This window comes from Somniosus microcephalus, chromosome 2, assembly GCF_052327205.1.
Source record: "Somniosus microcephalus isolate GS21.2 chromosome 2, FLI_Smic_1.0, whole genome shotgun sequence".
NCBI lineage: Eukaryota > Metazoa > Chordata > Chondrichthyes > Squaliformes > Somniosidae > Somniosus > Somniosus microcephalus.
In genome coordinates, this window is record NC_140988.1 from 369,873,875 (window position 1) to 370,018,053 (window position 144,179).

Consider the following 144,179-nt stretch of genomic DNA (forward strand, 5'->3'; position numbering starts at 1 on the left):
TGTCTTTCAATGTCTTTTGCATTGTCACCGTGGCTCGGTTCGCATATTGATCGGTCCGGACATTTTCCTTGATGGCTGCTAAACGGTTTTTCCTTTGTACGATAAATGGGTATAAGTGTTTTTACATTGTCCGCCCATATCTTGATGGGCCCCATCCTGTACTTATAATCCATTGAATATGTATGCTGTTGCTCTGAGTTTCGGTTCCCAGAGACTGGCTTTCGTGGGCTCACTGTCTTCAATCCACAAGCCTGTCTGGCTTGCAGTAACAGAAATAAAATGGTTCATAAACTGATCACGGGGCCTGGCGGCCATTTTGTATGCCCTTTTATCAAAGGTTTTTCTGTGCAAGCTTACTTTGGTCAATAAACAGTCTTATTTTATCCAGTTTTCTTGCGTGATTTTTGCTGAAAATTGCGAATCTTACAGGCCCCCCTGTGATACTGATAGCTTGCTTAAAGTATCAATAATCCTTGATGAGCAAATTTTCCCTGATTCCCCACATCCAAACATTCCTGGCACTTAACTATCTATGCCCCTCACGACACATGCAGTTCCCATTTCCGGAGAAAAATGAAAATTACCTCATGCACATTTGGAATCATAGACAGCAAATCTTAAACTATAACACCTTCACCTGTCAGATGGGCAGGGGTTGATACCCTTTTGCGCTATCTGCATGCATCTTTTATTAATCCAAAAAAAACTTAAGAACAACTAATAACATGACAATACTTATTTCCTTATAACCCAAAACAATCAACAAAAATTTTTTTTAAATGGAGGGACGCTTAATCTTATACTAGCAGCTTAGAGTGGGGTATCTGCTTCCCCCATCCGCACATAGCGTTCTCTCCATTCTCCTGTGTTCTCGTGCCTCTGGAGGCGTTTGCCTCTTTTGCAATGCACGAAGAGCAAAAATATCACAATCAAAACCTGACATACTACTAGGATATGGGATGCTATTCTAATCCAGGCGGGGACCTCTATGTTGGTGAACAAGTCCCACCATGGTGGGATGGTTATGTCCAATATGTCTTTTCCTATCTCTAAAGTCTTCTGCTCCAGTGTATAGAAATGTTTCTGCGAAACTATAACGGCTTTTAAAACCTTGGTGAGGTGTTCGGGAAGAGGGGGAATGACATAACCAAAATGCGCGACAAATCGTTGTAAGTCTGTGAAATTCTCTTTGATAGTGATGTGTACAGTGGAGGGCGCAGGAATGGGAACAATTCGTTGTTGTGCCACTTGAACCTCGGCCCTGGGTTTGAAACAGAAACTGCTATCACCGACCGAACACCACTCGTGTTGTCCATATCGGTACTGAGGCGCTGCAGTGGTGACGCAGTATGTCCCACCCCCGATATATGCTACCTGTGGGGGCACATGGTCCTCTGCCATTGCCTCCATGGTGCAATTCACCGGCTTCGCGCTAGCGGTTCTGAACCCGCACTGTGGTTTCAAAAAGGCATTCAAGTGCTGGGGACACAGGATGATGTGTGCTCCCCGGCTCCGACATCCCGAGAGGTCGGTGCCTGTCATCGTACGCTCCCATCTGATGACGTAAGGCGGGACCACTGCGTAACGAATGTGTGCGCCCCCCTGAATGACTCCAATGTTCTCTACTCTGTATACCGGGGCGGGCTTTGCTGCGGGACCCAACACCGGCATTCTTACTACTATTCCCATAATAGTGTGATTCGAATGTCCGCAGTCCACTGGAACTGGGTATGCTTCTGCGGCTAGTCTGAGCTGGCACGGGCTTAATGCATTCTCAAAAGGGTGGAGCGCTTGCAAGTGCTTGTTGCTGATCCAGGACGGGACCAAACCCTGTTTTAAATCCTCAAGATTACTGCGGCCCTCGCCCAATAACCACGCCCCGTACAGCACACAGGCCTCGTTTTGCGCAGCTTGATCGGACGCATTCCGATCCTCCTTAATGAGTGCATTTACCGTTCTCGCGTGTTTCTCCAGCTCAGCAATTATGTCCTTAAAGTGTAGTGTCATGGCCTGGTCCTCATGCAACTCAGAACCCACGACCTTGTTTTCGTCTGTCAATATGTTCCTTAACTGGGCTTTTAAACCGTTGATCTGTGTCTGCAGCTCCACGTTATCTAGAGCGTTGACAACAGATGTCCCGGTATTAAAAGCAGTGAATATGTCATTTACAGTACCCCTTCTTTGCCTCCCGACTCGATCCAAAACTTCTGGCGGTGTGGTGTATAATTTGTCTCTGTCGATGTCGGCAAAGTCAAATTCGTAAAATTGTCTAAACATACTGGTTAACAGGACCTGGTATAATTGTTCCGTTTCTTTGGGACACCACTCCGGCAATCTTACCTCAGTGAGATTTAAAATCACTGAGGCCACCGCGTAGTGTACCCCTTGGTACAGCACCTGACCGGTGGGTACCAATACTAAACCGTTCCCGGGTCCCTTGGTGGTGGTTGGACACCCTCCTTTCTGGGCTAGTGCTACCGGAAGCGTGGGCAGGGGCTTGCGTGGGCGGGTGATGAGTTCAGTGGCGTTCACCGGAATAGGGGAGTATGGGGCTCCGCACGCTCGAGTGCTAACATCCCATCTCATCCCCTTCCCTTCATCCTGCCACTGCCTCTGGAAGAAGATGGACACGCCCTTGGGGCAGACGCGTCTCGAACCCCACATACAGACATATATTCCCTCATCCGGTTCCCACCATTTGTCCCAACACACACGTAATTGTCCGTGAGTTCCCGTAATAGTCCGATGGGTATTATTACCCAGTCGCTCCCACTCGACCGTAGAGTTTCTCATGTCCTTTCCCAGCTTTCGTAGCCACCACCATCGCCTTGGTGGTACGTTCCCATTGCACACCAGACAAATCCTCTTTCCCACGGTGACGCTGACTCTGGGCGCTAGGATCCTCACTCGAGGGCACGTTAATGAAGTCTCTTGGTAGGCAAAACCGAAATTGCTGGAATATTCCGTAGAATTCGTTCCCAGCCAACCTGGCCATCTCCCTTGGTGGAAGTAGGTGGCGGTTTCCTCTACCTCTCGCTCCCCCGTCCCATCCGTTGCGATGGGGGCCGTGTCCCCGGAGCACCCGAAAATGATGACGTCCTTGGTGCGGCCTCGGTAGGCCCACCCGCACCCGATCGCCATGAACGCTACGACAATCCTTTCCATCGTATCCCAGGTTTCTGTAACCAACAAAATGATGTAGCCGGGCTCCCGATAGGTGCTGGCCTAAATTAATTGGACGCGCGGGTTCCTGGACCCCGCTCCCTAACAAACACACATACCGGGCAGACTTCAAAATTGTACTCTTAACACCATATACTTTACATTCCTTAAACTATGACCATAATTACCTATCTTAACTTATGTACAGCGCCGCCCTCCGTGGGGCGGCTTTCCGAATCCCTGTGAGGTCTGTCGTGTGCCACACCCTGCGGTGGGGCTGCATTGATCTTTGGCCTTGATCCCCCGCAGCCTGTCGCTGCTGAACGGGGATCATGTCTTCCTGGGGCTGCTTTAAACCGTGGTTGGGGAGGATGGGGAGAATCTGGCCAAAATTTTCTGGGCTGGGGCGCTCGAGCTGACCTACGAGGGGCTGCTTTGGGTTGGGCTCCCGGGGCCGATGGACCTGGGGTCGTGACTGTTACCGGCACAGCCTGTGGTTCCTCCACAGCTGCCGGCTCCAGCTCCCCTCCCTCAGGCTCCGCCCCCCCGGGGTCGGGATCTGTGGCTTCTGACTCCACCTCACCTGTCCCTACAGGTAACGAGTCTCCGCCCCCACTCCCTACCTCCCCCAAGCTTGAGTCGAGGGCGGGACTGCCGTCCTCTGACTCTTCCTCCTCCATGATTGGGTCTAAAGCGAGGTTGAGCTGTTCGGGCTCTCCCCTGCCTAAATCCCATTCAAAAGATGAGACCTCCCACTCCAATGGGATGGCCTCTCCCTTCACGCAGGCTACTGCTCCAGCCTGTGTGGTCTGTGACTCTGTTACAGGCTGAGGATCTTTGTTCTCAGACCTGGTCCCCTTTGGTGGCCCTGGTGTACCCGGTTTAAACAGTTTACACTGGTTGATGTGAAACCATTTGGTACGTCGGGGCGTCTTCACTGCATAAACCATGGGGCTGGCTTTGTCTACAATGCTGTATGGCCCCATGTACAGTGGTTCAAAACTCCCTACCCTGGCGTAGTTTCGGACCATGACCTGGTCCCCGACTACCCACTCTTGTTGTTTCCGAGGTTCCAACAACAGTTTATTTCCCTGGTGCTGTCTTCCCATGTTCCCAGCCGCCTGCCCATAAATCTGTCTCAGGCGCTCCAAGAGGGTTTGGGCGAATTTGTCCCGTTTCACCTCTCGGAGCTGGCCCTCAGTGAGCACCGGGGCTAGCACATGGGTGGGTGTTCGCATGATCCTTCCAGTCATTAACTCGTGCGGGGAATACCCCGTGCTTTTGGACTGGCTGGCTCGGATCCCCATGAGGACTAAAGGCAGGACCTCCGCCCATTTCTGGGGCGAGCCCATTGTCTCTTTCCTCAGCTTTTCCTTGAGGGTCCGATTCATACGCTCAACAATCCCGGATGACTGGGGATTGTATGCTACGTGCCACTTTCCCTCAATGCCCAAGAGCCTGAGGGCGTTCTGCATTACTTGACCGGTGAACTGACTCCCTTGGTCGGACTCTACAAAACGGGGGAGTCCCCACCGTGAGAACACTTCCCGAATCAAGATCTTAGCAGTACCCAGTGCCGTAGCTGTTCTGCACGGGAAGGCTTCTACCCATTTGGTGAACACATCTACCAGGACAAGGCAGTACTTATAGCCTCCCTGGGCGGCGGGCAGGGGCCCTATGTAGTCGACCTGAATCGACTGCCATGGTCCCTCTACCCTCCTGATGTGCCCCATGGGCACCTTCCTTTTGTGGGGGTCTGGGTTGTTAGCAGCACACACAAGACAGCTTGCGCAGAACTCGCGGACATCGTCCCGAAGTCCCGGCCACCATCCCGCCTGCTCCACCCGTTGCCAGGTGACCTCAGGTCCGGGGTGTCCCGCTCCTGGACCCTCGTGGGCCAATTGCAGGAATTCCCTTCGGTGCTGCTGCGGCACAACCCACTGCTCCTTTCGGAACAGCATACCTTCCTTGACTGTGAGGGCTGCCGTACTGTACGGACCTTCTACCTGTTTGCCCTCTGTGATGGCTTTTAGGACTGCTTTTAGGGCGGGATCCAGGGTTTGGACGGTCTTTAGGTCTGGGGGCGGTGTCACCCCTGTGTTCCCGGGAATTCCCTCCCTGCCTTGGATCGCCGCCACGGGTTCGGGTTCGTATGGGTCCCAGAGAATGCCGCTGCGGGCACCCTCCCTGGCTAGCGCATCCGCCTGCTGGTTGCCCTGACTGCGGGGTTCTGTAATGGAGTGAGCCTTCACCTTATGGATGAACACCTCTCCTTTCTCCCCCACAGCTGCTAGGATCTTCTCCAGCAAGGGCTTAACTGTTAAAGGCCGCCCGTCCGCGGAGGTGTACCCGCGTCGGGACCAGATGGCGAGGTACTCCGTACACGAATTGCACGTGAACATGCTGTCTGAGCAAATCGTGTATGGGGTTGGGAAAATCTCGGGGTGGGTAACCACGTACGCCACCGCGGACAGTTCAGCCTGCTGCGCGCTCATAGTGCTGGGGAGCTTAATTGCCAGGGCAATGTTTGCCGCAGGGTCATAAACTCCACACCCTGTGAGTCGCTTGCCGTCAGCTACAGTGCTAGAACCGTCTACGTAGATCTCGCGGCCCGTGGGATGTATCCCGGCCCGTAAACCTATGTTAACTTCCCATACCCCTTCTACGGAACATTGATGGGCTGTCCCGGGATATGCCATATTGGCTGCGAGCCTTGGCGCGCAGAGGCCTTTAACTTTGAGATCCATCTGGGAAAGGAGGAGGGTCCAGCGCGCAATCCGAGCGCTGCTTACGGTCCCATCCTTAATCCTCCCGTCCAGAAGCATCTTCGTGGGGGTGTGATGGGTGAGGAGCGTAATGGGAGAGGTCCCTGTGAAGATCACTGATCTGTTCACAGCCCAATGCGTGGCCAGGAGATGCCGTTCGCAATTGGAGAAACTCCTCTCCACATCCGTGAGCACCCTGGAGGAATAAACTACTGGTCTTAGCTTGCCGTGCCGCTCTTGGAGCAGTACTGCGCTCAGGCTGTCCCCACTAGCGGCTACCTCCAGAAAGAACTCCTCTCCCCCATCTATGGCCCCTAGGGCTGGCGCGGTCTGCAGATCTCTTTTCAACTTCTCGAATGCTGCCTGGCACCCCTCGTCCCAAGACCACTCGACTCCCTTGTGTAAGAGTCGAAGTAGCGGGGCCGCTGTGGCAGCATAGTCCTCGATGAAATCTCTGCAGTACCCGGTCAATCCCAAAAAGGACCTTACACCCGTTACTGTGTTGGGAATCGGCAGATCTTGTATAGATTCCCGTCTGGCCTTATCTATGGCTCTTTCCCCAGTGCGGATGGCCAGACCCAGGAATTTAACTTCCTGCTGGCCGATCTGGGCTTTCTTTGGGTTTACTTTGAAACCCTTCCTTTCTAACAGTTCCAACAATTCGGCTAACAGTGGGCCGTGCTGCTCCCTTGTATCTGTGAACAGGAGTAAGTCGTCCACATACTGCACTATCTGGTTGGGCTGGCTGAACTCTTTCAAACTCCCCGCCATACACTGATGGAAAATGCTGGGGCTGTTGTGAAAACCCTGTGGTAAGCAGTTCCAGGTGTACTGTTGCCCTTTGAAAGTAAAGGCAAACTTGTACTGGTCCTCCCGCCGCAGCGGAATGGACCAAAAACCGTTCGAGATGTCCAGCACCGTGAATGTGGTCGCCGATGCTGGAATACTCCCTATTAAGTCTGCAACTGCTGCTACCGTGGGCGCGCAGGCTGGGATATTACTATTGAGGACTCTATAGTCCACCGTGGCTCTCCACGAATTGTCCGGTTTCTTTACCGGCCATAATGGGGAGTTCACGTGGGTGGCTATCGTCCTCAATACGCCCTGCTGTACCAATGAAGATATTGCTGTCTCCATGTCGGGTTCTGCCTCCTTGGGGAAATTATACTGCTTTTGGGGTCGGATCATGGGGTCCCCGTCTACGCTGACTTCGAACCCAGTGACTCTCCCGCAGTCGTGCTTGTGGGTGGCGAACGCGGTCAGATTTTCTGACACACGCGCCTGCAAGTCCGTTGGGACGTTTGTTATCATGAGCTCGAGATCGTAACCTCCTGATGGCTTCATAGTGCACAGGGCCCCCTTTTCTTCCTTCCCCGGGATTACGACTACCTTACCTAAACCGCCCTCGGCTCCCCAGAGACAGTGATTTCTCAGGTCCACGAGGATCCCGTGTTCCACCAAGAAATCAGCCCCGAGGATGCCTTTCCCCCCCCCCTCTTTCCACTTCAATAGGATGCACGTCCATGTGGTGTGGAGCGCTCCCAACTGAATGGAGAGCGGGAGGGAGTGCACGCCAGCCTGTGCTCTACCCGTGAAACCCGCTACTAAATATGGAGCCTGGGCGGACAGAGGTGAGGCAAAAGGTTTGTCCGTGTGGATCAAGGTACACGAAGCTCCCGTATCCAACAGGTAACTACCCCTTTGTTTCTCCACCTCCATCTCCACCACAGGTCTTCTCCAAGCGTCATAGCGGAGCGGACACAAGTAGATGGGCTGCGCGGGCGTCAGTCATTTAGGTGTTTCGGCTGGGGTCTCGGGGGCGATAGGGCTGTTAGCAACCGCTACCTTCCCCTGCCAGGTCATCAGAGACCGCATAGTCTCCAAGACTGACTCGATCGCAGCGGGGTCCACAACCGCACCACCCCCTTCATTCGGGGCAAAGGCTACGGTTGGGTTCTGGACTGGTGTTGGGGCAGCGGCCTGCACTTGTGGTTGTGCTGGTGTTGGGGAAACTCTCGGGCCGTTGGCGACTCGGGCTTGGGCTCGATCTTGGGCTGCGGCGAACTCTCTCTCCCTCTTATCCTTCCAAGGATTCCTACAGTCCTTGCGCCAATGACCCTCCTTCCCACACCCGTAACAACTGCTATTTGCTTGGGGATGGCGATTTCCCTCCTGACGCCATTCCTTTTTAGCAGAGGCTGCGGGTCTCACCTCATGCACCTTTCCTTTCACAACAGGCGTTTTCTTGCCCTTGTTGTTTCTATAACTGATCGTGAGCTGATCTAGTACTACTTCCTCCGTGGAGCGGGCGTTAGTGGGGTCAAACCATGCTTTGGCCTGTTCCTTCACTACTGGCAGGCAACCTGCTACCAGGCACCGAAGCCAGTGAGCCCTTTGTTCGCCATCCAGCCCGGCCCGAGCCGGCCCGCCCGGGCAGCTGCGCCGATACACTGGCCACAACCTGTCGGCGAAAACCCGTGGGGGTTCTCCCTCTAGCTGCACTGTCTTTTCTAAACGGAGGAACGGAGTTCCGTCCCCCTCTCCCATGATCTCCAGAATCTCATCCCGTAGCAACTCATAGTCCCTGTGCCCTCTCTTGCTCTCGTCAGGGAGACACTGGAGGAGCAAACTGTCCAGGGAGAACAGCAGCATTTTAGACTGTTCAACCCCGTCGCAGTCATTGACTGCTGCGGTCTGCTCCACGTCCCTGAAATGCACGGAGGGATCTCCTGACTCGGAGAGTTTTGGGATGTGACTTATCATCTCTCTTAGCTGTCGTGCGCTATGAGGCATTATGATCTGACTCTCAAGGGGTCCGTCATCGCCATTTTCTTCATTTGGACCGATCCTCCGGTGTCTCGTTGGACACATTGGCGCCGACCCCGACTCTACTGTCTGGGGTTGCTCTACCTCAGGGCTCTTTTCCTCTACCGTCTCCGTCTCCTGTCCCAGAGTCCAAGACTCCTCATAGGCAGGAGGCGCAGAAGGTTCGGGGGTTGGTACCCCAACTGCCTCTTGTGGAATCGGTCTTTTGGATTCCTTGGCTAGCAACAGCTGACTCGCTGGTGGATTTATGAGACACACCAACCCGTTTGCCTTCGCTAGGGCCTTTCTCAGGTCCTCTAGCTCCCGGCGGCAAGTGCTGTGGTCGGTGTTCTCAGATCTATCCTCCATGGCCATTTTATATGCTGCCCTGGCTCCCAGGAGCTTTTCCTCTTGGGCATCTACTTGTTTGGCTAGACGGGAACACCTCTCTCTCATTCTACCTTCACTGGCCTTGGCCTCCACGACCTGACATTTTAAATATTCTACCCGGGTTTCGTGGCAGCGAATTACAGAGCGGCGTTCCTGGTTCAGCGCGTCAAGCGATTCAATCAGTTTTTGACCTCCCGCAACCTTTTCCTCCACGCCTTTAAGCAAGCCGTTGATCTGGACTGTCTGTGCTGCAACTACCTGGTCCAAAAGCTGGACTTGTTTCTTGTAGCACATCAGCCAGACCGCCTTTTCTACAGATTTCTTATGCTCTCTACCCGCTGTCCACTTGATGGCTGCGTCTAGCGGGCGCCTATCCCTTAGTAGATCAGATATCCATTGTTTTGTGAGGTTGACTTTTCCGAAAACATAATCTGCTATTCTTTCATCCATCACATTTCGTCTATTCAGATCTTGATCTAACACACTACTTTCCTGCTGCCAAGGTCCTGCCGCGGTCGCCATTTCTGTAGGGGGTTTCTCTTGCTCTTTCTGGTCTCCTGCCAGGCTTCGTGCAATAATTGCCCTTGAGTGGTTCGACCCACTCCCCCCCTACGGTTCTAGACCTTGGACTTAGGTGCAGAGAACAGTAGTGCAGAGAAAGAACTCAATAGACCAGGTTGAATAGCACGAAATGGATGCTTTTATTTTTAAACAGTTTGAAGCATTACAAAATACATGTCAAAGGCACAGATTAAAATTACTACAATCATGCACAAATTTATGAACTTGACTCTATGGAAATGGGGAACACACGGCACATCGAAAAAAGGGGAAACACATTACGATTTCCCTTAACTCCCTCCCCTATACCTAAACTAAGTTTCGACCTGGGGAACTTGGGATCATGCTCACCACTCTCGAAATCGCGAGAAAGGGGGTTCGCAGCCTTTTTGGCACCGCTTTCCGTCGTCACGTGGATTTGGAAACTTCTGGCGCAGTCGATATTCTCTCCTCCCTCGAGGCGGTGGGGTAGACCCAGCCTCGATGAGCGCTCGTTAAGGTTGAGATCCACCAAGTCAATTTGGGTTCATGGAGCAGACCCAGATGCAGGCTATGCACTTGGGAGAATCTTGTGGCATCGATCGCCGGTTCTCCAGAGGGTTTCTTCTCCGTCGGCCTGGGTCGTCGATGATCTCCCGACCCCAGTACCCGGGCCACCCTCGTCGTCTTCTCGTCGTGGCCGAGCCTTGTTTGGCTGAACACCGACCACGTTGTCCTTTTACCGAAACCGTCCGTCTTTAAAAAAAAAACGAAAACGTTTTCATCGATCTGCCGAAGTGGAAGAGGCGCCGATCCGGGCACCGTCCGCCCTTCGTTCGTTCCTCGTAGAAGAAAGTTCTTGAAGAAATGGAAGCCTGAAGTCGCCCAACAAGAAGCCGTGGCAGCGAAGAAGAAGTTGTTCAAGTAACCCGGAGTCCGAAGTTTTTTTTAGATGGACTTTCAATCCATAGTTATACTCTTTTGGGACAGTCTTATCTCCCGCCAAATCATAGTCCTGTCTTTGTATTAATTTTGGCGGGCAGAAATCTCTGCAGGGGCACTTTGTCTTGTAACGGAGCCGGTGATAACTTAAACTGGCCTTCCTGGCCGATAATGTCTTTCAATGTCTTTTGCATTGTCACCGTGGCTCGGTTCGCATATTGATCGGTCCGGACATTTTCCTTGATGGCTGCTAAACGGTTTTTCCTTTGTACGATAAATGGGTATAAGTGTTTTTACATTGTCCGCCCATATCTTGATGGGCCCCATCCTGTACTTATAATCCATTGAATATGTATGCTGTTGCTCTGAGTTTCGGTTCCCAGAGACTGGCTTTCGTGGGCTCACTGTCTTCAATCCACAAGCCTGTCTGGCTTGCAGTAACAGAAATAAAATGGTTCATAAACTGATCACGGGGCCTGGCGGCCATTTTGTATGCCCTTTTATCAAAGGTTTTTCTGTGCAAGCTTACTTTGGTCAATAAACAGTCTTATTTTATCCAGTTTTCTTGCGTGATTTTTGCTGAAAATTGCGAATCTTACAACAGGAAGCAAAGAGTTGGAATAAACGGGTCTTTTTCCGAGTGGCAGGCAGTGATTAGTGGGGTACCGCAGGGATTGGTGCTAGGACCCCAGCTATTCAGAATATATATTAATGATCTAGAGGAGGGAACTAGATGTAATATCTCCAAGTTTGCAGATGACACAAAGCTGGGTGGGCGTGTGTGCTGTGAAGAGGATGCAGAGAAACTCCAGTACGATTTGGACAGGTTGGGTGATTGGGCAGATGCATGACAGATGCAGTATAATATGGATAAATGCGCGGTTATCCACTTTGGTGGCAAAAACAGGAAGACAGGTTAATATCTGAATGGCAATAGATTGGGAAAAGGGGAAGTGCAACGAGACCTGGGTGTCCTTGTGCACCAGTCGCTGAAGGTAAGCATGCAGGTGCAGCCGGTGGTTAAGAAGGCAAATGGTATGTTGGCCTTCATAGCGAGAGGATTTGAGTACAGGAACAAGGATGTCTTGCTGCAGTTGTACAGGGCCTTGGTGAGACCACACCTTGAGTATTGTGTGCAGTTTTGGTTGCCTTATCTGAGGAAGGATGTTCTTGCCATGGAGGGAGTGCAGCAAAGATTCACCAGTCTGATACCTGGGATGGCAGGAATGACATATGAAGAGAGATTGGGTTGATTAGGCTTATATTTGCTAGAGTTTAGAAGAGTGAGAGGGGATCTCATTGAAACTTATCAAATTCTAACAGGACTAGACAGACTAGATGCAGGAAGGCTGTTCCTGATGGCGGGGGAGTCCAGAACCAGAGGTCACAGTCTAAGGATAAGGGGTAAGCCATTTAGGACAGAGATGAGGAGGAATTTCTTCACCCAGAGAGTGGTGAACTTGTGGAATTCTCTACCACAGAAGGCAGCCGAGACCAACTTATTACAAATATTCAAGAAGGAGTTAAATATATTTCTTCAGGCTAAAGGGTTCAAGGGATATGGGAAGAAAGCAGGGACAGGGTACTGAATTTGGATGATCTCATTAAATGGCAGAACAGGCTCGAGGGGCCGAATGGCCTACTCCTGCTCCTATCTTCTATGTTTCTATGTTACTTAAAGCATCCCACAGATTATTTAGAATATGCTGGAAATTATTCTTTTTATTTGCCAAAATTGTGTGTATCACAAGGTTAATTTGATTTGAGATCTACTGGCCTGTACTTTTATTATTAAATAAAAGACTAATTGACCTGGAAATGATTCTACCTCTCTGCTGCTTCAAATGATTGAGAAGTTTTGGGCCGAATTTCAAAGTTACAATTAGAACGTCCGAGCTCACTCACTGACCCCAGCCCCCATGGTGGCTGTTAGAATCATCGAATCATAGACTGGTTACAGCACAGAAGGAGGCCATTTGGCCCGTCGAGTCCGTGCCGGCACTCTGCAAGAGCACTTCAGCTAGTCCCACTCCCCCGCTCTTTCCCCGTAGCCCTGCAATTTTTTTTTCCTTCAGCTACTTATCCAACATCCTTTTGAAAGCCATGATTGAGTCTGCCTCCACCACCCTTTCAGGCAGTGCATTCCAGATCCTAACCACTCGCTGCGTAAAAAAGTTTTTTCTTACGTCACCTTTGGTCCTTTTGCCAATCACCTTAAATCTGTGTCCTCTGGTTCTCAACCCTTCCACCAATGGGAACAGTTTCTCTCTATCGACTCTCTCTAGACTCCTCATGATTTTGAACACCTCTATCAAATCTCCTCTCAACCTTCTCTGCTCTAAGGAAAACAACCCCAGCTCCTCTAATTTATCCATGTAACTGAAGTCCCTCATTCCTGGAATTATTCTCGTAAATTTTTTCTGCACCCTCTCTGAGGCCTTCACATCCTTCCAAAAGTGCGGTGCCCAGAATTGGACACAATACTCCAGTTGAGGTCGAACCAGTGTTGTGTACATGTCATGAATCTTATCATTCATGAAGAAATGACTCATGAAATAACACTGGGCGGCCAGCTGGTGGCGCCGTCCAAGGAGTATAAATACTCGGGCGTGGGCCCAGCTTGCCCAGGATGTTTTTGTAACCAGGAACTAGTGATGTAACTAGAACTCATGGTTGTGAAACAGTTGATTAAAGCCTTGTTTTATACTCAAATCAAGTGCTTAGTGAGTTTTCTTACGTCAATTTAATCAACTGAGTATCGACTCCACGCTCTGAGTGATTCAGGAACAGCCAGCTACAACTTCAACTGCAGAAGGGAACTCTGGCATAGTAATCAATCCATCATGGACAAACTACTCAGACCCGCCCGTCTTGACCTGGACCCGAATTCACCTACAACTGCTAAGGTATGGAAACACTGGTATCATACCTTCAGCAACTTCCACAGTGTGGTGAGAATGTTCCTGATAAATTAGAGATACTTGCCAATTATGTATCTCCTCATGTGTTTGACTATATCAAAGGCTGTGTAGACTATGACTCTGCTATCCTAATATTACAGCGACTATATGTTAAGGCCCCAAACGAAATTTTTGCTCGGCATCTACTGGCCACAACTCAACAACAACCCGGGGAATCACTTGACGAATTCCTTCAAAAGCTTCGCAGGCTCAGCAAGGATTGTAATCTTAAAGCTGTCACAGCTGAGCAGTACCAGAAGCAGCTAATTCGTGATTCCTTTATTAACGGAATTACATCTCCCTTCATACGCCAGCGTCTTTTGGAGAATAAAACCCTCGAGTTACAGGCTGCCTTTGACCAGGCATGTTCCCTGGACTTAGCAAAGAGGAATGCAGATACCTAGCTTTCACCACATGCACGGGCTGCTGCTATCACTTTTAATGACTCCTTCGATAGGTCTCAGGCGGAAGCCCTCACTGATGATGACTCTAACCTAGCTGATGACAACCCTACCCTAGAAGCCTTCACTGATGACAACCCTGCCCTAGCAGCATCTTGGCAATCTGGAAAGAAGTGTTTATTCTGTGGAGGTGCATTCCATTATAGGAAATTTTGTCCTGCTCGTAACGCAACCTGCAATCATTGCAGTAAGAAAGGTCACTTTTCTAAGGTATGCCAGTCAAGAGCCTCTGTTAGTAAGAAAGGCCACTTTTCTAAGGTATACTGGTCGAGAGCCCCTGTTAGTTTTGCAGCTGCTATCTATAAAACTGCTCCTCCCGCAAGAGCCACTACTAAGGTTACAGCTGCTATCTATGAAACTGCTCCTCCCCCAAGAACCACTACTAAGGTTACAGCTGTCAAGGGTAAAACTGCTCCTCCTCCCATCACAGCTATTTTTCCCCAAAGTCTGTCCCATGCAGCCACGAAGGTTTCGGTAAATGGACACATTTTGAGTGCACTAATCGACTCATGCAGCTCTGACAGCTTCATTAGTGAGCGGGCTGTCAGTAAGTTAAAACTGCGCATTTACCCCTCGGACAGGGAAATTGCAATGGCTCTGACGACACTGACCACCAACTCTTCCGGCTTTTGTCTTGTCGACCTTATTCTCAATGGCCGCACTTATTTCTCCACCCGGCTCGGGTGCAGTGATGTGCTCCTGGGGCAGGATTTCCAGAAACAACACAAAAGACTCACTTTCCAGTTTGGAGGGTCAAAGCCGGAGCTTACTATTTCCAAAGTACCATTTTGTGCGCTTTCGGCGGCTTCGCTCGACGAGCCCTCCTTGTTTGCCAATCTTTCCCCCCGATATAAGCCCATAGTCACTAAATCACGACGTTTCAGCCAAGATGATCTATCCTTTATCGAGGCAGAAATCTCTCACCTTCTAGCTGATGGTATCATTGAGCCATGTTCATCTCCCTAGCGGGCTCAAGTCGTCGTTGTTAAAAATCCTTTGAAGCAACACAAGAAACGTCTTTGCATCGATTACTCGCAAACTATTAACCAGTATACTGACCTGGATGCCTGCACACTACCACGCATCGATGACATGGTCAATAACCTTGCCAACTACAAGGTATTTTCAACTTTTGATTTAAAGAGCACATACCATCAAGTACCGTTAAAGGACTCTGACAAAAAGTATATGGCCTTTGAGGCCAATGGTTGGATTTACCAGTTTTTTCGCCTTCCATTTGGGGTCACCCATGGGGTGGTCGTCTTTCAACGGGCAATGGATAGCCTAGTCAAACAGGAGAACTTAACGGACACTTTTCCATATCTGGATAATATCACCATTGCTGGTCATGACCAGAAGGAGCATGATGCCAACCTCCAGAAATTTTTTGATGTTCTTCGTCATTGCAACTTAACCTTAAATGAGTCCAAATCTGTGAAATCAGTACCATCAGTAAACATCCTTGGCTACTGGGTGGGCAACGGTGTCATCAAACCGGATCCGGAGCGACTTCGTCCGCTTCAGGAGCTCCCTCCCCCTACGAATCTCGGCTCTCTTCGTCGGGCACTCGGCATGTTCGCCTATTATGCGAAGTGGATACCCCACTTCTCCGACAAGATCCAGCCCCTGCTTCACGTGAAGTCATTTCCATTGGCAGCAATGGCTATTTCAGCTTTCAGCCTCCTCAAGCAACAACTGGAAAAAGCCACGCTTCGTTCCATCGATGAAAATCTTCCCTTCGTGGTCGAGTGAGATGCATCAGAGGCGGCGATCTCGGCTACCTTGAATCAAGGTGGTCGACCCGTTGCATTTCTGTCCAGAACTTTGCAGGATAGCGAGCTCCATTATCCTCCTGTTGAGAAGGAGGTTACGGCCATCATCGAAGCGGTACGTAAATGGAGTCATTTTCTCGCTTGTCACCATTTCACGCTTATAACCAATCAGTGCTCTGTGGCCTTTATGCTGGATAACCGGAAACGCTCTAAGATCAAGAATAACAAAATACAACTCTGGAGGATGGAATTTGCCGCCTTTGGCTACACCATACAGTATCGACCCGGCAAAGAGAATGTGGCCCCGGATACCCTCACGCGGGCATTCTGTTCTTCTATGTCAACTTCAACTCTTGCGGATCTTCATACTGACTTATGCCATCCTGGCGTTACCCGTATGTTGCACTTTGTGTGATCTAAAAATCTCCCATTTTCTACGGAAGATGTGAAAAGAACATGCTCCCCCTGTAGAATTTGTGCAGAATTAAAACCGCAATTCTTCCATCCATCGGATGGCTCGCTCATACACGCTATGCAGCCTATGCAGCGACTCAGCATTGACTTTAAAGGGCCATTGCCTTCTTCAACGCGAAACACCTACTTATTTACTATGGTGGATGAGTATTCACGCTTTCCCTTTGCTTTCCCCTGTCCCAATATGTTTACTTCCACAGTGATCAAATGCCTCGATCAAGTCTTTTCCCTTTGCGGTATGGCCAATTTCATCCACTCTGATCGGGGTCCCTCCTTCATGTCAAGCGAACTCAAAAGTTATCTTTCCCAATGGGGAATCGCCACAAGTAAAATGACACTGTATCATCCCATCGGTAACGGACAGGTTGAGAGATACAACGCTATCATTTGGAACGTTGTTCATCTTGCACTGAGGTCACGCAACCTACCAGACCAGCAGTGGGAAACTATGCTCCCTGATGTGTTGCATTCCATCAGGTCTCTTCTTTCTACGTCCACCAATGTCACTCCTCACGAGCGATTCTTCAGGTTCCAGCGTCGCTCCACTCATGGGACGTCCCTACCGTCATGGTTGGAAGCTCCCGGCCCCGTGCTGCTCCGAAGATTCGTCCGATCTTCCAAAAGCGATCCCCTCGTTGACGAGGTGGAACTAACAGACATTAATCCCACATACGCGCACGTGCGGTACCCTGATGGCCGGGAGTCCACCGTTTCACTCCGAGATCTGGCTCCTTGTCCAACCGGTCCCACGGACCCGACTGATAGAGGGACCCATAGTAATGATGCCGACACTCTGTGCTCCTTTGAGGATGACACCCTACCTGGGACATCAAGGGATCTGCTGGCTACTCCACCGGATCAACTCGGGGAGCTGAGCGCTCCCCACGGGATGGCCACCTGAAGCCAGGACGTCAGTCAATCCCCGGCTACCAAACAAGATGAAGCCAGCTCTGCGCCTGTGGGGACCCGCACCCGGAGTCACGATCTCCCCAGTCTCCCTCAGGTCGATCAAGGCAACACGGGCCTTGTCGATCTACCAGTACGGAGCAAACAACCCAGGGACCAAGACACGGTCCGAGGAGACGTGCCTTTCAGCCACAAACAAAGATCTAAAAGACTGCGGCTATTCGTGGTCCGTCTAATCCGCTAGAAGGAAGTCGTCGGACTTCTAAATCTTTCAGGCGGGAAGAATGTCATGAATCTTATCATTCATGAAGAAATGACTCATGAAATAACACTGGGCGGCCAGCTGGTGGTGCCGTCCAAGGAGTATAAATAGTCGGGCGTGGGCCCAGCTTGCCCAGGACGTTTTTGTAACCAGGAACTAGTGATGTAACTAGAATCTCATGGTTGTGAAACAGTTGATTAAAGCCTTGTTTTATACTCAACCAAGTGTTTAGTGAGTTTTCTTACGTCATCATATATATCTATATCTTATATATATATATAAAAGGATACATCTGTCTGTCTGTCTGTCTGTCTGTCTGTCTGTCTGTCTGTCTGCCCTTCGGTGTGTCTGTCCGGCTAGACACTCTAAAGTAATAGAGCGTACCTACATGTGCGTTACATCAAAAGAAAGCTTACGATTCCGGAACGGTCATAAGCATATTTACGTTTCGGCGAGACAAAAATTGCGCCCGCGGTATCCAAAAAACGTTTAAAATTCCACTCATTAGCATCTCATTATCCACTCATTAGCAATAGAGTGACATTAAGGTCGACCAATTGTACGGTCAAGCGACCCGACGGTCGACCAATCGCTGCGTGGCGGGGGCGGGTTCCTGGCGCATGCGGGCGGGCCCTCTTAGAGTCGAGTGACGGGACGATTGACCAATCCTACGCTTCGGTGACCTGACGGTCGACCAATCGGTGCGTGTGTGGGTGGGCCTTATCGTTCTGAACCGAGGTGAGTCGCCGCCATCTTGATTCCAAACTTTTCATTTCTTTTTCCCGCTTTCTGCGTCTTTAAAAAAAAAGTTGCTTTTAAAACATATATTGTTTTAAAAAAAAGTTAATTACTTTCTAAATCTTTTATCTAATCTCATTAATTTTCCTACCTTTCCCCGTTTTTGCAGGTAGGCCTCGAAGCCTGGGCGTTTGTTGCCAGCCATGCTGGACCCTAGGCAATTGTTTTGTGGCAAGCTCCTCCCACCCCTCACCCCCCACTCCCCCCGCTGGGCCCGATTCCGAACCAGCGGCCAGCCATCTTGGTAAAGGCTGGCTGGGGCTTCATTCGCGCTCGCGCTGCACGGCGCACGCGCACCTCCACATAGAGCGCGGCCAGAGGGAAGCGAGCAGGTTAGCGGGGGCGGGTGGAGGGGAGCGGGAGCGGAGAGGGTTACCCCAGCAACTGGGCTCGCCAGCCGCAATCGGCCGTCTCAAGCCGCTCAGGCCCGGTCCCGGAGATCGGGAGGCGGAGAGGGGAGGAGGGTTACCAAGGCAACCGGGCCCGGCCAGCCGCAATCGGCCATCTCAAGCCACCTCAGGCCCGGCCTCGGGAGGGCGGGCCTCGGGCTGACCGGGGCGCTGCGCTCGGCATGTCAGTGCGTGGGGCGGCACAGAGCTCAGCGGAGCCATCGCCGGCAGAGAGGAGAGGGTCTGCTGGCTCCCCCCCTCCTTCCCCCACCTCCCCCCACCCCTCCCCCTCCTCTGCCCCCCTCTCCCCCCTCTCCCCCTCCCCTCCCCTCCTCCCCTCCCCCCTCTCCCTCCCCTCCCCCCCTCTCCCTCCCCTCCCCCACTCTCCCCCTCCCCTCCCTTTCCCCCTCCTCTCTCCCCCTCCCCCCTCCCCTCCCCCTCCCTCCCCCTCTCCCCCTCCCCCCCTCTCCCCCTCTCCCCCCCTTCCCTTCCCTCCCCCCCTTCCCTTCCTCCCCCTCCCCTTCCCTTTCCCCCCTCCCCTCCCCTCCCCTTTCCCCCCCTCCCCTTCCCTTCCCCCCTCCCCTCCCCCCCTTTCCCCCCTCCCCTTTACCCCCCTCCCCTCCCCTTTCCCCCCTCCCCTTTCCCCCCTCCCCTTCCCCCCCTTTTCCCCCTTTCCCCCCTTCCCCCCAGTCGCACTCTCTCTTCCCCCCCAGTCGCACTCTATCTTCCCCCCAGTCGCTCTCTCTCTCCCCCCCAGTCGCGCTCTCTCTTCCCCCCCAGTCGCTCTCTCTCTTCCCCCCAGTCACTCTCTCTCTTCCCCCCAGTCACTCTCTCTCTTCCCCCCAGTCGCTCTCTCTCTTCCCCCCAGTCGCTCTCTCTCCCTCTTCCAACAACAACATGCCCTCAAAAGACCCTCGGCACCGCCGGGCACTTCAGCTATCTATATATATAAAAGGATACATCTGTCTGTCTGTCTGTCTGTCTGTCCTTCGGTGTGTCTGTCCGGCTATACACTCTAAAGTTATAGCGCGTACCTACATGTGCGTTACATCAAAAGAAAGCTTGTGATTCCGGAACGGTCGTAAGCATATTTACGTTTCGGCGAGACAAAAATTGCGCCCGCATTATCCAAAAAACGTTCAAAATTCCACTCATTAGCATCTCATTATCCGCTCATTAGCAATAGAGTGACATCGAGGTCGACCAATCGTACGGTCGAGCGACCCGACGGTCAACCAATCGCTGCGTGGCGGGGGCGGGTTCCTGGCGCGTGCGGGCAGGCCCTCCTAGAGTCGAGTGATGGGACGATTGACCAATCCTACGCTTCGGTGACCTGACGGTCGACCAATCGGTGCATGTGTGGGCGGGCCTTATCGTTCTGAAACGAGGTGAGTCGCCGCCATCTTGATTCCAAACTTTTAATTTCTTTTTCCGCTTTCTGCGTGTTTCTTTTCAAATCTACATTTCCACCAAAAAAAAAGTTGCTTTTAAAACACAAAGGCCTAGAAATTCAGTATAGCCACATTCGGGGCGCTACAGTCGGGCGGCCGCTAAAGTTTGCGCCCGGCGCAAGTTCGTGCCACCTTCGCCGATATTCAGTCGCATCGCCCCAAGAGGTTGCTGCTGTGCTAAAACAGGCGATGCACGACTATCATTAGGCGCTAAGCCGGCGGTCCGGGGCGATACCCCCGAGGGCAGGCGCAGCGCAGGTGCGGCGAGTTGCTGATTGACGGCAGACACTCTGGCGCCGGTCAGATCTTAAGGGGGGAGGGTGGACGTATCTGGCTGCCATGCCCTGCGCACTGCAGCCCTGAAGCAAGGCCTGACCAATGCTGGTTCATCAGTTCTACGCCCTGGACCATGGGGAAGCCCGCTATTCTTCCAAATCCCATTGTACGCTCTTGCTGCTTGTCCAGGGTCATGGGGAAGGAGATGTACTGACGTCTCCTTCTGAAAAGGGCATTGTTCACCTGTCGGATGCAGCAATGTACCGCGAACTGGGAGATGTTGGCAATGTCCCCAGTAGCGGATTGGAAGGAGCCGGTGGCATAGAAGTTGAGAGCCACCGTCACCTTCACTGCCACCGACAGAGACGTCCTGCTCCTCAGCTGTGGCTGCAGATCTCTGCGAAGCAGGTGGCAGATCTCAGTGACCACCTCCCTTCTGAATCGCAGCCTCCGAACACACTGCTCCTCAGACATGTTCAGATATGAGAACTGCTGGCGGTATACCCTGGGTGGGTAAGGCCTCCTGTGCCGACACCTGTTGGCCCTTCTCCGTCTGGCCATGACTGGCACTCTCTCACGGTATCTCTGATCCCTTTGAATGCAATGCAGAAAGCCAACGTTTCCACCTATTGTAGCCCCCATTACAGTATATGTGGCGACTCAAGGCTATGGCACTGAAAGTGAAATCCAAGTGCAAAGCTCTGGCCTGAAGCCAGAAGTACCTGTGCGAGCGCTGAGTCAAAGCAGAAAGCTCTCTGCCTTTGTCTCTCACACAGAAGGATTGGCACAAAATGGCTGTCACTTATAATGCAGGAGGAGTCCCCTTTAAATAGCGCCCCCCGCACCCCGCAGCGACTGGGAACCGTTCCTCTCTACCAGTCGCTGGGGGCGCCAGGCGCAAAGAAGGGCGGCGCCACTGAAGTTCCGGTTTGGGGCGCACAAAGGGCGTTGCACGATGAAATGACGTCAGGATCTGCGCGCGCAGCTGAGCGCGCGCAAAGACTTTGCGCCGATGCTAAATCTCTAGTGAAGTTGGGGAGAGGCGCAGATCACGCTGCGCCTGGCCGCTAGCCACCTAGCGCCCTACATCTCCTCCTCCTAAGGCGCTACCGGCTGGCGCAAGCAAGTGAATTTCTAGGCCAAATTGTTTTTTAAAAAGTTAATTCATTTGTAAATCTTTTTTCTAACCTCTATAATTTTCCTACCTTTCACCGTTTTTCCAGGCAGGTCTCGAAGCCTGGGCGTCTGTTGCCCAGCCACGCCCGAGCTACGCACCGGCCATCCCGCTGGGCCCGATTCCGAACCAGCGGCCAGCCATCTTGGTAAAGGCTGGCTGGGCTCACTGCAAGCTCCTCGCTCGCGCTGCACGGCGCACGCGCACCTCCACACAGAGCGTGGCCAGAGGGAAGCGAGCAGGTTTGGCGGGGGGGGGGGCTCAGGAGGGGAGGGGGAGCGGAGAGGGTTACCCCGGCAACCGAGCTCGCCAGCCGCAATCGGCCGTCTCAAGCCGCTCAGGCCCAGGCCCGGAGATCGGGAGGCGGAGAGGGGAGGAGGGTAACCAAGGCAACTGGGCCCGGCCAGCCGCAATCGGCCGTCTCAGGCCCGGCCTCAGGAGGGCGAGGCTCGGGCTCACCGGGGCGCTGCGCTCGGCCTGTCAGTGCGTGGGGCGGCACGGAGCTCAGCGGAGCCATCGCCGGCAGAGGGGAGAGGGTCTGCTGGCTCCCCCCTCCCTTTTTCCCCCCCTCCGTCCCCCACCTCCCCCTCCCCTCCCCCACCTCCCCCTCCCCTCCCCCCCCTCCCTCCCCTCCTCCCCTTCCCTCCTCCCCTCCCCTTCCCTCCCCCTCCCCCCTTCCTCCCCCCTCCCCTTCCCTTCCTCCCCCTCCCCTTCCTCTCCCCTCCCCCCTTCCTCCCCCCCTTCCTCCCCTCCCCTCCCCCCTTCCTCCCCTCCCCCTCCCCCCCCTCCCCTACCCCCCTCCCCTCCCTCCCCTCCACTACCCCCCTCCCCTCCCTCCCCTCCCCCATCCCCCTCCCCCCATCCCCCCTCCCCTCCCTTCCCCCCAGTCGCGCTCTCTCTCCCCTTCCCCTTCCCCCTCCCCCACCTCCCCCTTCCCCCCCTCCTTCCCCCCTTCCCCCCCTCCTCCCCTCCCCCCCAGTCGCTCTCTCTCTTCCCCCCCAGCCGCTCTCTCTCTTCCCCCCCAGTTGCTCTCTCTCTTCCAACAACAACATGCCCTCGAAAAAGCCTCGGCACCGCTGGGCACTCCAGCTAGTATCTATATATATCTATCTATCTATCTTCTATCTATCTATATATATAAATCGGTACTTCTGTCTGTCATTCTGTCTGTCTGTCTGTCCGTCATCGCGTGTGCATCTGTCGGGTATGCGCTCGAAAGTTACAGGGCGTACCTACGCGTGCGTTACCTCCAAAGAAAGCTTACGCTTCCGAGACGGTTTTAAGTATATTTACATTTCGGCCGGGCTAAAATCGCGCCCGCGTTATCCCAAAAACCTTCAACATTCCGCTCATTAGCATCTCATTATCCGCTCATTAGCGACAGAGTGCCCTCGAGCTCGACCAATCGTACGCCGGGTTGCTGGCGTGTGCCGCCGGGCCAATCGGTGCGTGTGTGGCCGGGCCTTATCGTTCTGAACCGAGGTGAGTAGCCGCCATCTTGCTTCCATTCTTTTTCCTGCTTTCTGCGTCTTTCTTTTCAAATATACATTTCCAGCAAAATAAAATTCAATTTATTAAATTCTTTTAAAATAAATCACTCATTTGTAAATATTTTATCTAACCTGAACATTCTTTTTCCTACCTTTGCCCGTTTTTTTTCTTAGGCCCTGAAAGCCTGGGCCTTTCTTGCCCAGCCAGGCCCGAGCTAGGGCTTCTGCTAAGCTCCTCACCCCCCCCACCCCACCACGCGTCACGTTGCCCGGGGCAACGGCGTCAGCCACGAGGGTCAGGGTGCGCGCGCAGCAGGAGCAGGTGAGACGCGGCATCTCTGTTCCGTGCTCGGCTCGGGCGGGGGGGGCGGGGCTCGGCCGCCGGCCGTCTCTCAGAGCCGCAATCAGGCTCGGCCGCCGGGGGTGGGCGGGGCTCGGCCGCCGGCCGTCTCTCAGAGCCGCAATCGGGCTCGGCCGGGGGGGGGGTGGCGGGGCTCGGAGAGCGGGGCTCTCGGCCTGGGGCCCCCCCGCCCCTTCCCCCCCTCCCCTTCCCCCCCCTTCCCCCTCCCCTTCCCCCCCTTCCCCCCTCCCCTTCCCCCCCCGCCCCCCCTTCCCCTTCCCCGCCCCCCCTTCCCCCCCCGCCCCCCCTTCAACCCCCCTTCTCCCCCCCCGCCTCCCCCCCGCCCCCCCTTCCCCCTCCCTCCCCCCCCTCCCCCCTTCCCCCCTCCCTTCCCCCCCCACCCCCCCTCCCTTCCCCCCACCCTTCCCCCTCCCTTCCCCCAGCCCCTTCCCCCTCCCTTCCCCCCAGCCCCTTCCCCCCCTCCCTTCCCCCCCTTCCCCCGCCCCTTTCCCCCTCCCTTTCCCCCTTCCCTCCCGCCCCTTCCCCCCCCGCCCTCCCTTCCCCCCCGCTCTCTTCCCCCCACCCGCTCTCTCTCTTCCCCCCACTCGCTCTCTCTCTCTCTTCCAACAACAACATGCCCTCGAAAAAGCCTCAGCACCGCCAGGCACTTCAGCTAGTCTATATATATAAAGCGATGCTTCTGTCTGTCCTTCTGTCTGTCTGTCATCACGTGTGCGTCTGTCTGGTATGCGCTCGAAAGTTATAGAGCGTACCTATGCGTGCGTTACGTCGAAAGAAAGCTTAGCTTTCCAAAACGGTCTTAAGCGTATTTACGTTTCGGCCGGGCAAAAATCGCGCCCGCGGTATCCGAAAAACCTTCAACATTCCGCTCATTAGCATCTCATTATCCGCTCATTAGCGACAGAGTGACCTCGAGGTCTTATCGTTCTGAACCGAGGTGAGTAGCCGCCATCTTGCTTCCATTCTTTTTCCTGCTTTCTGCGTCTTTCTTTTCAAATATACATTTCCAGCAAAATAAAATTGAATTTATTAAATTGTTTTAAAAAAAACTTCATTCATTTGTAAATATTTTCTCAAACCTGAAGATTCTTTTTCCTACCTTTCCCCGTTTTTGTTAGGCCTGAAAGCCTGGGTGTTTCTTGCCCAGCCAGGCCCGACCTAGGTAATTCTCCCACGGCTTCTGCTAAGCTCCTCACCCCGCCCCCCCCACCCCCGTGTCACGTTACCCGGGGCAACGGCGTCAGCCACGAGGGTCAGGGTGCGCGTGCAGCAGGAGCAGCTGAGACGCGGCGTCTCTCTCTGTTCTGTGTTCGGCTCGGGCGGGGGCGGCGGGGCTCTCGGGAGTGCGGATCTCGGCCGGGGCTTGGTGAGCGGGAAGGGTTACCCCGGCAACCGGGCCCGCCGGCTGTCTCTCACAGACGCAATCGGCGGACTTCAAGCCGGCTCGGCCGGGGGGCTCTCGGGAGTGCGGGGCGGGGTGGGGCTCGGAGAGCGGGGCTCTCGGGACTGCGGGGCGGGCGGGGCTCGGAGAGCGGGGCTCTCAGGAGTGGAGTGCGGGGCGGGGCAGCGCGGCCGGTGCTCGGGAGGACGGGGGCTCGGAAGGGGGGGAAGGGTTACCCCAGCAACCGGGCGTGGCCGTCTCTCAGCCTCAAGCCGGCTCACGCCTGTTCTCGGGGCTTGGCTCCATTTGCGGCCGTGGGCCACTCGCCCTCTCTCTCTCCTTCCCTCTGTCCCTCTCCCCCCTCCTCTCCCCCCCTCCCCTCCCCCCCTCCTCCCCCCTCCCCGCCCTCCTCCCCTCCCCTCCCTCCCTCCCCTCCCCCCTCCCTCCCCCTCCCCCGCCCTCCCCCCCTCCCCGCCCCGCCCTCCCCCCCATCCCCGCCCTCCCCCCTCCCCGCCCTCTCCCCCTCCCCGCCCTCTCCCTCCCCCAGTCGCTCTCTCTCTTCCCCCCAGTCGCTCTCTCTCTTCCCCCCAGTCGCTCTCTCTCTCTCTTCCAACAACAACATGCCCTCGAAAAAGCCTCGGCACCGCTGGGCACTTCAGCTAGTCTATCTATCTATATAAAGCGGGTCCTTACGTTTTGTCTGTCCAGCTATACGCTCGAAAGTTATAGAGCGTACCTACTCGTGCGTTACTTCCAAAGAAAGCTTACCGTTCCAGGACGGTCGTGAGCGTATTTACTTTTCGGTCGGACAAAAATTGTTCGCGCGTTATGCAAAAAACCTTCAAAATTAAACTCATTATCTGCTAATTAGCATTGATTGACTGACGTCAAGGTCGACTAATTCTGTGCCGTCATGATTGAACAATCCTACAGTTCAGTCACCTGATGGTTGGCCAATCAGTGTGTGTGTGGGCGGGACTCATCCTTTTCATCTCAGGGATCTGGCAGCCATTGCTTCAATGACTTCCAGCTCAAAATTTGCTAATCCAGCTTCGAAAAAGTTAGTATCTCTGTTAAAAATAACATAACATTTACCAAAAACGTTTTATAAGTACTTTCACTTTCATCTTTCAAGGTATTAAAAGGTAGAAATGTTGCCCGGCAGCAGATTCACAGAGGGACACAGAGACTGGCCCGAAAGCCTGGGACTCGATTTACACCGCCCGGCGCAAAACAGCCCTGGCAACGCGGGCCCCCCCCAGCTAGTATCTATATAAGTCATTGCTCAGCCTGTGCTTTATGCTCAATGGGTAGGTTTTCTGGACACTAATGCTGATGGTACAGGATCAGGGCACTGCTCATTTGGCCATCTCACCTTTGTGCTTTGAACCCACAACCCTCATGACTCAAGGGGCAAGAGAGCTGCCCACTGAGCCGCGGCTGAAACTTCAACACTCACTTCAAGGCCAACTTCCATCACTAGACGTGGGCACACAATCCAGGCTGGCACTTGAGTGCATTACTGAGTGAGTGCTGCACTGTCAGAGCTGTCGTCTTTCGGATGAAACTTTAAACTGAGGCACAAGCGTGGTTTCCAACAGGCAGTATAGATTAATCCAATGTGGCCCCACACCTGGAGCAGGTCTAAGGGTTAGCCCCGCCAGTCACCCCACCCCCGAGTTAAAAGGATTGGAGGCTTCTTATTGGTTCGCAGGTTTTGCAGTATGTTCTTGTTATTAATTTATTACAGCATTTCTATGAAAAAATCTTTCTGTTTTGGAGGATTTCTTCTCCTTCACTTGGTTTTGGATCCTAAACTAGGTGAATAATTCACCAGTCAGTCATCCGTAATGGAAACATTTAAAGGAATTTAGAAAAACAGGAAGAGCTGGAAGTAAGAAAGGAATGCCTTTGATGTTGGCAAAATGAAAGAGAATGATGACTTCCAGATTGTCATAAAAATGTAAGTGGTCTATTACCGTCCTTCAGGGAAGGAAGCCTGCTATCCTTGCCTGGTCTGGTCTACTTGTGCCTTCAGTCTCAAGTGGTCGACACGCAATGACTTCTGATGTGGTCCAGCAAGCCACTCAGTTCAGGGCAACTAGTGACGGGCAATAACTGTGGCATTGTCATCATCGCTCGCATCCTGAGAACAAATAGGCTATCTACTTTCACTGGCGATCAGGAAGCAACAAATTACCGAGAATTACATTGTGATTATAACAAGGAAACAGGCCATTTGACCCATGTCGATGACCTGAAACGTTAACTCTGTTTCTCTCTCCACAGATGCTGCCTGACCTGCAGGAGTATTTCCAGCATTTTCTGTTTTTATTTCAGATTTCCAGCATCTGCAGTATTTCGCTTCTGCAATCCATGTTGGTGTTCATCGTCCATATAGAAACATAGAAGATAGGAGCAGGAGTAGGCCATTCGGCCCCTCGAGCCTGCTCCGCCATTCAATGAGATCATGACTGATCATCCAAATTCAGTACCCAGTCCCTGCCTTCTTCCCATATGCCTTGATCCCTTTAGCCTTAAGAAATATATATGAGCAGTGGTCCTGGTCCCCATGTGCCTGCCCTTGTTCCCCTATCACATTATCACAGAATTACATCTCTCTGCAGAGTCTGTAGCAAGTCAGGTTCATAACAAGTGATGAGAGTTGGTTTTGAAGTGAGTACTGAAGTATCAGCTGTGTCTCAGTGGGTAGCAGTCCCGCATCTGCGTCAGAAAGCTGTGGGTTCAAGTCCCACTCCTGAGACTTGAGAACATAATCTAGGCTGGCACTGGTGTGCTGCATTGTCGGAGGCGCCGTCTTTCAGTTAAGACGTTAAACCGAGGCCCCATCTGCCCTCTCAGGTGAACGTAAAAGAGCCTATGACACTGTTTCAAAAAAGACTTGGTGTCCCGGCCAGTATTTATCCCTCAACCAACATCACTAAAACAGATTATCTGGTCATTATCACATTGCTGTTTGTGGGAGCTTGCTGTGCGCAAATTAGCTGCCACGTTTCCTACATTACAACAGTGACTACACTTCAAAAGTACTTCATTGTGCTTTGGGATGTCCTGAGGTTATGAAAGGCGCTATAGAAATGTACCCCCCCACCCCCCGAGTTATCTGCGCTCCTCTAATTCTGCCCTCTTGAGCATCCCTGATTTTAATCGCTCCACCATTGGCGGCCGTGCCTTCAGCTGCCTACGCCCTATGCTCTGGAATTCCCTGCCTAAACCTCTCCGCCTCACTACCTCTCTTTCCTCCTTTAAGACGCTCCTTAAAACCTCTGTGACCAAGCTTTTGGTCATGTGCCCTAATTTCTCCTTATGTGGCACAGTGTCAATTTTTTTTTGTCTTATAACATTCCTCTGAAGCACCTTGGGACATTTTACTACGTTAAAGGCACTATATAAATACAAGTTACTGTTGTTGTTGTTTTAATCTGCTACCACAAAATATGGAGAACGCGTGGGCATTTTCTGAATTGATGGAGCCAATTTGTTAACGTGCATGGGGGTCAGTGCTGCGAATGGAACACTGTTTTGTTTTGGTTGCTGGGTGTCACCATCAAAGCATTCTAGGTCAGGTATAGCACCGGTTTAGATGCAGAGCCAATTCCCCTGGACTTTGCCCCAACAAAGTGCCTTGGGCTCAACCTCAAACGAGAATCCCCTATGGGACCCGACCACCTCCCTCCACCAATCCTAAACTGATGTCACCGCCGCCCGCCACCTGGCTCTAACCTCCCGTTGGACCACTTTTCACATCGGCTTCATCAAATCTGGGGTCCCTGTGCCCTGCGGCAGATCTTTGTGGCCAATTTCCATTTCCCACCTCAGTCACCCCGAGAATGCCAGCTTCGTGCCAATTGTGCCCAATTACAGCTATTTTTTTGCCCACCAGGTGGAGACATTCCAAAAACATCTCGAGGAGCATCCTTGCAAGCAGCAGCGAGGGGGAGACGCTCATCCCAGCAGCCTTGGGCTGGGTTCAAAGCCAGGGTCAAGAGGTGATAGGTCATTGTTTGTCCTCCTGTCTCAACTAGTCCGTCAGATGTAAATCAGAGAGGGAACTAACTCCAGTGGTGGGGAAATTTTGTGCATTCCATTAAGACTGCCCCTCGCTGTGACATGACTTAACTCTGCAATCATCATCCACGTTCTCGCCAAGATAAATGGCATTCCTAACTCAGCGCAGCCATATCAATGCACCATCACACAGGACTGTTTTGTTTTATTTATTCTCGGGATATGGGCGTTGCTGGAAAGGTCAGCATTTATTGCTCATTGCTAATTTCCCTCGAAGGTGGTGATGAGACTTAGTCATAGAGTCATAGTTATACAGCACAGAAAGAGGCCCTTCGGCCCATCGTGTCCTCGCCGGCCATCAATCCCTGTCTATTCTAATCCCATTTTCCAGCACTTGGTCGATAGCCTTGTATGCTATGCCATTTCAAGTGCTCATCCAAATGCTTCTTGAATGTTGTGAGGGTTCCTGCCTCTACCACCCTTTCAGGCAGTGAGTTCCAGATTCCAACCACCCTCTGGGTGAAAAAGGTTTTCCTCAAATCCCCTCTAAATCTCCTGCCCCTTACCTTGAAACTATGCCCCCTGGTTATTGACCCCTCTACTAAGGGGAAAAGTTCCTTTCTATCTACCCTATCTATGCCCCTCATAACTTTATACACCTCAATCAGGTCCCCCCTCAGCCTTCTCTGCTCTAAGGAAAACAACCTCAGCCTGTCCAGTCTCTCTTCATAGCTGAAGCGCTCCAGCCCAGGTAACATCCTGGTGAATCTCCTCTGCACCCTCTCCGATGCAATCACATCCTTCCTATAGTGTGGCGACCAGAACTGCACACAGTATTCCAGCTGTGGCCTAACTAGCGTTTTGTACAGCTCCATCATAACCTCGCTGCTCTTATATTCTATGCCTCGGCTAATGAAGGCAAGTATCCCATATGCCTTTTTAACCACCTTATCTACCTGTCCTGCTGCCTTCAGGGATCTATGTACATGCACACCAAGGTCCCTCTGATCCTCTGTCCTTCCTAGGGTCCTACCATTCATTGTGTATTCCCTTGCCTTGTTTGTCCTCCCAAAATGCATCACCTCACACTTTTCAGGGTTAAATTCCATTTGCCACTGTTCTGCCCATCTAACCAACCCATCTATATCGTCCTGTAGCCTGAGGCTTCCCTCCTCGCTATTTACCACTCCACCAATTTTCGTGTCATCTGCAAACTTACTGATCATACCTCCTACATTCATATCTAAATCATTAATGTACACTACAAACAGCAAAGGACCCAGCGCCGATCCCTGCGGCACACCACTGGACACAGGCTTCCAGTCACAAAAACAACCTTCGACCATCACACTCTGCCTCCTGCCACGAAGACAATTTTGGATCCAATGTGCCAAATTGCCCTGGATCCCATGGGCTCTTACCTTCGTAACCAGTCTCCCATGTGGGACTTTGTCAAAAGCCTTACTGAAGTCCATGTAGACTACATCAACTGCACTACCCTCATCCACACACCTAGTGACCCCCTCAAAATTCAACCAAATTGGTTAGAAACATAGCAACATAGAAACATAGAAGATAGGAGCAGGAGTAGGACATTCGGCCCCTCGAGCCTGCTCCACCATTCAATGCGATCATGGCTGATCATCCAAGTTCAGTACCCGGTCCCTGCTTTCTCCCCATACCCCTTGATTCCTTTAGCCTTAAGAAATATATCCAACTCCTTCTTGAATATATTTAATTAATTGGCCTCTACTGCCTTCTATGGTAGAGAATTCCACAGGTTCACCACTCTCTGGGTGAAGAAATTCCTCCTCATCTCAGTCCTAAAAGGCCTACCCCTTATCCTTAGACTGTGACCCCTGGTTCTGGACTCTCCGACCATCGGGAACATCCTTCCTGCATCTAGTCTGTCCAGTCCTGCCAGAATTTTATAAGTTTCAATGAGATCCCCTCTCATTCTTCTAAACTCCAGCGAGTACAAGCCCAATCGACCCACTCTCTCCTCATACGTCATTCCTGCCATCTCAGGTATCAGCCTGGTGAATCTTCGCTGCACTCCTTCCATGGCAAGAATATACTTCCTCAGATAAGGCGACCAAAACTGCACACAATACTCAAGATGTTGTCTCACCAAGGCCCTGTACAACTGCAGCAAGACATCCTTGTTCCTGTACTCAAACCCTCTCGCTATGAAGGCCAACATACCATTTGCCTTCTTAACTGCCTGCTGCACCTGCATGCTTACCTTCAGCGACTGGTGCACAAGAACACCCAGGTCTCATTGCACTTCCCCTTCTCCCAATCTATTGCTGTTCAGATAATAATCTGCCTTCCTGTTTTTGACACCAAAGTGGATAACTTCACATTTATCCACGTTATATTGCAACTGCCATGCTTCTGCCCAATCACCCAACCTGTCCAAATCATCCTGTAGTTTCTCGGCATCCTCCTCACAGCACACACGCCCACCCAGCTTTGTGTCGTCTGCAAATTTGGAGATATTACATCTAGTTCCCTTGTCTAGATCATTAATATATATTGTGAATAGCTGGGATCCAAGGACCGATCCCTGCGGTACCCCACTAGTCACTGCCTGCCACTCGGAAAAAGACCCGTTTATTCCAACTCTTTGCTTTCTATCTGCCAACCAGTTCTCTATCCAAGTCAATACCTTGCCCCCAATCCCAGGTGCCTTAACTTTACACGCTAATCTCTTATGTGGGACCTTATCGAAAGCCTTCTGAAAGTCCAAATACACCACGTCCACTGGTTCTCCCTTATCTATTTTACTAGTTACATCCTCAAAAAGTTCCAGTAGATTAGTCAAGCACGATTTACCTTTTGTAAATCCATGTTGACTTTGTCCGATCCTGTCACTGTTTTCCAAGTGCTCTGCTATTACATCTTTTATAATGGACTCTAGCATCTTCCCCACTACCGATGTCAGGCTTACCGGTCTGTAATTCCCCATTTTCTCTCTACCACCTTTTTTGAATAGTGGGGTAACATTAGCTACCCTCCAATCCATGGGTACTGTTCCAGATTCCATCGTTAGACATGATCTCCCCCTGACAAAGCTATGCTGACTATCCTTGATTAATCCTTGCCTCTCCAAGTGGAGACTAATTCTGTCCCTCAGAATTTTTTCCAATAATTTCCCTACCACTGATGTTAGGCTCACTGGCCTGTAATTCCCTGGTTTATCCCTACTACCCTTCTTGAATAAAGGTACTACATTAGCTGTTCTCCAGTCCTCTGGCACCTCCCCTGTGGCCAGAGAGGTTCTGAAAATTTGTGTCAGAGCCCCTGCAATCTCCTCCCTTGCCTCACACAGCAGCCTGGGATACATCTCGTCAGAGCCTGGGGATTTATCCACTTTTAAGCCCGCTAAAACCGCTAGTACCTCCTCCCTCTCAATACTATTTTGTTCAAGTATATCACAATCCCACTTCCTGATTTCTATGCCTACATCGTCCTTCTCCATAGTGAACACAGATGCAAAATATTCATTTAAAACCTCACCTACATCTTCCGGCTCTACACACAGATTGCCACTTTGGTCCCTAATGGGCCCTACTCTTTCCCTGTTTATCCTCTTGCCCTTAATATACTTATAAAACACCTTGGGATTTTCCTTTATTTTGCCCACCAGTGTTTTTTCATGCTCCCTCTTCGCTCTCCTAATTTCTTTTTTAAGTAGCCCCCTACACTTTCTATACTCCTCTAGGGCTTCCACTGTTTTTAGTCCTTTGTATCTGCCAAAAGCCTCCCTTTTTTTCCTAATCGATTCTTGTATATCCCTTGACATCCAGGGTTCCCTGGGTTTGTTGGTCCCACCCTTGACCTTTAGGGGAACATGTTGGCATTGTACTCTCTCTATTTCCTTTCTGAAAGACTCCCACTGCTCTGATATGGATTTTCCTATAAGTAGCTGATCCCAGTCCACTTTGGCCAGATCCTGCCTTATCATATTAAAATTGGCCTTCCCCCAATTTAGAACCTTTATTTACGGTCCATTTTTGTCCTTTTCCATGACTACCTTAAATCTCACCAAATTATGGTCACTGTCACCAAAATGCTCTCCTACTGACACTTCAACCACTTGCCCGACTACATTCCCTAGAATTAAGTCCAGTACCACCCCCTCTCTTGTAGGACTTTCTACATGTTGGCTCAAAAAGCTCACCTGGATGTATTCCGCACCCTCTAAGCCTTTCACACTCTGACTATTCCAGTTAATATTGGGGAAGTTGAAATCCCCTACTATTATTATCCTATTATTTCTACACTTCCCTGAGATTTGCCTACATATCTGTTCCTCTATCTCCCCCTGACTGTTTGGGGGCCTATAGTACACTCCCAGCAAAGTGCTTGCCCCCTTTTTGTTTTTAAGTTCTACCCATATGGCTTCATTAGAGGAACCTGCTAAGATATCATCCCTCCTTACAGCAGTAATTGACTCCTTGATTAATATTGCGACACCCCCTCCTCTTTTACACCCCCCTCTGTCTCGCCTGAAGATTCTATAGAAACATAGAAGATAGGAGCAGGAGTAGGCCATTCGGCCCCTCGAGCCTGCTCTGCCATTCAATGCGATCATGGCTGATCATCCAATTTCAGTACCTGGTCCCCGCTTTCTCCCCATACCCCTTGATCCCTTTAGCCTTAAGAAATATATCCAACTCCTTCTTGAATATATTTAATGAATTGGCCTCTACTGCCTTCTGTGGTAGAGAATTCCACAGGTTCACCACTCTCGAAGAAATTCCTCCTCATTTTTCTCCTAAATGGCCTACCCCTTATCCTTAGACTGTGACCCCTGGTTCTGGACTCCCCGACCATCGGGAACATCCTTCCTGCATCTAGTCTGTCTAGTCCTGTTAGAATTTTATAAGTTTCGATGAGATCCCCTCTCATTCTTCTAAACTCCAGCGAGTACAAGCCCAATCGTACCAATCACTCCTCATACTCATATACCCTGGAATATTGAGCTGCCAGTCCTGCCCCTCCCTCAACCATGTCTATGTGATAGCAACAAGATCATACTCCCATGTGTTCATCAACACGTTCAATTCATCTGCCTTACTCGCAAGACTCCTTGCATTAAAATAAATGTCATCCAGCCTTGCCATACTCCCTTGTGCCATTACATATTTGCTCTGCCTTCCAGGCTGACTTGTTTTTTTCTCTATATTTGGCTGTGCATCACCCTCCACTCCATATCGCATCCCCCTGCCAACTTAGTTTAAACCCCCCCCAACAGTACCAGCAAACCTCCCCACAAGGATGTTGGTCCCGTTCTGGTTCAAGTCCCACCTTCCCCAGAAGCAGACCCAGTGATCCAGGAAACTAAAGCTCTCCCTCCTGCACCAACTCTTTAGCCACGCTTTCATCTCCTATCCTGCTATTCCTATACTCACTAGCACGTGGCACCGGGAGTAATCCAGAGATTACAACCTTTGAGGGCCTGCTTTTTAATCTGCTACCTAGCTCCCTAAATTCTTGTTGCAGGACCTCATCCCTCTTTCTACCCATTGTCGTTGGTACCAATGTGAACCACAACCTCTGACTGTTTGCCCTCCCCCCTTCAGAATGCCCTGCAGCCATCTTGAAGCACTGCAGTCCGTGTGGTGGCGGTGTTCCCACAGTGCTGTTAGCTATGGAGCTCTGGCCGGCCTCCCACCTTGCACCCTCTGTAAGTGCCCGTAGCTTTACTCAGACCGTCCCATTCACCCATCACTCCCGTGCTCGCTGACCTACATTGGCTCACAGTCCGACAACGCCTCAATTTCAAATTTCTCCATGGCCTTGCCACCTCCTCCCTATCGCTGTAACCTCCTCCAGCCCTATAACCATCTGAGATCTCTGCGCTGCTCCAATTCTGGCCTCTTGCACATCCCTGATTTTCATCGCCCCACCATTGGCGGCCGTGCCTTCAGCAGCCTAAGCCCTTAGCTCTGGAAATCCCTTCTTAAACCTCTCCCTCCTCCTTTTGACCAGATTTTTTGGTATATTCTAATATCTCTTTATGTGGCTCGGTGTCAAAGTTTGTCTGATAACGCTCCTGTGAAGTACCTTGGAATGTTTTACAATGTTAAGGGCGCTATATAAATGCAAGTTGTTGTTGTTCCAAGATTTTGACCCAGCAACCATGAAGGAACAGCGATATAGGAAAGCAAATGGTATGTTAGCCTTTATTACAAAGGGATTGGGGTATAAGAGTAAAGAAGTCTTACTACAATTATATAGGGCCTTGGTGAGACCACACCTGCAGTACTGTGTAGTTTCGTTCTCCTTACCTATGAAAAGATACTTGCTTGAGAGAGAGTACAACATAGGTTTACTAGACTGATTCCTGTGATGAGGGGATTGTCCTACGAGGAGAGATTGAGTAGACTAGACCTATATTCTCTAGCGTTTAGAAAAATAAGAGGCGATCTCTTTAAAACATATAAAATTCTTAAGGGGCTTGACAGGGTAGATGCAGGGAGGATGTTTCCCCTGGCTGGGGAGTCTAGAACACGGGGTCACAGTCTCAGAATAAGGGGTCGGCCATTTAGGACTGAGATGAGGAGAAATCTCTTCACTCAGAGGGCGGTGAATCTTTGGAATTCTCTACCCCAGAGGGCTGTGGAGGCTCAGTATTTGAGTATATTCAAGACAGAGATCGATAGATTTTTGAATACTAAGGGAATCAAGGGATATGGGGAACAGTGTGGGAAGGTGGAGTTGAGGCAGAAGATCAGCCTTGATCTTATTGAATGGCGGAGCAGGCTCGAAGGGCCTACTCCTGCTCCTATTTCTTATGCTCTTATGAGTGAGAATGCGATTGGACTCAGCTATGAGGCCCCTACAGTGAAAGAGTCTGCTGACACTGTCCAATCTCAGGCAGGCACCGTTGCAAGAGCGATAACTTCAGGAGGGATGGGGAGAAAAAACAAATGAGAACAAGTATTGTTATGAGAAACCGGTGGATTAAACGGGTGAGCAGGGAGTGCTCCGACCAGCGAAACAATAAAGAGCTCAGGAGTAATTCAAAGGAGAAATGAAATAATCAAAAGGACTTCATTGCTCAGGTTTAATTACTTTTTACACAAGCGGGTAAGAAGCTGAAGCATATTTACAGATCTTTTAATTGTAAAACTTAATTCCAGTCATAAACAACAATTAAAGCGGGACCTCTATTGCACACCATTGTAATGGCGAGGGCCTTGCCCAGTGAAAATTCTGGTAGCTAATCCGATCGGCAAATAATTGGGGTGTAAAGAAGATCGCACTGTTCTGCTCAAACATCCTTGTTCCTTGAACAGCTGTTGGATTTTGCTCAGTCCGGTCACTAATATACATGGGGAAGTTGATTTAATTCCTAAATTGGGTGGCTGCAGTTTTTAAGAGACGCAAGGGAAAACTTCCCACCTCGGAGGCAGTGCAGAGGCTGGACCTAAGACTGATCTCTGGATATCAGAGAGCTGCGTTATTTGGTAAAGACTGACTGGAGAAACTTGAGCCTTCAAAGGCGGAAACTGGGAGGTGGCGACACAGACGGAGACAAGCGAGTAAGCGGCCTCGAAACAGGCATGTTTAGAACATTATTTCAAACTGAACCTTGGGAGTCGGACAAGGTGACACAGGTTCAAACTAGTAGAAAGCAAATTTAAGACTGACTTCAGCAAGTTTTTCATGCAAAGAGTGACCAACGCATGGACTAGACTCCTGAATGAAGGTGAAAATCACGATAGCATTTACAAAACAGTTGGGATGATCTTAGGGTAACTCTGAATAGATGAACTAAAATGCACCAAATAGCTTTTCTCATGTATAATTATCTGGTGACTTGAGAACACTCACTGGGAGGAATATTAATAGCTTCATGGCCATTCAGACGCTAAGTCGTTATTATTATGTTATTATATAATGATATAATCATACTTTGTGGCTCAGTGGGTAGCACTCTTGCCTCTTGAGTCAGAAGGTTGTGGGTTCATAGTCCCACTCCAGAGACTTGAGCACAAAAGTGCAGGCCAACACTCCAATGCAGTGCTGAGGGAACACTGCACTGTCGGAGGTGCCATCTTTCGGATGAGACGTTAAACCGAGGCCCCTGTCTGCTCTCTCAGGTGGATGCAGGGGAGTTTCTCCCTGGTGTCCTGGGCCAATATTTATCCCTCAATCAACATCACTGAAACAGATTATCTGGTCATCATCACATCGCAGTTTGTGGGAGCTTGCTGAGCGCAAACTGGCTGCCGCCTTTCCTACATTACATCAGTGACCGCACTTCAAAAAAAAAAGTACTTCATTGGCTGTAAAGCGCTTTGGGGCATCCAGTGGTCGTGAAAGGCGCCATAGAAATGCAAGTCTTTCTTAGCTGATGCAAAGAAATATTTTGGTTTGAGCTGGACTTCCAACGAGTATTGTCATTATCATAATTTGCAACACTGAGTTCATGAACACTCTTTGCTTTTTATTGTTGGTGGACACCTGTAATCTCAGGTAGATAGTACACTGAAACACTGAGCATCTGATTAAGGCTGGTGCCAAGGCTGGCTCGCAGTGTGCACTGGGGTGGGTAGGGCATCGAGTCGCACAGACATGGAAGTCCCAGCTTCGATGACTGCTCCGTGTTGGGTTTGACAATTTTGGTCAGGGCAATGGGACACGACCATTCCCCTCTGGTCCCTCTAATGTCAGCAGTTATATAGAAAATACTACACAGTCATCAGTTATTGTCACAGAGTGAAAACTGCTAAGATGGGGACCAATTAACTTGTGTCAGCCGTGGCTCAGTGGGCAGCACTCTTGCCTCCAATTCAGAAGGTTGTGGTTTCAAGCACAACTCCAGAGACTTGAGCATAAAATCTAGGCTGACACTCCCAGTGCAGTGCTGAGGGAGTGCTGCACTGTCAGAGGTGCCGCCTTTTCGATAAGACATTAAACCGAGGCCCCGTCTGCTCTCTCAGATGGACATAAAAGATCCCACGGCACTATTTCGAAGAAGAGCAGGGGGAGTTCTCTCTAGTGTCCTGGGGCCAATATTTATCCCTCAACCAACATCACTAAAAAACAGATGATCTGGTCATTATCACATTGCTGTTTGTGGGAGCTTGCTGTGCGCAAATTGGCTGCTGTGTTTCCTACATTACAACAGTGACTACACTTCAAAAGTGGCTGTAAAGCACTTTGGGATGTCCTTAGGTCATGAAAGGCTCTATATAAATGCAATTTCTTCCTTTTATGTCAGCTCACAGTTCATGTCTCAACTAAGCTTTGCCACTAAAGCATTGGCCAGGTCTTTAGATCCTTTGCTGTAAAGGGAGGTAGGCTCTTCCTGAGTGGATCGGATCAGATGGGCCAAATGGCCTTCCTTATTTGCATTAGGGACAAGAGCTTTAGAGTAAAACTCACATTGGTGAGACCTCAAACCCTTAAAATCCAGTCCCTGAGCAAGCCTACTGTGGGAGCAAAGAGTCCCTTCGGCCCTGAATCAAACCCAATGGGGGTGGGTAACGTCATCCTAACCCGTCTGTGGTTCTGCACCCCAGCATGAGGCAGTGCCTTGGGCAGAGCACTGAAAAGGGTACTGAAGGGAAAGGAAGCAAATGACCGCATCCAGCTACATTGTTTGAAGTGGAACGACGCAACGCCACAGATTTCATGGTTGTCCCAGAGTTACCCGATACTAAACTGCAAATCAGAGGTGCCCAAGATTCACCTTCATGGGCTGCACAGGTTCGTACCATGGAGCCTCGTGGGTGGCAAGATTAAATTCAGATTCCCGTTAAGTTTAGGGTTCTGATTTAGGGTTTATCCATCAATGAGGTAGCAGTGCTTAAAAAAAAAAGCCCCATCCTGAATCTTCAGGCCCGTGAAGTTGAAACAGGACAAACCAGAAAATAAGCATAAATCGGACTGAGCCGCCTGGGCTCAGGGGGGCCGAATTGCTCGGGGGTGGGGGGCTGTACTTGACCCTTGGTCAGCGGGTCAGACAATCAATCCCTGCTCCACCTCAAATGGCCCCCCCCCCATCGTGGACGGAACTGTCCTGTAAATAGTTCCTTCTCCCCGTAGCTACTTCCTTCGGGGTTTCGCTCTGACTCTCTCACTGGAGCATTAACCCATCAAGCGTGAAGCAGTACGGGTTCATGCTGCCTGCAGGATCCTCGCCCTTTGGTGGTGCGTATCAGGAATTGCATAGAATCTTACAGCACAGGAGGCCACTTGGCGCACCGTGCCTGTGCCGGCTCTTTGAAACACAGAAGATAGGAGCAGGAGTAGGCCATTCGGCCCCTCGAGCCTGCTCCGCCATTCAATGAGATCATGGCTGATCATCCAAATTCAGTACCCTGTCCCTGCCTTCTCCCCATATCCCTTGATCCCTTTAAATATATCCAACTCCTTCTTGAATATATTTAATGAATTGGCCTCCACTGCCTGCTGTGGTAGAGAATTCCACAGGTTCACCACTCTCTGGGTGAAGAAATTCCTCCTCATTTCAGTCCTAAATGGCTTACCCCTTATCCTTAGACTATGACCCTGGTTCTGGACTCCCTGGCCATCAGGAACATCCTTCCTGCATCTAGTCTGTCCAGGCCTGACAGAATTTTATAGGTTTCGATGAGATCCCCTCTCAATCTTCTAAACTCCAGTGAGTATAAGCCCAATCGACACAATCTCTCCTCATATGTCATTCCTGCCATCCCAGGTATCAGCCTGGTGAAACTTCGCTGAAAGAGCGTTCCAATTGGTCCCGCTCCCCCCTGCTCTTTCCCCTCAGCCCTGCAATCTTTTTCCTTTTCAAGTCTCTATCCAATTCCCTTTTGAAATGTCTCCACCGCCCTTTCAGGCAGTGCATTCCATATCATAACGACTCGCTGCGTAAAAATGTTTCTCCTCATCTCACCCCCTCTGGTTTTTTTGTCAGTTATCTTAAATCTGTAATACAAACAGAAAATGCTGGAAATACTCAGCAGGTCAGGCAGCATCTGTGGAGGGAGAAACAGAGTTAACGTTTCAGGTCTTAAATCTGTGTCCTCTGATTAACAACCCTCCTGTCAGTGGAAACAGTTTCTCCTTATTTACCTATCAAAACCCCTCATAAATTTTTGAACACCACCAGTAAATCTCCCCTTAACCTTCTCTGCTCTAAGGAGAACAACCCCAGCCTCTCTGGTCTTTGCACACATAACTGAAGTCCCTCATTCCTCATATCATTCTAGTAAATCTCTGCACCCTCTCCAAAGCCTTGACATCCTTCTTAAAGTTTAGTGCCCTGAATTGGACACAATTTTTTTTTAATTATTCGTTCATGGGATGTGGGTGTCGCTGGTAAGGCCAGCATTTATTGCCCATCCCTAATTGCCCTTGAGAAGGTGGTGGGTGAGCCGCCTTCTTGAACCGCTGCAGTCCGTGTGGTGAAGGTGCTCCCACAGTGCTGTTAGGGAGGGAGTTCCAGGATTTTGACCCAGCGACGATGAATTTGGGTGCATATTGCCTGCGATTTTCTAACTAGATGTGGGATGGATTTGCACAATTACACATAATGGGCTGGATTTTCATTGAGGAATCGGGACTACAATTTTCAGGGTTGTAGTTCCCGCCTCCATCGAGTTCTAGCCAACCCATGCAATTTTGACTTGACTGACCTTGTTGAGCCTGCCCAGCGGGCTCAGCAGGCCAATTAAGGGCCGCCCGGCAACAGGTGATGTCACAGATTGATATTTCATCTGTCAAGACCTTTTGACAGATGAAATATCAGCGGACGATAGCTGTTTGAAGCTGTCAAACACTGACAATCTGTACTCTAAGTTAATTCCTTCCCGTCAGGATGATTTAGAGATCTCCCCGGAACAGAAAGCTGAATGCTGGAACTTTTGACAGATCGCGGCCATTCTGCTTTCTGTGCTGGTGAGATGAGGGACTCCCGAGACCTGAAGGAAGGAAGGCTGTAAATGTAAGTACAACGTCTTTAAACACTCCAAACACACTTATCTCTGCACTCATGCGCCCATCACTCACCTGAACACTGGACATCTTGACCCCTCCAAGCCCTTCATCCCGACGGCCCACCTCGCTAACTTGGTGTGGTTTGGTGCCGTCGGGAATCCCACATTTCAACAATGAAAATAGGGATTAGGCTAAAAACTGCCTGTTAACTACCAGTTAATTAACAGGCAGTTAATTGGCACTAATCCCCTTCCCGCCTCGGGGAGGCGGGTCCCAGTGCGGGTCGGGTACCCGCCTCCTTTGAAACTGGCATGGGGGCGGGATGGGTTCGTGCCCCATAATTTCGGGATTTTAACCCCCCACACGTCTCCAATCCCGCCTCCACGGCCCAATGAAAATCCTGCCCGATGACTTTGTAATTTTGATAATTTGCCGAAGAATGAATAAGCACGACAGCGCAAATCGATTGCGAAAAAAGACTTGCATTTACATATATCGCCTTTCACAACAACCTCAGAACTACTTTGAGACTAATGTAAATCATCAACAACGACCCACCCAAGCAATGGGCACCAGGGACTGTTTAGTGCCTGTTGGGGACATCCTTGATGACATCCCCAGTATCCCCAGGGAGGAGGTCATGTACGAAGGGTACTTTTGGCAGGGCTCTACTGCTGGTGCGGAGCATTGCTAGACATAAGTGTGGGGCTGCAGAGTTGGTCCTCTGACCTAGGCTCACGTCTAGCCAGGGCCTGTGTCGAGAGCACAGCCTCGCAGTTACCCCTACGCTGCTCGTTTTCTCACCCTGCAATGCAATGTTCCAGTTTTCAATCGCTGTAACATGTTAATGGGTTATTAACAGGACACTAGGATAACTCTTCTCCCTCCATCATTTCCCTGCAGATTCCCAACTTCCCTTGGGGTACAGATCCTCTTTTCCTGCAAAAAAAAAATGGAGGATCTTCCACGGACTATGGAAACAGCCTAAAAGGTGCTTGCCACCTTGTTCCTAGTTAAATACTGGATGGAAGAGCGAGAGGGGCAGGATGGGGACAGGGCAAGAGGCTGGGATCATTGTCTGACTTCTGTTTCCTTTGCTTGATGCAAGTTCATAGATAACTGCAATAGCTTTAATAATTAATGAGATCTGCATATCAGAAGATGCAGGCGTGACTGGAAAATTGGGCTTCCATTTGGACAGCCAGGATGTTGGCGAGCCGGTTCACATTTTTGAAGGTTCCGGAAAGTTCACTCAAAAAACTAAATCTAACCAAGCATCCTTCCAGTAAAATTTCACACCAAAGATTCTCGCCAGGAAATGATGCTTTAAGAGGAGGCTAGACAAGCATATGAGGGAGAAAGGAAGTAGAGGGTTACGCTGAGTTACGTGAGGAAAGACGGGAGGAGGCTCGAGCGGAGCATAAACGCTGGCATGGGCTGGTTGGGCCGAATGGCCTGTTTCTGTGCCGTATATCCCATGGAATCCTATGTAATTGTCGCCAGGAAATACCTCACCCAATTGGCCACTATGACCTCCGCGGAAACTCCGATTACGCGCCAATCCCAAGTATCCACTGACATTTCGCCAAAGTATGAACACAAAGTGGAGGAAGTGATGCTTCAGTTGTACAGAGCCTTGGTCAGCCCCCATCTGAAGAGCTAGGTTCAGTTCTGGGGGCACCGCACCTCAGGAATGGATATATTGTCCCTGGAGGGAGGGGGCAGCGCAGATTCACCAGAATGATGCTGAGGCGTAAAGGGTTAAATCATGAGAAGAGGTTGCATGTACTTGGCTTGTATTCCCCTTGGGTTTAGAAGGTTGAGGGGTGATGCAATCGAGGTGTTTAAAATGATAAAAGGCGTCGTTGGAGAAAAACTATTTCCTCTGGTGGGGGAATCCAGAACAAGGGGGCACAATCTTAAAATGTTCATTTTTTTTTATTCGTTTATGGGATCTGGGCATCGCTGGCAAGGACAGCATTTATTGCCCATCCTTAATTGCCCTCGAGAAGATGGTGGTGAGCCGCCTTCTTGAACCGCTACAGTCCGTGTGGTGAAGGTACTCCCACAGTGTTGTTAGGGAGGGAATTCCAGGATTTTGATTCAGTGACGATGAGAGAGCGGCGATATACTTCCAAGTCAGGATGGTGTGTGACTTGGAGGGGAACTTGGAGGTGGTGGTGTTCCCATGTGCCTGCTGCCCTTGTCCTTCTAGGTGGAAGAGGTCGCGGGTTTGGGAGGTGCTGCCGAAGAAGCCTTGGCGAGTTGCTGCAGTGCATCTTGTAGATGGTACACACTGCAGCCACGGTACGCCGGTGGTGGAGGGAGTGAATGTTTAAGGTGGTGGATGGGATACCAATCAAGTGGGCTGCTTTGTCCTGGATGGTGTCGAGCTTCTTGAGTGCTGTTGGAGCTACACTCATCCAGGCAAATGGAGAGTATTCCATCACACTCCTTACTTGTGCCTTGTAGATGGTGGAAAGGCTTTGGGGAGTCAGGAGGTGAGATACTCGCTGCAGAATACCTAGCCTCTGAGCTGCTCTTGTTGCCACAGTATATATGTGGCTGGTCCAGTTAAGTTTCTGGTCAATGGTGACCCCCAGGATGTTGATGGTGGGGATTCAGCGGTGGTAATACCGTTCAATGTCAAGGGCTAGGCTGTTCAGGAGTGAAATCAGGAAGCACTTGCTTCACACAAAGGGTAGTGGAAATCTGGAACTCTCTCCCCTAAAAATGCTGTGGGTACTGGGGGTCAATTAAAGCTTTCAAGGCATGAGATCGATAGATTTTTGTTAGGTTTGAATGTCAAGGGACATGGATCAAGGGTGGATAAATGGAGTTGCGGTGCATTGTCTCATTAAATGGCGGAAGAAGCTCGATGGGCTGAATGGCTTATTCCTATCCCTATGTGTGTTATGGTCCCAACTGGAAGAACCCGTGAGGAAATTCTTGCCGTCTATTTTCAGCAACGCTATATCTTCAGATGCGTCACCCTTCATCGTGATTAATTACCGCCCCCCCCCCCAATTATCCGAAAGTCTCGATGCCTGTTGACAGATATTGGGATAGAGTCAGAATTATGACAAGCCTTGAGAAGACAGTGTAAGAAATCATTAGCCAAGTGCCCTTATGTGCTTGAATCCTTCAGGTAGGCCTCGTTTCTACGGTAACGTATCGATGAATTTCTAAATGAGGCTAGAGACATAGGTCACTAGGCCCAGCGAGCACAATGCACCGTCTTTGATAGCCACGCCGGCTCGATCTAGCTCTGTAGTCCTGATCCCCTTGCCTAGTCACTACAGAGCAAATCCAACAAGAGGCCGAGCTCCCGGAGCTCCGGGTTTCACTTTTAACTGGCTCAGCTCGCATTCCATGATCATATTCCCTTGCTCTGGTTGCATTTGTTTTTTAATTATCTAATTATGAGTCAATTTCCCCAGCCGTTACCACGGCAGCACAACAGTTATCCGAACGAGTCAACGACATGCTGGACTGATGAGCTGCAGGGAAACGTGAAGCTGGCTCCTGGCAAGACAAAGGCCAATAAGACCATTGTCGTGATGTACTAAAGCAGAGATGCCAACTGACATTTTCAGTCCTTGGACGGTATTTCTCTGCGTTTGGGAAAATATGTTCCACGGGGCCTACAAACACACACAGCACCCTAACGTGGGTGGGCAGTCCTGGAAGTTTTGAGCGCGCGCTGAAGTGATCGGGTTCGCCCACGAGGAAGATGACACGAGGGCATCGGAACGGCACCGTAGCGGGAAGCGAACTAGCCCCTGCCGTCAAAGGTAACTCGTGTTCAGTAGGGATAATTACAGAGGGAAGGGCAAATCCAAGTTTTCAAAAAATAGGGGAGACACGACGGGCATGGAAACAGGGAGTAAGGTTACGGTAAAAACATTTTAAGTCTTTGTAACTTTGTTGGGCTTCGGAGATGTCCGTCTACGTGAGCGACGGGTGAAGGAATTGGTGTCAACCTCCGCAGTTCGTCAAGTTCGAGCACTTCTTCCCGTTGAATATTTACAAGGTACTAGCGGACGATGCAGCCAGTCTTTTGCCAATGTATATTCTAAAGAGGGAAATACAGAAATACAGATCAGAAATGAACAGTGTAAGTTGGCGGAGGGGGGGGGAAGAGCTGGAGGATCAGAGACTCATGGTTTATGACCAATAAATCATTGTAAGGCTCGACGGGTGAGTTCAGCGCTGAATTAGCTGATCTCGGCAAAGTAAAAAAAAGAACTTGCATTTCTACAATGCCATTCATGACGTCCCAAACCGCTTTTCAGCCAAAGAAGTACTTTTCCAAGTTTACTCATGGTTGTAATGAAGGACATTTGCACACAGCAAGCTCCCACAAACAGCAATGTGAGAATGACCAGTTTTAGTGATGTTGGTTGAGGGATAAGTATTGGCCAGGACACCGGGGAGAACTCCCCCCTGCTCTTCTTCCAAATAGATCCTGTGGGATCTTCTACATCCACCTGAGAGGACAGATGGAGCCTCAGTTTAACGTCTCATCCGAAAGACGGCACCTCCAACTGTGCAGCGCTCTCTTAGTACTGCACTGGTACCAGGCCAGATTATGGGCTGAAGCCTCTGAAGTGGTATGATGCGTGTCGATGCTATGATGAGGTGATAATGCACTCTCTCATTTTAAGGGGAGTTACGCTGCTCTGAATCTGATCACTTATTTCATTACAGTTTGTGGGAGCTTGCTGTGCGCAAATTGGCTGCCGTGTTTCCTAAATTATGACAGTGGCTACATATTAAAAGTACTTCATTGGTTGCAAAGCGCTTTGGAACGTCCCGAGGTTGTGAAAGGCGATATAGAAATACAATCCATCCAGCAGAGGTCCCACTAGCTGGAGGTGCAGAGATTCTGTTTGCCTCTTTGTAACCCAACCATGCGGGGAACCAAATCCTAGATACAGGAAACTCTTTTTTATCCGGGACCGGCGTGGTGCCAGTTTATCAAAAAGTCCAGATTACAGAGAGGTATAGTAAAAGGTACGAGAGCCCCGTACACGGCCACAGATCCAGGCGTCCCTGTTGCATGGCAACAGGTGCAGGAACCCCGGCCACAGATCCAGGCGTCCCTGTTGCTTAGCAACAGGTGCAGGAACCCCGGCTACACGGCCACAGATCCAGGAACGGCCACTAATGTGAAGTAAAACTTACCTGAACCTACTCCTGAATTTTGCCGGTTAACAGAGATTTCTGGTTATTTTAGATGCCGGTAAATCGAGAGTTTCCTGTATGTCAGTAACTTAGAGCAGAGAAGGTTAAGGGCAGATTTAACAGAGGCGTTCAAAATCATGAAGGGTTTTGATAGAGTAGAGAGGGGAAAAACTGTTTCCAGTGGCAGGAGGGTCGGTAACCAGGGGACACAGATTTAAGGTAACTGGCAAAAGAACCAGAGGGGAGATGAGGAGAAATTTTTTTACGCAGCGAGTTGTTGTGATCTGGAACGCGCTGCCTGGAAGCAGATTCAACAGTAACTTTCAAAAGGGAACTGGATAAATACTTGAAGGGGAAAAATTTGCAGGGCTCTGGGGAAAAGAGCAGGGGAGAAGTGGGACTAATTGGATCGCTCTTTCAAAGAGCCGGCACAGGCACGATGGGTCGAGTGGCCTCCTTCTGTGCTGTATCATTCTATGATTCTATATTCGGCCTCTGGCAAAGCCTTCCAGCAGAAGCAGAAACACATCCAAGTCTCTCTGAATCCCACTGAAACTGGTCTGCTTCAATGTCCTTCCCTGGTAACTTATTCCACAACTCGGTTATCCATTTAGTGAAAGTGTTCATCCTACTCTTAACTTACTTCTAACTTTTGTTCCCTGGTAATTAAGAAGCTCACCACAGTGAACAATTTATCCATGGTAATTTTGTCAACTCCCCTTCGTAATCTTGGAAGATCCTGTCGGGTCGCCTCAAAGTCTCTATTATAGAGAAAACAAGCCCTGAAATCAGATTGATCAAGACTGTTCTGTGTCACATATGTGTCGGAGTTTGGAGAGAAACCATGGGATCCAGGCCATAAATAAACTGAGGTTTATTTCTGGGGTGGGGGGGGGGATAGAATTAAAAGCAGGGAAGTCCTGTTAAGCCTGTACAGAACCTTGGTTAGACCACACTTGGAGCACTGTGCACAGTTCTGGTCTCCATATTTTTAAAAAATGATATAGAGGCACTGGAGGAGGTGCAAATAAGATTTACAAGGATGGTCCAAGAACTGAGAGGTTATATCTATCAGAAAAGACTGAACAGGCTGGGGCTCTATTCTCTAGAAAAGAGAAGGCTGAGGGGGTGACCTGATAGAGGTCTTTAAAATGATGGTGGGGTTCAATAGGGTCGACATGGAGAAGATGTTTCCACTTGTAGGTGATTCAAAAACTAGGGGCCATAAATATAAGATAGTTACTAATAGATCCAATAGGGAATTCAGGAGAAACTTCTTTACCCAGAGAGTGGTGAGAATGTGGAACTCGCTACCACAGGGAGTGGTTGAGGTGAATAGTATAGATGCACTTAAGGGGAAGCTAGATAAACACATGAGGGAGAAAGGAATAGGATATGCTGTTAGGGTGAGGTGAAGAGGGGTGAGAGGAAGCTTGTGTGGAGCATAAATGCCAGTATAGACCAGTTGGGCCGAATGGCCTGTTTCTGTGCAGTAGACTTGACATAACTCGATGTAACAGATTGTTAAGAATAACAATTGTGGGTTCAAATTCTGGTGTCCATGTAGCAAAGCGATCGAGGGGGAAGAACTCTGTGAACATTTGTGGAAGTACCAAAACAACGCATGTGCAAGACAATCTTTACATGAGTCGTGGACGTACCCAACTCCCAGCATAAACAGGTGAGTTATCAGGAGCGAGGGAATGAGGAACACTACGAACTCGGAACTGAAGATTCCTCCTTTCTTCATCACGCTGGTCTTCCGTACACTCAGACTCGAGGAATATTTAGGATGTTTGAATACAAATTCCCTAAGAGTGGCGAAAAAGAAGAAAAATCATTAGTCACTTCCATTAAAGTTAAAGCACGACTTGGATATTTCATTCATCCGAAATCCCAGTGTTAGATTTTGTTCACTAGATAGTCCAGTCCAGCTTCTCACAGGGTTTATACCAGAGTGATACCTGGCCTCCAAGGGTTAAATTACAAGGAGAGATTACACAAGCTAGGGTTATATTCCCTGGAATTTAGAAGGTTAAGTGGTGATCTGATCAAAGTTTTCAAGATATTAAGGGGAACTGATAGGGTAGATAGCGATAAACTGTTTCTGCTGGTTGAGGAGACTAGGACTAGTCTAAAAATTAGAGCCAGACCTTTCAGGAGCGAAGTTAGGAAACACTTCTACACACAAAGGGTGGTAGATGTTTGGAATCTTTTATGCAAATGGCAATTGATGCTAGGGCAGTTGTTAATTTTAAATTGATAGCTTTTTGTTAACCAAAGGTATTAAGGGATATAGAGGAAAGGCGGGTATATGGAATAAGGTCACAGATCAGCCATGATCTCATTGAATGGTGGAACAGGCTCGAGGAGCTAAATGGCCTCCTCCTGTTCCTATGTAGAAGACGAGATCCAAAGCTCCCCAATGATCAAATGGATAAAGACACCACATGGTGTATACTAAGCTACACAGACCCTGGCGACACTCAATTCTTGCTGAGTTAGGTGATCTCAGCCAGAGTAGCAGTGAGGATTGGGCCCAGTGTCTCCAGGCTAGAGAAAGCAACAAACATCATTCAGGGCTCCCACTCCCGATTGCTGCCTTTGACTCCCACGTGACCATGTGCAAAAAGAAAGACTTGCATTTCTATAGCGCCTTTCAGGACCTCAGGACGTCCCAAAGCGCTATACAGCCAATGAAGTACCTTTGACATGTAATCACTGTTATAATGTAGGAAATGCAGCAGCCAATTCGCCCACAGCAAGCTCCCACAAACAGCAATATGATAATGACCAGATAATCTGTTTTTGTAATGTTGATTGAGGGATAGATATTGGCCAGGACAGCGGGGATAACTCCCCTGCTGTTCTTCGAAATATTGCCATGTGATCTTTTACGTCCACCTGAGCGAGCAGACGGGGCCTCGGTTTAACGTCTCATTGAAAACACGGCACCTCCGACAGTGCAGCACTCCCTCAGCACTGCACTGGAGTGTCAGCCTACAGGATTTTTGTGGGACTTGAACCCACAACCTCTGACTCAGAGGCGAGAGTGCAACCCACAATGAGCCACGGCTGACCCTCAGCTGAATTTTTTTTTTTCAGGTATATTTCAGGTGGATGTCGACGGAGCACAGAATGGGTCTTGGCTGTATATTGTCCTCACGGTCTAGGCTCGCATGTAAACTCGCCTACTGGTGACTGAAGAGCCTTGCCTCAGGCTCAAGGGGCCGAATGGCCGACTCCTGGTCCTATGTAAGAGTTAACCACGTGGTGTGAGGCTGAGTCACATGTAGGCCTGATCGGGTAGGCTTGGCAGGTTGCCTTCCATGAAGGACATTAGTGAACCAGTTGGGTTCTCAGGACAGTCCCTGCAGCTTCCAGTTCATTTCTATTTACAGGAAACTCTTTTTTATCCGGCACCGACGGGACCGGCGTGGTGCCGGTTTATCAAAAAGTCCGGATTACAGAGAGTTATAGTTAAAAGGTACGAGAGCTCCGTACACAGCAACAAATCCAGGCTTTCCTGTTGCTTAGCAACAGGTGCAAGAAGCCCGGCCACAGACCAAGCGTCCCTGTTGCTTAGCAACAAGTGCAGGAACCCCCGATTACACAGCCAAGAATCAAGAAACGGCCACTAATATGAAGAAAAACTTAACTGAATCTACTCCTGAATTTTGCCGGTTAACCAAGATTTCCGGTTGTTTGGGTGCCGGTAAATCGAGAGTTTCCTGTCGATGCCAGCCCACGTGAGCAAATTTATTCAATTCAATTTCACAATTTGCCATGGTGGGATTTGAACCCTTGACCTTCAAGTTTTTTTAAATTTGTTTATGGGATGTGGGCGTCGCTGGCAAGGCCAGCATTTATTGCCCATCTCTAATTGCCCTCGAGAAGGTGGTGGTGAGCCGCTTTCTTGAACCGCTGCAGTCCGTGTGGTGAAGGTACTCCCACAGTGCTGTTAGGGGGGAGTTCCAGGATTTTGATCCAGCGACGTTGAAGGGACAGCCAATATATTTCCAAGTCAGGATGGTATTTGTATTGGAGGGGAACTTGGAGTTGGTGGTGTTCCCATGCACCTGCTGCCCTTGTCCTTCTAGGTGGAAGAGGTCGCGGGTTTGGGAGGTGCTGCCGAAGAAGCCTTGGCGAGTTGCTGCAGTGCATCTTGTAGATGGTGCACACTGCAGACACGGTACGCCGGTGGTGGAGGGAGTGAATGGTTAAGGTGGTGGATGGGGTGCCAATCAAACGGGCTGATTTGTCCTGGATGGTATTGAGCTTCTTGAGTGTTGTTGGAGCTGCACTCATCCAGGCAAGTGGAGAGTATTCCATCACACTCCTGAAAGTAGCGCTGAGGTCAAGATTGGATCAGCCATGATCTTATTGAATGGCAGAGCAGGCTCGAGGGGCCAATTGGCCTACTCCTGCTCCTGTTTCTTATGTTCTTATGTAGATGGTGGAAAGGCTTTGGGGAATCAGGAGGTGAGACACCCGCCGCAGAATACATAGCCTCTGGCCTGCTCTTGTTGCCACAGTATTTAAGTTGTACCATAACCACAACATCACCGTACCAAATAAACAGCAGCAAGAGTACAGAAGCGCAACTCACTTTGGGGGTACATTTTCTGGTCGGCTGGACCAGTACCAGATCCACTCAGCGTTATTCCTCAGTAATTTCTCAATCTCTCCACTCCTCTCCTGATTCTCTTCATCAGACTGTGAAAACACGCGATCAAAGGTTAATCACCCCAGGATGTGGCACAATCTTGCCAAGCCCACAGGCAACTCTTTATCATTTGGAGCATTCCCAGTGACAATCCGATCACGGACAGGGAGTTCCCAAGATCTCCCAAACTGCGGCATATCCAGTTCCCATGGAAAACGCAATTAAAAAAGTAACAGAACAGCTGCTGAGATGCTCTGAAATTCTTGGAGAAATAAAATCACTTTAGGAAGGATGTGAGGGCCTCAGAGAGGGTGTACAAAAGGTTTACGAAAATGGTTCCAGGGACGAGGGACTTCAGTTACGTGGATAGACTGGAGAAGCTGGTGTTGTTCTCCTTGGAGCAGAGAAGATTGAGAGGAGATTTGATAGAGGTGTTCAAAATCATGAGGGGTCTAGACAGAGTAGATGGAGAGAAACTGTTCCCATTGGCGGAAGGGTCGAGAACCAGAGGACACAGATTTAAGGCGATTGGCAGAAGAACCAAAGGCGACATGAGGAAAAACTTTTTTATGCAGCGAGTGGTTAGGATTGGGAATGCACTGCCTGAAAGGATGGTGGAGGCAGACTCAATCATGGCTTTCAAAAGGGAATTGGACCTGAAGGAAAACATTTTGCAGGGCTACGGGGAAAAGGCGGGGGAGTGGGACTAGCTGAAGTGCTCTTGCAGAGAGCCGGCAGGGGCTCAATGGGCCGAATGGCCGCCTTCTGTGCTGTAACCATTCGCTGATTCTATGAAATCTCACATATTCTCAAAGGATCCCGGCGGCCATTTTGTTCCACCATGTCTGGGGCAGCAAGGACTCAGGAGAAAGAAGTGCTCGGATAAAGATTGGAAGTGAACGTGAGGTGAGAAAGAAAGGAAGCAGACAGTGGAGGAGGAAGAATAGAGAGGGACAAAAACAGCGAGGGAGAGAAAGTAAAAGTAAACCAAAAGGAAACATCTCAAAGAATTAGATAGCCGGTTGCAGCCCTACTGGTAATGCCCACCGTGACTTTGGTGCCTCAATTCTTTGGGCTATGTGTTTGATATGTGCCAAAGCCCTTTACAATCTATTAACCAAATTCTGGAAAAAAACCCACACGGTTCGAGTTTCTGTTTGACTGATATAGTCTGAATTCGCTTACCAAACCCAGAGAATTTAGACACAGGCTAGCAAGCGTTAAGCCTTAGGGATCCCCCACAAGTGTGGCATTAAAAGTAATCATCGTTTCCTGGCAGGGAACCCCCTCTTTCCCATCCCCTGACCAGTAAAGATCTTCCTCAGGGAGCAAAGAAGGTCTCCATACCCAGAAATGGGAGTGTTACAGAAACGTCGTTACTTTAGTGGTCCTGTAATGCAATGGCGAACTTTTAGTCACACAAGATCCAACACCTCACTCCCAGTTCCCTCCCCGTTACCACCTTGTCAAGTCCATACCTACCTGAGTGCTGTTGCTGTCTCCAATGCTTCCAGTTTCAAACTCGACAGGAATGTGAGGCATCTGAGGGCTCATCAGTAAGGGAGGGCTGTAAAACAGGGTAAACAACACGGTAACGTGGGACTAACTGAAGTGTTCCCTTGCTGCAGTGCTAATATATCCTCCTGTCAGATTTTTTCGGAACAGCACAGGCAGCACAGCACAGCTAGAACCAGGGGTCACAGTCTCAGAATAAGGGGTCGGCCATTTAGGACTGAGATGAGGAGAAATGTCTTCACTCAGAGGGTGGTGAATCTCTACCCCAGAGGGCTGTGGAGGCTCAGTCGTTGAGTATATTCAAGGCAGAGATCGATAGATTTTTGGATATTAAGGGAATCAAGGGATATGGGGAGAGGGCGGGAAAGTGGAGTTGAGGGAGAAGATTAGCCATGACCTTATTGAATGGTGGAGCAGGCTCGAAGGGCCAAATGGCCTACTCCTGCTCCTATTTCTTATATTCAGTCGTCACGGTCAACTCCAAGTTCCCCTCCAAGTCACACACCATCCTGACTTGGAAGTATATCGCCGTTCCTCCATCGTCGCTGGGTCAAAATCCTGGAACTCCCTCCCTAACAGCACTGTGGGTGTACCTTCACCACACGGACTGCAGCGGTTCAAGAAGGCGGCTCACCACCACCTTCTCGAGGGCAACTAGGGCTGGGCAATAAATGTTGGCTTTGCCAGCAACACCCACATCCCATGAATGAATAAAAAAAACTCTTATGACCTCACTAGGCCCCCCCTTTGCTGATGATGGAGGTTAAGTTATGTGGGTACATTGGGGTCCGGAAATAAGTAGATGTGTTACTCGCCGCCTTCAACTCGCCCTTTAACCCCCCTCACATCCTGACAAAGGGATCTGTTCATTCAACAAATTACAGGCTTGAAGGGTTAAATTATGAGGACAGGTTGTATAAACTAGGCTTATATTCCCTTGAGTATAGAAGATTAAGGGGTGATCTAGAGTGTTTTAAGATGATTAAAGGGTTTGACAGGGCAGAGAGAGAGAAACTATTTCCTCTGGTGGGGGGAGTCCAGAACAAAGGGGCACAACCGTAAAATTAGAGCCAGGCCGTTCAGGGGTGATGTCAGGAATCACTTCTTCACACAAAGGGTAGTGGAAATCTGCAACCCCCCCCGCCCAAAAAAAGCTGTGGATGTTGAGACAATTGGAACTTTCAAAACTGTTTGAGGTAAGGTTAAGGGGGGGGAGGGGTGGATATCGAGCTCCTGGAGCAGGAATGCAACCTGCTCTGAACATTCTCCAGCACAGTGCGACTGTCCCTTTAATATCCCTGGAAACCAGGGCACTGTCCCTTTAATATCTTTAGAACCCACGGCACTGTCCCTTTAATATGCTTAGAAACCACAACACTGTCCCTTTAATATCTCTGGAACCCAGGGCGGTATCCCTTTAATATCTCTGGAACCCAGGGCAGTGTCCCTTTAATATCTCTGGAACCCAGGACAGTGTCCCTTTAATATCTTTGGAACCCACAGCACTGACCCTTTAATATCTTTGGAACCCAGGGCTGTGTCCCTTTAATATCTCTGGAACCCACGGCACTGTCCCTTTAATATCTGTAGAACCCAGGGCAGTGTTCCTTTAATATCTCTGGAACCCAGGGCAGTGTCCCTTTAATATCTCTGGAACCCAGGGCAGTGTCCCTTTAATATCTCTGGAACCCATGGCACTGTCCCTTTAATATCTTTGGAAACCATGCCGACTTCAGCCACTCGCAGATTTGATGAGATCGGCAATTTTAGTTTTGGCTGTCCTGTAAGGCAGAATTTGCTGACGCTAATTCTGTTTTGACAAAGCGAGGAGGGACAGAACAAGCCAGGCCTTGGTTTGAAAAGGGAGTACAATGTCAAATCCTGTTGCAATCACTTGGTTGGTTTATTGAGAATTTGCAGGTGTTCACTGAACCATGAATCCTCCACACTCTGCTTCATTCATCCACCCATTCAGAATCTGTTCCGACATTTGAACAAAAGAACATAAGAATTAGGAGCAGGAGTCGGCCATACGGCCCCTCAAGCCTACTCTGCATTCAATAAGATCATGGCTGATCTTCACATTTCTGCCCAGTCCCCATATCCCTTTATTCCCTTAGAATCCAAAAATCTATCTATCTCAATGATTCAACATCCACAGCCCTCTGGGGTAGAGAATTCCAAAGATTCACCACCCTCTGAGTGAAGAAATGTCTCCACATCTCAGTCTTAAAATGGCTGACCCCTTATTCTGAGACTATGGGCTAAAAATTGAGTAGCGCCCCAATTGAGGCGCTAACTTCGCCGGGGCGCTAACCCGGAAAAATTAGCGCCCCCGTGCCGGAAATTGAGTGGTTGCACCCCACACGCTGTGGCACGTCGCGCTGCGGTATTGCAGGCCTTCCTCCGCTTCTTAAAGGGGGAGGGGCATTGTGCAGCACGACCTGGGGCCCAGCTGGGCCCCTGAGGATCGGGAGTGCAGGTAAAAGAGCCCGGCACCCAAGCGAAGTGGGTTGGGGGGGGGGCGTTCAGGAGGCCGGGGACGGGAGCGCAGGCAGGTGCTGGCAAGCGGCCAGCAACAAAAATGGCCGCCCCGCACCGCGCCTTTAAATTGCGCCTCCCCAGCCGCAGGTACGCCCCCCAGACCCTGTCGGACAAAGCGTCCGGCGGTAAATCAGGGGGCGCTCCCGAAGATCGTGGCTGGGGCGTGAGCGGGGCGCTGCGCACACCAATAACGTCATCACCAGCGGCGCAGCGCTACCGGTTAGCGTCACCACTAACCTCCCGCTGAATTTTGCGGGAGGCGTGGGCAGTGCCGCGCCCGGGCGCTAGTTGGCTTGCGCCCCACTTAGCGCCCTCTTAAGGCGCTAACAGGTGGTGCTACCAACTGAATTTTCCCCCCTATGTCCCCTAGTTTTAGACCCTCCTGCTCCTCAGCATCTACCCTGTCAATCCCCCTCAGAATCTTATATGTTTCAATGAGATCACCTCTCATTCTTCTAAACTCCAGAGAGTATAGGCCCAATCTACACAATCGCTCCTCATCGGACAACCCTCTTATCCCAGGATTCAATCTAGTGAACCTTCGATGCACACCCTCTAAGGCAAGTATATCCTTCCTTACGTATGGAGAACAAAACTGTACATAGTACTCCAGGTGTGGACTCACCAAAGCCCTGATAAAGACTTCCTTACTCTTATACTCCAACCCCTTGGCAATAAAGGCCAACATGCCATTTGTCTCCCTAATTGATAGCTGTACCTACATGTTAACTTTCTGTGTTTCGCAAACAAGGACACCCAAATCCCTCTGAACACCAACATTTAATAGTTACTCACCATTTAAAAAATATTGTTTTTCTATTCTTCCTACTAAAGTGAATAACCTCACATCTGCCACCTTCTTGCCCACTCACTTAACCTGTCTATATTCCTTTGTAGGCTCTTTGTGTCCTCCTCACAGTTTACTATCCCACCTATTTTTTTATTCGTTCATGGGATGTGGCCATCGCTGGCAAGGCCAGCATTTATTGCCCATCCCTAATTGCCCTTGAGACGGTGGTGGTGAGCCGCCTTCTTGAACCGCTGCAGTCCGTGTGGTGAAGGTGCTCCCACAGTGCTGTTAGGGAGGGAGTTCCAGGATTTTGACCCAGAGACGATGAAGGAACGGCGATACTTTTCCAAGTCAGGATGGTGTGTGACTTGGAGGGGAATTTGGAGGTGGTGGTGTTCCCATGCGCCTGCTGCCCTTTTCCTTCTAGGTGGTAGAGGGCACGGGGTTGGGAGTATTTGAGAAGTGCCAACACAGTTAGTTGTGGGTTTCTTCCCACCCCTCACCGAAGCTGGCACCTTGGATTTTTCTATTCCATTTTCTGCACCTCAGGGAGGATATATTGGCCTTGGAAGGGGAGCAGCGCAGATTCACCAAGGCTTAAAGTAGGAGGACAGGTTGCATAAACAAATATGATCGAATTCTTCATTAAGATGGAGAATGAAGTAGTTGACTCAGAGACAAGGGTCCTCAATTTAAATAAAGGAAACTACGATGGTCTGAGGAGCGGGTTGGGTAGGATTGATTGGGGAATGGCACTCAAAGGGTTGACGGTGGATAGGCAATGGCAAACATTCAAAGACCGAATGGATGAGCTACAGAATTTGTTCATCCCAGTTTGGCATAAAAATAAAACAAAAAAGGTGACTCAACCGTGGCTAACAAGGGAAATTAGGGATAGTATAAGATCCAAGGAGAGGACATATAAATTGGCTAGAAAAAGCAATAATCCTGAGGATTGGGAGCAGTTTAGGAGTCAACAAAGGAATTAATTAAGAAAGGGAAAATAGAATATGAGAGTAAGCTAGCAAGGAACATAAAAACTGACTGTAAAAGCTTTTATAGATATGTGAAGAGAAAAAGATTGGTGAAGTCAAGCATAGGTCCCTTACAGTCAGAATCAGGGGAATTTATAATGGGAAACAAGGAAATGGCAGGCCAACTAAATACATACTTTGGTTCTGTCTTCACAAAGGAGGACACAAATAACCTCCCAGAGATGCCAGGGAACATAGGGTCTGATGAAAGGGAGGAACTGAAAGAAATCAGTATTTGTAGGGAAATGGTGTTAGGAAAATTGATGGGACTGAAGGCCGATAAATCCCCAGGGCCTGATGGTCTACATCCCAGGGTACTTAAGGAAGTGGCCCTAGAGATAGTAGATGCATTGCTGGTCATCTTCCAGAATTCGATAGACTCTGGAACAGTACCCATGGATTGGAGGGTAGCTAATGTTACCCCACTATTCAAAAAAGGTGGTAGAGAAAGAGCCGGGAATTATAGACCGGTAAGCCTGACATTGGTAGTGGGGAAAATGCTAGAGTCCATTATAAAAGATGTAATAGCAGAGCACTTGGAAAGCAGTGACAGGATCGGACAAAGTCAACATGGATTTACAAAAGGTGAATCATGCTTGACTAATCTACTGGAATTTTTTGAGGATGTAACTGGTAAAATAGATAAGGGAGAACCAGTGGATGTGGTGTATTTGGACTTTCAGAAGGCTTTCGATAAGGTCCCGCATAAGAGATTAGCGTGCAAAATTAAGGCACATGGGATTGGGGGCAAGGTATTGACTTGGATAGAGAACTGGTTGGCGGACAGAAAGCAAAGAGTTGGAATAAACGGGTTGTTTTCCGAGTGGCAGGCAGTGACTAGTGGGGTATCGCAAGGATCGGTCCTAGGACCCCAGCTGTTCACAATATATATTAATGATCTGGACGAGGGAATTGGATGTAATATCTCCAAATTTGCAGACGACACAAAGCTGGGTGGGAGGGTAAGCTGTGAGGAGGATGTCGTGAAACTCCAGTACGATTTGGACAGGTTGGGTGATTGGGCAGAAACATGGCAAATGCACTATAATGTGGATAAATGTGAGGTTATACACTTTGGTGGCAAAAACAGGAAGGCAGATTATTATTTGAATGGCAATAGATTGGGAGAAGGGGAAGTGCAAAGAGACCTGGGTGTCCTTGTGCACCAGTCGCTGAAGGTAAGCATGCAGGTGCAGCAGGCGGTTAAGAAGGCAAATGGTATGTTGGCCTTCGTAGCAAGACGGTTCGAGTACAGGAACAAGGATGTCGTGCTACAGTTGTACAGGGCCTTGGTGAGACCACACCTTGAGTATTGTGTGCAGTTTTGGTCACCTTACCTGAGGAAGGACGTTCTTGCCATGGAGGGAGTGCAGCGAAGATTCACCAGGCTGATACCTGGGATGGCAGGAATGACGTATGAGGAGAGATTGGGTCGATTGGGCTTATACTCACTGGAGTTTAGAAGATTGAGAGGGGATCTCATCGAAACCTATAAAATTCTGTCAGGTCTGGACAGACTAGATGCAGGAAAGATGTTTCTGATGGCCGGGGAGTCCAGAACCAGGGGTCATAGTCTAAGGATAAGGGGTAAGCCATTTAGGACTGAAATGAGGAGGAATTTCTTCACCCAGAGAGTGGTGAACCTATGGAATTCTCTGCCACAGAGGGCGGTGGAGGCCAGTTCATTAAATATATTCAAGAAAGAGTTGGATATATTTCTTGAGGCTAAAGGGATCAAGGGATATGGGGAGAAGGCAGGGACAGGGTACTGAATTTGGATGATCAGCCATGATCTCATTGAAAGGCAGAGCAGGCTCGAGGGGCCGAATGGCCTACTCCTGCTCCTATCTTCTGTGTTTCTATGCCTTGTATTTCCTTGAGTTTAGAAGGGTGAGGGGTGATCTAATCGAGGTTTTTAAAATGATAAAAGGTTTCGATGGGGTAGGTAGAATCTATTGCCTCTGGTGGGGGAATCCAGTACAAGGGGGCACAACCTTAAAATTAGCACCAGTGCATTCAAGAGTGAAATCAGGAAACACTTTTTCACACAAAGGGTAATGGAAATCTGGAACTCTCTCCCCAACAGGCTGTAGATGCTGCGGGACAATTGGAGCTTTCAAGACTGAGATCGACAGATTTTAATTAGGTACTTTACTTGTATCAAGTGATAGGGATCAAAGGCGGGTAGATTATCAAGAGAGATTACTAGATTACGAGGAGAGATTTCATAAACTAGGCTTGTATTCCCTGGAACATAGAAGGTTAAGGGGTGATTTGATTGAGGTTTTTAGGATTTTGAAAGGAATTGATAGGGTAGTGAGAGAGAGAGAGAGAGAGAGAGAGAGAGAGTGAGAGAGAGAAACTTTATCCGCTGGTGGAGGAGTCCAGGACAAGGGTCATAACCTTAAAATCAGAGCCAGGCCATTCAGGAGAGAAGTTAGGGAAACATTTCTTCACACAAAGGGTGGTAAAAGTGTGGAACTCTCTCCCACAAAAAGCAGTAGATGCTGGGGCTCAATTAATAACTTTAAATCTGAGATCGATAGCATTTTTGCTAGACAAGGAAATAAAGGGATATGGAGCCATGGCAGGTGGACGAGGGTTAAGATACAGATCAGCCACGATCTCATTGCATGGTTCCGGGTGGGGTGGAGGGTGTATATATTGTGATACACAAGGTATCGCAATTGTGGGGGACAGGCTGAATGGACCAGAGGCTCTTTAACTGCCCGTCATTGTTCGTATGTTCGTAATTGAATGGCGGAACAGGCTCGAGGGCCTTGAATGACCTACTCATGTTCTTATGTAAATGGAGTTGAGGTGCAGATCAGCCATGATCCAACTGAACAGCGGAACAGGCTCGAGGACTCCACTTCCTACTCATCTCCTGAAGACACTGAATCTTGCTGGGGTATGGAACCACCCTCCGATACTCTCGCCCATGTGGCCATTCTTCACGCCCGACTCTAGCCGGTGAGTATGTGCGCCCATAAGGTGCATCACAGCGGAGAGCCAATCCTGCCCCTCCCCAGATATCCGCCTGCCTGTACTTTCCCAGGTGAGGGGGGGTTTGGGGGAAGGGGTGTCACTGGATACAACAACAACAAAAAACAACTTGTATTTATAACAACAACAGCTTGTATTTATATAGCGCCTTTAACGTAGTAAAATGTCCCAAGGCACTTCACAGGAGTATTATAAGACAAAAAATTTGACACCGAGCTATATAAATAAAAATTAGGGCAGATGACCAAAAGCTTGGTCAAAGGTGTAGGTTTTAAGGAGCGTCTTCAAGAGGAAAGAGAGGTAGCGAGGCAGAGAGATTTAGGGAGGAAGTTCCAGAGCTTAGGGCCCAGGCAACTGAAGGCACGGCCACCAATGATTGAACGATTATAATCAGGCATGCTCAAGAGGGCAGAATTCGAGGAGCGCAGATATCTCGGAGGGTTGTAGGCTGGAGGATGTTACAGAGATAGGGAGGGGCGAGGTCATGGAGGGATTTGAAAACAAGGATGTGAATTTTAAAACCGAGGCATTGCTTAACCGGGAGCCAATGTAGGTCAGCGAGCACAGGGGTGATGGGTGAACGGGACTTGGTGCGAGTTAGGACACGAGCAGCTGAGTTTTGGATGACCTCAAGTTTACATATTGTAGAACGTGGGAGGCCAGCCAGGAGTGCATTGGAATAGTCAAGTGTAGAGGTAACAAAGGCATGGATGAGGGTTTCAGCAGCGGATGAGCAGAGGCAAGGGCGGAAAAGGGCGTTGTTACGGAGATGGGAATAGGTGGTCTTAGTTATGCCGCGGATATGTGGTCGGAAGCTCATTTCAACCAACCAAGAGGGAGGATCCAGGCAAAACCTTGTCCTCTGCAGCCCAGAGACACTGAGGCAAATTGTAACCTCAGGATATTAAGGGTTACGGAAGGAAGGCAGGGAGATGGAGTTAAGATACAGATCAGCCATGATCTCATTGAATGGCGGAACAGGCTCGAAGGGCTGACTGGCCTCCTCCTGTACGGGCCGAAAGATAGGAACAGGAGTAGGCCATTTAGCCCCTTGAACCTGTTCCGCCGTTCAATGAGATCATGGCTGATTTGTGACCCAGCTCCTTTGCCCCATATCGCTCAATACCTTTGGTTATCAAAAATCTAACAATCTCAGGTTTAAAATTAACAATTGACCTAGAATCAGTTGCTGCTTGCAGAAGAGAGTTCCAAACTTCTACCACCCTTTGAGTGTAGAAATGTTTCTTAACTTCACTCCTGAAAGGTCTGGCTCTAATTTTTAGACTATGTCCCCTAGTCCTAGAATCCCCAAGTAGGGAAATAGTTTCTCTCTATCTACCCTATCTGTTCCCCTTAATATCTTGAAAACTTCAATCGAATCACCCTTTAACCGTCTAAATCCCAGGGAATACAACCCTAGTTGTAGGGATTAAGATGAACCTGGGGCCTGTCTGATCTTTACGCCACAGTTACCCCACTCCTTTAGCCCACTGAGCTATTGAGAGCTCTTAGCAACCAGCTATCTAGTGAAAATATTTCAGTTTCATGTTAACTTTCCATTTTCTTTTGGAGCCAATAACCGAGAACTTCCTAGAGAAACATGGCAACGTACAATTCGCACCGAAACACTGCCGCTTTCAATGAGGGGTGCGGGCCAGGGGACAGAATTGAAAGCAGGGCCAAGATCACGTAGCTACCTGTCGCAGTGGGAGCTGCCTCGCGAGCTGTTCTTTTCCGACTCGTGCTGTGCGTCCAGGAGGATCTTCTCCATGTCTCCGTTGTGGATGGAGGTGGAGGAGGGGACGTGCTCCAGGACCCGCGGGCCGCTGTGCTGACTGTAGTCCAGCTCCACCCATGAACCTGAGAGAAAGAAAAGAGGACAAAGTGAATGGAACAATATCGCTGGGTATTCCCAGAACTCAAAGTCACGCGAGGCTAAAACAGGTGAGAGATTGTCTCCACTGGCCGCAGGATCGATAACAAGGAGACTTATAACTCCAGAATCAGCACTAGAAGCCGGTTACTCTCCAAATTCCTGTATTATGACTCGGTTTGGTATGAGCATGCTCAGTTCGCTCTGGCCTAATAAAGCAAACACATGGACTAGCAATTCATCGTTTCTCTGTCCTTCATTTGTTCTACCCACGTATATTACATTTTGGTGATGAGGATGGGATCCCAAAGCCATTTTTAGGGATCATGGAAGGACACAGTGTTCAACCTTCGAGTGGACAAGTTTAAGGTCACCTAAACTGAATTTTTGTGATGTTTTACCATTAATGCTGATGCAGAATTGTCTGTGCTTCACCTTCCTGTGTCTGTATACACAGCAACAGCGGCATTGATTCTCACAGGTAGCGTGCTGAGTCACTGTTGGGACAATCATGGCCGCGCCTACGGGATTCATCGGAAGCCTCGGCACGGTATGACCGAGCTCACGAACCATTCAGTTCTTACATTGAGCGGATGGAGATGTTTTTTTAAGGCCAATAACATTATTGAGACCAAAGGTGCAGATGAGAATGTTCAATCTCAAAATAAAATAATTCGTGAATGGAAGAAAGCAATTTTTATAACGGAGATCGGGCCAGATGTCTGCGGAACGTTGACAAACCTACTCGCACCGGGGAAAGCGAAGGATGCATCGTTTGAAGACACTGTCGAGAAACTCGAGGACCATTTCGAACCAAAGCCATTAGAAATAGCAGAGAGCTATAAGTTTGGTACCAGAAACCAAAATCAAAGTGAAACCATCAGTGAGTACATTGTAGCTCTTAAAAACCTGTCTTTGTATAGTAACTTCGGCTCATTGTTGGATCGTGCGTTGCGAGATAAGTTTGTGTGTGGACTGGTGGATGAGCGCACACAGTCCAAGTTACTGAACACTCCGAACCTAACGTTTGACATAGCATGCAAAACTGCCCAATCTATGGAGATGGCGTCTAAGAATCCTAGGGAGCTCCGTCTAACTCAAGTGACTAGTGCAGTTGGGGTCTACAGTCACAAAGCCACCACCAAACCTAAAGCTGTGATATCGAGTCAAAAGCATGAGAGCAGTTCAGTGAATTGTTATCGCTGCAATGGAAATCACTCACCACAGTCCTGCCAATACAGAAGTGCAAAGTGTTTTCACCGCCAGAAGCAAGATCATATTTCCACAGCTTGCAGAACTAGATCTAAAGTAGGAAGTAAGAACCATTCTAGTGGCAATGCAAAGCAGTGACAACAAAAGGGAGGAGTTCACAATATTGAAGTGAACACACCTGATGTTGAAGACCTAGACATCTACAGTATCTATGCTACTAGCAGCAACAATAGCAGTCGTGAGAAAGACTTCCGTGCATAACTTCTGATCAATAACCAATATATTGATATGTGTATCGACACGGCGGCGGACTGCTCTATCATGAGTAAGGACACATATGAGATTAAATTTCATCAAATATCACTTACAAAGAGTGCCGTAGAGTTAAAAACCTATTCCGGAGAAATCCTAGCGACATGAGGACAAATGGAATGTACAGTTCAGCACAATGGCCAGTCAGTAAAGCTGCCTATTATTGTAGCGAGCTACAACAACAGGCCAACCCTCATGGGCAAAGACTGGTTGAGAAAGTTAAAACTAGACTGGAAAAACATCTTCAGTGTAGATGCTTCAAAGAAGCGACTCGGCACAACGCTGAACAAATATAAAAGCACGTTCACAGACAGTTCTGAGGGCATCACTGGGTATGACGCGCATATCCGCATCAAGTCCAATGCGAAGCCTGTCTATTGTTGAAAGGTTAGATGGAGGAAGAGCTAGGAGGCTCAGAGAGAACGGAATGCTAGTAAAAACTGACAAAAGTGAATGGGCAACCCTGATTGTGGTAGTGCCCAAAGCAGACAAAACTGTACGCTTGTGCAGTGACTACAAAGTTACTATCAACCAAGCAGTTGACGATGAGCAGTACCCATTATCTACATCGCAAGATTTGTATGCAGCACTCTCTGGGGAAAAAAAGGTTTTCTCCAAGCTTGACCTGTCGCACGCTTACGCTCAGCTGAATGTCGACAAAGAGAATCAACAGTATCTCACTATCAACAGTACTCACTTTCCCACATTACAACAGTGACTACACTCGAATAAGTACTTCATTGGCTGTAAACCGCTTTGAGACGTCTGGTGGTCGTGAACACACACAAGGGACTGTACTCATAAACCAAGCTGTCCTATTGGTGTAAAGTCATCCCCCAAACCCTCCAGGCTATGATGGATAAGATTCTGCAAGAAATTCTAAATTGCTTATACAATCAAGACAATGTGCTGATCACAACAAGCAGTGAGGAAGAAAATCTAAAAGTGTTAGATTTAGTGCTTCAAAGGTTGAATTCCCACAATGTCAAATTGAAAAGGCGCAAATGTGCTTTTGTGCAGCCCGAGGTTGTGTACCTTGGACTGAAAGTTGATGCAAATGGCTTGCAACCAGTTAAGGAAAAGGTGATGCTGTCATCAATGCTCCAAAGCAACAGAATGTCTCTGAGTTAAGATCTTTCCTTGGAATGGTCCAGTACTACGCACGTTTCTTACCTGAGTTAGTGACCATGTTAGCTCCATTGCACGAGCTCCTCAAGAAGGATGTCCAGTGGAAGTGGACAAAAGCGCAACAGGAAGCTTCCGACGCTTGTAAGAGAAGTCTCTCTAGCGATGCTCAGCTTGTGCACTACGACAGAATGTGAGCTTAAGTTAGTGTGTGATCCTTCCAGCTATGGTGTGGGAGCTGTCATAAGCCACGTAATGGATGGTGGCCAAGAGAAACCAATCGCATTCGCATCGTGAACCCTCAAAAAGAGCGAATGAAACTACGCGCTAATTGAAAAGGAAACACTCGCCATAGTGTTTGAAATCAAGAAATTCCAACAGTTCCTGATCAGCAGAAAGTTTACCCTGATAACCGATCACAAACCGCTCCCAGCAATATTGGGGCCCAAATCTGCCAGCCCTGCAATGGCCACATCAAGAATGCAACATTGGGCATTGTGGTCACAATATGACTAAACGATTGAATATCGCACTTCAAAGGGCAGCACGGTGGCATAGTGGTTAGCACTGTTGCCTCACAGCGCCAGGGACCCGGGTTCGAATCCGGCCTCGGGTGACTGTCTGTGTGGAGTTTGCACATTCTCCCCGTGTTTGCGTGGGTTTCCTCCGGGTGCTCCGGTTTCCTCCCACAGTCTAAAGATGTGCGGGTTAGGTTGATTGGCTATGATAAAATTGACCCTTAGTGTTAGGGGGATTAAATACGTGGGGTTACGGGGATAGGGTGGGATATGTGTTGGTGTAGGGGTTACGGGGATCGGGTGGGATATGTGTCGGTGCAGGCTTGATGGGCCGAAATGGCCTCTATCTGCACTGTGGGGTTTCTGTGATTCTGTGAAAGCAGAACGCAATCGCAGATGCCTTGTCCAGGTTGCCACATGAGGACTCGTGTTGGAAGTGAAGGTGAGATTTTCACGTTAGGTGCAGTTGACAAAGACTTTCCTGTGAATACAACTGAGATTGCAGATGAGACTCAAAAGGACTCAGTACTGAAAAGAGTGTATGAAAGCACCAGCACTCTGTCTGGACACAGAGTTGGAACCATTCCATAACTGTCGTAATGAATTGTCTTGTGAGCAAGGTTGTATCAAGTGGGGAAACACAGTGGTGGTAACTACTTCTTTGAGAGATAGAATTCTGGCCGAACTTCACACTGAACATCCAGGGATCGTCAGTATGAAATCAATTGCAAGAAGCTTTGCTTACTGGCCTGGATTGGACAGTGATCTTGAATCGTTTGTCAGCAAATGCGTTTGCCAGAACTGCAGAAACAAACCACCCAAAACTCCACCACAAACCTGGTCATGGCCAAGTAGACCTTCTCAGAGAATACATGTAGACTTCTGTGAGAAAGGAAATGATTATTTCCTGGTACTTGTAGATAAGTCACTCAAAGTGGATTGAAGTGAAACATACAAGTTCAAACAAGTCTGAGATAGAAACAGGATCCTCTCTGAGTTCGGAACCAGAACAAAACAGCCTGGAAATTGGTTCAACACCAAAACCTTCTGTAAGGAGATCAGGAAAGCTCCGCAAACCTGTTATTAAACTGGGTTTGTAGTTTATTTAAAAGAAAAAATGCCAGGAGTCTTTACTATGTTGAGAAAGGTGGGACCATAGTTTTGTTGTATTTAAAAGGGGAATATGTACATTTTTTTTTTTTAAGGTGGAAAGCAGTGTCATGTACTCGCACATGGATTGGTATGAGCATGCTCAGTTCGCTCTGGTCTAATAAAGCAAGCACACGGTCTTCCTCTTCCTCCCCATCACCTGAATTCCATCCCAAGAGGGTACAGAATTTCTGGGCTAGGATATAGAAACATAGAAGATAGGAGCAGGAGCAGCCATTCGGCCCATCGAGCCTGCACAGGGAGTGTGAGGGATGTTACTGACTGTATCTCTACTGATGTTAATCCAGCTCCCTCACACTATCACTCAGTAACCCCTCTCCCCCAGCGCCCTGTGTTACTGACTGTATCTCTACTGATGTTAATCCAGCTCCCTCACACTGTCACTCAGTAACCCCTCTCCCCCCAGCGCCCTGTGTTACTGACTGTATCTCTACTGATGTTAATCCAGCTCCCTCACACTGTCACTCAGTAACCCCTCTCCCCCCAGCGCCCTGTGTTACTGACTGTATCTCTACTGATGTTAATCCAGCTCCCTCACAGTCACTCAGTAACCCCTCTCCCCCCAGCGCCGTGTTACTGACTGTATCTCTACTGATGGTAATCCAGCTCCCTCACACTGTCACTCAGTAACCCCTCCCCCCAGCGCCCTGTGTTACTGACTGTATCTCTACTGATGTTAATCCAGCTCCCTCACACTGTCACTCAGTAACCCATCTCCCTCAGCACCCTGTGTTACTGACTGTATCTCTACTGATGTTAATCCAGCTCCCTCACACTGTCACTCAGTAACCCCTCTCCCCCAGCGCCCTGTGTTACTGAGTGTATCTCTGGTGATGTTAATCCAGTTTACTCGCACTGTCACAATGAGAGCACCTTTAATGACCTCAGGAGCTCCCAATTCGCTTTAGAGCCAATGAAGTACTTTTATAGTCACTATTGTAATCTACATCCCAGTGAATGTACCCAGGCAGTTGAAGTCACGGTCGCCAAAGGTGGAGCAGTGGAAATCAGGGATGCACAAGAAGCATGATTTGGGGGAGCACAGAGACCTCGGGGGATTGTCGGGCTGGAGGAGGTTACAGAGATAGGGGAGGGAAGAGGTCAATGAAGGATTTGAAGAAAAGGACCCTGTGTCTCTACGTCCATGTTTGGTGAAGGCAAAATCTTTTCTATGCTCGGTGAGGTCGATGAACCAGAAAGGACATCCTGAAATGCTATGGGCCAGTAGTTTGCAGAGATGTTTCAGAGCCGTTCACAGTATTGCACAGTGTGTTTGCAAACACGTCAAAGACAGTGCCTTCTTGGACAAGGTTGAATAGATTCACATATTGCCCAGAGTGATAAATTAGTATTTTTCTCTTCACAGTTAATTAAATCGCAACACAGAAGATTACAATTCCAGGGCTGAATCGTCTGAATGCCGGGCAGGAACCTCACCTTGCTAGAAAGGAGGCGGACGCCTTGCAGGCGTGTGCTGGCTATGACCCAGTTATTTTACTGCAGGGATACCAACCGTACCAGTGACCGCAGCCGTTGGGTCCCGTCACCAGTGCCAACCTGCCCTTCCACGCCAGCTGGCAATGAGAGCCGACATGAGCACTGTCAGAGAGCATCTATTTCTGTCACCCATCTGCGTGAGCCCTATTTCACCAGTGGAAGCATTTCCCTCCCCTACCACACTCCCCCGCCCTTCTCCCTGCCTCCCCCAGCACCCTCCCCCCCCACCCCACTGCCACCCCAATGTAATGTGCTGGCTTTCAAGCCATTCGGAAGTTCCGCACTCGGTGAAACCAAGACTCGAGCTAGCCCCAATCACTTTCATAACTCACTTCAGTTTCCCTGATTGTCGAAGTTACAGGGCGCACGGGAACAACAGATACCCTCTCTGTCCCTCTGACGACCCCCCGTCCTCTCACTCCACCACTGTCGGCCGTGCCTGCAGCCACCTAGGTCCAGCTCTCATGAAATTCTCTCCCAAAGCCTCTCCGCCTCTTTTATTAAGACCCTCGTTCAAATCTCTTCGACCAAGCTTTTGGTCAAGCTGCCTAATATTTCCTTCCTAACCTCGCCAACTGTTTTTCCTTACGGATTTTGTGCCATTTGGTACACTGTTTGATCCTGGGTTCAGCTTGTCCGCTAATCGATTCCGTTACCAAGGCAACTTTCTCCCACCTCTGCAACATTTTCCTCCTCAGTATTCACTTCTCTTCACCTGCCGCTGAAACCATACCTTCATCACCTTGAGTCTCGCCTTCTCCAATCCTCTCCTACTCAGATTCCCTGCCTCATCCAAAATGCTGCAGCCCGCGTCCGCCTGCACCAAGTCCCACGCACCCATCACCCCCATCCTCTCAAAGAAGATCTTGCATTCCACTGAAGAAGATCTTGCATTTATATAGCGCCTTTCACAACCTCAGAACATCCCAAAGCACGTTACATACAGCCAATGAAACACTTTTGAAGTGTAGTCACGGTTGTAATGCAGGAAAAGCAGCACTCAACTTGCAAACAGCAAGATCCCACGAGTACTTTGCATCTGTCTTTACCAAGGTGGAAGATGCTGCCAAAGTCATAGTGAAAGAGGGGGTAGTTGAGATACTGGATGGGATAAAAATTGATAAGGAGGAGGTACGAGAAAGGCTGGCTGTACTTAAAGTAAGTAAGTCACCAGGACTGGATAGGATGCATCTTAGGATGCTGAGGGAAGTAAAGGTGGAAATTGTGGAGGTACTGGCCATAATCTTCCAATCCTCCTTGGATACGAGGCTGGTGCCAGAGGACTGGGGAATTGCAAATGTTACACCCTTGTTCAAAAAAGGGCGTAAGGATAAACCCTGCAACTACAGGCCAGTCAGTTTAACCTCGGTGGAGGGGAAGCTTTTAGAAACGATAATCCGGGACAAAATTAACAGTCACTTGGACAAGTATGGATTAATTAAGGAAAGTCAGCACAGATTTGTTAAAGGCAAATTGTGTTTAACTAACTTGATTGAGGTAACAGAGAGGGTTGATGAGGGTAATGCGGTTGATGTGGTGTACATGGACTTCCAAAAGACATTTGATAAAGTGCCGCATAATAGGCTTGCCAGCAAAGTTGAAGCCCATGGAATAAAAGGGATAGTGGGAGCTTGAATACGGAATTGGCTAAGTGACAGGAAACAGAGAGTAGTGGTGAACAGTTGTTTTTCGGACTGGAGGAAGGTATACAGTGGTGTTCCCCAGGGGTCGGTACTAGGGCCACTGCTTTTCTTGATATATATTAATGACTTAGATGGGAGTACAGGGCACAATTTCAAAATTTGTAGATGACACAAAACTTGCAAGTATAGTGAACAGTGAGGAGGATAGTGATAGGCTTCAGGAAGACATAGACAGGCTGGTGAAATGGGCGGACAGGTGGCAGATGAAGTTTAACGCAGAAAAGTGCGAAGTGATACATTTTGGTAGGAAGAACGAGGAGAGGACATATAAACTAAAGGGTACAATCCTAAAGGAGGTGAATGAACAGAGAGACCTGGGGGCATGTGTGCACAAATCGTTGAAGGTGGCAGGGCAGGGTTGAGAAAGCAGTTAAAAAAGCTTATGGGATCCTGGGCTTCATAAATAGAGGCATAGAGTACAAAAGCAAGGAAGTTAAGACGAACCTTTATAAAACACTGGTTTGGCCTCAACTGAAGTGTTGTGTCCAATTCTGGGCACCGCACTTTAGGAAGGATGTGAAGGTCTTAGAGGGGGTGCAGAAAAATGTACAAGAATGGTTCCAGGAATGAGGGGCTTCAGTTACGTGGATAGACTGGAGAAGCTGGGGTTGTTCTCCTTAGAGCAGAGAAGGCTGAGAGGAGATTTGATGGAGGTGTTCAAAATCATGAGGGGTCTGGGACAGAGTAGATAGAGAGAAACTATTCCCATTGGCGGAAGGGTCGAGAACCAGAGGACACAGATTTAAGGTGATTGGCAGAAGAACCAAAGGCGACATGAGGAAAAACTTTTTTACGCAGCGAGTGGTTATGATCTGGAATGCACTGCCTGAAAGGGTGGTGGAGGCAGATTCAATCGTGGCTTTCAAAAGGGAGTTGGATAAGTACCCGAGGGGGAAAAAAATTGCAGGGCCACGGGGAAAGGGCGGGAGAGTGGGACTAGCTGAAGTGCTCTTGCCGAATGGCCTCCTTCTGTGCTGTAACCATTCTATGATTCTATGACTATACAAGCTAAAGCCGCAAGATAATACAGCTGGAGGCTGGATTCAAACATCATTTCCAGTGGTTCTGCTACTTTGTCTCCCTGTCACAGCTGCTAGACAGAACTTGCATTTCTATAGCGCCTTTCACGACCTCCGGACATCCCAAATTTACAGCCAATGAAGTACTTTTGAAGTGTGGTCACTGCTGTAATGTAAGCAACGCAGCAGCCAATTTGCGCACAGCAAGCTCCCACAAACTCGCTGCATAAAAAAAATTCTCCTCATCTCCCCTCTGTTCTTTTGTCAATTATCTTAAATCTGTGCCCTCTGGTTGCTGACCCTCCTGCCAGTGGAAACAGTTTCTATCTATCTACTCTAATCAAAACCCTTCATCATTTTGAACACCTCTAGTAAATCTCCCCTTACACTTCTCTAAGGAGAACAAACCCAGTTCCTTTCCATATACCTGAAGTGCCTCATCCCTGGTACCATTCTAGTAAATCTCCTCTGCTCCCTCTCCAAGGCATTGGTGTGGTGCCTTGAACTGGACACCATGCTCCAGCTGAGGCCTAACCAGTGATTTATAAAGGTTTAGCATAACTTCTATTCTATGCTTCTATTTATAAAGCCAAAGGAACCAGTATAGAAACATAGAAGATAGGAGCAGTAGTAGGCCATTCAGCCCATCGAGCCTGCTCCGCCATTCAATGAGATCATGGCTGATCATCCAAATTCAGTACCCGGTCCCTGCTTTCTCCCCATATCCCTTTAGCCTTAAGAAATATATCTAACTCCTTCTTGAATATATTTAACTAGCTGGAGAGCCCGGCGTTGCCAGGGCTGTTTTGGGGCGGGCGGTTTAAATCGAGTGCCAGGCTTTGGGGCCCTGTCTGTGTCCCTTTGTGAATCTGGTGCTGGGCAACATTTTAAATCGAGTGGCAGGCTTTAGGGCCCTGTCTGTGTCCCTGTCTGTCTACCTTTTAAAAGCTTGAAAAATGAAAGTGAAAGTACTTATAAAACGTTTTTGGTAAATCTTATGTTATTTTTAAAAGCGATACTAACTTTCAAAGTAGTTTTAGCTGGAAGCTGAAGTCATTTGAGCTGGAAGCTGAAGTCAGAGCTGGTAGTGAAACAATGGCTGGCACATCCCCGAGATGAAAACGAAAAGTCCCGCCCACACACACACCGATTGGCCAACCATCAGGGGACCGTACTGTAGGATTGGTCAATCGTGACGGAACAGGATTGGTGGAACCTTGATGACAGTCAATCAATGCTAGCAGATAATGAGTTTAATTTTGAAGGTTTTTTGCATAAGGCGTTAACAATTTTCGTCCGACCGAAAAGTAAATACGCTTAAAACCGTACTGGAAGCGTAAGCTTTCTTTGGAGTTAACGCGCGCGTAGGTACGCCCTGTAACTTTCGAGCGCATAGCCCGGCAGACGCACAGGCGATGACAGACAGAATGACAGACAGAATGACAGAAGTACCGCTTTATATATATAGATGAATTGGCCTCAACTGCCTTCTGTGGTAGAGAATTCCACAGGTTCACCACGCTCTGGGTGAAGAAATTCCTCCTCATCTCTGTCCTAAATGGCTTATCCCTTATCTTTAGACTGTGACACCTGGTTCTGGACTCCGCCGCCATTGGGAACATCCTTCCTGCATCTGGTCTGTCTAGTCCTGTTAGAATTTTATAAGTTTCAATGAGATCCCTTCTCATTCTTCTAAACTCCAGCGAATATAAACCCAATCGACCCAATCTCTCCTCGTACGTCATTCCTGCCATCCCAGGTATCAGTCTGGTGAATCTTCGCTGCACTCCCTCCATGGCAAGAACATCCTTCCTCAGATAAGGAGAGGGAGAGTTATATTGATGGGAGTGTTAGGGCACTAAATGGAGGAGATACGGCAGCCTTTTCTTTATGTCTCTGACATTTGTTCTATAATTATTCTGGGTGGTTTCTTTTGGCCACCTTCCAACAACAACGGGGCAAGTGCCCAGCCCTGTCACATGACCATGGCAGTTCCATTGAACTCAATCTTCTGGCTGGCATTTTACGCTCCCTGTTTAGCAGCGAGCGCACGAAGGGGGTTGGTGTATCCTGGGACTGAATTGGAAATGGAGCTAAGCACCAGGAAACAGTGAATGAAAAAGAAAATGCAAGAATGCCCAGAACAAGGAATCAGCGCCCAAAATACACTGACCAGTCTTTTCTCTTTTCGCGTGTTGTTGGACCCGTTACGTTATTTCCAGCATTTTCACTATTTTTTTTTAGCCTTTAATATGTTTCACCCCACCCCCACCCTTTCTACCCCCTTTTTTATTTGTTCTGGGATTCCGGTTGTCAGAGATACTGTTAAAACTCACTGATCAGAGGGGCAGTGCCCTGAGATCCTGGGGCCTATCTTCTGACTGGACGGTACTAGCAGGAGTGGGAACTTGCTTGTTGGCCTCACTAAGTGGGCAAGTTTAACTGGACCAGCCACATAAATACTGTGGCTACAAGAGCAGGTCAGAGGCTAGGTATTCTGCGGTGTGTGTCTCACCTCCTGACTCCCCAAAGCCTTTCCACCATCTACAAGGCACAAGTCAGGAGTGTGATGGAATACTCGCTACTTGCCTGGATGAGTGCAGCTCCAACAACACTCAAGAAGCTCGACACCATCCAGGACAAAGCAGCCCGCTTAATCGGCACCCCATCCACCACCTTAAACGTTCACTCCCTCTACCACCGGCGCACCGTGTCTGCAGTGTGTACCATCTACAAGATGCACTGCAGCAACCCGCCAAGGCTTCTTCAACTGCACTCCCCAAACCCGTGACCTCCACCACCTAGAAGGACAAGGGCAGAAGGCGCATGGGAACACCACCACCTCCAAGTTCCCCTCCAAGTCGCACACCAGCCTAACTGGAGATATTTCGCCGTTCCTTCATCGTCGCTGGGTCAAAATCCTGGAACTGCCTCCCTAACAGCACTACCATCACCACACAGACTGCAGCGGTTCAAGAAGGCGAATCACCACCACCTTCTCAAGGGCAATTAGGGATGGGCAATAAATGCTGGCCTTGCCAGCGATACCCACATCCCACGAATAAAAAAAGTCAAAGCCTTGGAGAGACTGCGGTGTAAGTTTACCAAGATGATACCAGGGATGAGGGAGTTCAGTTGTGTGGAGAGACTTGAGAAGCTGGGATTGTTCTCCTTAGAGCAGAGAAGGTTAAGGGGAGATTTAATAGAGGTGTTCAAAATTCTGAGGGGTTTTGATAGAGCAAGTAGGGTGAAACGGTTTCCTCTGGTAAGTGGGTCAGTAACCAGAGATCAAAGATTTTTTTTTAATTGGCAAAGAACTAGAGGGAAAATGAGGAGAATTGTTTTTACACAGAGGGTTGTTAAGATCTGGAATGCAGTACCTAACAATGTGGTGGAATCAGATGCCATAGGAAATGTTAAAAGGCAATTGGACATGTACTTGAAGAGGAATCATTGACAGGGCTATGGGGAAAAAGCTGGGGAGTGGGACTAAATTGAACAGCTCTTTCAAAGAGCTGGCACAGACACGACGGGCCGAATAGCCCGTGCTGTCAGATTCCATGATTCTACACACACACACACACACACACACACACACACACACATACCTGCGCACCCACAGAGACACACTTACATGCACAATATATACACACTCACACGCATGCTCAGGCATACTTCAGCACAAATACAGGCACATATACACAAAGAGAAAAATAACAGAATCAAAGATGCTGCAACACTGGTCTCTCCGGTCGGGTCTCTATTATAACCTCATCACACACCCTCTCCCCCACGGTATTTGGCAGCTCTCCAGCACATTAACTAAAGGAGCCATTCCCCCCGTGAGAGGGCCTAGGCAGTGAGTGCTGGTGACTGCGTCTAGACACCGGGTGCTGCAAACACCTCCTTCCCTCCATCAGTGCTTCGGTCGAGAAACTAGTGAAACACCTCTGCTCCGCTGTTCCTCGTTGGACTGAAATCCCGCTGTGTGATCCTGAAGGAAGAAAGGCTGGGATTTAAAATAGCAAGTCACACATCCCTCAGAAACAGCTCAAATTGTTTCATCGCCAATTAGTTCCTTTGGTGTGCATTTACTGTTGTTGCACCACGTCCCACGCAATGACAGCCCAGTTAATCCGATTTGATGGAATATTTGCCGAAAACACTAGCGGGAGTCCTCTGTTCTTCTCCAAAACACTTCTAGGAGCTCTTTAACATCTGCCTGACCAGACAGGCAGGGACTCAGTTTAGATCCTTATTTAAGCTCCAGCATGGCTCAGTGGGCAGCACTCTCTCGTCTATGAGTCAGAAGGTTGTGTGTTCAAGCTCCGTTCCAGGGACTTGAGCACTTAATCTAGGCTGATGCTCCCAGTGAAGTACTGTCGGAGGAGGAGGCCGTCTTTCGGATGAGATGTTAAACCGAGGCCCCGTCTGCTCTCGCAGGTGGACATAGAAACATAGAAGATAGGAGCAGGAGTAGGCCATTCGGCCCCTCGAGCCTGCTCCGCCATTTAATGAGATCATGGCTGATCATCCAAATTCAGTACCCTGTCCCTGCTTTCTCCCCATATCCCTTGATCCCTTTAGCCTTAAGAAATATATCTAATTCCTTCTTGAATATATTTAATGAATTGACCTCAACTGCCTTGTGTGGTAGAGAATTCCACAGGTTCACCACTCTCTGGGTGAAGAAATTCCTCTTCATCTCTGTCTTAAATGGCTTACCCCTTATCTTTAGACTGTGACCCCTGGTTCTGGACTCCCCCGCCATCGGGAACATCCTTCAAAGATCCCACAGCCACTATTTCGAAGAAGAGCAGGGGGAGTTATCCCCGGTGTGCTGGCCAACCACAATCCCTCAACCAACACCACCAAAAAATAGACGATCTGGTCATTTATCACATTACTGTTTGTGGGAGCTTGCTGTGTGCAAATTGGCTGCTGTGCTTTGTACATTACAACAGTGACTACATTTCAAAAGTACTTCATTGGCTGTAAAGTGCTTTGGGACGTCCTGAGGCCGGAAATGGCGCTATAGAAATGCAAGTCTTTCTTTTCTGATCTGACAGTGCAACACTCCCTCAGTAGTGCACTGGAGGATTAAGCAAGGAAGGAGTTTAAAGCCTCAACCATGTGACTCAAACTCCTCCCTCTGCTAGTCCTAACTAAGACCTAATTTCTCAAACATAAGTGAGTTAAGCCCTCCTGTAAGGAAGCAGATAGAGGACTTACACGCGGATTGATTGGTCAGTGATATCTCCGAGTGAGATTTGACCTCAATTGACCTTCAACCGTAGTTCCGTGGAGGGGCCTGCTTTATACTGAGCCCCGAATACCCACGAGCCATCGGTTCCGACCTAGGTGTCGGGATCCGCCTGCCAGTGAGCCCCAGCACTGACCCCACCGAAGTTGACGCGTTCGGAGGGGAGGTCGACTAACCTGATGAGTGGTTCCACTAGGGGTTGCATCTCGAGTGCCCGCCCGCCGGCCTGCCTGCTGAAAGAGGCTGGAAATGGTGGCCAGGGATCTCCCCCGCCCTCCGGAAACACCATTACTGTACACGTTACAGCAGCACCTCCCCCCGCCGCCCCCCTTTTATAAAAGGGAAACGTGCCCGAGATGGTCCGGGTCTCAGGGGTCCGGGTCATGACCGAGGCCAGCACGCTCAATTCACGACACGAAACCGTGCCAGCGCGTTGGCCTCAGATCCCTGGGTTTGCGACATATGGTGCACGCGCACAGAGTTAGCCATTCCCCGATCTCGCGAGGCTCACTTACACACGAGACCAGATGGCGATAACAGCGCGGCGCTGGGCCACATGAGTCGGTTTGGCTTCGCTCCTCCAAGACCGGGAGTCAAAGGTCTAAACGTCGCCAATGCAGGGGTTTGCCTCTACTTTTTGAAGCGAGCTACAATCTCCAGAAGTGCTGTGCCATTTGTTGCCACCAGACTCGAATATTCCACTGCTCTCTTGGCCAACCTCCCACTCTCCGTAAGCTTGGAAAACAGTGACAGGATCGGACAAAGTCAACATGGATTTACAAAAGGTAAATCATGCTTGACTAATCTACTGGAATTTTTTGAGGATGTAACTGGTAAAATAGATAAGGGAGAACCAGTGGATGTGGTGTATTTGGACTTTCAGAAGGCTTTCGATAAGGTCCCACATAAGAGATTAGCGTGCAAAACTAAGGCACATGGGATTGGGGGCAAGGTATTGACTTGGATAGAGAACTGGTTGGTGGACAGAAAGCAAAGAGTTGGAATAAACGGGTCGTTTTCCGAGTGGCAGGCAGTGACTAGTGGGGTACCGCAAGGATCGGTCCTAGGATCCCAGCTGTTCACAATATATATTAATGATCTGGACGAGGGAATTGGATGTAATATCTCCAAATTTGCAGACAACACAAAGCTGGGTGGGAGGGTATGCTGTGAGGAGGATGCCGTGAAACTCCAGTATGATTTGGACAGGTTGGGTGATTGGGCAGAAACATGGCAAATGCACTATAATGTGGATAAATGTGAGGTTATCCACTTTGGTGGCAAAAACAGGAAGGCAGATTATTATTTGAATGGCAATAGATTGGGAGAAGGGGAAGTGCAAAGAGACCTGGGTGTTCTTGTGCACCAGTCGCTGAAGGTAAGCATGCAGGTGCAGCAGGCGGTTAAGAAGGCAAATGGTATGTTGGCCTTCGTAGCAAGAGGGTTCGAGTACAGGAACAAGGATGTCTTGCTACAGTTGTACAGGGCCTTAGTGATACCGCACCTTGAGTATTGTGTGCAGTTTTGGTCGCCTTACCTGAGGAAGGACGTTCTTGCCATGGAAGGAGTGCAGCGAAGATTCACCAGGCTGATACCTGGGATGGCAGGAATGACGTACGAGGAGAGATTGTGTCGATTGGGCTTATACTCACTGAAGTTTAGAAGATTGAGAGGGGATCTCATCGAAACCTATAAAATTCTGTCAGGCCTGGACAGACTAGATGCAGGAAGGATGTTTCTGATGGCTGGGGAGTCCAGAACCAGGGGTCATAGTGTAAGGATAAGGGGTAAGCCATTTAGGACTGAAATGAGGAGGAATTTCTTCACCCAGAGAGTGGTGAACCTGTGGAATTCTCTGCCACAGAGGGCGGTGGAGGCCAGTTCATTAAGTATATTCAAGAAAGAGTTGGATATATTTCTTAAGGCTAAAGGGATCAAGGGATATGGGGAGAAGGCAGGGACAGGGTACTGAATTTGGAGGATCAGCCATGATCTCATTGAATGGCGGAGCAGGCTCGAAGGGCCGAATGGCCTACTCCTGCTCCTATCTTCTATGTTTCTATGTTTCATCCAAAACTCTGCTGCCCATATCCTAAATCGCACCAAGTCCCGTTCACCCATCACCCCTTGTGCTCACTGACCTACTATGGCTTCCAGTCCAGCAACGCTTCCATTTAAAAATTCTCAACCTTGCGTTCAAATCCTTCCATGGTCTCGCCTCTCCCTATCTCTGTAACCTCCTCCAGCCCTACGACCCTCCAACACCTCTGTGCTCCACCAATTCTGGCCTCTTGCGCATCCCCGATTTACTTCGCCCCACCATTGGCGGCTGTGCCTTCAGCTGCCTGGGCCCTAAGTTCTGGAATTCCCTCCCTAAACCTCTCTGCATCTCTCTATTCCTTTAATTCGGTCCTTAAAATCTACCTCTTTGACCAAGTTTTTGGTCACCTCTCCTAATTTTTTTCTTATTCCTTCACGGGATGTGGGCGTCGCTGGCAAGGCCGGCATTTATTGCCCATCCCCAATTGCCCTTGAGAAGGTGGTGGTGAGCCGTCTTCTTGAACCGCTGCAGTCCGTGTGGTGAAGGTGCTCCCACAGTGCTGTTAGGGAGGGAGTTCCAGGATTTTGACCCAGCGACGATGAAGGATCGGCCGATATACTTCCAAGTCAGGATGGTGTGTGACTTGGAGGGGAACATGGAGGTGATGGTGTTCCCAAGCTCCTGCTGCCCTTGTCCTTCTAGGCATCTTGCAGTGCGTCTTGTAGGCGATACATAATGGGCTGGATTTTCATTGAGGAGTCAGGACTACAACTTCCGAGGTTGTAGTCCCGCCTCCATCGGGTTCTAGCCAACCCATGTGATTTAGGCTTGATTGACCTTGTTAAGCCTGCCCAGCGGGCTCAGCAGGCCAATTAAGGGCCACCGGCAACAGGTGACATCACAGATTGAAATTTCATCTGTCAAGACCTTTTGACAGATGAAATATCAGCCTTTGACAGCTCTGTGAAGCTGTCAAACACTGACAATCTGTACACTAGGTTAATTCCTTCCTCTCAGGCTGATTTAGAGATCTCTCCAGAACAGAAAGCTGAATGCTGCAATTTTTGACAGCTCACAGCCATTCTGCTTTCTGTGCCGGTGAGATGAGCGACTCCCGAGACCTGAAGGAAGGAAGGCTGTAAAGGTAAGTAAAGGTAAGTAAAACTTCTTTAAACACTTTACACACACCAAATACACTTACCTTTGCACTCATGCACCCATCACTCACCTGAACACCGGACATCTCGAACCCTCCAAGCCCTTCATCCCGACGGTCCGCCTCCTCTAACTTGGCGTGGTTTGGAGCCGTCGGGAATCCCACACTTCAACATTCAAAATAGGGATTAGGCTAAAAACTGCCTGTTAACTACCTGTTAACAGGCAGTTAATTGGCACTAATCCGCTTCCCGCCTCGGGTAGGCGAGTCCCAGTGCGAGGCGAGTACCCGCCTCCTTTGAAACTGGCATGGAGGCGGGTTGGGGGCGGAATGGGGTCGGGACCCCCGATTTTGGGATTTTAACCCCCCACACGCCTCCAATCCCGCCTCCACGGTCCAATGAAAATCCTGCCCAATATCTCCTGATGTGGCTCAGTGTCAATTTTTTGTCTGATAGGTAACACTCCTGTGAAGTGCCTTGGCCCCTCGAGTTGTTCCACCATTCAATAAGATCACGGCTGATCATCGACCTCAACTACACTTTTCCGCCCGATCCCCAACTACGTTAATGGCGCTGCATCAATGCAAGTTGTTGTTGCGCCCTCTTCCACCTCTGCCTTCACTGCCAGCCTATCTTGTGATGGGACGTGAGCAGCAGGGACATGGGCAATCTCTCCCTCTCAGCATGCATCACAGCCTGCCATATGTCACGTAGTCAAGGCACTCTCACTCTCTGTGAAAACAACTCCAGCTAGACTTTGCGTCTCTGCTCTCCCTGGCTTGGAGCCCAGCAGTGGCCTGGACAATGACTGATGGAGACATAAAAGGGACTTAATGAGCACAAAGGGCCTGTCTGCGAGGCCAAAGCACAGACTGTCCGCATCAGCCAGTTGCAAGTGCAACCGCCTCCAACTTCTGCTCTCTTCCCATTGAACTGTGCAGTCACTGGAACATAAGAACAGGCCCATTCAGCCCCTCGGACCCTGTTCTGCCATTCAATCAGACCATGGCTGATCTGTATCTTATCTGTATCTGTATCTTAACTCCATTTACCCGCCTTGGTTCCGTAAGCCTTAATACCCTGAGGTTGCGATTTGCCTCAATGTCTCTGGGCTGCAGAGGACACGGTTTCGCCAGGGTCCTCCTTCCTGGTTGGCTGAAATGAGCTTCTGAAAATCTTCACAAAAATCTTAATAATCTCAGGTTTGAAATTTTCAATTGACTCCCAGCCTCAGCGGCTTTTCGGAGGACAGAATTCCAGACTTCCACTACCCTCAGTGGGCAGCACTCTCAACTCGAGTCAGAAGGTTGTGGGTTCAGGTCCCACTCCCGAGACTTGAGCGCAAAATCTAGGCTGACACTGCCAGTGTAGTACTGAGGGAGCACTGCACTGGCGGAGGTGCCATCTTTTGGATGAGGCATTAAACCAAGGCCCCGCCTGCCCTCTCAAGTGGACGTAAAAGATCCCACGGCCACTATTTTGAAGAAGAGCAGGGGGCGTTCTCCCCGATGTCCTGTATTTATCCATCATCATATCCTGGTGGGTATCGCTCCCCCTGATATAAGAAGAACGGTAGCCAGCAAGAAAGAACGACTCCGTCAAACATCAGATGAGAGACACCCTCTGCATTGTCATACACCTACACCCAGCCGCCTAAAGTCAAGAAAGAGCTTCATGAACAGTGTTGTTCCATTACAAATCAACCTCAGCTGAAGCCCGCATCGCCTTGTGGAAAGACCGGCTCGCCAGTCTTGAACAACCCCCAGCGATGGAAATTTTATTTGATGAAAGCCTTCCCCCAGGAGCTAATTGCAACTGGGCAACCTGGAAGTGCCTTAACAGACTTAGGACCGGTGTAGGTTGCTCAAAGGTGTCACTAAGCAAATGGGGATATTCAGCCAGCCCGACAACTTGTGAATGTGGAACTGAGGCACAGACTATGCAACATCTCCTGCAATGCCCATCGTTCGAGGAACCCTGCACTGTTGCAGATCTTGCCGAATTCAACAACAAGGCGCAAAAATGTGTCCAGTTCTGGCTGGGCTATGTATAGGCTGTCCATGGACACGATAAGAAGAAGATTAAACAGATTATCTGGTCACTTACCTCACTTATGTGTGTGGGAGCTTACTGTGCGCAAATTGGCAACTGCGTTTTCTATATTATGACAGTGACTACACTTTAAAAGTACTTCCTTGGATGTAAAGTGCTTTGGGACGTCCTGCGGTTGTGCAAGGCGCTATATAAATGCAAGTTCTTTCTCTCTCTCTCCCTGGGGATGGAGCAGGCAATGGCCTACTCCTGCTCCTATCTTCTATCTCCTGGCGATATCAGGAAGCGAATGATCCTGGACTCAGAGGACTCACAATTTTGCCACTTGCACTGCTTTGTGTAAAGAGGGAGGATAAATATTAGCCAGCATTCCCATCCCTGACCCTTGTTCAGTGACCCCTGTCATTACCCACCGCCCCGTGTCAGAAAGTACACGCGTGTTGATATCGGCTGGGAAGAGGACCAACCTCAGCTGTGCTGCTCCTCCACTGTTAACTAGCCTGTTGACTGAACACGAATAAAGGTACCAGAGGTCTGATAGCGCCTGTGGAACCGTAACAAGGAAAGGGTCCGCATGTTCCATTTGCCCCAAGACTTAATACTTAAACTAGTTGCATAGTTACATAGTATTTACAGCGCAGAAACAGGCCATTCGTTCCAACAGGTCTGTGTCAGTATTTATGCTCCACACGAGCCTCCTCATCAAACCCCGTCAACATATCCTTCTATTCCTTTCTCCCTCATGTGTTTATCTAGCCTCCCCTTAAATGCGTCTGTGCTGTTCGCCTCAACCACTCCCTGTGGTAGCGAGTTCCATATTCTCACCACCTAGGGTGGCAGTTCAGCGCCATACTGAGGGAGCGTTGCCTTGTTGGAGTTACCATCTGTTGTTCGGATTCCAACCCATCATTTGAGGAAGAGCAAGCTGTCCTTGGGGCCAACATTCTTCCTTAGTCATAGAGTCATACAGCACAGAAAGAGGCCCTTCGGCCCATCGTGTCCGCGCCGGCCATCAAGCCCTGTCTATTCTAATCCCATTTTCCAGCACTTGGTCCATAGCCTTGTATGCTATTGCGTTTCAAGTGCTCATCTAAATGTTTCTTGAATGTTGTGAGGGTTCCTGCCTCTACCACCCTTTCAGGCAGTGAGTTCCAGATTCCAACCACCCTCTGGGTGGAAAAAGTTTTTCCTCAAATCCCCTCTAAACCTCCTGCCCCTTATCTTGAAACTATGCCCCCTTGTTATTGACCCCTTCAACCAGCACCCTCAAAAACCAGTTAACTGGTCACCCATCTCATTTGCTGTCTGTGGGATCTTGTTGTGTGCATAATTGGTCGCCAGGTTTGCTTACATAAGCAGTAACTGTGTGCATACTTTAATAAAGTACTTCAGTGCTTGTGAAGCGCTTTTAAGATCTGGTGTGACTCCAAGCTCCTGGTCTTCATATTACAGTTAAGTTACGAGGAGAGATTACACAAATTAGGGTTGTATTCCCTAGAATTTAGACGGTTAAGGGGTGATCTGATCGAAGTTTTCAGGATATTAAGGGGAACAGAAAGGGTAGATAGAGAGAAACTATTTTCACTGGTTGGGGATTCTAGGACTAGGGGGACATAGTCTAAAAATTAGAGCCAGGCTTTTCAGGAGTGACGTTAGGAAACACTTCTACACACAAAGGGTCGTCGAAGTTTGGCACTCTCTTCCGCAAACGGCAATTGATGCGAGATCAATTGTTACTTTTAAATTGGAGATTGATAGTTTTCTGTTAACCAAAGGTATTAGGGGATATGGGGCAAAGGCGGGTAGATGGAGTTAGGTCACAGAACAGCCACGATCTCATTGAATGGCGGAGCAGGCTCGAGGGGCTGAATGGCCTCCTCCTGTTCCTATGTCCCTATTACAGAAAGGATATAGAAGAACTGGAGAAGGGGCAAAAACGATTTACAAGGATGATACCAGAACTGAGAGGGTATAACTATCAGGAAAGGCTAAACGGGCTGGGGTTCTTTTGTCTATAAAGGAGCAGACTGAAGGGTGACCGGATAGAGGAATTATTTACATCTTTAAAAGGATAAAGGCAGAGAAGATGTTTCCACTTGTGAGGGAGTCCAAACCTATGGGTCATAAATATAAGATCGTCACTAATTAATCCAGCAAGGAATTCAGGAGAAATGTCTTTACCCGGAAAGTGGTGAGAATGTGGAACTCACGACCACAGGGAGTGGTTGAGGAGACCAGCGTAGATGCATTTGAGGGGAGGCTAGATAAGCACATGAGGGAGAAGGGAATCGAGGGTTAAGTTGACTGGGCGAGATGAAGCAGGGTAGGGCGGAGGCTCGTGTGGAGCATGAACGCTGGCACGTGTATTGATTTGTATGTGGGTTCAATGACGACACATTCATGAAAGAGAATGACTTTTTATCTAAAGTATGTTCAACTCAGTTAACAGCATTACAGGAGACATCATGTTAGAGATCCATCTAAAACGAAACTAAAACTAAACTGCTTGTCTCTCACATGCCCTCTGCTGGTCAGGCATAAGTAATCAAACAGGCAAATATGCTGGTAAGGCATAAATAATCAAACAGGCAAATACCATCACTATTTGCTGATATCATTACAGCACGGACCAGTTGGGCCGAATGGACTGTTTCTGTGCAGTAGATTCTGTGCCAAGCTGTTTTCTTGCAAGCAATGAAAGGGGTAAATCCGCAACATCTGATCACAGTAATCAAACAGAGATGGGAGTTGTTTAACTGTCCGAGGTGAGACGGTTTTAAATTAGTACAAACCGGCAGCTGCCACTAAACATTAGGGAAGTAATTAAGAGATAACAACTAATATATAGTCTTTCATCTAGCTTAACTGCTACAGGATGTCCTTCCCAGATGGCCCATCGTAACCTCATTCGGATGCACATCACACATTGTTAAGAACGCCAGACACGCGCCTCCCAAATTGATTGAATTTGCTTTCAGGACGTCCAGGTGTTTCCACGCACAGCTCATTGTTCGTTTGCAATAAAAGACGGGAATTTCTGGGAACGATGCAGCAGACTCGTCAGCATCCGACAGCGAGAAACAACAGATGAGGAGAAAATGTATTACGCAGCGAGTTGTTGCGATCTGGAACGCGCTGCCTGAAAGGGCGGTGGAAGCAGATTCAATAGTAACTTGAGAAACAAATGAGAAACAAGGTGGCTCCTGGGCTGGCAGCTCCCTAGGGAGCTCCTTTGCCATCCTTGGCCATCCGTTGCCATCCTTTGCTCTTTTTCCCCCCCCAGTCTCCTCTCTTCTGCTGTTTAAGTTCCCCTGGCCATCCTACGAAACCCAGGCAGAGAGGACCTGCAGGAAGCAGGGAGGAGTACAGTAGCAGTATGTTTGTGTGTGTGTGTGCTAGGCCGATGTAGCAGAGCCTGGTCTCCAATCGCCTTGGATCCCCTTGCCATTGGACCAAGACCTTGCTCTGTCAAGCCCGTGTGGTAGCTGGTGTGCAACGGCCACCCCACGTTAAAAGAATTCACGCACAGGCATCTTCCACCCTTTAAAATGAAGTTCGGGACCTGGAACGTCAGGCCCCTCATGGACAACCCCAACAGCGACAGTCCGGAACGCCGTACCGCTCACCCTACTCACCCACCCCTTCAACCACCGTCTGCCCCACCTGTGACAGAGACTGTAGGTCCCGCATTGGACTCATCAGTCACCCGAGAACTCATTTTTAATGTGGAAGCGCGTCATCCTCGGTTCTGAGGGACTGCCTAAGGAGAAGAAGAAGAGTAACTTTCAAAAGGGAATTCGATTTATACTTGAACGGGAGAAAATTGCAGAGTTATGGGGGAAGGGCAGGAGAGTGGGACTAATTGGATCGCTCTTTCAAAGATGGGCCGAATGGCCTCCGTCTGCGCTGTAAGATTCTATGAGACGATTAAACTGTCCACAGTCAGTTGATGAGCATCATTTTTTAAATATACAATATTGCGAAGGAGTTGTACAAGAAACTTTAGACACTTGCTCCACAGAGCCACCTCGTAGCCAGAGCCTCCAATTACATTGTGACATTTGACAACAAAAAAAAACTGAATGAGGAATTTCTTTTTAAAAATTAATTCTTGGGAAGCGGGCATCAGGAGCCGGCATGTATTCCTCATTTCCATGCTGCCGCTCGAGAAGGTGGTAGTGAGCTTTCTTGAACCGCTGCAGATCGCGGTTTCAATACATCCAAGTGGCTTACTGAGCCACTTCAGGGGGGGCGGTTACGAGTCAACCCCGTTGGTGTGTGGGGTCTGGAGTCACATATAGGCCCCAGACCGGGTAAGGACGGCAGGTTTCCTTCCCTAAAGGACATTAGTGAACCAGTTGGGTATTTACAACAATCCGACAGCTTCGCGGTCACTTTTACTGAGACCGACTTTTTATGACCAGATTTTTTAATTGAATTAAAATTCTCAAACTGTCGTGGTCAGATTTCAACTCGCGTTCTCCGGATTATTAGTCCAGTCCCCTGGATTAGTAGTTCACCAACATGACTGTTACACTATATGCTAATATAGCAATTCAAAATGATAAACATCGACCAAAGATTATGACAATTTGTAACAGCATGCTCAATGCAAATTTTTATAATATAGAGATAGCTGCATGTGTTTTCCAAACAGGCTCCCCATGGCTGTTGATAACAGCCTGAAACATGCTCTGTCATTTCATTCGAGATCTTAAACAAGTTTTCTTTTTACACAATATTCATGGGGCACAGCTTGTTTAGGTTTAACAGATTGCCTTTCTTTGCACAAGGGTAGGTGAGTGCATAGAATAGCCTGTCCGGGGAGACAATGCATAGAAACATAGAAACACAGAAGAGAGGAGCAGGAGTCGGCCATTCGGCCCCTCGAGCCTGCTCTGCCATTCAATGAGATCATGGCTGATCATCCAAATTCCGTACCCTGTCCCTGTCTTCTCCCCATATCCCTTGATCCCTTTAGCCTTAAGAAATATATCCAACTCCTTCTTGAATATATTTAATGAATTGGCCTCTACTACCTTCTGTGGTCGAGAATTCCACAGGTTCACCACTCTCTGGGTGAAGAAATTCCTCCTCATTTCTGTCCTAAATGGCTTACCCCTTATCCTTAGACTGTGACCCCTGGTTCTGGACTCCCCGACCATCAGGAAGATCCTTCCTGCATCTAGTCTGTCCAGTCCTGTTAGAATTTTATAAGTTTCAATGAGATCCCCTCTCATTCTCCTGAACTCCAGCGAGTACAAGCCCAATCGACCCAATCTCTCCTCATACGTCATTCCTGCCATCCCAGGTATCAGCCTGGTGAATCTTCGCTGAACTCCTTCCATGGCAAGAACATCCTTCCTCAGATAAGTGACCAAAACTGCACACAATACTCAAGGTGTGGTCTCACCAAGGCCCTGTACAACTGCAGCAAGACATCCTTGCTCCTGTACTCAAACCCTCTCACTACGAAGGCCAACATACCATTTGCCTTCTTAACCGCCTGCTGCACCTGCATGCTTACCTTCAGCGACTGGTGCACAAGGACACCCAGGTCTCGTTGCACTTCCCCTTCTCCCAATCTATTGCCATTCAGATAATAATCTGCCTTCCTGTTTTTGACACCATAGAAAACCATAGAAACTTACAGCACAGGAGGAGGCCATTGGGCCCATCGTGCCTGTGCTGCCTCTTTGAAAGAGCCGTTGTGCTCAGTGTGGTAAACCACTGTTGTTAGTATTGTTGTTCACCACTGTTGTTAGTACTGTTGTTCAGTTAGTACTGTTGTTCACTCTTGCATATTGTTGTACTTGTCTGTGCATGTCTCAGCTGACTCCGCCCCTGGCTCCACCCTCATGGCTGGGTATAAAGGTCACTGCTCGGCAGCCCCCGGCCCTTTTGGATACCAGGCAACCACAAGAGGCATGCTCTGTTCTTTGGTAATAAAAGCCTGTTTATTACTTTCTCAATTTCCAGTCTTTTGTAGCAATTGATAGTGCATCAATTTTATTACCAAAGTTAAATGTTGGCTGCGGATGCTGATCAACCGATGGCGCAAAACGCTGAGCAGCAGGTGCTGCTGCGAGCCCTCAGACCAACATGCCTGGACCTAGACCTCCAAGAAGCGGGTTCGTCGACTAAATTCGCACAATGGCTGCGTTGCTTTGAGGCGTATCTGGAAGCCTCGACCGTGACTCTTGATGAAAATAAACTGAAAATCCTGGCCTCGAAGGTGAGCCACCAAGTCTATACTTTAATCCAAGATGTGACGACCTACGCGGCGGCTATCGACCTACTGAAAGGGCAGTATGCACGCCCGGTTAACACGGTCTATGCCAGGCACCTTTTAAGATCTCGCAGACAGCAGCCCAGGGAATCGGTGGAGGCCTTCCTACGGGCACTGCGGGTACTCGGACGCGGCTGCGGCTGCAAGGAAGTATCGGCCGCGGCACATGCGGAGGGACTGATACGAGACGCTTTCGTTGCGGGTCTAAGGTCCGACTACTCCCGGCAGAGGCTGCTGGAGAAGGGTGAAATAGACCTGACAAAGGCAGTGTCCCTCGCGCTCTCGCTCGACGCGGCCCACAGAAATATGGACGCTTTCTCCCCTAATCGCCCCGCGCCGTGGACGCCGCAATCTTGGGCCATGGGACCGCCACCTCCGACTGCTGCAGCGATGTCCAAGGCACAAAAATGCTATTTTTGTGGCCAAGCTAAACACCCTAGAGCACGCTGCCCCGCGAAGAATGCTACCTGCTCCGGCTGCGGGAAGAAAGGTCACTACGTTAGCGCCTGCAAAGGGAAGACCGCTAACGCCAGCAGCGCCGCGTGCGAACCGTGGGCGCAGCCATCTTGCCCGCCATCTTGGGCTCCCCCAGCCGCGTGGGCATCGGGACCGTGGGCGCCGCCATTTTGTCCACCATCTTGGACGCCTCCGACTTCGGTTATGGGGGACCCGGACTCCACCACCGCCTCATCGGACGACCGCATCGACGCACTTGAACATACGCTGGCTTCCGTGACGCTGGATCAATCTCTCCCGCATCAACTGTCCAGATCCATGATGGACATTACGGTAAGCGGCTGCGCCACTACCTGCCTTTTTGACAGCGGGAGCACGGAGAGTTTTATACACCCCGACATGGTGCGCAGTTACTCTCTCCCGGTCCTGCCGACGCGTCATCGCATCTCTATGGCTTCCAAAGCCCAGTCAGCGGAGGTCGGTGGCTACTGTATGGTGACTCTTTCAGTGCGGGGTACTGAATACAAAAATTTTAAACTTCTGGTTCTGCCAGATCTCTGCGCTGCCGTCCTACTGGGGTTGGATTTTCAGTGCCACCTTAAGAGTGTCACTTTAGCGTACGGTGGACCCCTCCCCCCTCTCACGGTCTGCAGCCAGCAGTTTTTAAATTGCCCGCCGCGCGCCATTTGCAGCCTCTCCACCCTTAAAGTCTCCCCCCCCCCCCTTGTTCGCTAACCTCACCCGCGACTGTAAGCCCATCGCTACCAAAAGTAGGCGTTACAGTGCCGGGGATAGGGGTTTCATTAAATCCGAGGTAGCGAGACTCCTGAAGGAAGGGATTATCGAGAGCAGCAATAGCCCATGGCGAGCACAAGTGGTGGTGGTGAAGACTGGCGGAAAACAGCGCCTAGTTATTGACTACAGCCAGACGATCAATCGCTACACCCAGTTGGATGCATACCCTCTCCCCCGCATATCTGACATGGTCAATCAGATAGCACAATACCAGGTGTTCTCGACGATTGATCTGAAGTCGGCATACCACCAGCTCCCCATCAGGGCTGAGGACCGCCAGTACACAGCTTTTGAAGCTGACGGTCGGCTCTATCACTTTCTCAGAGTTCCCTTCGGCGTCACCAACGGAGTTTCTGTCTTCCAACGGGAGATGGACCGGATGGTTGACCAGAACGCGCTCCAGGCCACTTTCCCATATCTAGACAACGTCACCATCTGCGGCCACGACCAGCAGGACCACGACATTAATCTAGGGAAATTCCTCCGGACGGCCCAGCGGCTGAATCTCACATACAACAAAGACAAATGTATGTTTCGTACTAAGCGCCTTGCTATTCTTGGCTGCGTAGTGGAGCACGGAGTCATCGGCCCAGACCCCGATAGAATGCGCCCTCTTATGGAGCTCCCCCTCCCCCACTGCCAGAAAGCACTGAAGAGATGCCTGGGGTTTTTCTCTTACTATGCTCAGTGGGTGCCCAACTATGCGGATAAAGCCCGACCCCTCATCAAGTCCGCCTCCTTCCCCCTGACAGCAGAGGCCTGTGCAGCCTTCACTCTCATAAAAAGCGATATTGCGAAGGCCACAATGCACGCTGTGGATGAGTCCCTCCCTTTTCAAGTGGAGAGCGACGCATCCGACTTTGCCCTAGCTGCAACCCTTAACCAGGCGGGGAGACCCGTGGCCTTTTTCTCAAGGACCCTCCAGGGCCCCGAGATTCGACACTCCTCTGTCGAAAAGGAGGCCCAGGCCATTGTGGAAGCCGTGCGACATTGGCGGCATTACCTGGCCGGAAAACGATTTACCCTGCTCACTGACCAGCGTTCAGTAGCTTTTATGTTTCATAATAAGCAGCGGGGCAAAATCAAGAATGACAAGATATTAAGGTGGAGAATCCAACTCTCCACCTACAATTACGATATCTTGTACCGGCCCGGGAAACTCAATGAGCCCCCAGATGCCCTATCATGTGGTACATGCGCCAACGCGCAGGTTGATAGATTACAAACCCTCCACAATGACCTCTGCCACCCGGGGGTCACCAGGTTCTTCCATTTTATCAAATCCCGTAACCTGCCCTACTCCATCGAGGAGGTCAGGACCATGACCAGGAACTGCCAGATCTGTGCCGAGTGCAAGCCGCATTTTTATAGGCCAGACAGAGCGAGCCTGATCAAAGCCACGCGCCCCTTCGAGCGGCTGAGCATCGATTTTAAAGGGCCCCTCCCCTCCTCTGACCGCAATGTGTACTTCCTCAATATAATTGATGAGTACTCCCATTTCCCGTTTGCCATCCCTTGCTCGGACATGACCAGTACCACGGTCATTAAATGTCTGAATGACCTCTTCGCATTGTTCGGTTTCCCTAGCTATATCCATAGCGACAGGGGCCCATCTTTTATGAGCGACGAACTTCGGCAGTACCTGCTCGCGAGAGGCATTGCTACAAGCAGGACCACCAGCTACAACCCCCGGGGTAACGGCCAGGTGGAAAGGGAGAATGCGACAGTCTGGAAGGCAGTCCTTTTAAACTTAAAATCTAAGGGCCTTCCGACCTCCCGCTGGCAGGAGGTCCTCCCTGCGGCGCTCCATTCCATTCGGTCGCTGCTCTGTACACCCACCAATGCCACTCCTCACGAGAGAATGTTCTCCTTCCCCAGGAAGTCCACGTCGGGGATTTCGCTACCGACATGGCTGACTTCTCCAGGACCCGTCCTACTGCGGAAGCACGTGAGGACCCATAAGGCGGACCCCCTGGTCGAGAGGGTGAGCCTCCTCCACGCCAACCCGCAGTATGCTTATGTGGTGTACTCGGACGGGCGGGAGGACACAGTCTCCATTCGAGACCTCGCACCTGCGGGTGCTCCTGAAACACCCTCTTCGCCACCCACCGTTACTCCTGCCTACCCCCAGGACACAGTCCCCGCACGAGACCTCGCACCTTCGGGTGCCTCTGAGAGACCACCATCGCTACCTCCCATTACCCATGCTCTGACCCCTGTAGACGGCATGCAGCAGCCCCAGGGTCCGCCACCTGCTACACCTCCTCTGAACGAGACACCGGGTTCAACGTTGGATGCTGCACCATCACCGCCGCTGCTGCGGCGCTCAGGACGGCTTACAAGGCCTCCTGATAGACTTCAGTACACGAATTTTTAGTGCACTTCACCCCGCCGGACTCAATTCTAAACAAGGGGTGAATGTGGTAAACCATTGTTGTTAGTATTGTTGTTCACCACTGTTGTTAGTACTGTTGTTCACTGTTAGTACTGTTGTTCACTCTTGCATATTGTTGTACTTGTCTGTGCATGCCTCAGCTGACTCCGCCCCTGGCTCCACCCTCATGGCTGGGTATAAAGGTCGCTGCTCGGCAGCCCCCGGCCCTTTTGGATACCAGGCAACCACAAGAGGCATGCTCTGTTCTTTGGTAATAAAAGCCTGTTTATTACTTTCTCAATTTCCAGTCTTTTGTAGCAATTGATAGTGCATCACTCAGTTCCACATCCCCGCTTATTGTCCGTAACCCTGTAAGTTCCTCATCCTCCAGTACCTGTCCGACTCCCTTTTAGAATTATTTATGGAATCAGCTTCCACCAGCTTTTCAGGTCGAGCGTTCCAGATCCCGACAACTCTTGAGTGAAAACATTTCCTCTCATCTCCCCTCTCAATCTTTTTCCAATGATTTTGAAACTATGACCTTTAGTTGTTGACCCACTCGTTAGAGGGAATATTATTTCTTTATTTACTCGATCAAAACCTCTCATCATCTTGAAAACCTCTATTAGGTCCCCTCTTAACATTCTCTGGCCTAGAAATTGGGTTGGGGCGCCAAAGTGGCGCAAAAGTCGGCTGAGCGCAGGATTTAGCGCAGCGATCGGAGTGACACCGATCGCCAGAAATTCAGTTTCAGTGCCCCTCGAGGGAGACGGGGCGAGGCTCGAGGCGCTCCGCATCCCTCTTAGGGCGCTGAAACTGATTATCGCAGCGCAACGTGCCGCAGCGCCACATGCTGCGGCACAGCACGCTGAGGTACTGCAGGCCTTCCTCCCACTGTTAAGGGGGAGGTGCCTGCAACAGCGCGATCCCTGATCGCGAGTGCTGGCAAATGAGCCCGGCACCAAGGAGAAGTGCCGGGCTCTCGGGAAACAGTCGGCAATGCCGCGGGGGGGGGGGGGGTGCGGTTAGGAGGCCGGGGACGGAGGTGCTGGCAGGCGGCCGCCCCGCACCTCCACCTTAACTTGCGCCGCTGCCGGCACAGTAAGGCCCCGTGAACCGGGCGCGGGTAGCGAGCGGCGCAACTGCGGCGTTCACTACCAAGTATCGCGAACGGGGCACTGCGCACACCGATGACGTCATCGGTGGTGGCGCAGCGCAAATGCTTAACGCCACCATTAGCGCCCCTACTGAATATCGCCGGAGACGCAGCCAGTGGCGCTACAGCCACTGACTGCCTCTTTAGGCGCTAACAGGTGGCGCTACTCACCCAATTTCTCCCCCTCTGTTCCAAGGAGAACAGTCCAAACATTTCCAACCTCTCCTCATAACTGAAGTCCCTCATCCCTGGTAACATCCTGGTAAATCTCCTCTGTATACTTTATAAGGCCTTTACATCTTTCCTGAAGCCCAGAATTGTCCACAATACTCCAACTGAGATCTAACCAGTCTTTTATACAGTTCTAGCGTGATCTCTTTGCTTTTATATTCTATTCCTCTATTTATAAACCTAAATAACCCATACGCTTTTTAAACCACCAAGGCCGGAATTTTCAGAGGTAAGAACAGGTGGGTTGGAAGCTTTCTCTACCAAAGCAGGTGAACAGTACTGGCAAATCCAAACAGGAGCCGGATCGATATTTGGTAGAGAAAGAGATTGAAGGGTACGAGGTACAGTCGTGTATGGGATTTTTTTTCTGAGCTTTGGGACTTTGGGAAGATTAAGGGGTGATCTAATCGAGGTGCTTAATGTGATTAAAGGAGTTGAAAGGGTGGATAGAGAGAAACTCCTTCCCCTGGTTGGAGAGTCCAGAACAAGGGGGCATCACCTTAAAATTCAAACTAGGCTGTTCAGGGGTGAAGTCAGGAAGCACTTCTTCACACAAAGGGTATTGGAAATCTGGAACTCTCGCCCCCAAAAAGCTGTTGAGGCTGGGAGTCAATTGAAAATTTCAAAACTGAGATCGATAGATTTTTGTTGGGTGAGGGTATTAAAGGATATGTAACCAAGTTGCGTAAATGGAGTTAAGATACAGATCAGCTATGATCTAATTGAATGGCGGAACAGGCTCGAGAGGCTGACTGGCCTACTCCTGTTCTATGTTCCTATGCAGCAACATAACATTGGGTGCCCAGGGTGGAGGGAGAGAACCACAAGAGATGGGACAAGCAAGGCAGCTGATGTCAGCTGTGGTGTTAATTGGGGCAATGTCAGGGTCTCGGTACCCTTAGGTTATGGAGGCTGAAATCAGCAAGGGTTCCCTCTCCTGATTGCTAAACACTAACCCTGGCTGAAAAGTGTGCGTCTGAAGAGTAGGTGAGAATGGAATTTGGATTGGCTATTCTGGCCTCCACGTGAAAAATGGCTACTTGGCGAAGTCGTGGAGTGCGACCATGAAGCATCAGCGCACAAAGCAATAAAGCTTCTTCCGCACTGTCCCATCAAACACTCCCAGGGCAGGTTAGATACAGAGTAAAGCACCTTCCACACTGTCCCATCAGACACTCCCAGGGCAGGTTAGATACAGAGTAAAGCACCTTCCACACTGTCCCATCAGACACTCCCAGGGCAGGTTAGATACAGAGTAAAGCTCCTTCCACACTGTCCCAACAAACACTCCCAGGGCAGGTTAGATACAGAGTAAAGCTCCTTCCACACTGTCCCATCAAACACTCCCAGGCCAGGTATAGCATAGGATAGGTAGTGCAATCTTCCCTCTACACTATCTTAGCGTCTCTGTCAGAAGGTTGTGGGTTCAAGTGCTAATCCAGAGACTAAGCACAAAATCCAGGCTGACACTCCAGTGCAGTGCTGAGGGAGTGCTGCACTGTCAGAGGTGCCGTCTTTCGGATGAGAAGTTAAACCGAGGCTCTCTCAGGTGGACGTAAAAGATCCCACGGCACTATTTTGAAGAGCAGGGGAGTTCTCCCCGGTGTCCTGTCCAACATTTATCCCTCAAATCACCACCACTAAAACAGATTATCTGGTCATTATCACATTGCTGTTTGTGGGAGCTTGCTGTGTGCAAATTGGCTGCCACGTTTCCTACATTACAACAGTGACAGCACTTCAAAAAGTACTTCATGGGCTGTAAAGCACTTTGGAATATGGTGTGGTCGTGAAAAGCGCTATATAAATGCAAGTCTTTCTTTTAAGTCTTTCTTTCAAATGGGACGTGATACCTTTACAAAAAAAACAAATACATAGGACAACAAGCTCCAAGAGCGAGTAAACATTCTCCAAGGAGAAGCAGCCAGTTAGGATGAATCTTCACTCACACTGCCACAGAAGGCGGCAGGCCATGAATAAGCTTACTTCTTTCACTGAACTGTTGAGAAGCATTTGGTTTTTCCCCACGCACCAGTTCCTGGCCAACGCGTTCAGACCAAGCTGTCAGGCCTCTGGCCAATTCTCGTTCACCCGGCTTCAAATGTTCAGCCCTTCTGCTCCTTTAATGTCACGGACTCAAGGCAGCAGGAGAAGGGGTTTCAAGTCCACAGGTGCCATCTGCCCTCTGGCATTTGTTGCGTGTGTGAGCCTAGAGGGCGAGTGCTGGCAGACGATGCATTGAACGTAGGAGCACAGGAACGGGAGGAGGTCATTCAGCCCCTCGAGCCTGTTCCGCCATTCAATGAGATCGTGGCTGACCTGTGACCCAAGATTCTACGATTCGCTCTTTGCTGGGATCTTGCTGTGCCTAGATGCATTTGCCTACGTAACAATAGTCACTGCACCTCAAAGTAACTCATTGTACGTGAAGCCAGCCGAGACCGTTCTGCGAGATGTGAGACGGTCCAAGATAAATGCAAGTCTTTTTATTTTATTTCTTTTAAGTGAGTGCCAAAAACATCATAGGAACATAGGAAGGAAGATAAGAACAGGAGTAAGCCATTCAGCCCCTCGAGCCTGTTCTGCCATTCAATGAGATCATGGCTGATCTGCGACCTAACTCCATCTACCTGCCTTTGCCCCATATCCCCTAATACCTTTGGTTAACAAAAATCTATCGATCTCAGATTTAAAATTAACAATTGATCTAGCATCAACTGCTGTTTGCGGAAGAGAGTTCCAAACTTTTACCACCCTTTGCGTGTAGAAGTGTTTCCTAATTTCACTCCTGAAAGGTCTGGCTCTAATTTTTAGACTCTGCCCCTTAGTCCTAGACTCCCCAATCAGCGGAAATAGTTTCTCTCTATCTACCTGATCAGTTCCCCTTAATATCTTGAAAGCTTCAACCAAATCACCCCTAACCTTCTAAATTCTAGGGAATACAACCCTAGTTTGTGTAATCTCTCCTCGTAACTTAACCCTTGAAGTCCGGGTATCATTCTGGTAAACCTACGCTGCACTCCCTCCAAGACCAATATATCCTTCCTAAGGTGTGGTGCCCAGAACTGCTCACAGTGCTCCAGGTGTGGTCTAACCAGGGTTTTGTACAGCTGCAGCATAACTTCTACCCCCTTGTATTCTAGTCCTCTAGATATAAAGGCCAGCATTCCATTAGACTTTTTGATTATTTTCTGTACCTGTTCATGACATTTTAACAATCTATGTACCTGGACCCCCCAAGTCTCTTTGGACATCCACTGGTTTTAGCTTTTCACCATTTAGAAAGTACCCTGTTCTATCCTTTTTAGGTCCAAAATGGATGACCTCACACATGCCTACACTGAAATCCATTTGCCACAGTTTTGCCCAATCACTTAATCTATCAAGCCCCCGATCTGCACTCACCCTGCGCACCGACATCTGAAGCCCGGGCCTGCTTGCATTTCCTGTCACTGGTCCGGTTCAGATGTCGGCGTGATGTGCTAACCTGATCCAGCGGCGTAGTTAGTGCGATGTGCCGGCTGGGATCAGGTGAGCACTGTGCAGCCAATCAGGGGAGGGGAAACTCATTCATGAGTTTGACAGAAAGAGCTGTCAAACTCATGAAAACTCCTGGCCCCAAAACACTACTTAAACCTGAAAGAAAATTTAAAAAAACATTGCACTACTTAAATGAACAATAAAGAACTCTGAAAAACTATTTAAACAATAATTATAAAATTTGGAAAAAAAAAAATTTTTTTTTTTTTTTTTTTTTTTTAAAATCGGGGCTGAAACTAAACTTACCTTACTGTAATTTCTTTAAAAATAACAAACCTGTGGAAAAAAAAATTCTCAATTGTACTAAAAGCCCACTTACCTGAAAAACGAAGTACTTACGTGTGGTTTTTCTATGCGTAAAGACCGGAGGCCTTTACACACGCGCAACTCTGAAAAAAAAAAGGAATTTCACTGCGCACGCGCTACCTGTGCAGTCGCGCGCGTTCTGCCTCTTAACCCCTTGGGTCAGAGGACAGGAAATGCCAGTTTTCAGCGCATGCGCTGTGCATGCTGAAAACCGGCAATTCCTCCGGGCACACGCGTGAGTACCCCGTCCGTACTCACGCGTTGGGCCCGGAATTACTGGGCCTTTATGTTTCCATCTACACTGCTTACAATGTTGCCTATCTTTGTGTCTTTGGCAAACTTGGATATGTAGTTCTCTATCCTGTCATCTAAGTCGTTAATAAACATGGTGAATAGTTGAGACCCAACACAGACCCTGCCAATTAGAGTGCCTGCCCATTATCCCTACTCTCTGTCTCCTGTCACTCAGCCAATCTAACCAGGTCAATAAATTGCCCTCAATTCCATGTGCTTCATCTTTAGCTAACAGTCTCTTATGAGTGGCTTTTTCGAATGCCTTCTGGAAGTCCACATAAATAACATCCATACACATTCACCTGTCCACCACTTTAGTCACCTCTTCAATGATGGGGGGGGGGGGGGGGGGGGGAGTCCCGCAACAGTCAGACCAGATTGTGTCCTCATCTGTTATCCACACACAGCAAGTCAGGGTCACAAATTTACCTTCTCAATTTGAGACATGACATGTGGTGAGTGTAACGTGCTCGGGAGGAACAGGTGACTTTGGACCTATGGCGCCCAAAGCTCTCCACACTGCCGGTGTTTTCCTCGCCTCCTGTCTGGGTCTGTTATAGACTAATCGACAGAGATTGATTGCTGTGATTAGTCAGCAACAACAAAGACTTGCATTACTATCTTTAACGTAGTAAAATGTCCCAAGGCGCTTCACAGGAGCGTTACTGGAGAAAAATTGACACTGAGTCGCATAAAGAGATAATCCAACAGGTGACCAAAAGCCTGGTCAAAGATGTAGGTTTTAAGGAACGTCTTAAAGGAGGCGAGAGAGGTTTAGGGAGGGAATTCTAGAGCTTAGGGCCCAGGCAGCTGAAGGCACGGCCGCCAATGGTGGAGCGATTAAAATCGGGGATGCGCAAGAGGTCAGAATTGGAGGACAGCAGAGATCTCGGGGGGGTTGTAGGGTCGGAGGAGGTTACAGAGATAGGGAGGGGTGAGGCCATGGAGGGATTTGGAATCAAGGACGAGGATTTTTTTAAACTGAGGCCTTGCCGGACCGGGAGCCAGTGTGAGTCAGCGAGCAGAGATAGGGAAAGGCGATGCCATGGAGGGATTTGAAAACTCGATGGTGTAAATAGCCTGTCTCTGCGCTGGAACATTCTGTTCTTCCAGTGGTGTCGTGGGATCCCTACCGTCTGCCCAAGCAACCTGAGCGGCCAGGAGAATGTTGGAATAGTCAAGTCTCGAGGTAACAAAGGCATGGATGATAAGCCACCAGTCTAATCCCACCCTCCCGCTCATTCCCCCCTTTCAATGTTTCCCTTTTTCGATCCAGAAAAGATGGAGTTCTGACCAACATTCCTCCATAAACTTAAAAAAAAAGATGAACTGGTCATTCGGCCCGACCACTCGGAGCAGCAGAGAGCAGCGAGGAGGAGCCCGGCTTAAAAACCGGCGGCAGTTGCGAGGCCCGACCACTCGGAGCAGCAGAGAGCAGCGAGGAGGAGACCGGCTTAAAAACCGGCGGCAGTTGCGAGGCCCGACCACTCGGAGCAGCAGAGAGCAGCGAGGAGGAGCCCGGCTTAAAAACCGGCGGCAGTTGCGAGGCCCGACCACTCGGAGCAGCAGAGAGCAGCGAGGAGGAGCCCGGCTTAAAAACCGGCGGCAGTTGCGAGGCCCGACCACTCGGAGCAGCAGAGAGCAGCGAGGAGGAGCCCGGCTTAAAAACCGGCGGCAGTTGCGAGGCCCGACCACTCGGAGCAGCAGAGAGCAGCGAGGAGGAGCCCGGCTTAAAAACCGGCGGCAGTTGCGAGGCGTACCAAATCAACAGCAGAGGAGAGGGGTAAATAGTAATCAGTGTGTGACGTCACCAGGGAGCAGCTGGTGCAGTCGGGAGAGCAGGAGGCCAGTAACTCTTATATAGGTGGAGCTGTTGCTAAACCCGAAACACTACAGTGTAGTGTCTCCCACCCTTCCACCTCCTCTAACCTTTTAGGGGTTAGGGGAAGTTGAAAAGGTAGGTTCAATTTATTTTATTTCAGGAGCCTAACCTAGGTGGAAAAGGTTCCAGGACAGGAGGCGGCAGTGAAAATACAACACCAGAAAACAGGTAGGTGACTGGTTGGTGAGTACTTTCACAAACTTATTCGAAGTAGAATTCAATAATTAAGCTAAATCGTAGTAAATAAAAAGGTATTGTAAGGGTTAAGTCATGGAAGGGCAGCTCAGACCCGTGTCATGCTCCTCCTGTGCCATGTGGGAAATCAGGGACACTGTCCCTGACAACTATGTGTGCAGGAAGTGTGTCCAGCTGCAGCTCCTAGCGGACCGCATGGCGGCGCTGGAGCTGCGAATGGACTCACTCTGGAGCATACGCGATGCTGAGGATGTTGTGGATAGCACATTCAGTGAGTTGGTCACACCGCAGGTAAAGGCTAGCTCAGACAGTAAATGGGTGACCAAAAGGCAGGGTAAAGGCAGGAAGGTAGTGCAGGAGTCACCTGCGGTCATCTCCCTCCAAAACAGGTTTACCGTTTTGGGTACTGTTGGGGGAGATGACTTATCAGGGGAAGGCACCAGCAGCCAGGTTCAGGGCACCATGACTGGCTCTGCTGCACAGAAGGGTGGGAAAAAGAGGGATAGGGCTATAGTGATAGGGGATTCAATTGTAAGGGGGATAGATAGGAGTTTCTGTGGCCGAGACCGAGACTCCAAGATGGTATGTTGCCTCCCTGGTGCAAGGGTCAAGGATGTCTCGGAGCGGGTGCAGAGCATTCTGAAGGGGGAGGGGGATCAGCCAGTTGTCGTGGTACATGTAGGTACCAACGATGTAGGTAAAAAGAGGGAGGAGGTCCTACAAGCTGAATTTAGGGAGTTAGGAGCTAAATTGAAAAGTAGGACCTCAAAGGTAGTAATCTCTGGATTGCTACCAGTGCCACGAGCTAATAAGTTTAGAGAGAGTAAGATAGATAAGCTAAATACGTGGCTTGAGCAGTGGTGCAAGGGAGAGGGATTTAAATTCTTGAGGCATTGGAACCAGTTCTTGGGGAGGAGTGACCTGTACCAAGGGGACGGTCTACACCTGAACTGTGAGGGAGCCGATGTCCTCGGGGTAATATTTTCTAGGGCGGTTCGGGAGGATTTAAACTAATTTGGCAGGGGGATGGGAACCTAGGTAGTGGAAAAGAGGGAAGTCATATGAAGTCAGAAATAGATGGTAGAAAGGTGAGAAGCAATAAGCAAAGGAGAGAAACACAAAGGGCCAAACTAATTCATAATGAGAGTGTGAAAAAAGCAAGCCTGAAGGCTTTGTATCTTAATGCTAGAAGCATTAGGAACAAGGTGGATGAATTAGTTGTGGAAATAGAGGTAAACAAGTATGATTTGATTGGGATTACAGAAACGTGGCTGCAGGGTGGGCAAGGCTGGGAACTTAACATCCAGGGATATACAATATTTAGGAAGGATCGGCAAAAAGGTAGGGGAGGTGGGGTAGCATTGCTGGTAAAGGAGGGGATTAATGCAATGGAAAGGAAGGATATTAACTCGGATGAAACGGAATCTGTATGGGTAGAAATGAGAAATAGCAAGGGGAGGAAAACGTTAGTGGGTGTGATATATAGGCCTCCAAATAGTAATATGGAGGTGAGGGAAGGCATAAAAAGGGAAATTAGAGAAGCGTGCGATAAGAGCACAGCTGTCATCATGGGTGACTTTAATTTACATATTGATTGGACTACCCAAATTAGTAAAAATTCTGAGGAGGAGGAATTCCTGGAATGTTTTCGGGACGGTTATCTGGACCAATATGTCGAGGAGCCGACTCGAGATCAGGCCATTTTAGACTGGGTATTGTGCAATGAGAAGGGACTTATCAGCAATCTTCTTGTACGAGGCCCCTTGGGTCAGAGCGATCATAATATGATCGAGCTCTCAGTCGAGATGGAGAGTGAGGAAATTGAATCAGAGACTAAGGTCCAGAACTTAAATAAAGGGAATTACGAGGGTATGAGACGGGAATTGGGTAAGATTGATTGGGTGGTGTTTCTGGGGGGATTGACAGTGGAGAGACAATGGCAAGCATTCAAAGATAGAATGGAAGAATTCCAGAACATGTTTATACCGGTTTGGCATAAAAATAAACCTAAAAAGGTGACTCAACCGTGGATAACGAGGGAAATTAGGGACAGCATAAAATCAAAAAAAAGGGCATATCAACTGGCAAAAAAAAGCACCAGACCGGAAGATTGGGGGCAGTACAGGATACAGCAAAAGAGGACAAAGGGATTAATCAGGAAGGGGAAAATAGAATACGAAAGTAAACTTGCAGCAAACATAAAGACAGACTGCAAAAGCTTTTATCGGTATATCAGGAGGAAAAGACTGGTAAAATCCCAAGTCGGTCCCTTGCAGTCCGATTCGGGAGAATATATAATGGAGAATAAGGAAATGGCAGACCAATTAAACTCATACTTTGGTTCTGTATTCACAAAGGAGGACACAAATAACCTCCCAGGAATATCGGCAAACATAGGGACTAATGAGAGGGAGGAGCTGACAGAAATTAGTATCTCTAGGGATATGGTGTTGGGTAAATTGAGGGGACTGAAGGCCGACAAATCCCCGGGGCCTGATAAACTACATCCTAGGGTACTTAAGGAGGTGGCCCTGGAGATAGCAGATGCTCTAAGGATCATCTTCCGGAACTCCATTGACTCGGGAACAGTACCCGTGGATTGGAGGGTAGCTAATGTTACCCCAATATTTAAAAAGGGGGGTAGAGAGAAAGCAGGGAATTATAGACCAGTAAGCCTTACATCGGTTGTGGGCAAAATGCTAGAGTCCATTATTAAGGATAAAATAGCGGAGCACTTGACAAATGGGGAAAGGATCGGACAGAGTCAACATGGATTTACAAAGGGTAAATCGTGTTTGACTAATCTGCTGGAATTTTTTGAGGAAGTAACTGGTAAAATAGATGGGGGAGAGCCAGTGGATGTGGTGTACCTTGACTTCCAGAAAGCCTTCGATAAGGTTCCACACAAAAGATTATCATGCAAAATTAAGGCTCATGGAATTGGGGGCAAAGTATTAACGTGGATAGAGAACTGGCTGGCGGATAGAAAACAGAGAGTTGGAATAAACGGCTCGTTTTCGGAGTGGCAGGCAGTGACCAGCGGGGTGCCGCAAGGATCTGTCCTGGGACCCCAGCTGTTCACAATATATATAAATGATCTGGATCAGGGAATTGGATGCAATATTTCCAAATTCGCTGACGACACTAAACTAGGAGGAGGGGTGGGCTCTGATGAGGATGTCAGGAGGCTACAGTGCGATTTGGACAGGTTGGGGGAATGGGCGGATACGTGGCAGATGCACTATAATGTGGATAAATGCGAGGTTATCCACTTTGGGGGTAAAAACAGGAGGGTAGATTATTATCTAAATGGCAATAGATTGGGAGATGGGGAAGTGCAGAGGGACCTGGGTGTTCTTGTGCACCAGTCACTGAAGGAGAGCATGCAGGTGCAACAGGCGATTAAGTAGGCAAATGGTATGTTGGCCTTCATATCAAGGGGGTTCGAGTATAGGAATAGGGATACCTTACTACAGCTGTACAAGGTGCTGGTGAGACCGCATCTGGAGTATTGTGTACAGTTTTGGTCGCCCCATCTGCGGAAGGATGTTCTTGCCATGGAAAGAGTGCAACGGCGATTCACCAGGCTGATACCTGGAATGGCGGGAATGACCTACGAAGAGAGATTAAATAGTTTGGGCTTGTACTCACTGGAGTTTAGAAGATTGAGAGGGGATCTCATCGAAACGTATAAAATTATGGCAGGCCTGGACAGGCTGAATTCAGAGAGAATGTTTCCAATGGCCGGGGAGCACAGAACCAGGGGCCACAGTCTAAAAATAGCGGGCAAATCATTTAAAACAGAGATGAGGAAGAATTTCTTCACTCAAAGAGTGGTGAGCCTGTGGAATTCCCTGCCACAGAGGGCTGTGAAGGCTAATTCAATAAATATTTTCAAGAGAGAATTGGATATATTTCTGAAGGCTAAGGGGATTAAGGGTTACGGAGAAAAGGCGGGGACGGGGTACTGAACTGGTAAGATCAGCTATGATCTCAGACGAAGATCAGCCATGATCTCATTGAATGGCGGAGCAGGCTCGAAGGGCCGAATGGCCTACTCCTGTTCCTATCTCTATGTTTCTATGTTTCCTCTGGTGAAATGAGGCATAACTTTTTGGCGCAGAGAGTTGTGATCTGGAATGCACGGCCTGTAAGGGCGGTGGAGGCAGATTCAATAGTCGCTTTCAAAAGGGAACTGGAGAAATACTTAAAGGGGACAAAATAGCAGGGCTATGGGGGAAAAGCCAGGGAGTGGGACTAATTGGATAGCACGTTCAAAGAGCCGGCACAGGCATGATGGGCTGAATGACCTCCTTCTAAGGTTGGCTCACTGCTGGGATCTTGCTGTGCCCAAGTGCATTTGCCTACGTAACGATAGTCACTGCACCTGAAAGTGACTCACTGAACGTGAAGCCATACGAGACCTTTCTGCGAGATGTGACACAGTGCAATATAAACACAAGTTTTCATTTATATTTCTTTTATTAAGTGAGAGCCAAATGACATCGTAGGAACAATGGAACAGGAGGAGGCCACTCAGCCTCTCGAGCCTGTTCCGCCATTCAATGAGGTCACGGCTGATCCGCGACCTAACGCCTGATATGGGGCAAAGGCAAACCCTTTGCCTTCGCCCGATTATCAGGTCAATGGAGGATAATGGGTCAGGGATAAATCAACAGGCGCTGGTGAACTGGTATGATCCCTGTGACAGCCAGGGTCACTGGCTTTACATCCTTGATGTTAGTTAAGTTTATTTACACTGATGGGCTAACAGCCAATTGCATCAATGATGTCATTGGCACACACACTATTTAAAGTAAATACATTTCAAAAATAGCCAAAGAGACCGGCAGTGGTGTTGAAAAAGCTGGCAAATATTTGCACCTCTTCCCTTCTGAAAACAAGGGCAAAACCTGCGACAATTTTGCATTTATATAGCACCATTAACGTAGTAAAATATCCCGAGGCGCTTCACAGGAGCGTTATCAAACAAAATTTGGCGCCAAGCCACAGAAGATGTTAGGGCAGGTGGAGGTTAAAAGGAGCGTCTTAAATGAGGAGAGAGGTGGAGAGGCGGAGAAGTTTAGGGAGGGAATTCCAGAGCTATGGGCCTAGGCGGCTGAAGGCACGGCCGCCAATGGGGGAGCGGTGAAATCCTGGGCTGCTCAAGAGTCCGGACATGGAGGAGAGCAGGGATCTCGGAGTGTTGTAGGGCTGGAGGAGGTTACCTGTTCCCACAACGTTTTGCGGCATTCTTTCTTCACTTCCACGAGCTTCCCCCCACGCCCCACTCTTCACATTCTCACCACTCTGAGTAAAAAAAGTTCCTCCGGAATTCCCCATTGGATTTATTGACTAACATATATTTATTAACCCTAGTTTTGCGGTCTCCCCCACAAGTGGAAACGGTTTCTCTACGTCTACCCTATCAAACCCTTTCATAATCTTAAAAGCCTCCATTAGGTCACCCCTCGGCCTTCGCTTTTCTAGAGAAAGGAACCCCAGCCTGTTCAATTTTTCCTAATAGGTAGAACCTCTCAGTTCTGGTAGAACATTCAGAACAAATAGACTGATGCCACACGACACACCGATACTGAACACTGAGATAAGGTTCTTCCATAATATCAACCCAGTGAACCCTCAGGAGCAAGAGGTCAACACAAAACAACAGATGGCAAGCGGTGAGTTATATAGAGGGTTATAAAAGTGATAGCAACAAAGTCTGGCACTGGAGAGTTCAGACAGCATTGTAAAGCATGAGTAAGAGCGATGAGCAATCACAGCAGATAGATTAGGGGAGCTTAACATTTGCAATCCAGAAATAAGGTGGTTAAAGGAGGACCTCACCAAGGTAAATAAAATTAAATAACAACAGAAAATGCTGGAAAAACTCAGCAGGTCAGGCAACATCCGTGGACAGAAATTTGAGTTGACGTTTCGGGTCGAACCCTTCTTCAAAACTGGAAAGAAAAGATGGATCGGAGGCAGGGCCTATTACCATCTCGTCTAGCTTCCAACACCTTGCATTGTCTCTTTTTTACTTCTTTTGTTTCTTTTATTCTTTTGTCCGATCGCAGCCCTGCCTCCGATCCATCTTTTCTTTCCAGTTTTGAAGAAGGGTTCAACCCGAAACGTCAACTCAAATTTCTGTCTGTGATGAAATATTCCATTCATCACTCATCAGTATTTCTCTGCCTGTGACTGTGGTTGGTTTCAGTTTCATTTCCATTGTATTGTACTGTGTGTAGGGCTCCGCCCATACCTGGCTCCTATGTAAGCTGGCCCAGCCTGCAGCACATCCAGTACGGCAGACCTCTGGATGGAAGATACATTCTCCTCTGTGTGTTACCTTCTAAGTCAATAAAAGCCTTGTTTTGTTTCGCTAACATCGAGTCTCGGATTTATTGAGGCACATCAATTTTATTGACTTAATTTTCAACACAATGGATCAACTCTTGAAACCCGAACGTTTGGATTTGGACCAGCATGCTTCGGACGCATCGGCACGCTTCGGACACTGGTTTATGTGTATGGAATTCTTCCTGGACAATTCCGCAGCCGTTAAAGACGCTACGGACGCTGCGAGTATGAAACTCGGAATTCTGCGGAATTGGATAAGCCACCGGGTTTACCCCCTCATCCAAGACGCCGACACGTACCCGGCCGCCTGCGACATCTTAAAGGCGCATTACCAGCAGCCTACGAATGAGGTGTATGCTAGGCATCTGCTCGCTACTCGCGCACAGCGACCTGGGGAATCGGTGGAGGAGTTCCTAGTCACCCTGAAAACGCTTGGCAAAGACTGCAAGTGCCAAGATGTAAAAGCCGCAGTGTACACTGACAAGCTTGTTCACGATGCCTTTATCACAGGCCTCAGCTCCACTTACATCCGGCAGAGACTGCTGGAAAAAACGGGATTGGACCTGAAACAGGCTGCGGACACAGCACGATCCCTGGATGTGGCCCAGAGAAACTCGGACGCCTACTCTTCAGCCCGCGCCGTCCACGCCGCCACGTGTGCAACAAGGGCGCCACCATCTTGGAAGGCATCTTCCCCGCCCGGCAGCCCGACACCGTCGGGGCCCCGCTCTCCCCCCAAAAGCCCTACGACAGCCGCGACGCGTCGGGGACCCAACTGCTACTTCTGCGGGCAGCCGAAGCACACCAGAAACCTGTGCCCGGCGAAAGGCACCACCTGCTTTAAGTGCGGTAAGAAGGGGCACTTCGGGAAGGTGTGCAGAGGGAACCCCGCCGGAAAACCCGCCACCGCCGCGTGTGCGCCGTGGGAGCGGCCATCTTGGACGCCATCTTGCCCGACCTCGTGGGGTCCGCCATCTTGTGAGCAGACAGCGTGGACGCCATCTTGTCTCGATCAGGGCCCTACAGTGGCATCGGTCACAGTGGACTAGACCAGGCCGCACCCGCTATCCAAATCAATGGTGGACATCGAGGTAAACGGGTGCAGGGTTAAATGTTTAATTGACAGTGGAAGCACGGAGAGTTTTATCCACCCTGAACTGGTACAACAACTCTCCCTAAAGGTGGTCCCTACTCGGGGTACCATCTCTATGGCTGATAAAACCCAGACATCGACCATTATGGGTTACTGCACGGTACAATTGTCCGTTAACGGAACTGTATACGATAATTTTAAAGTATTAATCATGAAGAATCTATGTGCGAGCGTGATCTTGGGCCTGGATTTCCAGTGCTACCACCAAAGCATCACGCTCAATTACGGTGGGTCCCAGCCGCCCCTCACAGTGTGCGGTCTGGCTACCCTGAAGGTAAAGCCGCCTTCGCTATTCGCGAACCTTACCCCTAACTGCCGGCCAATAGCGACCAAAAGCAGGAGGTACAGCTGGGAGGACATGCGGTTTATCGCGACCGAGGTAGACAGGCTCCTGAAAGAGCGCATTATTGAACGCAGCAATAGCCCGTGGCGCGCCCAAGTGGTGGTGGTAAGGGGTAGCGAGAAGAAACGGATGGTGATCGACTATAGCCAAACGATCAACAGGTACACCCTACTAGACGCCTACCCGCTACCCCGCATATCAGAAATGGTGAACCAAATCGCCCAATACCGGGTGTTCTCCACCATCGACCTCAAGTCAGCGTACCACCAGCTTCCTATCAGACCAGAGGACCGCCCGTACACCGCCTTCGAGGCGAACGGACGCCTCTACCAATTCCTCAGAGTCCCCTTTGGGGTGACGAATGGGGTCTCGGTCTTCCAGAGGGAGATGGACCGCATGGTCGATGACCACCACTTGCAGGCAACCTTCCCCTACCTCGACAACGTCACCATCTGCGGTCACAACCAGCAGGATCACGACTCGAACCTCGAGAGGTTCCTGAAAACCGCACAAAAACTCAACCTCACCTACAACGAGGACAAGTGCGTTTACAACATCACGCGCCTCTGCATACTAGGCAGCGTGGTGGAGAATGGGGAAATCGGACCAGACCCCGACCGATTGCGCCCCCTACGGGAGCTGCCCCTGCCCAACACTCCCAAAGCCCTGAAAAGGTGCCTGGGGTTATTTTCTTATTATTCCCAATGGGTCCCCAACTACTCCGACAAAGCCCACCCCCTCTTGAAAGCATTCTCTTTTCCGCTCTCTGCTGAGGCCCATGCCGCCTTCAAAAGCATTAAGCAGGATATTGAGCGGGCCACGCTACAGGCAGTGGACGAGAACACTCCCTTTCAAGTGGAAAGTGATGCGCTTGACTTTGCCTTGGCGGCCACCCTCAACCAGGCGGGGCGGCCCGTAGCTTTCTTCTCAAGGACCCTCCAAGGGCCCGAGATCAGACACTCCTCCGTAGAAAAGGAGGCCCAAGCCATCGTGGAGGCAGTGCGCCACTGGCGCCACTACCTAGCCGGCAAACGCTTCACCCTACTTACCAACCAGCGGTCGGTAGCATTTATGTTCAATAATAAACAGAGGGGGAAGATTAAAAATGATAAGATTCTTAGGTGGCGGATCGAGCTCTCCACCTTCGATTATGACATCATTTACCGGCTAGGGGCCCTTAACGAATCCCCCGACGCCCTCTCACGAGGGATGTGTGCCAGCGCCACCGGGGATCGGCTACAGACCCTCCACAATGACCTCTGCCACCCAGGGGTCACGCGGCTGTTCCACTTCATAAAGTCCCGCAACTTACCCTACTCGATTGAGGAAGTTCGGTCCCTGACCAGGAACTGTCGCACTTGCGCTGAGTGCAAGCCTCGGTTCTACCGCCCAGATAGAGCCCACTTAATCAAAGCTACATGGCCCTTTGAGCGGCTCAGCTTAGATTTCAAGGGCCCCCTCCCGTCCGTCGACCGCAATGTTTACTTCCTGAACATTGTGGACGAATACTCTCGTTTCCCATTCGCCTTCCCCTGCCCAGACATGACCAGCGCCACGGTCATTAAATGCCTCAACAGCCTGTTCTGCCTGTTCGGTATGCCGAGCTACATCCATACGGATAGGGGGGCGTCCTTCATGAGTGAAGAGCTACGCCAGTACATGCTGTCCAGGGGGATCGCCACGAGCCGTACCACCAGCTACAACCCCCGGGGTAACGGTCAAGTGGAGCGAGAGAACGGGACAGTATGGAAAGCAGTCACTCTAGCTCTAAGGACCAAAGGCCTCCCTATCTCCCGCTGGCAGGAAGTCCTCCCAGATGTACTCCATTCGATACGGTCGCTATTGTGTACTGCCACTAATGCCACGCCTCACGAGCGAATGTTTGTCTTTCCCCGGAAATCCACCTCAGGCGTATCCATGCCGTCATGGCTCTCCACCCCAGGTCCGGTATTCGTGTGAAGGCATGTGAGGGGCCACAAGACGGACCCTCTCGTGGAGTCAGTGCACCTACTCCACGCCAACCCCCAATACGCGTATGTCCGGCACGCCGACGGAAGGGAGGACACCGTGTCCATAAAAGACGTCGCCCCAGCCGGTAACGACAACAACCATGACAACAGCAGCAACAACGACCACAGCAACTCTTACCCACCCACTACTCTTTCATCACCCCCGGAAGAACATCGACCAACGGTACCCCCACCAACTACCCCTTCAACAACCCTGGCGGCACCCCCAGCAGAGACCCAGGAGGCCACCGGGGACACCCAGCCGACACCCGCGGCACCACAACAGCCACGTCGGTCGCAGAGGACTATCAAACCCCCGAACAGACTAAATCTATAGAAGGGGTGAATGTGGTGAAATATTCCATTCATCACTCATCAGTATTTCTCTGCCTGTGACTGTGGTTGGTTTCAGTTTCATTTCCATTGTATTGTACTGTGTGTAGGGCTCCGCCCATACCTGGCTCCTATGTAAGCTGGCCCAGCCTGCAGCACATCCAGTACGGCAGACCTCTGGATGGAAGATACATTCTCCTCTGTGTGTTACCTTCTAAGTCAATAAAAGCCTTGTTTTGTTTCGCTAACATCGAGTCTCGGATTTATTGAGGCACATCACTGTCCACGGATGTTGCCTGACCTGCAGAGTTTTTCCAGCATTTTCTGTTGTTATTTCGGATTTCCAACATCCGCAGTATTTTGCTATCGTAAATAAAATTAAATGTTCTCGACGAGACAATCTCACGTTTTTGCTCCAAAAAAATCAAGAAAGTGGGGCCAGAGGACATGAAGGGAAATTAGTGCAAAGTGCATTTAAAAGATGTTGTCAGGAAAAACTCAGTAAAAACTACCACTGAATGATACAGAACAGAAGGGGGCCATTCGGCCCATCGTGCCTGTGCCGGCTCTTTGAAAAGCGCTGTCCAATTAGTCCCACTCCCCCCGCTCCTTCCCCATAGCCCTACAAATGTTTCCTTTTACAAGTATTTACCAATTCCCTTTTGAAAGTGATATCTATATTAATATAATAAAAATGGCACAACTAACATACAATAGCAAAATACTGCGGATGCTGGAAATCTGAAACAACAACAGAAAATGCTGGAGACACTCAGCAGGTCAGGCAGCATCCGTGGAGAGAGAAACAGAGTTAACGTTTCAGGTCGATGACCCTTCAACTAAAATATGTTCCCTGCCTGTCCGACTTCCCCATCGCGCTCAAAACAGCAGCAATCATTTACAATTTACAGAGAGAGCATTGTAGCAAACAGAAGTGCCTTAACTAGCACAGCGCCAGAACCTTTGTGGTCCCAGACTGCGTTTATCAGTCACTTTAAAAAAGAGAAACCCAAGGTTCTGTCCTGCAACATAAAGAGCAATTAAACTCTGATCTCGCCCACTGCTTACTTAACAGCTATTAGACTCAGTCATTTTAAAGGGACACAACTCCACAGAATAGAAGCACAGGATCATTACAACACATTAGGAGGCCATTCGGCCCGTCGTGACCGTGCCGACTCTCTGCGAGATCACGTCAGCTAGTCCCACTCCCCCGCCCTTTCCCCGTAGCCTTCAGCTACTTATCCAACTCCCTTTGGAAAGCTGCCACGATTGAATCTGCCTCCACCACCCTTTCAGGCAGCGCACTCCAGATCCTAACCACTCGCTGCGGAAAAAAAAAGTTTTCCCTCATGTCGTCTTTGGATCTTCTCCCAATCGCCCTAAAATCTGTGTCCTCTGGTTCTCGGCCCTTCCGCCAATGGGAACAGTTTCTCTCTATCTACTCTGTCCACACCCCTCATGAATTTGAACACCTCGATCAAATCTCCTCTCAACATTCTCTGCTCTTAAGGAGAACAACCCCAGCTTCTCCAGTCTATCCACGTGACTGAAGTCCCTCATCCCTGGATCGATTCTTGTAAATCTTTTCTGCACCCTCTCTGAGGTCTTCACATCCTTCCTAAAGTGTCTTGCTGCAGTTGTACAGGACCTTGGTGAGACCACACCTTGAGTACTGTGTGCAGTTTTGGTCGCCTTATTTGAGGAAGGAAGTTCTTGCCATGGAGGGAGTGCAGTGAAGATTCACCAGACTGATACCTGGGATGGCAGGAATGACGTATGAGGAGAGATTGGGTCGATTGGGCTTATACTAGCTGGAGTTTAGAAGAATGAGAGGGGATCTCATTAAAACTTATAAAATTCTAACAGGACTAGACAGACTAGATGCAGGAAGGATGTTCCCAATGGCGGGAGAGTCCAGAACCAGGGGTCACAGTCTAAAGATAAGGGGTAAGCCATTTAGGACTGAGATGAGGAGGAATTTCTTCACCCAGAGAGTGGTGAACCTGTGGAGTTCTCTACCACACAAGGCAGTTGAGGCCAATTCATTAAATATGTTCAAAAGGCTAAAGAGATCAAGGGATATGGGAAGAAAGCAGGGAGAGGGTACTGAATTTGGATGATCAGCCATGATCTCATTGAATGGCAGAGCGGGCTTGAGGGGCCGAATGGCCTACTCCTATCTTCTATGTTTCTATGGTGCCCAGAATTGGACACAATACTCCAGTTGAGGCCAAATCAGTGTTTTATCAGCTGAATAATGTATTATTTATTACGTGGTATAACGTGTCCTGTTATCTGACCTATTACAAGCAATGCTACAGGGCATCTGCTAATATATACATAACATCTTGCAGTACTGTACACCCACAATACGTCAGCTGCCAAGATTTTGTCACGCATGTAATCTTGTCATTGCCACATCATAAAATCATAACTCAGCAGAGCAGAAACCTACCAATCAACAAGTGGAATCTTTTAAAAAGGAACAGGAGATATACTGGTCGATGAGTCAAAATTCCTGGAACTCCCTACTAATGTCACCTTTAATTTTTTTTTGGTGAACAGTCCCTTTAACGAGCTGCATGGCCCATTCAAATTTTGTGGTTTCTGGCATTGGAATTTATATTATCCTGTCAGATTAATTTTACAAGTTTTTTTATTCATTGGATGTGGGTGTCATTGGCAAGCCCAGCATTTATTGCCCATCCCTAGTTGCCCTTGAGAAGGTGGTGATGAGCCGCCTTCTTGAACTGCAGAGGACAGGTTAAGAGTCAATGTGGGTCTAGAGTCACATATCGGCCAGACCAGGTAAGGGCAGTAGATTTCCTTCCTTTAAAGGACATTATTGAACTTGATGGATTTTTAACAGTCCAGTAGTTTCATGCTCACCATTACTGATGCTAGCTTTTTATTCCAGATTTATTTAATTAATTGAATTTAAATTTCCCCAGCTCAGCTGCCAGGGTGGAATTTGAACTCATATCTCTGAATCATTAGCCCAAGCCTCTGGATTATTAGCCCAGTAACATAACTAGTATGCTACCGTACCTCTACCACACCAAGTGCTTGCTCCTGGCAGCTGGGAGCACACACGGTGGCGTAGTGGTTAGCACTGTTGCCTCACAGCGCCAGGGACCCGGGTTCGAATCCGGCCTCGGGCGACTGTCTGTGTGGAGTTTGCACATTCTCCCCGTGTTTGCGTGGGTTTTCTCCGGGTACTCCGGTTTCCTCCCACAGTCCAAAGATGTGCGGGTTAGGTTGATTGGCTATGATAAATTGACCCTTAGTGTTAGGGGGATTAAATACGTGGGATTACGGGGATAGGGTGGGATATGTGTTGGTGTTGGTGTAGGGGTTACGGGGATCGGGTGGGATATGTGTCGGTGCAGGCTCGATGGGCCGAAATGGCCTCTATCTGCACTGTGGGGTTTCTGTGACTTCTGAATGCGATGCGCGTGATTTCCCAATATGGGCTCCTAGCAGGTGAGGGTCGGTTCTGGGAATGAATTTACCCTTGTATGTGCAGAGGTGTCACACTTCAGTATTTATTTTGAAAGTTGTATCTAATTTCCCCGCAACCCCCGCCCAAGCATCAGCTTTTGTGCAAAGCAATAGAAAGTAATTAGCTGCGTATTCGCATGCGCACCGTTTCCACGGTTGGGGGTATGGTAGTGTACTGATTGTTACCCATTGTGTCAGCTGTGGCTCAGTGGGTAGCACCCTCGCTGCCAAGGCAGAAAGTCGTGAGTCGACTCCCACTCCAGAGATTTGAGCACAAAATCTAGTCTGACTCTCCCAATGCAGTGCTGAGGGAGCGCTGCACTGTCGGAAATGCCGTCAATATTCGGAGGAGACATAATAAGAACATAAGAAATAGGAGCAGGAGTAGGCCATTCGGCCCCTCGAGCCTGCTCCGCCATTCAATGAGATCATGGCTAATCTGATCTTGACCTCAACTCCACTTTCCTGCCCGCTCCCCAAAACCCTCGACTCCCCTGTAGCTGAAAAATCTGTCAATCTCTGCCTTGAATTTATTCAATGACTCCGCCTCCACAGCTCTCTGGGGTAGAGAATTCCAAAGATTCACGACCCTCCGAGAAGAAATTCCTCCTCATCTCTGTTTTAAATGGACGACCCCTTATTCTGAAACTATACCCCCTAGTTCTAGATTCCCCCACGAGGGGGAACATCCACCCTATCAAGCCCCCTCAAAATCTTATATGTTTCAATAAGATCGCTTCTCATTCTTCTTGTTAAACCGAGGCCCCGTCTGCTCTCTCAGGTGGATGTAAAAGATCCCACGGCACTATTTCAAAGAAGAGCAGGGGAGTTCTCCCCGGTGTCCTGGGCCAATATTTATCCCTCAACTAAAAATAGAATATCTGGTGGTTATCACATTGCTGTTTGTGGGAGCTTGCTGTGCGCAAATTGGCTGCCGCGTTTCCTACATTACAACAGTGACTACACTTCAAAAAGTACTTCATTGGCTGTAAAGCGCTTTGGGACCTCCTGAAGTCGTTGAAGGGGCTGTAGAAATGCGAGGTCTTTCTTTAATTCTTTGAAGTGCACTGTCGCTTTAAGTTGCCCAGTACGCCAGGACCCTCCCACCTGGTCGGATGTCAGTCTTTCACCCATTCATAAAGACAGCAGCAACTGGCAAACTTGAACAGCACAACAGTAACAAAGCAGATGAGCGACCCAGTCATTTCACCGCTGCACGACCTGATTCAACTTAACCAAAAAAAAAAAATCACATGAATAAATCAAAGAACACGTGAATCAATTAATTTAAAAAAAACACATGAATAAATGAATGGGGGGGGGGGGAAACATGGACCAAAAAAAAATCTTGAGTTGAAAGAAAATAAGGAAGTCGATTTAAATCTCTATTGCAACTGTTTATTTTCTTACCTTAAATCAAATACAAGGATTTTATTTTAAATGAGGCACAGGATAGATGAACACAGCTTAAATAAATCCTGACCTTACAGCAGCAGACCAATGTGTTATTCATTTCTGTGCTATCACATGGATGTTCATCAGAATTATTAAAACCAATGATCAGAAATAACATTGGACAATATTAAATGCAAAACACACAATGTTAAATAGAACAGAGAGCGTCTGTGCAGTCGTTGGCAATACTCACTGTGCAGGCTCTCCTCTGCCAAACTGTAATCTGACATTGTTGTTCTCTCGTTACAAAATATTATTTTGCCCTTATTTCCTCTTTAGTCTGGAATGGATAAATCAGGAATCTCCTGCAAGCTGATGTTGTTTTCTATAAAAAAAATAAAAGACTTTCTTTTATTTCCTTTTTGCTTCACCCTCTTTTCTTCCTCCACCCCCAGTTGCTTCCCTCTCTCCCTCTCTCTCTCTCTGTTTTTCTCTCTTTCTCTCCTTCTGTCTGCGCTTTTGAAGCATGCACAAAAAAGGGGAACGTGCAAAGATGCACGTCAGTCCCTGCACTGCCCAGCTCCAGCGGATCATGTGAGCCTTGGAAATGATCAGCCTGTAAACAAAAGACTAAGGGAGCGTCTCCCAAAAGCCCAGCGTCTCCAAAACAAAACAAAAGCCTCCAGTCGACACAACACCAGCTTCAGACGGGAATGGGAGCACAATGGTCATGTTGTCAAAGGAGCGGTGCTCTGTTTTATAAGGGGGGGAGAATAACCCTAAAAGAGTATTTTAAATATAAGCTAAAGGATCAGTATAAGACTCCGTGGGATGTTCTATTCAGAAAGGAATTTCAAGATAGTATTTTATGATCAGTTCTTAAAGTAGTAAAGGTCGCGGGAGACAAATTAAACTTCAGTTTTCGATCTTGATAAGTGGTGGAGGAATGACTGCGCAGAGCGGCAGAATGGATTTATATGATACAATGGAATGATCATGCTGTAAATGTTTTAAATGTTGAATAAATTTTTAAAAATTAAAAATGGTTATGTTGTTGGACTAGTGATCCAGAGTAATCCAGAGGCCTGAACTAGTGATCCAGAGTAATCCAGAGGCCTGGACTAGTGATCCAGAGTAATCCAGAGGCCTGGACTAGTGATCCAGAGTAATCCAGAGTAATCCAGAGGCCTGGGCTAGTGATCCAGAGTAATCCAGAGGCCTGGACTAGTGATCCAGAGTAATCCAGAGTGATCCAGGGACAGGAGTTCAACTCCCACGGCAGCTGTGGAATTTAATTTAATAAAAATTAATTTAGTTTAATAAATCTGGAATTAAAAAGCTAGTAATGGTGACCATGAAACTACCGGATTGTCGTAAAACCCATCTGGTTCACTAATGTCCTTCAGGGAAGGAAATCTGCTGCCCTTACCCGGTCTGGCCTATATGTGACTCCAGTCCCACAGCAATGTGGTTGACTCTTAACTGCCCTCTGAAATGGCCCAGCAAGCCACTCAGTTGTCAAGAAGGCGGCTCACCACCACCTTCTCAAGGGCAATTAGGGATGGGCAATAAATGCTGGCTTTGCCAGCGACGCCCACATCCCATGAACGAATAAAAAAAATAAAGAACTTGCATTTATATAGCGCCTTTCACGACCTCAGGGCATCCCAAAGCACGTCACAGCCATTTGAAGTGCTTTTTTGCAGTGTAGTCACTGTTGTAATGTAGGAAACGCAGCAGCCAATTTGTGCACAGCAAGCTCCCACAAACAGCAATGTGGTAATTGGCCAGATAATCTGTTTTTGGTGACGTTGGTTGAGGGATAAACATTGGCCAGGATACTGGGGAGAACTCCCCTCCTCTTCTTCAAAATAGTGCGGTGGAATCTTTTGCATCCACCTGATGGGGCAGACTCTACCCGCATCAACCTGTCTGCTCAGTATCGTACCCCTTCCCCATCCATTACGGTTTTTATTCTGCGTCACTGGTATTTTCAATTAGTCTCCCTCCTGCCCTGACACTCGCTGGGGAACAGTTCCTCCGGTACATAGGGCAAGTTGACCAGTATCTGGGTGTCAGCTTGGACAGTGAGTGTCGATGGGCTACTCGGCCGTGAGTGCATCACAGCTGATCCCAATCCTGTTCTCACCCCAACAACCACACATACGTGTGCACATGTACGTGTGGCCGTGGGGGCCAAAAAAAAATGAGAGGGAACGTTGGGCAGAGGTTATGATCTGAAATTGTTGAACTCGATGTTGAGTCCGGAAGGCTGTAAAGTGCCTAATCGAAAGCTGAGGTGCTGTTCCTCGAGCTTACGCTGAGCTTCATTTGAACAGTGTGGGAAACCGAGGACCGAGAGGTCAGAGTGGGAGTGGAGCGGAGTATTAAAGCGACAGGCGAATTATTTCAGATTTCAAGCATTCACAGTATTTTGCTGTTGAGTTACTCTCTCGCATTGTTGATAGCCGTAAACCACCCACACCAATTTAGGGATCATCCCTTCAAAGTAGCAGTTGTAGCAATGTGAAACTTTTATATCCTTATTCAGAAATGAACGGTAAGGGGAATCTACTCAGGATTAATAGATGGTATTACACATAATAACACAGAGTTATTGTTATCTTTTGTTACCTCCAGACTCGACTATTTCAATGCACTCCTGGCCGGCCTCTCATCTTCCACCCTCCATAAACTGGAGCTCATCCAAAACTCTGCTGCCCGTATCCTAACTCGCACCAAGTCCCGTTCACCCATCATCGTAGTGCTCGCTGAGCTACATTGGCTCCCGGTCTGGCAACGCCTCAGATTTAAAATTCTCATCCTTGTGTTCAAATCCCTCCATGATTTTACACCCTCCCTATCTCCTCCAGCCCTACGACCCATCGAGATCGCTGCGCTCCTTCAATTCTGGCCTCTTGTGCATTCCCGATTTCCTTCGCTCCACCATCGGCGGCCGTGTCTTCAGCTGTCTAGGCTCCAAGCTCTGGGATTCCCTCCCTAAACCTCTCGGCCTCTCTCTCCTCCAACTGCTTAAAGACTACCTCTTTGACCAAGCTTTTGATCACTTGTTCGAACATCTTCTTACATGGCTCGGTGTCAAGTTGTGTTTGATTGCGCTCCTGTGAAGTGCCTTGGGACGTTTAACTACATCAAAGCCGCTATATAAATGAAAGTTGTTGTTGTTAGGTACAAAATCTATCTAATATATTAAAAGTGTTATGTCAACATCCTAAATGTTACACACAGGACACGGCAGAGGTTACATTATGTTTAGGACTAGTCCAGGGAATGAGTTCAAAGCCCACCAGAATTTGAATGGAGTTTTAAAATGCTGAAATTAAAAGCTGGCGTCAGTCAAAGTGACCATGATCTGTGAGATTGTGGTTAAAAACCCAACTGGTTCACTCATGCCCTGGCGGGGAAGGAAACCTGCCGTCCTTACCCGGTCTGGCCCCATATGTGACTCCAGTCTCACCCCCAACGTGGTTGGCTCGTCACTGTCCACTGAAGTGGCCCAGCAAGTCACTCGCTGGTATCTAAGCACTACACAGAATCTACAGCGGCTCGAGCAGAAGGTCCGCCACCATCTACTCAGGGCAACTGGGGCGTACAGTTTTGGTCTCCTTATTTAAGGAGGGATATACTTGCATTGGGAGGCAGTTCAGAAAAGATTCACGAGGTTGAATCCTGAGATGAGGGGGTTGTCTTATGAGGAAAGGTTGAGCAGGTTGGGCCTATACTCATTGAAACATAGAAACATAGAAGATAGGAGCAGGAGTAGGCCATTCGGCCCCTCGAGCCTGCTCCGCCATTTAATGCGATCATGGCTGATCATCCAAATTCAGTACCCTGTCCCTGCCTTCTCCCCATATCCTTTGATCCCTTTAGCCTTAAGAAATATATCTAACTCCTTCTTGAATATATTTAATGAATTGGCCTCAACTGCCTTCTGTGGTAGAGAATTCCACAGGTTCACCACTCTCTGGGTGAAGAAATTCCTCCTCATCTCAGTCCTAAATGGCTTACCCCTTATATCCTTAGACTGTGATCCCTGGTTCTGGAGTTTAGAAGAATGAGAGGTGATCTTATCAAAACATATAAGATACTGAAGGGACTTGACAGGGTAGATGCAGAGAGAATGTTTCCCCTCGTGGGGGAATCTAGAACTAGAGGGCATAATTTCAGAATAAGGGGAAACCCTTTTAAATCGGAAACGAGAAGGGATTTCTTCTCTCAAAGGGTCATGAATCTTTGGAATTCTCTACCCCAGAAAGCTATGGAGGCTGGGTCATTGAATAAGGTGGAGATAGTCAGATTTTTGAAATAAAGGGGAGTTAAGGGTTATGGGAAGCGGGCAGGAAAGTGCAGTTGAGACCAAGATCAGATCAGCCACGATCTTATTGAATGGCGGAGCAGGCTCGAGGGGCCAAATGACCTCCTCCTGCTCCTATTTCTTATGTTCTTATGTTCTTATGGGATGGAAAATAAATGCTGGCCTTGCTAGTGACGCCCACATCCTGAGACTGAACAAACACTGTCTTAACAATGGTATGTAAACATCCTGGAGGTCACACTCTAGACATTATATTTAGTTGTAGACGCAAAACAGATTTTAGACGCACGTTTTCACTGCAACCTGAAACCCACACATTAGGAAATAACTGAGGAAATTAAGAACAAGAAGGGAAGTCAATTGGGGCAGTTTCATCCAAAGTATAATGGAGTTTCTTGCCATGGAGGGAGTGCAGCGAACATTCACCAGGCTGATACCCGGGATGGCAGGAATGACGTATGAGGAGAGATTCGGTCAATTAGGCTTATATTCGCTAGAGTTTAGAAGAATGAGAGGGGATCTCATTGAAACTTATAAAATTCTAACAGGACTAGCCAGACTAGATGCAGGACGGATGTTCCCGATGGCCGGGGAGTCCAGAACCAGGGGTCATAGTCTAAGGATAAGGGGTACGCCATTTGGGACTGAAATGAGGAGGAATTTCTTCACCCAGAGAGTGGTGAACCTGTGGAATTCTCTGCCACAGAAGGCAGTTGAGGCCAATTCATTAAATATATTCAAGAAGGAGTTAGATATATTTCTTAAGGCTAAAGGGATCAAGGGATATGGGGAGAAAGCAGGGACAGGGTACTGAATTTGGATGATCAGCCATGATCTCATTAAATGGCGGAGCAGGCTCGAGGGGCCGAATGGCCTACTCCTGCTCCTATCTTCTATGTTTCTATGTTTCTATGAGTTGCGAAATAAGTACCAGCTACGGACATTAAAGCACATAGTGCGGGTTCAAGCGACAATGAGGGTTTCTGATGAGCGAGGGTTGAAGGGGTAAGGTGAGAAGTTGGGTATTTTTTTATTCGTTCACGGGATGTGGACGTCGCCGGCAAGGCCAGCTTTGCTGCCCATCCATAATTGCTCATGCAAAGGTGGTGCTGAGCCGCCTTCTTGAACCTGTTGTGGTTGGGTATAACTGAGTGGCTTGCTGGGTCATTTCAGAGGGGCAGTTGAGAGTTAACCACATTGCTGTGGGCCTGGAGTCACTTATAGGCCAGACCGGGTAAGGACAGTAGATTTCCTTCCCTAAAGGACATTAGCGAACCAGATGGGTGTTTACGACAATCCGATTGGTTCCATGGTCACCATTACTGACACTAGCTTTTTAATTCCAGATTTATTTAATTACTGGCACTAGCTTTTTAATTCCAGATTTATTTAATTAACTGAATTTAAATTCCCAGCTGCCGGTGGTGGGATTTGAACTCATGAATGTGGGGACGGTAGCATTGTGGGTTATGTTACGATTTTGAGATCTAGTAAAAAGATTGTTGGGCCTCAGGCCATCCCTTTTCCTGAAAGTTCTTATATAATTATTCATGCTCATCATTAATTAGAAGGAATTTTGAGATGCTCCCTAGCAGATTATTTCAGAAATGTGATGGAGAGCCTTTCAGCAGTGCAGCCTGACCTGCCAGCTCACTACAAGCCCCACAGTACAGGCACATGGGAAGTTCTGTATTTGGAGTGGCGCCCTTAATTCTTGACTGAACTCTAATTTTTTAAAAAGACACACAATAATTGAATTTGTGAGTGCTAACATACACAGTCATTCAACATGGGGACAGTCTATCACACACAGTCATTCAACATGGGGACAGTCTATCACACACAGTCATTCAACATGGGGACAGTCTATCGCACACAGTCATTCAACATGGGGACAGTCTATCGCACACAGTCATTCAACATGGGGACAGTCTAACACACACAGTCATTCAACACGGGGACAGTCTATCGCACACAATCATTCAACATGGGGACAGTCTATCGCACACAGTCATTCAACATGGGGACAGTCTAACACACAGTCATTCAACATGGGGACAGTCTATCACACACAGTCATTCAAAATGGGGACAGTCTATCGCACACAGTCATTCAACATGGGGACAGTCTATCACACACAGTCATTCAACATGGGGACAGTCTAACACACAGTCATTCAACATGGGGACAGTCTATCACACACAGTCATTCAAAATGGGGACAGTCTATCGCACACAGTCATTCAACATGGGGACAGTCTATCACACACAGTCATTCAACATGGGGACAGTCTATCACACACAGTCATTCAACATGGGGACAGTCTATCACACACAGTCATTCAACATGGGGACAGTCTATCACACACAGTCATTCAACATGGGGACAGTCTATCGCACACAGTCATTCAACATGGGGACAGTCTATCACACACAGTCATTCAACATGGGGACAGTCTATCGCACACAGTCATTCAACATGGGGACAGTCTATCGCACACAGTCATTCAACATGGGGACAGTCTATCGCACAAAGTCATTCAACATGGGGACAGTCTATCGCACACAGTCATTCAACATGGGGACAGTCTATCACACACAGTCATTGAACTGGACCAGCCATATTTATGCCATGGTTACAAGGGCTGAACAGAGACTGGATCCACTGTGATACATGGCTCACCTCCTAGGAACTTAGGAACAGTAGTAGGCCATTCAACCCATTCATGTGAACATGGCTGATCTGTACCTCAACTCCATTTACCCTCCTTGATACCCTTACCTAATAAAATCGGTCTCAGTCTTGAAAATTTCAATTGACTCCCAGCATCCGCAGGCTTTTGAGGGAGAGAATTCCACTACCCTTTGTGCGAAAAAGTGCTTCCTGATTTCACTCCTATACCGCCTCGCTCTAATTTTAAAATGTGCAATAGCAAAATACTGCAGATGCTGGAAATCTGAAATAACAACAGAAAATGCTGGAAAAACTCAGCAGGCCAGGCAACATCCGTGGAGAGAAAATAGAGTTGACGTTTTGGGTCTAACCCTTCTTCAAAACTGGAAAGGAAATGAAATAGATCGAAAGGCAGGACTGGGAGAGAACAAAAGAAGTGAAGAAACATTAAGAGGTATTCAAAACCAGACGAGATGGTGATAGGACTAGTGGAGACAAAAGACGGCTCAGATTAGTCCACTAGTCCCATCACCATCTCGTCTGGTTTTGAATACCTCTTAATGTCTCTTCACTTCTCTTGTTCTCTCCCAGCCCTGCCTTTCGATCTATTTCATTTCCATTCCAGTTTTGAAAAAGGGTTAGACCCGAAACGTCGACTCTATTTTCTCTCCACGGATGTTGCCTGGCCTGCTGAGTTTTTCCAGCATTTTCTGTTGTTATTTCTAATTTTAAAGTGATTCCCCTTTGTCCTGGATTCACCAGTATCTACCCGATCAAATCCTTTTATCATTTTAAAGACCTCGCTTGGATCGCCGTTCAACCTTCTAAACTCAAGGGAATACAAGCCAAGTTTGTGCAACCTGTCCGCATGATTTAGCCCTTTAAGCCCCGTTATCACTTTGGTGAATCGGCACTGCACCCCCTCCAAGGTCAAGCTATCCTTGCTGAGCTGCGGTGTCTAAAACCGAACACAGGGCTTGACCAAGGCTCTGTACAACTGAAGCATTCAACCAGCTTGACATAAAGGCCAACATTTGATTAGCCTTTTTGATTATCTTTTGTACAGGCGCACTAGATTTTAGTGATTGGGACACCTAAATCCCCTTGTTCCTCCTCAGCTCCTAGTCTCTCACCATTCAGAAAGTACTCTGATTTGTTTTTTCTTGGATCCAAAGCAGGTGACCCTTAAAATCTTTCCACCATCTTTAACAACCAACTCGGGAGTATGATGGAATACTCACCACTTGCCTGGCTGGGTACAGCCGCAACAACACTCAGGCCAGAGCAGCTAGCCTGATTGGACCCGCTGTCACTGGTAATACCTGAAAGGGTGGTGGAAGCAGATTCAGTCCTAACTTTTGAAAGCGAGGGCAGTCCCAGCCAGCTGGACAGTGGAGGAGAGACGTTGGGGGAGGATGTTGTGGTCGACCGTGTCAAGGGCTACAAACAGGTCAAGAAGGACGAGGAGGGATAGTTTACCACGGGCACAGAGACAGAGGACATCATTTGTGACTTTGACAGGGGCCATTTCAGTGCTGTGACAATGGGCTGATTGGAGGGATTCAGCCACGGAGTTGCGGGCAAGATAGGCACGGGTTTGGAAGGCAAAACACGTTCAAGGAAAGGGAGGTTGGAGATGGGGTGGTGCTTTGCAAGGACAGAGGGCTCAAACATGGGTTGTTTGAGGAGAGTGGTGATGATAGCAGATTTGAAGGGGAAAGGGACAGTACACTCAGTAAAGTATCATGAAAGGTGCTATATAAATTTATTTTTACTAGTGTACATGTAGAACACTTATGGCCTCAATAATAACCACCACCCCCATGACAGACGAGAGGAGGTCGAGGGGAGGTTAAACCCTTAAAAACGCAAAACGTGACCCCCAACCCGACGCGTACGCTTCTGCCGCCATTTTTATGTGACCTCTCCGTGACAGGACACTTCATCAACATACTTAAATTAGGCTCCCACAGTGCAGTTGGGAGCCTGATTTAAAGTTAACGGTTACCGGCCGGGTTTCCCGGGGCGCGGGAAACCCGGCAGCGAAAGGGAGGCGGGAGCTGCCGGCTCTGGAAGGTAAGTGCTTTTTATAGCCAAGGCCAGGAGGAGCAGGCCCCTCAACAAAGCCCTCAGCCTCCCGATCGCGGCCGCTCTCCAGCCACTTCTGCGATCAGTGACCCCCCCAAGCCCCGATCTGAAGCCCGCTCTCCGGCCGCGGCCTCCTGCCGTCGGTTTTCCCACCTGGCAGAATGCCCAGCCTTGCCAATTTGGCCAGCTGCCAGATGAAAAACGGAAGAAAAAAATGACAGCGGTGCCGGACCTCCGTATCCCCGGCCCTGCTAGGTTCTCCCCATGCTCCCATGCACCCTCCCCACCTCCCCGTAAATATCGGGGCCTATGTCTCTCAACCACATGAAAAGAACAAGGGTGGCAGGCGCATGGGAACACCGCCACCACCAAGTTCCCCTCCAAGTCACACACCATCCTGACTTGGAAATATATCGCCGTTCCTTCATCGTCGCTGGGTCAAAATCCTGGCACTCGCTCCCTAACAGCACTGTGGGAGCACCTTCACCACACGGACTGCAGCGGTTCAAGAAGGCAGCTCACCGCCACCTTCTCAAGGGCAATTAGAGATGGACAATAAATGCTGGCCTTGCTAGTGGGCACCATATATTGAGAATAAATATTCTAAACTTGCTGCTCTGCAATCACCGGGTCATACAGATTGTGACACGGTGAGGGGAATGAATGGTGCAGTAGGTTAGATGCTGGTCTTTGACCTGGGAGTGGGCATGGGATGGATGTCACCTTGTCTGGTCACTATAAAATCACACGTGAATTGGGGTAGTCTTGCTCCATTTTCCGGCAGTCGCGAGGCCACACAGCAAAACAATGAAAGCATTCAAGGCAGGAGATGTTTGTACGCTACAGGCTAGACATACTCCCACAAGATGTTGCAGTAATACAGTAGAATTCCTTGGACGGGTCGAGAAATTGAAATTAAAATTAGACACAAAAACGGAGGCCAAGAAGCTGTGGGATTGTGGCAGATCGCCAACTGGTCCACCAGTGTCCTTCAGGAAAGGAAACCTGCCGCCCTTACCTGGTCTGGCCTATATGTGACTCCTGTCCCAAAGCAACTCTTACATAGAAACATAGAAGATAGGAGCAGGAGTAGGCCATTCGGCCCCTCGAGCCCGCTCCGCCATTTAATGAGATCATGGCTGATCATCCAAATTCAGTACCCTGTCTCTGCTTTCTCCCCATATCCCTTTAGCCTAAAGAAATATATCTAACTCCTTCTTGAATATATTTAATGAATTGGCCTCTACTGCCTTGTGTGGCAGAGAATTCCACAGGTTCACCACTCTCTGGGTGAAGAAATTCCTCCTCATCTCAGCCCTAAATGGCTTACCCCTTATCCTTAGACTGTGGCCCCTGGTTCTGGACTCTCCCGCCATTGGGAACATCCTTCCTGCATCTAGTCTGTCTAGTCCTGTTCGAATTTTATAAGTTTCAATGAGATCCCCTCTCATTCTTCTAAACTCTAGCGAATATAAGCCTAATCGGCCCAACCTCTCCTCATACGTCATTCCTGCCATCCCAGGAATCAGTCTGGTGAATCTTCGCTGCACTCTCTCCATGGCAACTCTCTTACCTGCCCTCTGAAGTGCCCTAGCAAGTAATTCAATTGCATCACCACTTTCTCAGGTCAACTAGGGATGGGCAATAAACACCGACCTTACCAGTGATGCCCACATCCCGAGAATGAATTTTTAAAAATATAGAGTAACCTAGACAAGCATGGCTTACTGAAGGCAGCCAGCTTGCATTTAATCCAAATTTGAGGACATATCAGAACATAGTGATACAGGAAAGTCAGTGGGTGTTGTGTACGTGGAGTTCCGAAATATCTTTGATAATGTGCTCCATAAGAAACCTGTTTTTTTTTATTCGATCCTGGGGTGTGGGCGTCACTGGCAAGGCCAGCATTTATTGCCCATTCCTAATTGCCCTTGAGAAGGTGGTGAGCTGCCTTCTTGAACCGCTGCAGTCCGTGTGGTGAAGGGAGGGAGTTCCAGGATTTTGACCCAGCGACGATGAAGGGACGGCGATATATTTCCAAGTCAGGATGGTTTGTGACTTGGAGGGGAACTTGGAGGTGATGGTGTTCCCATGCACCTGCTGCCCTTGTCCTTCTAGGTGGAAGAGGTCGCGGGTTTGGGAGGTGCTGCCGTAGAAGCCTTGGCGAGTTGCTGCAGTGCATCTTGTAGATGGTACACACTGCAGCCACGGTACGCCGGTGGTGGAGGGTGTGAATGTTTAAGGTGGTGGATGGGGTGCCAATCAAGCGGGCTGCTTTGTCCTGGATGGTGTCTAAGTTCTTGAGCGTTGGAGCTGCACTCACCCAGGCAAGTGGAGAGTATTCCATCACACTTTTGATAAAATTAAGGCACTTAATATTAAAGGGGATGGTGTAGCGTGGATAGAACATTGGTTAAAGGACAGAAACAGAGAGTAGTGAGTAATGGATGTTTTTCAGACTGTAGGTTTGTAAGCATTGTTGTCCCTAGGTTTGAGACCATTGCTCTTGATATACATAAGTGACTTGGTCTTGGGTATCGGAGCGCAATATCAAAAGAGCTAAGGTAGTTCACTGCGAGGAGAACTGTCAGTGACTTCAGGAGGATATAGACAGGCTAATAGATTGGACAGAGAGATATCGGATTATATTTAACACAGTGGGAATGTGAGGGTGTATACACAAAGTGACAAACCTTTCAAAGGAGCTAGATAAGTACATGAGGGAGGAAGGTGGAGAAAGATATGTCGATAGGGTGAGATGAAGTAAATAGAGTGGGAGGAGGCTCGTGTGGAGCATAAACACCGACGTAGGCCAGTTAGGCCGAATGGCCTGTTTCTGCGCTGTAAGATACACAAGTCCTTAAAAATGAGAGAACAAGTTGTAAAAAAAATACATAATCCCCGGATTTATGAATAGGGTTACAGAAAACAAAAGCAAAGAGGTGACGCTAAATCTATACAAATCATTGGTTAGGCCACAGTTATAAAACTGTGTCCAGTGTTGGGAGCCCTATAAAAATGGCAAGGCATGTGGGAGAGATTCACCGTGATGATCCCAGGGATGAGAAGCTTTAGTTGTGAGGAGAGACTAGAGATACCGGCACGCTATTATATTAGACCGTAGGCAGGAACTTAGGCACATAGGAAGAGGAGTTGGCCATTCAGCCCCCTCGAGCCTGTTCCGCCATTCAATTAGATCATGGCTGATCTGTAACTCAACTGTTTGGTTCCATAACCCTTAATAAAAGCTGTATCACAGTATGGTATGGCAGCTGTAGCTACTATGACCGGAAAGCCCTGCAGCGGGTAGTCAAAACTGCCCAATGCATTACCGGCACCCGGATACCGACCATAGAGCACATATCACATATACCAGAAACGCTGTTTACGGAGGTCACGGTCCATCATCAAAGACCCTACCCACCCCAGCCACAGTCTGTTCACCCTCCTGCCATCTGGGAGACGCTACAGATGCATTCGCACCTGTACGACCAGATTTAGCAACAGCTTCTTTCCCAGGGCTGTCATCCTACTGAACTCCACAAATAAACTCTAAAGCCTGCACACCTGCCAATGCACTTTGTTATGGTTATGTTTATGTTAATGTATTACAAGCCAAATGTATGTTGAATGTTTAAATGTCTTAATCTAAATGTACACTCTCAGGAGCCGCAAGCCTACATTTCGTTGTACTGCACTTGTGCACTAACAATGACAATAAAAGTTGATTTGATTCCAGCCTCGGGTGACTGTCTGTGTGGAGTTTGCACATTCTCCCCGTGTTTGCGTGGGTTTTCTCCGGGTGCTCCGGTTTCCTCCCACAGTCCAAAGATGTGCGGGTTAGGTTGATTGGCTATGATAAATTGACCCTTAGTGTTAGGGGGATTAAATACGTGGGGTTACGGGGATAGGGTGGGATATGTGTTGGTGTAGGGGTTACGGGGATCGGGTGGGATATGTGTCGGTGCAGGCTCGATGGGCCGAAATGGCCTCTATCTGCACTGTGGGGTTTCTGTGATTCTGTGATTTGATTTTTTGCTAACAAAAATCTGTCCGTCTCAGTTTTGAAATTTTCCATTGAGCCCCCAGGCCCAACAGCTTTTTGGGGGAGAGAGTTGCAGATTTCCACTGCCCTTTGTGTGAGGAAGTGCTTCCTGACATCACCCCTGAACGGCCTGGCTCTAATTTTAATGTTATGCCCCCTTGTTCTGGACTCCGCCCCCCCCCCCACCAGTGGAAATAGTTTCTCTCTAGCTACCCAATCAAATCCTTTAACAGTAAAGGTTATGAGTAGATATGATATCAGTGTTCAAAATTCTGAACGGATGTAATCGGGTAAATAACACATCAGAGGATAGAAATTTTAAGATCATCACTAAAGGATTGAAGGTTCGGAGAAAATATTTTACACGGAAGGTTATCAGGACAAGGAATGCCCAACCAGAATCAGTGGTGGAAACAGAATCCATAACAGTTTTGAAAAGGGAAGTGGAAGAAAATATGAAAAAGGGTATTGGGGGAACGAGCAGTAAAATGGGACCAAGTGGATAGATCTTTCAGAAGGTCATTCTAAGGGGGTGGACCAACTAACCTTCCCCTGTGCTGTAATGGCCCAGTAATTCCGGGCACAACGCGTGAGTACGGACGGGATACTCACGCGTGTGCCCGGAGGAATTGCCAGTTTTCAGCATGCGCTGAAAAACGGCATTTCCTGTCCTCTGACCCAAGGGGTTAAGAGGCAGAACGCGCGCGCGACTGCACAGGCAACGCGTGCGCAGTGAAATTCCTTTTTTTTTCAGAGTTGCGCGTGTGTAAAGGCCTCCGGTCTTTACACATTGCAAAACCACTTTGTTTTTCAGGTAAGCGGGCTTTTAGTACAATTGAGAATTTTTTTTCCCACAGGTTTGTTATTTTTAAAGAATTTACAGTAAGGTAAGTTTAGTTTTAGCCCCGATTTAAAAAAAAAAAAAAAAAAATTCAAATTTTAAAATTATTGTTTAAAATAGTTTTTCAGAGTTCTTTATTGTTCATTTAAGTAGTGCAATGTTTTTTTAAATTTTCTTTCAGGTTTAAGTAGTGTTTTGGGGCCAGGAGTTTTCATGAGTTTGACAGCTCTTTCTGTCAAACTCATGAATGAGTTTCCCCTCCCCTGATTGGCTGCACAGTGCTCACCTGATCCCAGCCGGCACATCGCACTAACTACGCCGCTGGATCAGGTAAGCACATCGCGCCAACATCTGAACCGGGCCAGTGACAGGAAATGCAAGCAGGCCCAGGCTTCAGATGTCGGCGCGCAGGGTGAGTCCACATCGGGGGCTTGCACGCGCGGCAAGCTCCCGATCCTAATTTCAGGGCCAATATTCTATTATTCCATGATTACAGGGTAAGAGTTAAAGGGATTTTACACTGTATCCTAACTGTACTGTACCTCATCTGTGGTCTGTTGAATACCTAGAATCATAGAATCATACAGCACAGAAGGAGGTCATTCGGCCCATCGTGCCTGTGCCGGCTCTTTGAAAGAGCGATCCAATTAGACCCACTCCCCCCTGCCCTTTCCCCATAGCCCCTGCTAATTATTCCTTTTCAAGTACAGGAAACTCTCGATTTACCGGCATCTAAGTCTCTGTTAACCGGCAAAATTCAGGAGTAGGTTCAGGTAAGTTTTAATTCATAATTGTGGCCATTCCTGGAGCTGTGGCCGTGTAACCGGGGTTTCTGCACCTGTTGCTATGCAACAGGGATGCCTGGATCTGTTGCTGTGTACGGGGCTCTCGTACCTTTTACTATACCTCTCTGTAATCCGGACTTTTTGATAAACCGGCGCCACGCCGGTCCCGTCGGTGCCGGATAAAAAAGAGTTTCCTGTAATTATCCAATTCTACTTTTGAAAGTTACTGTTGACTCTGCTGCCCCCGTCCTTTCAGGCAACGCATTCCAGATCACAACAACTCGCTGAGTTAAAAAAAATTCTCCTCATTTCCCCCGCTGGCTTTTTTGCCAATTATCTTAAATCTGTGTCCTCTGGTTACTGACCCTCCTGCCAGTGGACAGTTTCTCCCTATCTACTCTATCAGATAGAAATGTTCCCAATTCCCAGCAACAAACATCACTTGCTGGAACAGCATGAAATTCTGGAGCTATGTTAATCTTCTTGGCTCATACGGTTAAGAGAGACTCTCGGGGAAGAATGGGCCACATCAGCAGTGACCTATGTGTTAAGTGATCTCACACTCTGATCTACAGGTTCTAAACTTCACACGTCTCTTGTGAGGTGCCAAGCTATTTATAGCTGAACGCGCCAGTCTCAGAACAGTCCCTAAAGGCGGTGAGTCCAGAGAAGATTTATCTCCATGGTTCAGTACTAGTTTGGCACTGCACTAACAATCTGCCTTGGAAAGTTATCAACAATGACTCATTGGCTGGACTTTTGTGGTTGGGGCTGGGGGCACATTGCTGGGCAGAAAAGGAGCACCCATGCCATACAGAAAGAACTTGCATTTCTATAGCGTCTTTCACAATTGCAGGACATCCCGAAGCGCTCTACAGCCAATGAAGTACTTTTAAAGTGTAGTCACTGTTGTAAAGCACTGGAGAGGTACCACCAACGCTGCCTCCACAAGATCCTGTAAATCCATTGGCAGGATAGGCGCACCAACGTCAGTGTTCTCGCTCAGGCCAACATCCCCAGCATCGAAGCTTTGACCACGCCCGATCCGCTCCGATGGACGGGTCACATCGTCCGCATGCCCCGATACGAGACTACCAAAACAAACGCTCTACTCGGAGCTCCGACACAGCAAGAGAGCCCCAGGTGGGCAGAGGAAACGCTTCAAGGACACCCTCAAAGCCTCCTTGAAAAAGTGCAACAGCCCCACCGACACCTGGGAATCCCTGGCCCAAGACCGCACAATGTGGAGGAGAAGCATCCGGGAAAGCGCCGAGCACCTCGGACTGGATTTTCCAAGCCCCGAGGAGGCGGGCATGGAGGCGGGACAGCCGGTAAAATGGGAGAAATTGGGGGCAGGTGGCAAACCCGCCCCCATCCCGCCTCCGTGCACTTTTGCCAGCAGGCGGGAAGATGTGCAGCTTCGGTTCCCATCTCCTGGAGGCGGGAAAGGCTTTTAATCCTTTTAACTGCCTGTTAACAGGTAGATAACAAGCAGAAAAAGGGATTAGTGCCATTTTACCTTCACAGACGAAGGCTTCCCGACCTTGGAGAACCCCGCCGGGTTGGAGGAGACGTGGAGGAGGTCTGCGGCGGTCGGAGGCACCTGGATGTAAGGTGTAGAGGTGAGTGATGGGTGCAAGTGTGGAGTGGTAAGTATGCAAGGTGAGTGATAAGATTAAAAAAGTGTTCACTTACCCTTTTTTATTTCTGTACCCTTTAGCCGCGCTGGATGGAGAGAGCGGACATCCACCTTGTCAATTTCAAGTAATGGCTGATGGACCCTCCGATTCATCAGACATCTGAAATTTACTTTTTTACAATGTTTTTTCAGTCCTCACCACAAAAACGAATCAAACTCAAAAGAATGTCAGTGTTTGACAGCTTCACAGAGCTGTCAAACGCTGTCATTTCTTCTTTCAAGAAGTCTTGACAGAGAGCACGTCTGACATTGACGTGATCTGTCAGTGACTTCTTCCCTAATTGGCCTGCTGAGCCCGCAGAGCGGGCTTAACAAGCTCAATCAGGGGAAAATCCCTCTGAATGGTCAGACAAGGATGGAGGCAGGACATTGACACGACAAGCAGCAGCCCCGCCTCCAACTCGCCTCCATTGACAAAATCCAGCCGCTCGAGTCTCTTCACCGGGAGCAAGCGGAAGCCAAACGCAGGCAGCGCGAGGAGCACACGTCAACCCAAGCACCCCATCCACCCGCCCCTTCAACCACCGTCTGCCCCACCTGTGACAGAGACTGTAGGTCCTGCATTGGACTAATCAGTCACCCGCGAACTCATTTTTAATGTGGAAGCAAGTCATCCTCGGCTCCGAGGGACTGCCTAAGAAGAAGGGTCACTGTTGTAATGTCGGAACTGTGGCAGCCAATCTGCGCACAGCAAGCTCCCACAAACAGCAATGTGATAATGACCAGATTATCTTTTTGTTTAGGAGTTGGTTGAGGGATAAACATTGACCAGGACACATGGGTGTGCCTTGACGTTGAGTGCCTTAAGGTTTGAACGTTTTCTTTTTAAAGAGAGGGACCTTGGTGAAGGGCCAAGGCTTCACATTGCAGGACACCGTGTTCTCCTTCTCAACACCAAAGGGGTAATTTGAACCTAAACCAGCCGGTGGGAAACCATGTAAACATTCTGCCCGATTTCCATTTAAGTCAATATGATCCCATCATAGGAACAACACAGGAACAGGAGGAGGGCATTCAGCCTCTCGAGCCTGTTCCGCCATTTCATTAGATCATGGCTGATCTGTACCTCAATTTACCCGCCTTTGATCCATACCTTTGCTACTCTTTTCAATTCTCCCAGCATCCACAGCTTTTTGGAGGGGAGAGCGTTCCAGATTTCCACTACCCTTTCTGCTTCCTGATTTCACTCCCGAGCGGCCTGGCTCTAATTTTACGATGGTGCCCTCCTCGTTCTTGATTTCCCCCACCAAAGGAAACAGTTTCTCCGTTACCTACCCTCTCGAATCCTGTTTAACATTTTAAACACCTCGATCAGATCACCCTGTATCTCCTGTACTCAAGGGAATACCAGCCTAGCCTCTGCAACCTGTCCTCATAATTTAACCCTTGCAGTGGGGAAAGAGTTCAACTGACATCGCTGGCAGTTTCACTGAATGGTGTAATAAAGACCATCTTTTTCTAAGTTGCTGAATTGGCAGTGGAGATAACATAGCCGGACATGGAACCATAAGAGGCTGAAGAGGATGTAAGTTCTGTTCTGGCAGGAAAGTAGAACAATGAGTTGGAAGTAAAAGAGGCCAAGAGAGGCAGGAAAGGAGGACAATGAGTCAGAAGTACAATGTTGATGAGACCCATTTGGCATAAACAGAGGTCATAGGTGCAATAGCAGCTTGACATATATTTTCCAATAATAAAGGCGGTACTTTAATGTAACGTGGCATAGGTAACCAATCAGTGAAGATGCATGCGGGCCAAGGTCCAATCAGGTGGCAGGAATGAATTTTGACATGTGTGTTGTAATGTATAAAAATGTAGTGTTTGCTGTACCAATTTGGAAAAAGACAACTTGACTATCGATCTAAAACCTTGTGTCGAGTGTTGGTTTAAAATACTCCACAACAACCCTTAAAGCCCCGTGAGCATTCTGGTGAAACAGCACTGCCCCCTCTACAAGGCCGATATATCCTCCCTGAGAGGCAGTGCCCAGAACTGACTGCAGACGGGTGCATGGTCCCCAGTTCCCCGCCAGGTTTGTTCAGTTAATATAACCCTGTTCCCCACCCCCCCGCAACATCCTTCACCTTGACCAGCAACACGCGAAACGTTTACAGGGATGGTCTTTTTCTAAATAAAGGAAAAGCCGTACATCTTTAGAAAGGGCCTTTCAGTAGTCAAAGGATTGATGCTTAGATGGTTTAAAAAGGACGTTTTACTATGTTAAGGGGCACTATATAAATAGAAATTGTCGTTGTTATAAACAGCCGTGTCCCCCTAAAGCAAGATAAACTCTAATTTGTCCTATCATGACCGAGTGCTGTTCTGGAAATATATCTCGGTGTTTGGCTACAGGGTGGGGGAGGGCTTTGTGGTGGGAGGGGCTGCCAGATTGCTCTCAATGGAACGCTAATGCAGGCTGACCGAGTGTCTACATGGCAGGTTGCACAAGCTCCCTACTGCGGCCTGTGCACAATGACCTCATTCTCCACACTGCTCTCCTCAGCGTCCTACATAGGCTGGATTACACTGTGAGAGAAAGAAAAAAATTCCCCTTAACTATTTCTGCACCACAGTGGTGTTTACACAATGCGACTTTTACAAAAGAAAGAAAGAAGGAAAGAAATTGCATTTATAGAGCGTCTTTCACAGCCTCAGGACGTCCCCAAGCGCTTTACAGTCAATTGAGTTTTTTTTTAAGTGTTGTTGCAATGTAGGAAAAGCAGCTGCCAATTTGTGCACAGCAAGATCCCTCAAACAGCAATGAGATAAATGACCAGATAATCTGTTTTGCTAGAGGGATAAATATTAGCCTGAACACTGGGGAGAACTCCCCTGCTCCTCTTCAAATCTTACCATGGAGATCGTTTATGTCCATCTGAGAGAGCAGACGGGGCCTCGGTTTAATGTCTCATCTGAAAGACGGCACCTGTCCGACAGTGCAGCACTCCCTCAGCGCTGCACTGGGAGTGTCAGCCTAGATTCTTGTGCTCAAGTCTCTGGAGTGGGACTTGAACGCGCGACCTTCTGACTCAGAGGCGAGCGAGAGTGCTGCCCACTGAGCCACGGCTGACATGTTTGTGTGTTATACAGAGGATGATAGTCTCTACAGTAAATTTGTCGTCGAGATGTGGGCATTGTGGGCAAGGCCAGCATTTATTGCCCATCACTAGTTGCCCTAAGAAGGTGGTGATGGACCTTATTTTTGTATCTCTCCAATCCTTGTGGTGAAGATGCTCCCATTAAAGGTGTTAGGTGGGGATTCCAAGATACTGAATCAGTGACAATGAAGGAAAGGCAATGTATCTCCAAGCTGCGATGGTGTGTGAGGAGGCGAACTCAGAGTTGAGGTGTATTCAAGACAGAGATCGATAGACTTTTGAATATTAAGGGAATCAAGGGATATGGTGATTGTGCAGGAAAGTGGAGATGAGGTAGAAGGTCAGCCATGATCGTATTGAATGGCAGAGCAGGTTCGAAGGGCCCATTTGTCCCATTCCCATCTCCTTTTGCCTTGCACCATCTCTTAATCTCTCTTAATGTCTCTTAATCTCTCCTGCCTTCCACCCTATCACAGACCTTCCCTTTTGTTCTTTCCTCCCCTCCCCCCGTCCCTGCCCCTGCACTTGCTTAAAAACCTGTTACATCTCCAGCTTTTTTCCAGTTCTGACGAAGGGTCTTCGACCTGAAACGTTAACTCTGTTCCTCTCTCCATAGATGCTGCCTGACCTGCTGAGTGTTTCCAGCATTTTCTGTTTTTATTTCCGATTCCCAGCATCCGCAGTATTTTGCTTTTGTGCACAGGTTTAAGGTGATTGGCAAAAGAACCAAAGGCGACATGAGGAAAAACTTTTTTATGCAGCGAGTGGTTAGGATCTGGAATGCACTGCCTGAAAGGGTGGTGAAGGCAGACTCAATCGTGGCAGCTTTCAAAAGGGAATTGGATAAGTACCTGAAGGAAAAGAATTTGCAGGGCTACGGGGAAAGGGTGGGGGAGTGGGACTAGCTGAAGTGCTCTTGCAGAGAGCCGGCACGGGCTCGACGGGCCGAACGGCCTCCTTCTTTGCTGTAGCCATTCCCTGATTCTATGATCTCAAGGCGTTTCACAGGTGCGTTATCAGACAAAGAGTTGACACCAAGCCATATAAGGAGATATTAGGACAGGTGCTTGGTCACCAAGATAGGTTTTAAGGAGCGTCTTAAAGGAGGCGAGAGAGGTAGAGAGACGGAGAGGTTTAGGGAGGGAATTCCAGAAATTAAGGCCTAGATAGCTGAAGGCACGGCCACCAATAGTGGGGCAAAGGGAGTCAAGAGGACAGAATTGGAAGAACATTGATTCTTGGAGGGTTGTAGGGCTGGAGAAGTTACCGAGATAGGGAGGGGGTGAGGCCATGGAGGGATTTGAACGCAAGGATAAGAATTTAAAATTTGAGGTGTTACAGAACTGAGAGCCAGTGTAGGTCACAGAGCACTGTGGTAATGAGCGAATGGGAGTGCGAGTAAGCATCCGGGCAGTAGAGTTTTGGATGAGGTCAAGTTTGCTGGACTGCAACATTTTTCACCGTGACGTGTCTGAGGACTGTTTTATGTTTTGTCATTTGCTGCAACAGTCCAGTGGAAGAGGCCAGTACTTCAGAGCAGGAGTACCTGATCTCAGTACATTCCTTACCATCACCCCCCACCCCCACCTCTAACACCATCCTAATCCGAACCCCTCTGTGATATTCTCCAACCTTCTTTGACAGCTTTTCATTGAACTCAGCAAAGCTTACAAGCTTACTTGGGTCATGACAGGTAACAGGTACATCATCATTGAGTGTACAGCACAGAAACAGGCCATTCGGCCCAACTAGTCTATGCCAGCGTTTATGCTCCACACGAGCCACCTCCTACCCTACTTCATCTAACTCTATCAGTATGTTATTCTATTCCTTTCTACCTCACGTGCTTATCTAACTTCTCCTTAAATATTTCTGTGCTATTTACCTCAACTACTCTCTGTGGTCGCGAATTCCACATTCTCACCACACTCTGGGTAAAGAAGTTTCTCCTACATTCCCGATTGAATTTATTAGTGTAAAGTCCGCGCCTCAATAATACACGGACTTCGGGAGAACAATTTAACAGGTACTTTACTGAACAAGAGGCAGCTTGAAACTGAAACTACAGAAGTCTGCTAGGGCCTTTTATACAGGGGTGGTCACTGCCGGTACTGCAGTCTAAGACCAGTTATTCCCTTAAAGGTACATACACAACAATTAGCTACGATCTTACCTTTATGACCTCTGTTTTGGACTCGCCCACAAGTGGAAACATTTTCTCTACTTCTACCCTATCGAACCCTTTCAAGTGTCAGCCGTGGCTCAGTGGGCAGCACTCTGTTCTCTCAGTCAGAAGGTTGTGGGTTCAAGTCCCACTCCATGAGACTTGAGCAGAAAATCTAGGCTGACACTCCAGCGCAGTGCTGAGGGAGTGCTGCACTGTCGGAGGTGTCGTATTTCAGATGAGATGTTAAATTGAGGCCCTGTCTGCTCTCTCAGGTGGATGCAAAAATTCTACAGCCCTATTTCGAAAAGGAGCAGGGAAGTTTTCCCCAATGTCCTGGCCAATGTTTATCCCTCAATCAACATCACTAAAACACAGATTATCTGGTCATCATCATTCGTGGGAGCTTGCTGTGCGCAACAGCTGTCACATTTCCTACATTGCAACAGTGATTACACTTCAAAAGTACTTCATTGGCTGTAAAGCGCTTTGTGAGATCCTGAGGGCGTGAAAGGCAAAATAGAAATGCAGGTCTTTTTTTAAAAATAATTTTTAAAAACTCTCTCAGGTCACCTCTCAGCCTTCTCTTTTCTAGAGAATAGAGACCCAGCCTGGTCAATCTTTCCTGATAGTTATAACCTCTCAGTTCTGGTATCATCCTTGCCAATCTTTTTTACACCTTCTCCAGTGCCTCGACATCCTTTTTATAACATGGAGACCGGAATGTCTACATACTTTCAGATATGTAGAGCTGAGGGTTGGCAGTGTCTTCTTGTCGTGGCGGGTAGGAATTGGGTTGTGCAAGAAGGATAGGATCAGGTGCACTCATCGAGCTCTGGGTATTGGTGGACTTTGCAGTGTGCATGATCTCACCTGGTGCAGACAGGGTCTCCCTGGCCCTCGGCAGCTCCCAGGATCCGGGTTGGTCAAAGGCGGTTGGGAATGGGGCTTCAATTCTGTACAGTCACGTTATAGCCAACCTTATAATCAGGCTCATTGCTTCTTGTCCAAGTTAATTTTTTTAGATGTTCACTTTCAGCTGCACTCAGAATTTTTTCAGTCAAATCATTTCCACAAAGGCTTTAACAACCTCTGTGCGTCCGACAAGGAACCGATCACCAATGGAAGGGTTTGAAATGACACCGACTTCTGTTAAAGCGACTGGGTCGAAATGCGCTGGGGTAGAAGTACTAAATGGACGAAATCACTACGCCCAATAATCAGTTCCGTCGAAGTCAACGGACCATATATCGGGCAAGGAGTATATTGGGCGGGGAGTATATCGGGCAGCCTTTGCGATACCACTCATTTAGCACTACCACCTGATAGGAATTTCTAGCCCTCAGGGTGATGTGGTCAACAAGCTAACGTGGTAAGTTGAAACCCCTGCACCCGCTGCTTTAAGAAGGATAACGGCCTTGTTCCAATAGCAATTTGGCACAAACGTGTTAGCACGTTCCTAAGTAACATTGCACAGTGAAATTCCGTCCCCTATTACATAGGATTACATAGAATTTATAGCACAGAAACAGGCCATTCACCTCAACCAGTCCATGCCGGCGTTTATGCTCCACTCGAGCCTCCTCCCATCTTTCCTCATCTAACTCTATCAGCCTAACCCTCTATTCCCTTCTCTCTCATGTGCTTATCTAACCGCCCCTTAAATGCATCTATACTATTCACCTCAACCACTCCCTGTGGCAGCAAGTTCCACATTCTCACCACTCTCTGGGTAAAGAAGTTTCTTCTGAATTCCCCATACAATTTCTTGGTGACTATCTTATATTGATGGCCTCTAGTTTTGCTTTTCTCTACAAGTAGAAACAATCTCTGTGCCTACTCTATCAAAACCTTTCTTAATTTTAAAGACCTCTATTAGGTCACCCCTCAGCCTTCTCTTTTCAAGAATATGGCAACCACAACTGTACACAGTACTTCAAGTGTGGTCCATCCAAAATTCGATACAGGTTTAGCATAATTTCTCTACTTTTCAATTCAATCCGTCTAGAAATAAACCCTAGTGCTTGGTTTGCTTTTGTTATGGCCTTATTGACCTGCCTCTCTACTTTTAGTGACTTGCATTTGTACTCCCAGATCCCATTTCTCCTCTAACCCATTTAGATTCTTATTTTCCAAGTAATATGTGACCTCCTTATTTTTCTTACTGATATGTGATACCTCACGCATTGTTGAAATTCATTTGCCAATTATGTGTCCATTCTGCAAGTTTATTAATGTCTTGTAATTTGTTGCAATCCTTCTCAGTATTGACTATCCCCCCTAATTTGGTGTCATCTGCAAATTTAGAAATTGTGTTTTTGATTCCAAAGTCTAAATCGTTATATAAATTATGAGCAACAGTGGTCCCAGCACTGATCCTTGTGGGATTCCACTTCCCACCTTCTGCCACTCTGAATAGCTACCCTTTACCCCTACTCTCTGCTTTCTGTCTTGAAGCCAGCTGGCTATTCATTCTGCTACTTGTCCCCTGACTCCCTATGCACTGACCTTATTCAATAGTCTGTTATGTGGTACCTTGTCGAAGGCCTTTTGGAAATCTAGATCTATTACATCTACTACATTACCCTTGTCTACTCTCTCTGTTACCTGATCAAAGAATTCAATGAGGTTGGACAAGCATGAAATCCATGCTGGCTATGGGGAACCAGCAGATGTAGTATATTTGGATTTCCAAAAGGCATTCGATAAGGTACATAGAAACATAGAAGATAGGAGCAGGAGTAGGCCATTCGGCCCCTCCAGCCTGCTCAGCCATTCAATGAGATCATGGCTGATCACCCAAACTCAGTACCCTGTCCCTGCCTTCTCCCCATATCCCTTGATCCCTTTAGCCTTAAGAAATATATCTAACTCCTTCTTGAATATATTTAACTAGCTGAAGTGCCCGGCGGTGCCGAGGCTTTTTTGAGGAAATGTTGTTGTTGGAAGAGAGAGAGAGAGCGACTGGGGGGAAGAGAGAGCGACTGGGGGGAAGAGAGAGAGCGACTGGGGGGAAGAGAGAGCGCGACTGGGGGGAAGAGAGGGAGGGGAGGGAGGGGGGAGGGCGGGGGGAGGGCGGGGGAGGGGGGGAGGGGGAGGGCGGGGAAGGGAGGGCGGGGTGGGGGGGAGGAAGGGAGGGAGGAGGGGGAAGGGAGGGAGGGGAAGGGCGGGGGGGAGGGAGGGGGAGGGGGGGGAAGGGAGGGAGGGGGGAGGGGGAGGGCGGGGAAGGGAGGGCGGGGGGGAGGAAGGGAGGAGGGAAGGGAGGGCAGGGGGGGAGGGAGGGCGGGGGGGGAAGGGGGGGGAGGGCGGGGGGCGGAAAGGGGGGGGAAGGGAGGGCGGGGGGCGCCCCCCCCCGAAGGTCGCGGCCCCCCCCCGAGGGTCGCGCCCCCCCCAGGTGAAGGCCGCCGATTGCGCGCGCAGCAGGAGCTGAGACGCGGCGTCTCTTTCGGCCGGTGGGCCCGGTTGCCAGGGCAACCGTGACGCTGACCAAGCCAGAGAGAGAGACGCCGCGTCTCAGCTGCTCCTGCTGCGCGCGCGGCACCCCCCCCCCCCCCGAGGGTCGCGGCCCCCCAGGTGAAGACCGCCGATTGCGGCTGTGCGAGACGTCCGGCGGGCCCGGTTGCCAGGGTAACGCTGGACGCTCAGCAAGCCCCGCCCCCCGGCCGAGCCAGAGACGTCTCCGCTCCTGCTGCGCGCGCACCCTAGCGGCGCTGGGCTGAGGCTCGGCCCTCCAGCCTTCGAGTGGGGCCGGGAGGTGCCTAGCTCGGGCGTGGGTGCGGAGGAGACGCCGAGGCTTCTAGGCCTACCTGGAAAAATGGGAAAGGTAGGAAAATTAATGAGATTAGATAAGTTAATTACTTTCTAAATCATTTTTTTAAAAAACAATATGTGTTTTAAAAGCAACGTTTTTTTTTAAGACGCAGAAAGCGGGAAAAAGAAAGGAAAAGTTTGGAATCAAGATGGCGGCGACTCACCTCGGTTCAGAACGATAAAGCCCGGCCACACGCGCACCGATTGGCCCGGCGGCACACGCCAGCAACCCGGCGTACGATTGGTCGAGCTCGAGGTCACTCTGTCGCTAATGAGCGGATAATGAGATGCTAATGAGCGGAACGTTGAAGGTTTTTGGGATACCGCGGGCGGGATTTTAGCCCAGCCGAAACGTAAATACGCTTAAAACTGTCTCGGAAGCGTAAGCTTTCTTTGGAGGTAACGCGCGCGTAGGTACGCCCTGTAACTTTCGAGTGCATACCCATAAGCACACGCGATGACAGACAGATAGACAGACAGAATGACAGAAGTACCGATTTATATATATAGATGAATTGGCCTCAACTGCCTTCTGTGGTAGAGAATTCCACAGGTTCACCACTCTGTGGGTGAAGAAATTCCTCCTCATCTCTGTCCTAAATGGCTTACCCCTTATCTTTAGACTGTGGCCCCTGGTTCTGGACTCCCCCCGCCATCGGGAACATCCTTCCTGCATCTAGTCTGTCTGGTCCTGTTAGAATTTTATAAGTTTCAATGAGATCCCCTCTCATTCTTGTAAACTCCAGCAAGTATAAACCCAATCGACCCAATCTCCTCATACGTCATTCCTGCCATCCCAGGTATCAGTCTGGTAAATCTTCGCTGCACTCCCTCCATGGCAAGAACATCCTTCCTCAGATAAGGCGACCAAAACTGCACACAATACTCAAGGTGTGGTCTCACCAAGGCCCTGTACAACTGCAGCAAGACACCCTTGTTCCTGTACTCGAATCCTCTCGCTACGAAGGCCAACATACCATTTGCCTTCTTAACCGCCTGCTGCACCTGCATGCTTACCTTCAGCGATGGTGCACAAGGACACTCAGGTCTCGTTGCACTTCCCCTTCTCCCAATCTATTGCGTTCAGATAATAATCTGCCTTCCTGTTTTTGCCACCAAAGTGGATAACCTCGCATTTATCCACATTATACTGCATCTACCATGCATCCGTGCAACCTGTCCAAAGGTGCCACATAAAAGGTTGTTATGCAAGATAAGGGCTCATGGGGCTGGTGGTAATACATCAGGATGGATAGAGGATTGGCTAACAGACAGAAAACAGAGATTAGGGATAGATGGGTCATTTTCAGGTTGCCAGGCGTGAAAGGTGCTATATAAATGCAAGTCCGTTTTTTTTCAAGAACGAGGGGATATAACCTTAAAATTAGTGCAAGGCCCTTTAGGAGGGAAATCAGGTAGCATTTTTTCACACAAAGGGTACTGGAATTCTGGAACTACATCCCCCAAAATGCTGTGGATGCTGAATGTCAATTAAGACTTTCAAGACTGAAATTGATAGCATTTTGTTAGGTAAGGGTATCAAGGCTTATGGAGCAAAGGCGGGGAAATAGAGTTGAGGTACAGATCAGCCATGGTCTGATTGAATGGTGGAGCAGGCTTGAGGGGCTGAATGGCCTCCTCCTGTGCCTCTGTTATTCCCAGAAAGAGTGAGTGCAGGTAGATAAAGTATAGAAAAGGCCAACAGCTTCTTGGGTAATATAGATAGGGTCAATGAGTGCAAGAAGTGAAGAATCAATACAGGAATGGGACAACACCTTGGTTAGGTTGCTGTTAGAGCACCGCGTGTAGTTGTGGGTGCCCCATTTAAAAAAAATCATTCATGGGATGTGGGCGTCGCTGGCAAGGCCGGCATTTATTGTCCTTCCCTAATTGCCCTTGAGAAGGTGCTGGTGAGCCACCTTCTTGAACCGCTGCAGTCCCTGTGGTGAAGGGGCTCCCACAGTGTCCATAGGTAGGGAGTTCCAGGATTTTGACCTAGCGCTGATGAAGAAACGGCGATATATAAATCAGGAGGGTGTGTGCCTTAGAGGGGAACTTGCAGGTGGTAGTGTTCCCATGCGTCTGCTGCCATTGTCCTTCTAGGTGGTAGAGGTCATAAGATCATAAGAACATAAGAAATAGGAGCAGGAGTAGGCCATTCGGCCCTTCGAGCCTGCTCCGCCATTCAATGAGATCATGGCTGATCTTCTGCCTCAACTTCATTCACCGGCCTTATCGCCATATCCCTTGATGCCCTTACTAGTCAGAAATCTATCGACTTCTGTTTTGAATATACCCAATGACTGAGCTTCCACAGCCCTCTGGGGTAGAGAATTCCAAAGATTCACCAACCTCTGTGTGAGGAAATTTTTTCTCATCTCAGTCCTGAATGGCCTACCCTTTATCCTGAGGCTGTGGCCCCTGGATCTAGACTCCCCAGCCAAGGGAAACATTCTCCCAGCATCCACCCTATCAAGCCCTGTAATAATTTTGTATGCTTCAATGAGATCCCCTCTCATTCTTCTGAATTCAAGAGAATACAAGTCTAGTTTACTGAATCTCTTCTCATACGACAGTCCCGCCATCCCAGGAATCAATCTCGTGAACCTTCGTTGCAGTCCCTCTATGGCAAGTATATCCTTCCTTAGGAAAGGAGACCAAAATTGTACACAGTACTCCAGGTGTGGTCTCACCAAGGCCCTATATAATTGGAGTAAGACTTCTTTACTCCTGTATTCAAATCCTCTTGTAATGAAGGCCAGCATACCATTTGCCTTCCTAATGGCTTGCTGCACCTGCACATTCACTTTCAGTGACTCATGTACAAGGACACCCAGGTCCTCTTGAGCACCTGCATTCCCCAATCTTTCACCATTTAGGAAATACTCAGCCTTTCTGTTTTTTCTACCAAAGTGGATAACTTCACATTTATCCACATTATAATCCATCTGCCATGTTCTCGCCCACTCACTGAGCCTGTCGAGATCCCCTTGAAGCCTCTTCACATCCTCTTCGCAATTGACACTGCCACCTAGCTTTGTGTCATCAGCAAATTTGGAAATATTACATTTAGTCCACTCATCCAAATCATTGATATAGAGTGTGAATAGCTGGGGCCCAAGCACTGATCCTTGCAGTACCCCACTAGTCACAGCCTGCCATCCTGAAAAAGACCCGTTTATCCCTACTCTTTGTTTTCTGTCTGTTAACCAATTCACAATCCATGCTAGTATATTACCCCCAATCCCATGTACCTTAAATTTACATGCTAATCTCTTATGCGGGACCTTTTTGAAGGCCTTCTGAAAATCCAAATACACCACATCTACCAGTTCCCCTTTGTCTACTCCACCAGTTATATCCTCAAAGAACTCCAATAGGTTTGTCAAACAGGACTTCCCTTTCATAAATCTATGTTGACTCTGCCCAATCTTACTATTAGTTTCAAAGTGCCCAGTTATTGCATCCTTTATAATAGATTCCAGCATTTTCCCAACTACTGATGTAAGGCTAACAGGTCTGTAGTTCCCCATTTTCCCTCTCCCTCCTTTCTTAACTGGCGGGGTTACATTTGCTATCTTCCAATCTGCAGGAACCGTTCCAGAATCTATAGAATTTTGGAAGATGACAACCAATGCGTCCACCAGTAGATGCATTGCTGGTCATCTTCCAACATTCGATGGAATCTGGAACAGTACCCATGGATTGGAGGGTAGCTAATGTTACCCCACTATTTAAAAAAGGTGGTAGAGAGAAAACGGGGAATTATAGACCGGTAAGCCTGACATCGGTAGTGGGGAAAATGCTAGAGTCCATTATAAAAGATGTAATAGCAGAGCATTTGGAAAACAGTGACTGGATCGGACAAAGTCAACATGGATTTACAAAAGGTAAATCGTGCTTGACTAATCTACTGGAATTTTTTGAGGATGTAACTGGTAAAATAGATAAGGGAGAACCAGTGGATGTGGTGTATTTGGACTTTCAGAAGGCTTTCGATAAGGTCCTGCATAAGAGATTAGCATGTAAAGTTAAGGCACATGGGATTGGGGGCAAGGTATTGACTTGGATAGAGAACTGGTTGGCAAACAGAAAGCAAAGAGTTGGAATAAACGGGTCTTTTTCCGAGTGGCAGGCAGTGACTAGTGGGGTTCCGCAGGGATCGGTCCTAGGACCCCAGCTATTCACAATATATATTAATGATCTAGACGAGGGAACTAGATCTAATATCTCCAAGTTTGCAGTCAACACAAAGCTGGGTGGGCGTGTGTGCTGTGAGGAGGATGCCGAGAAACTCCAGTATGATTTGGACAGGTTGGGTGATTCGGCAGAAGCATGGCAGATGCAATATAACGTGGATAAATGCGAGGTTATCCACTTTGGTGGCAAAAACAGGAAGGCACATTATTATCTGAATGGCAATAGATTGGGAGAAGGGAAAGTGCAACGAGACCTGGGTGTCCTTGTGCACCAGTCGCTGAAGGTAAGCATGCAGGTGCAGCAGGCGGTTAAGAAGGCAAATGGTATGTTGGCCTTCGTAGCGAGAGGGTTTGAGTACAGGAACAAGGATGTCTTGCTGCAGTTGTACAGGGCCTTGGTGAGACCACATCTTGAGTATTGTGTGCAGTTTTGGTCACCTTATCTGAGGAAGGATGTTCTTGCCATGGAGGGAGTGCAGCGAAGATTCAGCAGGCTGATACCTGGGATGGCAGGAATGACGTTTGAGGAGAGATTGGGTCGATTGGGCTTATACTCACTGGAGTTTAGAAGAATGAGAGGGGATCTCATTGAAACTTATAAAATTCTAACAGGACCCGGGTTCGAATCCGGCCTCGGGCGACTGTCTGTGTGGAGTTTGCACATTCTCCCCGTGTTTGCGTGGGTTTCCTCCGGGTGCTCTGGTTTCCTCCCACAGTCCAAAGATGTGCGAGTTAGGTTGATTGGCTATGATAAATTGACCCTTAGTGTTAGGGGGATTAAATACGTGGGGTTACGGAGATAGGGTGGGATATGTGTTGGTGTAGGGGTTACGGGGATCGGGTGGGATGTGTGTCGGTGCAGGCTCGATGGGCCGAAATGGCCTCTATCTGCACTGTGGGGTTTCTGTGATATTTCTGTGTGACTAGATGCAGGAAGGATGTTCCCAATGGCGGAGGAGTCCAGAACCAAGGGTCACAGTCTAAGGATAAGGGGTAAGCCATTTAGGACTGAGATGAGGAGGAATTTCTTCACCCAGAGAGTGGTGAACCTGAGGAATTCTCTACCACAAAAGGCAGTAGAGGCCATTTCATTAAATATATTCAAGAAGGAGTTGGATATATTTCTTAAGGCTAAAGGGATCAAGGGATATGGGGAGAAGGCAGGGACAGGGTACTGAATTTGGATGATCAGCCATGATCTCATTGAATGGCGGAGCAGGCTCAAGGGGCCGAGTGGCCTACTCCTGCTCCTATCTTCTATGTATCTATGTATCTATCCCAATGGCCACCTCTTTCAAAACCCTAGGATGTTGGTCATCCGGTCCTTGAGATTTATCGACTTTTAGTCCCATTAATTTTGCTAGTACTGTTTTTTTACTAATAATAATTTCTTTAAGTTCCTCATTCTCGCCAC

At 48.8% G+C, this 144,179-nt stretch overlaps 1 protein-coding gene across 1 annotated transcript; it reads right to left on the reverse strand.

Moving 5' to 3' along the window:
• Positions 1–35,852: 35,852 nt before the first annotated feature.
• On the reverse strand, positions 35,853–113,676 carry LOC147123758 (BCL2/adenovirus E1B 19 kDa protein-interacting protein 3-like). Its single transcript, XM_085975717.1, has 6 exons — positions 113,284–113,676; positions 61,171–61,333; positions 52,067–52,151; positions 50,528–50,634; positions 47,580–47,729; positions 35,853–44,806 (listed from the first exon to the last, which is right to left on the reverse strand). The coding sequence occupies exons 1-6, from the start codon at positions 113,318–113,320 to the stop codon at positions 44,758–44,760; spliced, it is 591 nt and encodes a 196-aa protein (XP_085831843.1). The 5' UTR covers positions 113,321–113,676; the 3' UTR covers positions 35,853–44,757.
• Positions 113,677–144,179: the final 30,503 nt, after the last annotated feature.

Bases quoted from the DNA above. Each gene is read 5' to 3' on its own strand.
- LOC147123758 (XM_085975717.1), bottom strand. From the start codon at position 113,320: ATGTCAGATTACAGTTTGGCAGAGGAGAGCCTGCACA. The intron at 52,152-61,170 runs GTAGCTACGTGA...CCTGTTTTACAG, and splicing joins GGCAGCTCCCACTGCGACAG to CCCTCCCTTACTGATGAGCC. The intron at 47,730-50,527 runs GTGAGTTGCGCT...CGCCACTCTTAG, and splicing joins CCAGAAAATGTACCCCCAAA to GGAATTTGTATTCAAACATC.